Genomic DNA, 144,179 nt, shown 5'->3' on the forward strand with positions numbered 1-144,179 from the left:
ATTTATTTACCCAGCTCTTTGTAATCAGCAGAATTAGTATAACTTGAAAGCAAATGCATCTTGCTGACATTTTGGAACCAGTTCACACGAATTAATACCAATCAGTTTAAGTGTGTGTTTCACAGCATGCCATTCAGGTGAGAAATGCTGTAAAGGGAGAAAGTGGACAGCTTCTTAGCTTCCTTTTTTCTGGCACATTTAACATCATTTCAGTAAACTGGTCTGTAGGTTTAATTAATGATTGTTCGAGGTGTGGAGTAGGAGTATGGAGAAAATCTTAATAGTCTTTTACGTTTGTAATTTACTTAAAGAACAAAGGTATTATTGTGGTTAAAAGGCCCACAGTTTAAGTCCTCCAAAAATATAGGTTTTTTGGCTTTCTTATCTCTTTTATTTTGATATTTGTAGCTTTGATCTATGAGCTTTTTAGGGGAAGTAAGAGGTAGAGGATGATATGCCTGTGCTCATGTATTTGTTTTAATGATATTGCTTGCTTTTCTGATTATGAGATTTATTTATATTCATTAGAAAATTTTGAAAGTAAAGAAAATCTAAAGAAGAAAGTAAAAATTATCCATAAGTCTGTTCAGCAATGACTGCCAGCATTTTGATACGCTTCATCCCAGTTGGATTATGGATATCTATGTGTACTATAGTTCTTTGATTCTAAGATGCACTATCTGTTATAAAATGCAATTTGGTTTACTTACAGTATTTCCAGACAAATAATGATACATTTCTTTTTTACTTAAAAATTGGCAATTACATACCATTTTCTTCTTAGAAAATTGAGACCAAATATCCTTCTTATTCTGAGTCTAAAGTTAATTTAAAATCACTTTTGGCCAGCCATAGCTATACAGATCATTCCTATTAGGTGCTGCTTCCCATTATATGTGCTTCAAATGTTGACCCTTATGACATCTTTGTCTACAGTCTAATGTCAAAATATATTTAAAAATAATGGGATTTTATCTGCATTTCCTATTTGGTTAAACTCATAATTTTTTCTTTATTGAATTACACATGACAAGTTTCTCTTGAAATTCAGCCAGAAGATTTTACTCATGGATTTTCAGTGTCCAAATAATAGTCCTTCATAATGCATGAATCAGGCACACAAATTCTTCCAGTTTTAAAGATGGCAAGATATATTTGGAGAGCTTGGACACTGTTCCCATATGCATTGCAAGAAATGACAAGTATGCCACAATTTAATCTATTTGGCAGCTCATAAGTTCTTTTTGATATAAATTATTAAATGCATCCTAATTTCAAAAAATATCAAGCTAACAACATGCACCATAGAATCAAAGATGTATGATATATATGTAACAATATGAATGTCTTTATTTCAGCATGGGGGTTTTCAAGTCTGCTGCACATTAGAGTCACATGGATATCAAGAATAAATCTATGCCAAAGTCACACCCTCAGAACCTTCCAGAGAGGCTCAGGGAACAATATTTATTTAAAAAGCCACACACAAAAAATGACACTTCTCAGTAATTCCAAGGAGTAGACAGGATTGAGAACCCCCATTTTGAAGGCTGATAGACCAAGATTATTCTTAGGGTAGGAACTGTCCTTATTTGGGAAATACCTTGACAAGCAGCCTGGGACAGGGGGCAAGACGCAGGGAGGACTGTTGTTCAGCATCTCAGCTCTAAAGTTGACAGTTAAGTGACTTACCTTGAAAACGACAGAATTTATTTTATTGTTCTTGAAAGAGGAGAAGTAGAGAGAAGGGAAGGTGAGGAAAGATGTGCCCATGAAATATGCAGCTCGGTGATCTAACAGATAAATTGCCAGTGGACTGGCTAAAAATGATTTTTTAAAAATGGTAATATTTCACGTTCAATTTGAAAGGGTTTGCATATTGTTAAATGAACTTATTCTCCACTTTCCAAATGCTTGATTCTATTATACTCTTGAGTGCTTTGTGTGATTTTTTCCCCCGTGTTGGTGGAAATTGGAGAAGGAGCTAAACTAAAATCTTAAACTCTGGGTTGATGAAGGACAGAACAGAGTAGGAGTCTATTGTTGAAGTGACTGAATATATAATATATAATATAATACTATATAATATATAATATAATACTCTTCAAGGAAATCTTAGAGGGGGTTTTATTTTTTCATAGAGCATGGAATTAATTGTTTAAGCCAATTTAGTTCAGTATGTAAATCCAGGGAATCTTCACTTGGCATGCGACTCAATACACACAAACATGTATTCATATTTTAGAATAAATTGGATCACACCGCATACCCAGTTTTGTATCCTGATTTCCTCACATAATATAATGCCATAAACATTTCCCATATCATTAATTATTCTGAGTTTGAATTTTAATTAATACTCCATCTTATAATCATACTATGATTTATTTAAACATTATCTTAAGAGATATAGTGTAGGATGATGTAAGTACTAAGATTCTGCAGCCAGATGCTCAGTCATCACTATACCAGCTGTGGTGCTTGGGCAGGCATTCCCACACCACTGCCTCCATTGCTGACACAATATTATCCCTCACAAAAGGTTTTGTAGTTTCAATGGCTATAAACTGTGCATAAGCGTTTTAAATTTGTTTTTTTGATAATTGGTGAGATTGAACCCCATTTCACCCACTCTTAGCATTTTACCAATTTATTCTCAGATCCATTTTTCCAGCTTGAAATGTTAATTTGATGGATATATGTTCACATTGCTCTGTTGACAACAAAAAATTATGAATCATTAGAGAGAGCAGATCTGCCTCAAACAAAGGATGTTGGTTTGACAAATAAATTACATACCTATTTCTTTGAGGGCAAGTATTCCAAAGTTAGTTACAAGTGGGATCAAACCCACCTGAAGATATTTTGATGAAAAATCTAGTCAAGAATAAGGTAGAGAAATACTTGGGAGAAGAAGAACAGAAAATCAGTGAGCTGCTTAGAAGGTCCTATTAGGATCTTATTAGGGAATGATTTAGAATAACTGAGCATCATCAGCTTCATATTAGAGATGAGCACAGTACAGAAGGTGCTGTCTGGTACCCAACCTGCCAGACAATCTGGCCAAGTTTACTGGGTTATGTGTGGAAACCATGGAAAATAGCTTATACTCCATCTAATGGCTGCTTCTCAGCAGATCATTTCATTAACAAAATCTCTATAACTTATTATTGCTGTATTTTTTAGTGGAGAGTTTATTAAAAAGAGGTTATGCTCCTTGCTTTCACTTTTTAAAGGAAAAACAAGATGATATTTCCTAAGGAAGTCCTTTTATAGAGGTTTGCTGATTCCTGCCCATCCCAAGATAGCTGTACTCGTGTCAGGCTGCAGAATATTCTTATGGCCCTCTTCCACCTCTCTGTCCATGAGGAACCCGTTGACCCATACCACGTTTGCAGAGATGTCCTGAGGAGAAAGGGTGCATCTGTGAGCCTGAGAATGAGAAAAGATTGAGAGGAAAACAGAAGAATTGACAGCTACTTTTAGGTGAGAGGGAACAATGGAGGGGGAAATTTATGAGATGTTAAAAGAAAAATCCTCCCTGACTTAGCTGGCCAGTCAGCCAGCGCTGTGAGCTAAAGCAGGAAAAGATGGTGAATGGACTTTCAGTTCAAGAGGGAGGGCTGAGTCTGAACAGGAAGCTTTTAAAAGAGGAGGTGGATGGTCCCAGAGAGACCTAGATACTGTTTGTTAAAGATACTTGGAGAATATAGATTATACTTAAAAATAGCCAAGCTGTACAGGTCAGGCTTCGGCTCAGGGGAGAGGAAAGAGAAGGGCCATGGCAGAGATCAACAGCCTTGGAAACAAACGCTTTCCGGCCAGCCAAAAGGCATGATCAGAGAATAAGAAATAAGGACCTGTGAAGGGTGGAACTTCTGCAAGGGAAGAACTGGAGGCATACGGGGGATGGGTTAGCAAAGACACAGCATCTGGCAAGAAGTCTGGAGGGGGGAGTTGAAGCTGTGCCCTATTGGAGTTTAATAAAAATAATTTATTCTTACTTTGGAATCTTTCAAACCCACAGGAAAGACTCCTGCTCCATCTTATTTTCTGTTTGTACACTCTCACTTTTGACAAAGTGTCCAAAAGAAGGTTGCAGCCATTACAAGTTACCTCTAAATATAACAGCATGTACTTCCCAAATACAGGACTAGTTTCTAGGAAACCACAGCCCTATCACTGCACCTGAGAAAAAAACATTAATTCAATACCATTTCAACAGAGTCCAAGATCAAATTTCCCCAGTGGTCCCTAAAATGTCTTTTGTAGCTGTTTCTCCCCGTCTCCCCAGATCCAGGATCCAATCAAAGTTCATGCATAGCATTTGGCAGTACTGTCATTTTTAGTCTCCCCCAGCCTAGGAGGGGTCATTACCTTCCTTTGGTTTGTTGTTGCAGCTTTGCTTGAGTCTTAAAGTCAGGCTTATTGAAGAATAATTTACATAATTATCAATATATTTTACAAGTTTACTCCTTACAACTCTATGAGTTCTGATAAATGTGTACAATTGTGTTACTACCACCACAGTCTAGATGAAGAATGGTTTCATTCCCCTCCGAAATTCCTTCCTGTCCTTTTGCTGTCAGCCCCTCCTCTCCCTGAGTCCCTATTCATCTGGTTTTTTTTTTTCTGTTCCTATCATTTTGCCTTTGCCAGAATTATGACCATCTTAGCTTTCCTTTTTTTTTTTAATTTTTAAATTTATTTATGATAGTCACACAGAGAGAGAGAGAGAGAGGCAGAGACACAGGCAGAGGGAGAAGCAGGCTCCATGCACCGGGAGCCCGACGTGGGACTCCATCCAGGGTCTCCAGGATCGCGCCCTGGGCCAAAGGCAGGCGCTAAACCGCTGCGCCACCCAGGGATCCCCCATCTTAGCTTTCCTTTGTAAAGATTCATTTTTTTTCCCTTTGTAATGAATAAGTGAATTTGGATAGGAGGTTACTTTAAGTTCATGTGAATATTTTGTTCTCCAAGAACCTTTTGTTCTATTCACTTCAGCATTTACTGATGATTTTGCCTGAATCACTTCTTATATTGGGTTTCAGAGTGGTCATTTACATTTCATCATTTTTTCCTTATTTTTTAGCTGGCATTCTTTCTTTAAGAGGAGTTTTTCTCTCTTTTTCCCTTTCCACTTTATTTTGAATCTCATGATGGACTTAACATTTTTCCAGGTGTTATAATTCATTACCATCATTGTTCTTTTTTGACTATCAATTATCAACAGTGGCTGTCCCCTTGGGTCAGTTTCTGGGCTCACTAATTTTTAAATACTTCCTTACTTTTTAGTACAACTTTTTCCAGGATCATCTTGTATTTTACCTGTCTCAGACCTGGAATCAGCCATTTCTCCTAGGAATGCTGGTGACTTTTTTCTTAGAGAATAGTACAAGAACTAACTGCTAATTGTGCTTCATCACTATTGAAATTTATTTGTCGTAGTGCCTTTTCAGTGTACAGTTAGGATTTTTTGTTGTTGTTGATACTTCAAACTCAAAATCAAATAGACCCTTACCAGATCCTATTTTATATTTTTTTCTCTTGTTCTTAACCATATACCGTGGTTCCCAACATAATAAATATATTTTCTAATTTCTCTATCCTAGAAAATTCAAAATGTTTACAGAACTACAATATCATTGCACTATCAAGAATAACACTACTAAGTACAATTCAAGACTACATTATATTTTCCTTGTCTTTAAGGAATACCCAGGGTAAGGACTCTGTTTCTAGGGGGCTCAGGTGAACCTCAGTGCAGGCTTTTGATTTTACTGACTTTATAAGCAGCATAGGACTTGGGAAGACCTCTAGTCTTCTCAGATAGCTAGAGAAGGATCTGTAATTGATTTTTCTTTTTCTTTTTAAATTTTTTTGTAATTAATTTTTATAAATTATCTGTAAATGATTCATTGAAATATATATATTTTTGGTATTCTGATCAAGTTTTACACTCCAATTACGTGAATATTATAATTTGAGACATCATTTGCCTATTAATGTTTCTTTTCTTGGAGATTGCTTTGATATTAATATAGCCACACCAGGTTTTATTTTTGCATCCTTTTACTATCAAACTTTCTATATCTTACTGTTTAATGTATCTCCTATAGGTGATGGATGTATCTATGCTTTGCTGGTGGTGATGATTTCATTGTATACTTAACCTCCAAATTCATGGAGTTGTGTATATAAATTATGTAGAGCTTTTTACATGTCAATAATACCTCAATTAAGTGGCTTAGAAAATATATCTCCTATAAGTGGCTTATAGTTTTTTTTTTAAGATTTAATTAATTAATTTACTTGAGAGAGAGAGAAAGAGAGAGCGTGTGGGAGCATACACGGTGGTGAGGAACAGAGGGGGAGAGGGAAGGAGAGAATCTTTAGCAGACTCCATGCTCAGCAGAGGTGGGCAGGGGCCTTGATAACACAAACCTGAGATCTTGATCTGAGCCAAAACCAAGACTGGAATGCTTAATGAACTGAGCCACACAGGTGCCCCAACATGTAGTTGGTTTTAAAACCTGTTTTCTTCAATCTTCAACTTTTAAGGGTTTCATTCATTTCCATTTAATGAAGTTACTAATACATTTGAGCTTAAAACTATCACTTGACTGTTTTCTATCTGTTCAATAGGCTCTAATGTTTTGTTGTGGCTGTTTCTATTTTCTCTCTTCTTTGTTGTGTTGATGTAATGTTGTCTCTTGCAATGCCTAGTTTTTCAGTTGATGTCAGTCATTATGAATAAAAATTGTAGAGGTAATTTGATGCCCTGAATGATGTTATATTTCTCCAGAGAACTACTTTTGTTTCTGGTAACAGTTAAAATAAGGACAAATTACTTTCCTATAACAAGGAAATGAGCTAATCCAAAGCTGTGCTTTGGTCTTATAAGTGCTGCTCTATTTTTGGTTCACCCTTACTTCAAGGGTATATACCTTGGGGACCCTGAATGAAAACTTAGGGTTTACCAGGACCTCTCTCTTTTTGGTGTATTCTGAGCTCCAATTTTTTGCATTCCTAGCTCCTTGAAATGGTCAGCCTCTCAAATGCAGCTTTCAAATCAACAAATCACTTAAGGGGAAAACTGGTGTCAAGTGTTGGACTCACCCTCCTGCTGAACCTTTGTTTCTACACTTGCCTTTTCCTGAATTGATTCTGTAGTTCTCTGGTGACTTAACCTGTTAATACCCCTATGTCCAGATTTTTCAGTTAGAGAGAGAGAGAAAGAGAGAGAGAGGTAGGGAGAGATATGAAGTGTTGGTCTGCAGCAAGCTATTTGTTTTATTATGGACTAATTATTCAAGTCCAGGGATATAATGAGAAATGAGTTTTTTCTTCCATATAAGTAGTTTGTCATACTTTGGAATATTTGGCCTGAGAGTATTTTCTTAGCCCTAGGCTCTCTCCATCTTATGTGACAGTGTTCACTTCTTTTAAAGTTAGAATTTTGGCCTGTGACCAGAGGTGATAGAGGCAGAACTGGAGGTCATTATGTAAATATCTAGAGGAACTGTGTTTTAGTGACAGAGCTCAAAGTCAAATCTATAGTATCAGCAGGGAAAACTATCAGTGCCCAGCAGTGATGACAGTGTTTTTTTTTTTTTTTTTTTTTTTTTTTTTTTTTTTTTTTTGTTGTTGTTGTTGTTTTGTTTTGTTTTTAAGAGAGCAGCCTTAGAACATACTTTGAGGTGTCATTCCTGGCGGCAGCGCCTCCAAATCTAATTTTCAGCCTTGTTGGTAATTCCTTAAATGCTATAAATTGTTCAAACAAATTCCTTTTATAAAGGAAGTCAGGTAGGTAGGATTGATTGCAACTAAGAACCCTGACTTGATATATGAACTTTAGACAGAGAGACAGACTCATAGGGTATAAACATAAGGAGCTTTAATGACCATATTATCCTCTAAGAACCAGAGGCAAAGGAAAGTTACGCTCCCTAGAAAGATGGTGGTTTAGTTGATAGTATTCCACCTCTCTAGACAGGGAGTAGGGTATGCTGACATTAAAGAAGGAATGGAGTAATACTATTCCAGGGGGCTTCAGGAAAAATCAGATTTGTCCTCATGTGGCAGGGGAGGAAGATTAATTCCATTGATGATTCTTAGCACATACAGCAGTGTTACTTTGGGTCCTCCAGGAAGCAGGTGGCAAGAAAGAACTAGAAGTGCAAGAAATTTATTGGAGGAAGAACCTGTGAAGGATAAGTGGGAAGAGTAGGTGGGAAGAGCCTGAGAATATCATGCACACCTGACACCGTCAAAGGAGCGAAGGAAGGACAATTGTTTAGGAAGTCAGACTGTTGTGCAGTTCTGAGGAAGTCTCAGTTAGATTTACCAGGAACTCTAATGCAAAGACTGTCTATTAAAAGGAGTCCTATGTTGGTCAAGAATGGGTGCCTTCTGTAGCCACATTGTGCACAGTGATTGGCTAGGAGCAGCTTAGGGATGGCATGAGCTTGGCATGAATGTTGCAATGGATCCTGATGGTGTGATAGCTGGAGGCCATCAGCCTACTACTCTTCTAGGAGCAGGTTCTCTCTAGAAGGGTGCTCTGGGTAGTGCACTCCCATATGTGTGACTGTCACACATTACTAGCAAGTTTTGGGGAATGTATTCAATTGTCTTAGATGATCTAGGGGGTGTACTGTTGAGACACAAGTAATTCACCAGTCCTTTGAAATATGTACCAAAAGGCAATCAAACTCTGGTGTTTCCAATATAATTAAGTTTGGACTGCTATGTCAAGTTTCTAACTTTCAATTTAGGGCATGAAGTTTCAACTACCTCCACGAACTGTTCAGTAATGAAAAAAGGAAGGACTATTACAAAATGACTTGCCTTGTAATTAGGGTAGGAAGGGTGAACAGGTTCCAAACACCAGGGAAATGGGCATTCAAAATTTATTATATGCATTTGGTGAATTTTGACAAATACGTATACCTATGTTTATATTCTCTCTGGCACTTGGAATTGTCAGAGTTTTTAATTTTAGTCATTCAAATGAGTGGGCAGTGATATTTCTTTGTAGGTTTAATTTGCACTTCCCTGATGAATAATAACGATGAGCATCCTTTTTGGGTTTATTGCTCTTCATATATCTTCTCTGGTGAAATGTCTTTTCACATCTTTGGTCCATCTTTTATTGGATTGTCTTCTTATTTAGTTGTAAGAATTATTTATATTCCAGATACAAATCTTTTGTCAGATATATGTTTTGTGAATAATTACTCCCATTTTGTGATTTCCTTTTTTAATATTTCATCAAATGTGTCTCTTTCTTTTTTTCTTTTTAAAGATTTTATTTATTTATTTATTCATGAGACACAGAGAGATAGAGGCAGAGATATAGGCAGGGGGAGAAGCAGGCTCCCTGTGGAGAGCCCCAAGCAGTACTTGATCCCAGGACCCCGGGATCATGACCTGAACCAAAGGCAGACTCTCAACCACTGAACCACCCAGGTGTCCCTGTCTTTTTCTTTCAAGGACCAAAAGGTTTTTTAGTTATGATAAAGTCCAATTTATCAATCCTTTATGGCTCATGTGTTTTACATCTAATCTAATCTAAAGAATCTTTGTGCTCACCCCTAGTCAAAAAGATTTTTATCTTATGTTTTCTTTTGGAAGGATTGCCTTTTTAGCTTTTACAGTTAAGCCTAAGATCCATCTCGAGTTAATTTTTATATATGTTATAAAGTAAGAGTTGATGTTTATTTTTTCTCAAATGTGCATCTATTGTTCCAGCATTAGTTTTTGAATAAACTTCCCTTTCCTCATTAAATTGCCCTAGAATCTTTGTAAAAAACCAATTGGCCATGTAAATATTGGTTTTTGTTCCCTTCCTTTGATCTGCATGTCTGCCCTTACACCAATACCACCCATGTAGGTTTCTGTTACTTAAAATCATCTATTGAGAGTCCTCTTTACTTGTTCTTCTCTTTTAAAATTGCTTACTTTTAGAATCAGCTTTTCACTTTTACTAAAAAAGCATTCTGGAATTTTGATTGGGATGACACTGTTTCATTGGTCATACTGGGAAGAACTGTTATCTAAACAATATTGAGTCTTGAAATCCATGTATGTTGTATATTTCTCCAATTGCTGAGATCTTCTTTAGTTTCCCTCAGCAATGCTCTGCAGTTTTCAAAGAAGAGCCTTGCGTACTTTTTGTTAATTGTATTCCTAAGTGTTATGTTTTTTTGGGTATTATAAATGGAATTATTTATTTATTTATTTATTTATTATTTATTTATTTAAAAGATTTTTATATATTTATATATATAAATTTATATATATAAAGATTTATATATAGTGTTTATTTATTCATGATATATATATATATATATTTTTTTTTTTTCATGATATATATATAGAGAGAGGCAGAGACACAGGCAGAGGGAGAAGCAGGCTCCGTGCAGGGAGCCCGACGTGGGACTGGATCCCTGGTCTCCAGGATCACACCCCGGGCTGAAGGCAGGTGCTAAACCGCTGAACCATGGGGGCTGCCCGGAATATTTATTTAAAGATTCCATTTAATGATTATTTGCTGCTGTATACACAATATAATTTATTTTTAAATATTGATTTTGTTTGCTCCATCTTACCAACTTAGTTATTAATTGTAGTGAGCTTTATATAGATTTAAGATTTTCAACATAAGCAGTTATATTACCTGCAAAAGGAGACAATTATTCTCCCTTAATAATTTTTATTGCTTTTATTTCTTTTTCTTGTTTTATTGCTGCTTACAAAGTGGTAAGAACACATATCCTTGCATTTTTCCCAATATTAAGGGAAAAGTATTTAATATTTTCTATTATACATACTGTTAACTGTGTTTTTGTAGTTGTCTTTTGTTAGATTGAGGAAATTACCTTATATTCCAAAATTGTGAGAGTTATTTTAAAAAAATCATTATTAGATATTGAACATTGTCATATACTTTCACTGAATATTTTATTTTATTTTATTTTATTTTATTTTATTTTATTTTTTTCACTGAATATTTTAAAATGATCATATGCTTTTTGTACTTTTCCCTTTTAGTATGGCAAATTAATTGCTTTTTATGTTTAGCAACTTTGCATTTTTGAGAGAAACACTACTTGGACTATCTAGTCTGTTAATTGTTTAAAGGATTTTATATGTGAGAGATAATGGTCTGTAATTTTTTTATGGTGTCTTTTTTAGATTTTCATGTTGGGGTTATGCTAGCATTAAAAAATAAGTTTGGAAGTGCATCTTCTTTTTCTATGTTACGGAAGATTTTATGTAAAAGTGGTATTTCTTCTTTAAATGTTGTATGGAATTTGCCAGTAAAATCATCTGAGTTTTGTTGGTGGAAAGACTTTTAATGAAGAAGTAAGTTTCCTTAATATAGTGAATGAGATGTTTTTGTTCCACTTTACATCATTTGTTAACTTATATTTTTAAAGAATTTTGTCCACTTCAACTAGGTTGTTGAATTTATTGGCATAAAACTGATAATAATATTTCTTATATCTTTTTAATATCTGTAGGGTTTATTCTGATAACTCATTTCCTTCCAGATATTTATGATTTATGTTTTTTTCCTTTTTTTTTTTGATCAGTCTAGTTATGGCTTTATCAATTTTATTGATCTTCTTAAAAACAGCTTTTGGGGCTTACAAATAGTCTTTATTGTTTATATAAGTTCTACTTAAATTATTTCTGTAGTTATCTTTATCACAAAAGTGTTTTAGTTTCTTGAGTTGGAGCCTTAGGTAATTGATTTTAGGCCTTATCTTCTAGTATGTGTTTAAATCTGTAACTCTCCCTGTCATAGTTCATCAGCTTCATTTCACATCTTTATGTTATTTTTTCATTACTATGGAGTTTGAAGTAATACTAATTGTCCTTATGATTTTTTCCTTGAAGTATGGATTATATAGGAGTGTGTTGTTTGATTTACAAATATTTGGGCTTTTCCTAGATATTTCATTATTATTGATTTCTAATTTAAATTCACTTTGTTCAGAGAATATATTTTGTAAATTCTCTTAAATTTAATGAGATTTGTTTTACAATCTAGCAAGTGGTCTATCTGATGAACGTAATATATGCACTTAGAAATAATATAAATTCCTAAACAATTGGGTGTATGGATCTATAATGTCAATTATGTCAGGTTGTTTGATAGCATTTTTCAGATTTTTCTATGTTATTACTAATATTTTTTGTCCATTCATTTTAACAATTACAGAGAGAAGAGTATTAAAGATTGTTATTGTGGAATTGTCTGTTTCTTTGATTCTAATAATTTTTGCTTCATGTATTTTGAGGCTCTGTTATGAAGCATATATATATTACTGATTATTATGACTTTTTGATAAATTTACCCTTTTATTATTATGAAATGTCGCATTTTATTGCTATAATACTTTATCTTGAGATTAATTTTATATAGCTTTCTATTGCTTATTGTTTGTGTGGCATAATTATTTATGTTCATTTGCTTTCATATTGTAGATAGCATATAGTTCATTTTTCTTTTTCTTTTTCGTCCCTTCTGATAATCTCTGTTTCTTAGCTATAGTGTTTATTAGCATTTTATATAATGACTGATATTGTTGGACTAAGTCTACTGTTTTATTGTCGATTTTCTTTTTGTCACCTATGTTGCTGGTCTTCTGTTTCCTGTTTCATGCTTTCTTCTAGATTATTTGAATGTTTTTAGAATTATATTTTAATTTATCCATTGGCTTTTTAAATATACCTCCTTGTATTATTTTTTAGTAGTTGTTCTATAAATTGCAGTACATATTCTTAAAATTTCTTAGTGTATTTAGAATTGATATCATACCACTTCACATAAAATGTGGAAAACTTGAATCCTATAAGTCCATTTATCCATACCTTATGCTTTAGCTGCCATACTATATTTCTGAATATATATTTTAAGCACCTCAAGATAATATAGTTTTTGCTTCAACTATACACATTTTAAAGAAATTAATAGGAAAAACTATGTTTTCTTATTTGCCATGATATTCACCATATCTGTTGTTCTTTATTCTCTCTTAAAGGTCTGATTTTCTCTTTGGTTCCACTTTCATTCAATCTTAAGAACTATTTTTGTTTATTTGTTTATATTTCTTATAATAGGGGTCTGATGATAACTAATTCTCTTAGCTGTGTTTTATCTATAAATGCCATTATTTCACTTTAGTTTATATTCTCTGATTTCTTTTTTTCTGTGAGTTTTCCCTTCACTTTCTGGTGACTGTGGTGCCCCATACTGATTTGTGGTTTTTCATTACAGAAGTATGGAAGGTTTTCTGTTTGAGTTTGGTTCTCTATGTTGCCTACTGTGATGTGCTCTCAGTATAAAGCCAAAAAAATGGAAAACACATCATGTCCTAGTCTCTCCTCTGAACTTTTGACTCATCTGTAAAATGTTCCTGATTTTGTCTGCTCTGCACAGCCTTTAAATAGTTGCTGTCTGTGTGGAGGTTGGTCTATCAGTTTACTCCATCATGTGAGGATGGGAACTCTGCCTCATCTTAATATAACTATGGTATCCTGAAAAAGTGGCCTAAAAATATAGTGCTCCCAATATTTTAAAATCTCAGAGTTAGAGATTTTTGTAGGGATCTAGTGTGACTTTCCCATTTATTAATGAAGAAATGGAGATTCCTTAGGATGGAATTCATTTATTCCTTCATCAACAAATGCTTTTTTCAGCACTTATTGTGTGCCATTTACTGCGCTGGGTGCTGAGACAATAGAGATGACTTCCTCAAGGGCACCGAGGCCTTGGCAGAGCTGGAACTGGGACTTATGGCTTCTATTTTCTAGTTTATTGTTTTTTTTTTCTGCTGCTAATGAGGAGAATGAGAGAGGGAGGAGAGGAGAAGCCCTCAGGACATAGACTGTGGTCATCAAAGTGACTAAATTTTGGCAACTTGAATCAGATACTGGGCCACAACAGCCTGAAGTTCTTACAATTTTTTTTTCTGTTAGAGTCAGTCTTAGGATCTCAACCTATGTATGCAGAAAATCTTTCTCTATGCTCATTGGTGGTGGAGTGAGCATGTGAGATGTATCCCTAAAATCGAAGTTCATCCTTCACTTAGCATAGTATCCTCCAGGTTCATCTACCTTGTTGCATATAGAAGGATATCCTATTTCTTTCTTTTTTTAAAAAGCTGAATAGCATTCCATGGCATATATATATATATATATTCCATGTATGTGTGTGTATATATATACACACACGCACATGCCACATTTGGTTTTTCCATCATCCACTGATGGACATGCTAAGTGAAATAAACTAGTCACAGAAGGACAAATACTGCATGATTCAATTATATCAGGTGTCTAAAATAGTTAAAGTCTTAGAAACAGAGAATCAAACTGTGGTTGCTAGAGGGATTAAAGGGAGGGAAAATTGGAGAGTTGCTTACCAACAAGTATAAAGTTTCAGTTATGCAAGATAAATACATTCTAGAGATCTTTTGTACAATTTTATGCCTAGAGTTAACAATACGGTATTGGGTAGTTAACAATTTGTTAAGAGGGTAGATCTCATGTGTTTTTATCATCGTAATAAAAATATACATATGGAACAAATAATGGCAACAACAAAAGTGTGTATTAAAGTTCACCTTAGGCAAACTATCTGATACCGCTTGAGGAACAGCAGGTTTGAGGTTTTGAGTGTAATGAAATTATTATAATTTGCAAAAAGAAAGAATTGCTTAGCTTTCTACATGTATATCTTCAGACTTGGATCTTGGCTATTGAGTCACTGCCAGGCTCCTATCCCCTTAGGCTTGTGGATTACTTTAGGCATCCTGGAGCTTCTGTCTTCTTCCTGAGCGCTCACTGCCACATGGCTGATTATGTGCTCCACACTGCAGGCAATAAATAAACCCTCTTGATCATGGGGATGGTTGACCTGGATGACTTTGATTTCTTTCCATGTGAAGACTTAGGAATTGGCTCTATAAAAAAATGCAGAGAAATAGAGGGACAGAGAAGGAGGGCTTAAACCTTTCTGTTGGACTTTTTCAATTATTCATGGAAAATCTATATTCTCTGTTATCGGCTTTAAGTAAAGCAACTTTGTTGTTCCTATTGATCATGCAATTTATTATCTTTATTTAAACTCTTCAGGCAATAAATAAATAGCAGTTGGGGGGAAAGAAGCTTTTCAGAGAAAGTAATTTCTTAGGCAAGTAGTTTAATCCTTTTAAAATTAGGCTTATAAACTTAAGGATGGTATCTGATTATTCTACTTGATTCTCTTTTAAAAAGGACTCTGGTCTTGATTTCTCTGTTTTAGCTGAGATCTTTCAGTTTTCACTTCTCTTTTCACCAAACTCTCTTTCCATTATATTCATAAATTAATCTACAAAAAATAGCAAAATATATTGCAACTGGGAATAAGAAAGCTTCTATTTGAGTAATAGTCTCATTTCTCTATTACTGGCTCATGAATACAGTTTACTTAACCTCTTTAAGCCTTATTTCTATCACCAGTAAAATTGGGACAGTAACATTTGCCCTTTCTTCTCCATGGTCAAATGAAGATTGCAGAAGATAACCATGGTGATGAAAACAGTTTTGTATAGTAGTTCACTGTTTATTAAATTATTTAACATTTTTATTTCCTCTAGGTCTTCTGATGCCAAATCTAGTGGGGTTTTTTTTCAATATAGAATGTATACTATTATAAAATTAGAGAGTTGTATGAGATGTTCTTGAAGTTCTTTTTCTGATTTAAGATTCTGTGATTTTATTACAGCTTTTCATATAGAATTTTTTTCAAGCCAGAGACTGCATAATTTCTGTTGTGCTTTCCTCTTGCATCCTGGATGAACAGCCTTTCCTGTGCCCTGTGTTTTATTAGTGCACCTCATTTGGAGCCATGCTGATATTCTCCTTGTGCGTTTCATCTGTGCCTCCTGGCTTCATTGTCTATGGCTAAGCTATGGTGGGGTTCTTTAGATTTACTCTGTCCTATTTCCTTGCTGGATTGCTGGATAAGTGTCTCCAAGTTTTCTTCATCAGGGAGAAATTCTCATTTTCTGTACTGAATCTCTTTTTTAAAAAAACAAAACCAACCAAAATGTGTCTCTTCTTGATGACAAACATTGGTTTACTACTGTACAGTAATTTATAGGAACTTTAATAGGCTCTATGGGATTGAAAAATCAACAGATGAAGATCTGGTTCTTTTCTTGGGGTGTGTGTACAATTATAATTTTGTTCTTTACTCTTAGGAATGCAACACAACATTGCCCAACATAGGTTTAATATCCTCCAGAAAACCTCAGCTTATTATTCTAAAGCAACACAGGTGCTTTTGAATTTAAATGCATCTGAAACCAAAATCCTCTGCAGATTATTATAAATGATACTACTAAACTATAAAGAGGCCATGGTTCTGTTTCATGCCATAGCAGCATGGTGCTGGTGAGTGATTACAGGTTTTGTAGTTAGAAGGCTTAGGTTTGCATTTTGTTCAGCAACTTACTAGCTTTATGAACTTGGGAAAGTTATTTAGTCTCTCTATGCTTTTATCTCCTTATCTCTAAAATTGGATGATGATAATAATAACAACCTCATTGGTTTGTTGTGATGGCCAAGAGACTACCTAGGTGTGAGCAATCCCAGCTAGACTCATGGCGGAGGAGAATTAATTGCCATAAGATCAATTACAACTGCCAGAACGGATAGCAAACAAGAGGAAGAAAGGAAAGGGATAAGGAGATGAATGGCAAAGACAATGAAGAAATTACCAAGCCTTACAGAATTTAGCAAAGAAAGAACAGCAACAGGGACAAGTTGGAAAGAGTAGATTATGCTGGTTTTTTACTCTGGGCCAGCTCATGGGAAGGGAACTTTGAATGACGGAAAAGAGAGGGACAAGTTGAAAAGGACAAAATGAAGAGAAAAAGGGAGAAAACAATGAAAATAGGTGAGCAGAGAGGAAAGAAGAGCTAAGAAATTCTCTGTGGCCTTTTGGGGTCCAGAAGAGGGAGCTAGAGGCAGAAAAAAAAAGTGAGGTATTTATTGAAATCAGGAAATTGTTTTACGGTTTCCCAGAAAGAGACTGTGGTGAATCTAAGGAATCTCAATGTGTGAATCAATATTGAAGAAGTCCAGAGTTTAGGTGAGTGTCTGTTTAGCAGAAAAACAGCTGATTTTTTAGAATATCTCATGCGAAAGATGGACTGTTGAGGGGATACTATGAAAATGTGACTTGGACTAATGGCCTAAACAACCTATATAGTATCTCCAGGGATGTCTCAACCACTTATTTATTTTTTTAAGAATAGAGGGTAGATGTAGGAGATGATGTGACCTGATTACTGTTGTAATAAATATAGGTTTAGCATTCCCTCTAAGATGTGTGAAAGGGGATTTTTGATAAGTGAGAGGTGAGGATGATCATCTGCTAAGTGTCCTTCATTAATGGCACAGAGTTTTAACTAGTACAAGGAACAGCCAAAAACATCTCCATATGGATTATGTTATTTCCTATATGTGGTGTGTAGCTTGAGAGAGTTCCTCTGCAAAGTGAACTAGAATGTCTGCTTAGGAGTCTCTGGTGGATAAGGGTCTCAAATTACTACTGTGAATATTCTTTTGGCCTAAAGTGAGATTGCAAGATACCCCATTGTTGTACGTACATATTGTTTTTTCTTCAATCACAAGAAAGAATATACAGTACAAAATAAGGTTGAACTGGAGGGTATTATGCTGAGTGAAATAAGTCAATCGGAGAAGGACAAACATTATATGGTCTCATTCATTTGGGGAATATAAAAATTAGTGAAAGGGAATAAAGAGGAAAGGAGAAAAAATGAATGGGAAATATCAGAAAGGGAGACAGAACATGAGAGACTCCTAACTCTGGGAAACGAACTAGGGGTAGTGGAAAGGGAGGTGGACGGGGGTAGGGGTGACTGGGTGATGGGCCCTGACTGGGGCACTTGATGGGATGAGCACTGGGTGTTATGCTATATGTTGGCAAATTGAACTCCAATAAAGAAAATATTAAAAAAAATAAGGTTGCTTTAAAATCAGTATGTTTAGTTATATTAGGCATTCTATTAATTCTGTCCTTTGGAAGAAATTTCTCTTGAAGACCTGACCCTATTCTAATCTGGAATGTATTCTCTACTGACATTTATCTTCAGTATTATATTATGGATTTCCTTCAACTTTCTCTTGGCTGATTCTAGATTTTGTAATGGCATTTCCTTTTTCTTTTCTAATTTATGTCCTGTTTTTGGTGGCATACATGCCCAAGCAGTGCTCTGATAAATGGTACTTAGAAGGAAAATTTTTTAGGACCCTATATGTCCCCAAATATCTTTTTCCTGATATTTTAATTGATAGTTGGCTGAGTATAGAGTTCTAGTCTGAAAATAATTTTCCCTCTGACTTTCGAATGCGTTGCTTCTTTGTCAGTTGGCTGCCAGTATTGCTGTTGAGTAGACTAAAATCAGCGAACTTTATCCCTGTGGCTTGTTTTATATGTCCCATGAACTAAGGATAGGTTTTACATTGACAGAGTATTGTAAAAATCAACCAACTAACCATGTCTTGAGATAGTCAGATTCTTCAAAGAAAATTCTCTCAAGGTATTGTCTAGAGAGTAATAGACTTATTACCACTGTTCTGGGAACAGTGAGGGAAGAGAACTTTGGGATTCTAAATTCAACATATAAAAATTCCCTTAGCTCTGTTTTCAACATGTTTCCTCCTATGCTGGAGGTCTCTCAGTCAAAGGACACTCTGTTTTACTTTTTTCAGGGAACTAACAGTTCTCAAGTGAGGTAAGCAGGGCATTCACTAAGCCGCTCACAGAGGGACAGGAATCTAAGGCTCTAACTGCCTTTAAAACAGACTTCCAGCCCATCATTTTACTTTAGCTCTACTTTGACCTTACTTCCAGTATTTGTATTGCCAGTGTTTGAACTTTTTAGGGGCTTACAGGGAAAATCGAGTTGTTCTTCTGCTTTCCCACTATTAGCATAGGATTCCCATTTCTCAGTTCTTGGAAGTCAGACATCCCACCTGCTTCCAAAAATGTTTCTTTAAGATTTTATTTATTTATTTGAGAAAGAGAGAGAGTGCACAAGCAGGGGGGAAGGGCAGAGGGAGAGGGAGAGGGAGAAGCAGGTTCATCACTGACCAGGGAGCCTGATACGGGGCTCAATCCCAAGACCCCGGGATCATGACCTGAGCTGAAGGGAGCTGCTTCACTGACTGAGCCACCTACACGCCCTCCCAAATTTGTTTCTATTGTCTTCTGCTTTCTTTCCTATTCTCTTTATCCTTTTAGATTTATGCCTCAAAAATACATTTATTATCATGGTAGTGGAGTTTAGGAGGGAAAAAAAGTAAATGTGTGTTCTCAGTTTCCCATCATCCAGATTAAACAAATCTTAACATTTTGCCATAGTTGCCTAAGATTTCTTTCCTCGAAAACAAAACATTACACAATCAGTTGAAACCCCTTTTGGCCCCTCTCCAGTCTCAATTGCCTGCCTCCCTCCACCAAGAAAACCACCATCTTGAAGTCAGCTTATATCTTTCTTTTCCTTTGCTGCACATGGATGTATCCATTAAAGTGTAGGCTGTTGTTCCAATGTCTTAAAGTTTGAATAATTGGTGTTATATTATGTTCAGCTTTATGCACTTTTCTTCACTCCACATTAACTATCTGAGATATAGGCATGGTGATAGATTTAGCTCTAGTTCATTCATTTTTACTGCTTAAGGATATTCATTGGGTAAATACTGTCAAATTGCACTCCTATGCTTCTACTAATTTATATTCCCACTAGCTGTATATAGGAGCTCGCATTTCTCCACATCTTCTCCCAATACTTGGTTTTATAACATGTTCTTCAGATGTTAGGTGGTGATAACATGGGTTGTATTACCTATGAAAATGTAACATTAGAACTCTATATCTTTTCCAGAGACACACAGATTAAAACAGAAAGTAATATAAGGTCTGGGGATGCTTGAATTCTATTTGGCCTGACTTCTCTGTACCTTAATTTCCTACAATTCTCTTTGATCATGACTGCTGCTATTCATGAGAATACTATGCTTTTATTTAAATGAACAGAGTTTGAGATGTGATAATTTTGGGATTTGGGTACATAATGTAGGGGAAGTGTAAAAGTAGTCTTCAGACAGATGGTGATGCTGGTTCTAGCAGTTCTACTGTCTCTCATTATCTTTCAACTTTCAGATGCTGATGCCAAGGTACTCATTAATCAGTGAGACAGGGCTAGAAGACTAGCTCTTAAGAAGTGGTTCACTGTTTGACTTGTATGTTTCCTGGTGTGAGCACGTCTCCAGAGAGACAGCGCAATCTGGCTGCTGTGATAGCAAAGTCTGTGTATAACCTTTATTAACACAATCAACTCACCGTTGCTAAGGGGGAAATACCTTCCTTCACAGAGATTTTCCTTCACTTTCCGTATCTTAAGCAGGGCTCTGCCAGCAGAATGTAACAGAAAGTTTAACATAGCTTACCCATATTTCGGCTCTTTCCTAGCTAATAGAAATGAAGTCTCAAGACCTCTGGGTATTTTACTAATTTGTTTTTTCTTTTTCAGAGATCACTGAAAATAACATCTAAGAAAGTGAAATATATGGAACTTAAATGACAGACACACCTTATAAGGGAATAGCAGTCATAAAGCAAAAAATATATTTTCAACTTCCTAATTAGATCTTTCCTTTTTAGTATTACCTTCACGACTACATTTCCATCATTATTTACTTATATGTTCTTTCTTTTTTGTTACTTTCCTTTGTAATTGAACACACAACCAGCTGGATCATATCCAGCAAGAATGCAATTCAGGTAAATAATTTTTTCTGCCATTGACATGCCTGATGCGTTCCCTCTTTGTCTCAACTGAATTAAGCATATGACACCTATACCTTTTATTGCTAATGTCAGCTATTTAATATTTTTTGTTTACTCATATTTATAAAATAATATGGAAAGATATAAAAATTTTAATAATTGCATAAGTAGTATTGTGTACACAATCTTAAAAGGCTTCTGAAATGGAACTATTAGCTGAGAGGTGCTTTGGATATATGAACATATTTTGATATGAACAATGTTCATATCTCAAAATATTTTGAAATTTGGCATGGAAATATATCTCATCTATTGAGATTTGGCGTGGAAATATATTAGTATTACATATTATATGTGCACGCACACACACAAATATGTGAGTTGTTTGAAAAATGAACGCATGGACATCGAGCCCATAGGGACTACCTCTCTCATCCTTTTGTTCCCTTTTGATCTTCTTAAGGCTCAAGTCTTTCCCTTTCCAATCATTGGTATCCATTTCATTTTCATGAAATAATTTATTCTTATCTCTGCTATTCCTGATGCCTTTTACATTGAAGCCCATTTGACTATCCAATGTTGGTCATACCACCAACTCCTTGTGAAGGAAAAATTGAGGGACTTACAAATAAGCCTCAGAGCAACTTGCACCCCAAAGGATTGGGACAGGCTGGTGACGTTAATTTTTTCTGACTCTTGCCTGCTGAACATTAGGCATAGGAAGCCTGAAAGATGACACCAAGGGTCTTAGTGCCCCAAGTAGCACAAACAGATAGCATTTTAAGTTCCCATATGTATAATAAGGCATCCTCCAGGAATCTAGAAATATAAGGAATAAGATTGCCCCTCACCGTTATTAAGGGGTCAGATCAGTGAGAAGGATTCTTTCAAGACAAATGAATGCATACTGATTTCTTCCTATCTTGATTCTAGCAACATTAGTATCCCTACAGATGTTTTTAAAAAACTAAACAAATGGGGGAAAAATAAGAAAAGAAAGAAAAAGTTCCCAGGATAATGATAATTATTCAAGCATATCAGAAAACATGATCTTCTCAAAATAATAAAAGAAAACAAATTACATGTCAAAAATATGCCAGACATTAAAATTAGGTAATTTTTACCTGACTGCTGAAAATTGCCAATCTTCCTAAGCTCTGTGTCTATCAGAGTTTTTGTGTGTTTTTCTTTGGTCTTTATGTGTAAGATCGTAAAAGTGTAAAGGTCAAGCTGAAAGCCCAGGTGTCAAACCCAGGTGATGAATCTCAAGTGCAGTTGTGATGCTGGTTGTGGGGCACAGTGCTGACCCCTAGGCTTGGAGACTATAGTTTCATATTCTCATCATATGAGGTATTCTAGTCTTCACTGGCAAAATCTCAGAATCTTTTACTAATAAAGCAAAAGCTTCTGTGTCTTGGTTTATAAGTAATTGAAATAGCAAAACTGAATGGATGCTGCTCTTACAAATGTCACCATTCACTCAAAAGATAGGTTAGAGGGATGGAATGACATCAGAGTTTGGCTTCTGAAACTTACTGCCACTGTGAGCAACTGCCTATCCTCAGGAGGTCACCTAGACATAAAGTCATTTACTTGTGTCTCAAGCTCTGCCTCTGGGATGTGTGAGCTCCTGGGCAGGGAAGGCAGCTCTGAACTTAGAGGCAATTCTGAACGTGAGCTTGGGGGACAGATTGCCCAGCCTGTGAGCTCTCTCTCCTTCCTGAGATTACATTCCTCTGCCTACTGCATTTGCATGGTGGGTCTCTGGAACTACATCTTCAACTTCCAACTTCCCCTACTCTCCTCCCCTCCAAGACACAGGGGATGTTTGACTCAAGTTAGACAACAAAATCTCTTTCCTGGGAATTGGAGAATTTGAACTTAAGGAAGTAAACATTACAGTGTAGTCTAATACTGACATATGGATGAGAAAGAAAGAAGCCTGTTTCTTCTTTCTCTCAGAAAAAGGCAAGAATAAAGAAGCTTTGCAGAAAAGGGCAGACACAAGAAATGCAGAGACGATACTTCTTCAGATTCTCCAACTTTCCAGTTGCTAGCTTTCGTCTCATTAAGATCTATGTTTTTGCCTTTGGATTTAATGAGACACTTCTATATATCCTTATAATAAAATTCTCCTTTGGTTTAATGCTTGAATTAGTTACTTGTAGTACAAAGAGTCTTAATTAATAAAAAAGAATAAACAGAAGATTACAGAGTATCAATGTTTTAGCCTTTCTCAGTAAAAGTCATTTGGCTTGAATTTAAGGGAAGTTTTTTTTTTTTAATATTTTCAATATTTTATCTTCAGGAAATTGGGGTCCATCTTAAAAGCAATATGTTCATTTGAAATGTTTCTTTGTTTTTTTGAGAAACTATTAATAACCCAAAGGGGCATAATCAATAATATGTCAGAATCAAGGAAATGCTATATATTACTGCAATATACTTAGTGTTCCTCTTTTTTATACTGACATTCCTGGATTTCCAGATTCTTAGACTGTAAGAAATGGCTGACCTACTTTGAGGACTTGTGTCAAAATGATTGTGCTCGTAGAATGGTTGGTTTCATTTCCCTAAGACATCTTATTTGACCTGGGCAAAGTTTTCTTGTATTATTTTCTTCTCTTAAAGTGAAGGCAATAAAAATGAAGACACCTGGCTTGGGAATCTTCACCCATCACTGGAGCCACTGCCACTTGGAAGGAGCCGGTTGTCTCCCTGGACCTGAGGTAAGGTTTCCCACTTAGTGATTCCCTTCTTACAGACTACACCTGCATTTTCATTTTTGCCTGCCCCATTGGATGGTAACAAAAATACTTGCGACTTTTCAGTGTTACTTACCTTAAAATTAAAAAAAAAATCAGGAAACTTCAAATATGATATTGTTTAACAAATACAATGACAATTCTTTGAAATCTGACTGCTTTGGTCCTTAAATAGATACCATTACCTTTCATTACTTAGAACTGCCTCTGAGGATGGTTTGCAATTTAAATACGTAAAACCACTAGAATGAGTAATAGGAAAATCAATCTTTATTCTCTCAGATTAAATAAACTTGCTCATGAAAAATACCTTATGTGGACACCAAAATGTAGCTAGAGCTGTTTTTCTGGAGGTCATTAGACAACAGTGGATAAATCTTTTAAAGTAGGTGATTTCTTTTTGTGGGAAGGCTGATCCATGGGAGCCTAGAAATTCTTGAGTTCATATCCACATTCCACTTCAAAGTGTTTTAGTGGGGAGATGGTGGGCTTTGGAAGCAGAGAGGCTTTTTATGAAGCTTGGCTTCTGTAATAGCTGGCTGTATGTTTTCACACAACTCACTTAACCTCTGAACTTCGGATTTCTCAGCTGTGGCATGGTGGTAATATTACTTATTTTCCGGAATGCTTATAGAGATTAGAGAAAGTGAGAAAAACTGACCAGGGTACCACCTGTCCTGCAATGTATCTCCTCAAAATCGATATCCTATGGATGGGTCTGTGTGGTGGGACCTAAACCACAAGTCTAATCCCTGACAGCAAAGGATATTAGGATTAGATTTTTAAAAAATTCTATGTTGAGAAGGTAGGATTCACAATGTGGAGAATTATCAAAAGATTTTGGCAGCCAAAGATACATGTCCACTCTAATATCTTAGGTATGTTAGAAGCATCTTACTCCTATCTCATCAAGCTGTCAGGGCCAATCCTTGTAATCACAGTAATGGCCACAGTCATCAAGATTCCCAGGGTCTATTTTCATCATGTTGCCACCTAAATTAGCAAGACATAAATTGAAAATATAGCTCATGTTTTACCTTTTTAATGATTTATGAAGGTCTTTTCATATTATTTCCCTTTTTTCTCCTCACAAAAGCCTGGAAAATGGTCATTATGAGCTTCATTCACATATAAGGAAGTTGATCATCAATGAAAGTATATTTTGTTGAAGGTCATTCAGCTAATAATTGCTAGGTCTAAGGGTGCTATAGAGATTTTACCTAAATTGTTGTTTCTAACTCAAAATTTATAAATGGTTAAGAAAACAGACTTTTGGGTCTGATCCTTGTGGGTTCAGATCCTAGCACTGCTATTTATGTCTGCCACTTAGCCTGCTTGAGCTCAAGTTTTCTCATCTGTGATTGATGGTAGCATCTACCCTGTAAGATTATTATGATGATTAGATAAGATACCATAACTGGAGCACTTAGTGCAGTGTCATGGTAGGAAGTGAGTGACTCCTGTGTGATATCATTTCTGTCATCAGGATAATCATCATTTGTATTCTACCACACCACCTTGAGAGAGTTGTGCATGTATATCTCTCATATCCTCATGAATGTGTACTCCAAACAATCCTAGATAGAGGGAGAAAGCTTGTTAATAAAGTGCTCAGGCAGACAGGACTGTAACTCTATTTACTGACTTTTAAATTACTGCCATTTTAAAGTTGTAAGCAGTTTTTTTTTTCTCTAGGAGGGAATATTTATTCACTCTTGAGCAGATTCATTTGGTTGTGGAAAAGGCCACCAAGTGACTCCTTGAAGGTATTTAGATATGTGGTAAAACTCCACTCTATTTGTGTGTCTCTACCAATTTACAAGGTTTCCAAGGAAACTTTGAGTTCTGATGGGACTTGGGCAAAAGCCCTCCTAGGTTAGAGCTCCAGAAATGTTGTCATAAACTGTAAGAAGAAATTGTCCTAAGAAAGGGAGAAATGTGAATGCACAGTCCCAAGTCAACACCAGGGCTGTGACTGTTGGTGAGTGAATTCCTGGGTATAGTTCCTGGGTCATGATGGAAACTATGCTCCAGGATATAGTTTGCACCAGGGAAAAGATGGGTGAGATGAGATAACTAGGAATATAATAACTGAAATTCCAGGTTGAGTTTGAGTGGGGGCATCCATGGTTGAACCTGATAGTGGGGCCTAAGGAGCCACTACAGGGAATGGTGCTGGGGCCATCAGATTTGAGAACCTCTTTGATTTGGGTGATGACATAGTATTCTAGTAACAATAGTGGCAGTGGAAGCAAACGGGTAAGGCTTCCAATTCCCAAGTTTTTCTAGTGCCAGTTTTAATGAACAAAGCTTTTGTTTCCTACTAGTGCCTTCCTGGTTTGGTAATAGTGTCAACATTGGCGGTAAATAAGTCATTTCTTTGGTTTGATTAGACCCTTACCTTCATTCTTACAGCAGGAGAATCCAGACAGAATCTGAGGACTGAGTAAGCTTATTTGGGAATTCTGGTCACATGGAGAAGGGATCTCTTTGTATGAGTGTAGAAAACTTAGATTTTCTGCTAATCTGGATACGTGGGGATTCAATGGCACTGTAATTTGTATATGAAAGAAAAATGTAGTTTTTTTGTTTTGAGCCCACTCTGGTAAAGTCTGGGTTACATATATAAATAGTGATTATGACTGTGCTTGGGAAACAATCAAGTGCTACTGATATTGAAGATGGTGGTATATCAAAAACCAAGGAAAGTTCTCAGACTCATACTAAACAGTGAAAGTGATGATTTTTAGCACACACAAGCTAAGTGCCACTTGGAATTCAGAAAGTGGCTAAACTGTCTTTTAAGGTTCAGCTGCCAAATGGAAGGCTCACAAGAGGGAAAGAACCACATTGCCCTAACTCTGCATTTCTGGGGTAGCCCACAGTTTGAGGGGTCTGCTGAAAGAGCATGGACTCTATAGTCAATTGTAAATGAATTCTAACCTTTCTGAGCCCCACATAACCTTTCTTAGTCCCATTTGCAAAATGGTAATAAATATCCCCTGCCCTTTTTTTTTTTTAGGGAGAGAAAAAGTGGAGGGAGAGACGGGGGGCAAAGGAGAAGGAGGGGCAGAGGGAGGGGGAGAGAGAGAATCCTAAGCAGATACCATGTTCAGTATTGAGCCTGATGTAGGGTTAAATCCCATGACCCTGAGACTGTGACCTGAGCTGAAATCAAGAGTCAGACACTAAACCAACTGAGCACCCCAGGTGCCCCTAAACATACCTCTTATGGCCCTGGTGTGGTATAACACAGGAAGGGGGTCTAGTATGGTATCTAGCGCATGCTGATTTCTTTCATCCCTTTCCCCTTTACTGTGGTCAGTAAGTGCGAGGGAAAGAGGTAGGACTAGAGGCCAGTGAACCCTTTCTTCATGCCACTGGCAGACCTCTGACAGACTTTTCTGTTGATAATTTGATAGTTTTCCCCAACTTCTACAAATGTAACTACTCCTTTGGGGATTGTATCCCTTGAAAATTGCTAGTGGAATTTTGGTGATTTGGACTAATTTACTGGTGTATTATAGGACAAAGTTAATGGGATCATGGGCTCCATTTCCACACTGACAGTTTGCTTGTCATAAAACAAAAATCTGTTTCAGGCCATTGTCTGCCTTCTTCATTCTTGACAGCTGTGGGCCTACAGTCAGTTGGTGAGGGCACTGCAGTGAACTTGCTGCATGCAGTGAAATTGCATTTATCTTGAAGGGGAGGCTGGGGAACAGTGAGGCTGCATAGTGAGGCCAGGCATGGGGCAGCCTGCCATTACCAAGGGACTAAGTGAACCATGACAGACCCTCCAAACCTGTCATTAAATGCCAGTCCGGGAGGAGGGTTATTTTTCAGTTCCATTTTATAAAAGAAAAAGCTGAAGCTCAATGTGGTTAAATGACCTGTTGAAGAAAATCAGGAGCAGAAATAGATAAAATTCCATGGCTTTGGAATCAGAGAGTTATGTACAAGGCAAGAGCCCAAGGCCACACCTCCCTCTTTTCCATTAAGGCAGACTCTTTCACTGCTAAATTTGTCTTGCTTCTTTAGACTTGCACCGAAATTAATAAAGGTCTACTTTCCTAATTGCACAATCAAAATAAATTATGCCCACAAATTAGAAGTCAAGGAAATTGCATGTGCATTTTGGGTGCTCTGATAATGTCCTGTAGTAAATTGTTTTCATATAAATTGCATGCTTAATTAATCGCTTTCAAAAATGCCCATGTATTTTCCTGCAAATACATCTCTGCCTGCAATTCATAAAATACAAAGACAAATTAAATGCTGATCCCCACATAAAAGTGTCGCCCTTGGTGTATCCTGGCTGCGCTCAGTCATTCTGCCCTCTTTCCAGGGAATGCAATAAACCTGGTGAGCCTCTTCCTTTCTGAGTTGCCCCTGGGTATCTGATTCAACATATTTGAGGTCTCTCTTAAATTACAGCCAGACAAGGCAATAAAGTTAATGTGTGCTCCATAACAGGTTGTGCAGAAAATCTGGCTGGCTCAGGTGACTCCTGAGACCTCTCTCGGGCTGAAAGACAGCTCAAGACAGTGAGCTTTGGGAAAGCTAGCCACGCTAAAAACAAAAATAAATACAATGCTCCCCAACATTCAAAATAAAAAAAACTTTCTAGAAAAATGCATGCATTATTTTGATGAAATTACAGAAAAGTATGAAAAAAAGTTGCCTTCCATAATCCCAACACCCAGATATAATCATAGATCATCATGTCCTCTTTGAACAGAATACTAAATGTTAGAAAAATGAAAATGATCATTGGCCGATTTAGTTGATTTGTTTAGGAAATTATTTTTAGTGATGAGTTTGGGCTTGTGCAATTTTCATTAGTTAGAGAATATGTCCTCTATTTCCAACTCCCACATACAGTATGCCTCAGTAGGCAAAAGTTAATGTTTAGAAACGACCCTAGTGTGGTTTGCCTGCTGCAAATCCTTCTGCTCTGATTTCTAGAAAGGAATTGTGCTAACTAACAGAAAGTGAAGGGAACGCTTTGCTAGATATTAGAATTTATTTGCCAAAAAGAATTCAGTGCCCGAAAGCTTTGTTTTAAAAAATATTTCCACCCATGTTTTTGATACAGGAGCCCTTCCTCTGGCTTCCCCTTCAAGTGACTGCTCACCTAGTATTATCTGAGGGGAGAGGTGACCCAGCAGAGCCACCCTCATCAGCCAGCACAGCTTGCCTTGAGCTGATAATTCTTGCTGCTGGAACTTAAGGGCTTGTCTTTGGAAAGCAAAGAAAACACAAGTTAGAAGGTGCTGAGATGGTCCAGTTTGTAGGGTGTTTGGGCTTAATGTGATTATTTATTCCTATGGAGTCATGACTTGTTCGGTGAAATTGTAATGGAAGAGTCAAAATGAGGATGGAAATCCATTTGAAGTGTTATTTCCAGTGATCACCAAAAACAACAATCAAAACAAAACTGAATACCCTCCACTGATGTATTTTTGTAGATGTTGTGAACTTAGCTTTGCTTCTGGCTCCAGTGCTAATTCTGGATGCACCATGGGAAACTTGGCTTTTATAGGGACCAGTTCCTCCCTCAAAAAGCAGCATCTGAACTGTTGTTTAGAGTTAAGAAGCAGCCATCCCCACACACCAAGCCAATGACTGTACTGAGAACTGTGGTTGACTCAAGCACCTATGGAGGCAGAGGTCCTTTCAGGCTCTACTAAGGTCTGAAAGGGAAGTTGTTTTAAAGTTGATTCTGCTGTGGGCTCTACAAATGTACCAAAGTGAGGAAAAAGGTGACCAGAGGAAATTCGAGATCAAATTATATATAACTCTCATTCCTTCTCATTCTTGCATAACAGAAAAAGAACAAAATGAAGAGCCAAATCATTAACTATTACCTCAATAAATTATTTTGTCATAAAATGTTAAAGAGTATAAATATTTATTCATTTGAGATTTATGCACGTGGCATGTGCCTGAGCATGTGAGTACACATACATGTTGAATGGAGTATTGATTCTTAAAAAATTTTAAATCGAAGTATAGTCAACACACAGAGCTACATTAGCTTCAGGTATATAGTGATTTGACAACTCTATATGCTCACATGTGTAGCTACTATCTGTCACCAGGAGTGTTAATTCTTTTTTTTTTTTTTTTTTAGGAGTGTTAATTCTTGATAAGCTTATGAAATTAGCAAAGTTTATATTGGGTATTTTTCTAAACCATCTTTTTTTGGTCATTCTTTGTCTTTCTTGGCCTGTTAAGCCCCATATTCCCATTTCCTTCTCCAACCATCCCATCGAAGCTTGTTTTTTGTTTGATGTCAGTGAGTATCCAGTAGATGAAATGGGTTTTGAATGCAAATATGCTCTTCTTTGGAAATTTAAAATCTGTAAGCATGATGTTTTACAATTATTCTGTGTAAAATATCTAGCACAGAAGCACACTAATGCCCATATAAATCCAGTGGTTTCCAACTTGGTAATGTTGGTCCTTCTTACAGTCTGGACCCTCAGGCCTCGTAAGGGTAAAATGATGAAATTTTCTCTGAGGAGAGGTGATTCTCTTTCCACTCTCCCTTTCTTAGGGTGTCTCCTTGAAAACATAATAGGCTCAATAAGAGGCCTGACCTTTCGATTTTACAATGCAAAATCATGGGCCTTCTGACCTTTGGAACTGTAAATACATACCTCTGAAATTACTCCCTCCAGAGACGTACAGGAGAAAATGACAAGGTGCATCCATTTATCTCTCAAGCAGAGAGGAGAAATTGTCATTGTTTTTTCCATTCCATTCACTGTATAAATTTGTGTGAAATTCTATCTGTACTCTGTAGTCACTTTTGTCCTATTTTACATGTGTGTAAATCTGATAATGCCTACTTTTTAATAATTGCACTTATTCTCTTTTATATTAATATGGATGAGTCTTTTGTTGGCAGGATTATTTTACTTCCCCAAAAGCCTACAGCAGCTTTCTAAGTATAGCTATGCCTGTGGGCTTCTGGGTACTTCTTTAGAAAAGAGATGTTTGAGTGTGGAATGATTAATATTACATGCATTCAGATGGTGATATAGCTGGAAATACATCCCTGTGGTTGCCCATGACTGCTGGCAGGCTCTTACATTTTGGAAGGAGTGAATATGCTTAGGATTTATAGACGTTCTAAAGAGAACCAGTGCTTTAGAAAGAGGAGTTTCAATTACTTTTGGTGCATTGTAGGTACTCAGTAAGCATTTGTCGAATGGATGAATGTGGTGAGTGTGAGGTAGGTTTACTAGAGGTCTGTCTTTTCAAGGTAGTGAGGGACCTCTTGGGACAAGGGCATTGGTGTGATGAGCTTGGCTTTGTTGTAACCCAGTCTTGGTTGTCAGAGGAAAGGGATTTTCCAGGTAAAGTGTGAAGGCTGCCAACTCAAATCTCTCTCTCTCTGGCCCAATTTCAGGAATTCATTTCTGGTTCAATAGAGATAATTTATGTGGGTAAAATATGACAAACTTACTCCACTAAAAACATCACAAAGCAGAAGAGCAGGAGAGAGTCTGTTTTCTGGCTCCTCTTGAGTAGGTTTCACGTAGCAGAGAGGTAAGCGTCATCTTTCCCTTCCGTCTCTGTGGGCCAATGCTTAGCACATTGAGGGCTCTGGTGTGGTGCCAGAGGTGACATAGCTGCCTGGTAGGAGGACCCTGATTTGTGAGCACATATGAAAACTTCCCTGGGACTCCTAGAGATATATGGGACACTAAGGGATTATTGCATAGAAGACTCTGGTCCTGTAGCAACAAGTGAAGTCTATGTGATTTGAGTTGTCATTGTCACAGTAACTATTATCATACTTTCAGATGGATAAGTCCAAGGTGAATTTGTATTTTAAAAATAAATATCACATTCTTCCATTACTCTCTTTAGACAGGAAACCTTAGCACTTGAACTCAGATTCCCTTGTATCTGTTTAAACTGCAATAACAAGATAAAAATTCAGGTTTTCTCAATCCCAAGCCTGTTATGAGCACAACAATGCAGTCTGCCTGGTGCTAATGAAAAATAATATTCTGTATACCCTTTTCCTTAGACTTTTAAATTTCACTGTTTTTAGTAGAGACAAAGGAATATGATTTCACCATGATTCTCTAACACCTGCTTCCAAACCAGGATTTCAAGGCAGCTAGTTCATGGCCTTTACCTCTATCTCTCCCGCTCCTCCTCCCCACTTCCATCCCTTGTTAAAATTTTTAACTCCACCGCCAGACACCATATGAAACTGAGCTCCATGCATCTGTTTTTTGTCATCCCAGTTGACAGTATATTTTCAGAACTCTGGAATTTCTGCTGTTGCTTAATCTTATTTCTGGGAGCAGAATCTATGAAGCTAGAGCAGGAAGCAAAGTCTGTACAGTTTTCTCTGGGATTCTGTCCTAAATTTTGCCTCTTGGAGGGGTGGGGGCAGCTGTCAGTTTAGGTCTGTCAGACTATGTACAGGGTTCCCTGGAAATTCCAGCAATAATGGGACAATGACTTGTTAGGTCTCTGACAGTGGTTGAGAGTGGAGGGTTGGGTGGAACCTACGAAGAAGGTGTCTGGTTTGAGTGAGTCCCAGTTTTGGAACAGGATATAGAAAATCAGAACCAGACAATAGTGGAAATGCAGGAAGCATGGCACAAGTGTAAAATTAATTGCAGGAGTTTACTCAGTTGTGTAAGTCAGCTTTCTGAGACCCGTAAATTATTGCTCAGAGAACGCAGAAGAGAAGGCAAATTATTATCAGGCAGGCATATAGCTCTTCAGACACATAATCAATTTAAATAGGATTTTCTGAACAATATACAGTACTGTCCTTCATTCTCCAAGAGGGTGTTTCTTACTGGGAGTGGGAGTAGGTGTAGGGTGAAGCGCATAGGCTTCAGTGCCACAAGATCCACAAGTGTCATGAGTATGCTGATTCATGGCAAAATCTTAATGTTTTCTGGCCTTGGCTTCCTGTTCTACAAGATGGGATTAAAAACCACCATATTATCTATCTCCCTGGATTGCCGTGAGGAGCAAATACATTCCCATGTGAAAGAGACATATGGTAGCCAAATAGCTGATCTGCCAGACCTGATCGGCTTCTACCCAGCTCTCCACTCTCAACCACCTTTAGAGGCCTAAGAAATCCTGGTTCCATGATTACCAGGAAGTTCCAGGGAACCTGGTACATGACAGCCTGAGACTTGACAATTGCTCCCACTCTTGTGCAAAGCAAAATTTAGGACAGGATCGCAGAGGGTTCATAGACTTTGTTTCTTGCTCTAGTTTCATAGATTCTGTTCCTGGATGTCAGCTTAAACAACAGTAAAAATAGTAAAACGCTGCCCTGAAGGTGGTTCTGTGACATGTTGTGCTCATGGATAGAGCCCAAATAGTACCCAGATGCCACCTCTACTCTTTCTTTCCCAAGTGGAAGAGATTCTAGTCACTTGAGATATCAGTTGCTTCTTGAAGAACTTGGTACCTTTGGTGGCTTTGCCTCTTTCAGGCCTTTGACCAAATGCAGAATAATTTTGTGGTAGATGTCAACTTTTCATTAAATAAATTGTCCATGAAGTTCCTTAATGGTCAGGTTCACTCTACTCCTCAAAGCCTGTTTCCTCATCTGTAAATGGGTGGTATAATGACCATATGGCAGGCTTACTGGAAGCATTAAGTGAGGAGATGCCTGGCCTGTCAGTATGTTCCACAAGTATTAGTTTCAGTTTGAATCTCTATGTAACTTTTTTCCCCTCAGCATTAAATTTTCGTTATGCTTTATTTTCAGTAGTTAATGAGTGTTTGTGACTCCTTATGTCTGTAGCTAAAAGCTAGATTATAGATTAGTTGTGATAAATACTACTTACCCTAGATTTTCTGCTACAGTGATTTCTCCTTTCAGTATTATCTCTTTGTTCTACATCTTTTGTTCTTTTTATCCTTGTTTTAATGATTCTATTGTATGTGCCATGGGGTTTGTTTTTTCCTTAGAAGCAACACAAACTTTAATGGAACCAGGGACATAAAAGTACTAAATAAAATGAAGGAAAAAAACGAAGGACAGAAAGGAAGGAGGGAGAGGAAGAAAGGAAGGAAGGAGAGAAGGAGGGAAGGAAGGAAGATAGACTGATCTTTTTGGCTCCCTGTGGTCCTGAACTCTTTTTTTGTGAATATTTTTCAGCGAATGTTTATAATTGAAATCAGCTGCTGGGCTTCTTGACAGCTGCCTCTGCCTCCATGTGTGGCTGTTTCCATGGACAGTTTGTTGGAAGGTGGGCTTTCAGGTCTCATCAATAGGGTTGCCCCTTTCCTTTTACCTTGAGCTCCTTTCTTTCAGCCAAGCAGGCTGCTCCATCAGTTGTTTTGTTGGCAGTCTTGCCCCATGCTTGTCCAGCCTGGCAACTCCAAGCTAAGTTTAGCAATGTCCCCATCTCCCTATCCCCACATACTGTTTGTTGATAGGGGGACTGATTGATACAAAATTAGGCTTGATTAAAGACTTAAGTGTAGATTAATATATGAGATCAGACATTCCCTGCTGAAGGTAAATCACCCTCTTTAGCAAAAAGTTATCTATTATCTTGTTCTTAAGGTGGGATATCTGTTCTTGACAGAGGGACAGGAACAACTGTTTGGCTTTACTGTAAGTTCGTGAACTCAGAGAGAGAGCCTTCTCAAACTCAACATAAGGTGAATGTGAAAGGAAAGGTTAATGCCCTTTTCCTTATATGATACATAACTCATTCTACAGTTTATAAATGCTATAATCATTTCTCCTATTTTTTTTCAGTGTAAATATTGAATGGATGGGTCTTGGCAGGAAGAGGGAACCAGGGTGGCAGATTTTCCTGGCTGCCAGTATCAGGCATCTTAATGATGGAAAATGGATTAAGGAGAAAGCATATCAATACACAAATGCTGAGTCTTATATAGAAACTGAAGCAAGTTGCCAGAGTGCCCTGGGTTGCGTACTCTTGGAGCAGAGCAGCCAAGCCCTGAGGGGCCTCCTAAAGGAAGAGTCAGAAATAGAAGCAGACACACTTGCTGTCAGAAGGCACAGAGTTCTCTGGGGAATGTTGAAAGCGTCAGGGCGACCTATATTTTCCATTTTGTTTCAGGTCTTCTGGTAAGGGTCTTGGAATTCTTGTCCTAAATCTACTTGTCATTTGATTGTAAATGGGCAGGGGTGGAGTGGTGGGGATGAATGTATGTGTGTGTGTGTAGACAGTGATTTGTGTTCTAATGTCCTTAGTGATTGTTAATGTTTCACATTCTTCATTTTGCCTTTAGGATACTATGTGTTTGCAGGAAGACCATAACTATCCAAGGACCATCCTCATTAATCTCCCTATCAAAATATGGCTAGCAGGAAGTACCACCTACAAAGCACATAGCATCTTAAAGGCAAAATGAAGAATGTGAAACATAACAGCCGTTAGGGAAGTAGAGCACACAAATCTCCCTCTGTCACATACACACACATTCATTGCCTCAACCCCACCCTTCTGCCTATTTATAATTAAATGGCAAGCAGATTTAGGATAAGAATTTCAAGAGCCTTATCAGAAGACCTTAAACAGAATGAGGAAAAAGTTATTATATAATCACATAATTTATATAATATATAAATATAAATAGTGTATTATATATACATGCACATGTATAGTTTGTACACAGTAGCTGTTATTGTTAAAGTTAGAGTCTATTTAAATGTATTATTTCATTGTGAAATAAAAAGATGGTGGCTGGCATAGTGAGTTGAGCTTGATTACAGCAAGTCCTGCCTATTTTTCTACTTGTGGGTTCTTCCATGATTAACCTCACTAGTTGCCATATTATGCTCTCAGAGTAGATTCATCAACTGTCCATTACACATTACCACATACAGGTGCACACACACATACACTTAGCCAGTCACATTATCACCTGCTCATTCATGCCAGAAATTCCTTTAATAAGACACAAAACCTGAAGGGACTATGCATTAGCTTCTGTCTACCTAGTGTGACTGTGTGAAATAAGATTTCCTGAGAGCAGTTTCTAAGGGAGAGATGGCATTGGGCGTTTGAGTAGTAATAATGCCTTTCATTTGAATAGCATTTTATAATGTGCAGAATATGTTCACATATCTCAGTTATCCTTACCTGCTAAGATTGGGTCTTTTTGGAGGTTCCTCCCATCTTCCACTAGATTCCATCCTGGAAGCCCCCCTGGAGCTTAGTTGTTTTTATTCCGTAAAGCTGCTGTAAGACTTTAGCCTTTGTCCATCTGTTGGGTATTTCTTCTTTCTAATACAGGCTACTAAAGAAGCCTTCACAGTGACCCTCTCCACTAAAATCATGGTGAAGGCTCCATCCCTCTCCCAAGACTTAGATCACAAAGTCAGTGCATGTAGACCTGTTAGGAAGAGGTAGAGGGATTACTTTCTCAGTTTTTAAAAATGCCTTTTGGAGAAACCAATGTAAGATAAGAATTATCTCAATAGATTTTCCTACCACAACCCTGAACAGGTAGATGCAGTCTTTTGTGAGCAGTTCTCTCAAGTTAAATCATAATGTCAGAGGATAGCAACTATGGCTTTATAAGGTTGGACTACAAGAAGCAAAGGTATCCATATCGCCTGAATTATTTAGGCTCAGAAGGCAACTCTGCAAGCTCCATTGCTGGTCTTTATACACACACACTACCTGAGAGAGTGCAAACTAGGTTTCTCAAGACTGAGGCCTCTATTTCTAAATGTCATTTAGATTGCATCATATGGATAGAGTGAGGGACTTCATATTAATTTTTAATTGAACTTATTTGCCTCCCAAACTTGCTTCTTTATGCTGGTTTATCATGGTCCATGGCATTGCTATCTACTCAAGCAATTGATAAAACTACAGCATCACCTCTGCCATTTTGCTTTTGTTCCAAATATCCCTTGAAAACCCAATTTAATCTTCTCCATGAAGTTTTCCACAAGCACAAGACTTTTTTATTCTTCTATTAACATATTTGTTAACAAGTCCACTATATATGTCTTGATTTCTCTTTCCCTATTGTCTTCCTTCCACTTGAGGTCCTTTGGTGCAAGTCTTAATGCCTTTTTCACTTTTGTATTCTTCTGCCACCAAGTACCTAACACAGTGTCCTATACATAGCCTGGGCTCATGAAGTTTTCTGCTGTTCTAGCAGCAGGTGTTAAGATAAATAAAATAACTTAAGCTGTTCTCATTGTTATCTTGACAGCACTCTGAAATGGCTTTCTTTGACAATCTAGCCTCTCGAAATGGAATGCTTTCTATAGAGTTTAGATTGCAGGGTACCCCCATGATGCCCTGTGCTCCATGTTTATACTGCCTTCTCCCTGCTGTATAGGTCTCTCACTTTCTTCCCAATGGTTGTGAAATTTACAACAAAGGGAGGAGAGAGGCAGGAAGGCCATGATTTGTCGGTTGTTGCTCTCATACATTGATTCCCTGAAATGTGTTGTAGGGCTTCTTGTGTTACCTTACAGGAGATGGCTTCTACTACATGCCACCTCCCTGGATAAACTGTTTGCCCTCTTGTAGACACAGGTTTTAAAGAATCATATTGTAGATTCTTAAAGGTATTTATACAAGATGGCCTCCTAGATCCTCAAGATCCTGTTAAATGTGCCACTTTTGAGCTCAACTCAGCTGGGAAATCTTTTCTTTTGTACAAACTTGGGAAAAATCAATATAAATAGCTGTGAGATACTGAAATGAATCCCCACTCACCTCTGCTGTTTCTTTACATGTCATCTGATTCCTCCTGAAATAAAAATGGTTTTTGCTTTCACGGAATATTTTACAACACCAGCTACAGTGGGAACAATTATTTTTCTCTTGGAAGAAAGTAAATTATAATCTCTGAGTTATTCAGATAATGAAGGTGAAAACTTAGTTTCTGGAAGACCTAAGGGTTGTGTGGTTTGGGTTAAAGGATCCCCTGGTGGGTATCTATGGTGACATCTTTCCACCCTCCTGGAATGTGAGTCATGGACTTCTCACAAAATAATGAGACTGTGTAAGCACTGACCTCTAAGACAGCTCATTGGAAAAAAAAATCCCTCTTCACAGAATGTTTATAAAGAGACTATTTGGCTGTTAAGCAAATACAGTATTTAATAGGCCCAGAGTGATCTGCTTACATGGGAACCTATAACAATCAGAAAAAGACCATAGCAGAACATTAAGAAATTAATATGTGGCTTAGACAAGCAATGATCCTTGAAGAGAAAAACAGTTTGTGGAAGTCAAAACAAATGCCACCTGCCACAGTGACTCTAGGGGAAGATCTAGAGTATGGTCTCTTCTGGAGTAAAAGCAGTTTTCTAGTACCTTGAAGAGCCAGCTGAGGTGGAACACTGGAAGAAGGAGTCAGCTCTTTGGTTGTTCCCTGGGTAGTCATCTCGTAAATCAATGGAAATGACATTGTACAAGTTTTAGCAGCTGGTGTTTTTATGCCACCCAGCACATTCCCAGTTCTGTGGCACCCTCTAGATTTACATGGAACCTCAGAGGACCTGTGAGAACCACATTACTCATTTAGTGTACTTACACTGTGTCAGCCTCAGCATCCATGTGCTTAATGTACATCACTTTGTCCAATGGAAGGTATACATATCTATAATCTCCATTTTATAGATAAGAAAATGGGAGCCCACAGAGGATAAGAGACTTGTCTAAGGTCTCATAGCTCTTCAATGGTGGAATTAAGACTCAAACATTGGTTCTTTTTAGTTAAAAGCCACTGAATTAGAGCTCTCACTATATGGTGAGCAGAGAAAGGTCAGAGTTGCTGGATAAGTAACTTCATATGAACAAGTCATTGTGATGGTACAGACATGCTAGTGAGATTGAAGAGCATCATCTTTGGTGATCTCCAGGGACAACAGCCTTTCTGAGTTGACGTGAATTTTCCTGACCCTTGCCACTACCACAGTGACATAGAACAGCAGATAGTTGAGTATTTGTTGATTTGAGATGTTTGCCTTCTAAACAAACTTCCATATGACAAAATTCCCACATGAAACAGCAAATTTACAATATATTATGTAATTGCATTCTAGGACAAAATAATTGTGAGGGGAAAAAACTAACATATAATTTTTCCCAGGTGTGACATTCTTCCGTTAATTTGTTCAGGTCACAGACTTTGTTTTGCAAATGGAGATAATGGGTGATGGGGAAAAAAAATTAAACTGGTTTTCCCAATAAAGCTTGAAAAGAATGTTTGAGAAGAGACAAGTATAGATGGTCTGGAGCTTGGTAGAGATGGAGAGAGCAGATTTGGAACAGCTGTGATGATGAGTGCTTGGGTGGGGTGTGGAGAAGAAAAGAGAATCCTTTAGACATCAGTTATATCATGGTCATCTAAGCTTTTCTAGAATTGATTTTTGCTTCTCTTGGATGTGGCACTCCTAGGAATTGCCTGTGAGGCATCCAGGTAGTGGTTATTTAAACTAGGTTATTAGAAATGCTATCCTCACCTGTACACAGCCCTTTGTAACTTAGTAAGCATTATCACCCTCGATTCTCACAATAATACTAGGATGTCAGGAGGAGCAATACAAGCAAGTTCATTTCACAGAGGGGTTCATGGAAGTTTTAGAGACATTCCTGCAATCAAAGCCTTTTAAGAAGCCAGGCCAGTACAAGAGCCCAATTCTCTGATACCTCTGCTAATGGGCTCCTCTGAAGGCTTCTTTTAAGAATACAAAAGCAAAAGGCCATATTGGGTCAGTTCAGTGGTTCACCCCACCAAATATTTCATTTGAACAGTCTGGACCCAGGGATATTTTGCAAAGGAGTATGGCAGCTGCCTCTGTAATATCAAAAGTTGAGAGTGCATCCAGACACCTCAAACCTCTTCAACAACCAGTAAGATATTGGGCATCACAAATTTTCCAAACCCTTCTTGAACCTATTTTCATTCTTGGCTTGTTCAAGTCTTTGGGAGTAACAAGTTCCACATGTTTACCACCTGCTGTGTGAAGAAGTACTTCCTTTGGTTATTATTTTAAATGACTGCTTTCCAGGCTTAAGTGCTCCAGTACCCAAATACCTTTCCCAAGCAGTTATAGTCCCCAGGATGCAATGTCTGTCTGGCTCACAGCCCTTGGCATGCACGCTTCTGCTGCTGTTGAGGTACACGTGGTAGTTTTATTTGCAGTATCACAGCATGAGGAAGTATGTGCCCATGGGCTTGCTTTTGGGGTACAAATACTGCCTATATCCTGGAGTAAAAGTTGGAATGTGACTTTCCCCACAGTGCCCTGACAACTTGAAAATGTTAAAGAAAGATCATATTATGAAACTTTTCCCTTTTCTGTGACTATGTCCTTCTGAAAACCTTCACTGTTCTAAGGAATTCCATGCTACTCCAAATGAAATAACTACAAAATCATACTTGTGTGAATGTGCTATTCCGGTTTGAATCCTTTCTAGCAACTGACCTTGCTAATGTGAACATGTTCATATGGTTAAGATTAATGAGTCAATTATTTTTATACAAGCTATCCTTCATGTAGGCTGTTTTCCTTGACTTGACTATGTTAATTAATAAAAAGCATTCAATCCTCCTTCCATTGCAGTTTGTGGTTAATCAGGCGCAATTATCAATAAGGTTATGGTGAATGTCTGTGTGCTCAGGCACCTCTAATGAAAATAAGATATATTTGGCTATGAAGAGAAGTACTTAAAGTTTCTCTTCAGTGAGTGCTTCCAGAAGGAAATAAGGCTATGGATCTTGGAAGGCACAGGCTGCCATTATAAATATAGTTGTGTTTTTAATTAAATAAATACTGAAACGAATGTGATTGAATATGAGATAATCCATTCATGTGGATATTATTTCATGTCATGCCTTAAATTAATACTTCCTAGGGCTTGGCTTGGCTCTTGCTAGTTGAAGAGTGGAGTGTGCAATAAATACATAAATACACAAAGGCTTGCATGCTCGCAGTCTACCTGCACCAGAGCTGTGAAGTGACAACATTGCTTTAGGAAAGTCCAAGATAAAATTTCAGAGTTGCAGAGAAATTTGGGTAGCAATTACTTATGTCATCAAAGATTTCCTTGCTCTGTGGGTGGTTGTAAAGGAGTAAATTTACATAAAGCAGTTTGCTTAGTGACTGGCATATAGTAAGCAGTTAGAATATTAATCATATTTATTGTTATTACCAATGTGGGTTTTTTTTTTTTTTTTTTTTTTGGCTTCACAAAAAGTCATTTTTCACAGTTTAGGAGGCTGGGAAGTCCAAAATCAAGGTGTTGTCCAATTTGCTTCCTGGTGGTTTGCAGATGGCCATCTTCTCCTTATATCCTCCCATGGTGGAAAGAGAGATCATCTCGTTTATGTCTCTTTTACAAGGGCACTAATCCCATTCATGATAGCTCTATCCTCATGACCTCCCAAAAGCCTCACCTCCAATAATATCCGATGGAGGATTAGGACTTCAACATATGAATTTCGTGGGGATACAAAAATTTAGTTCATTACACAATTATTACCAATGTTCCCTCTTACCACTTTTAATATATGATTTGATTATCATGTCATTTGTGAGGACAAACTCATATGTGTCTTAAAAGGGGACACAACTCTTATATGAAATGAAACATGCTTGAAGATGGTTTATTTTTAAGATGAGATAGTTGAAACAAGTGTTTCAAGACCCTATTGTGGTTGGTAGATATCAAGCCTTTAAAAAAGTAGTAAGTTGAATTGATAAATTTCTGGACTTGTGTGTTTTAGGATGGACAGGTGAACTTAGTGAGTGATTAGTTTGGCTTCATTTATAGATTAAAATACTATGGATTTTAAAATGTCATTAGCTTTTGAGACTGAGGATATTTGCAAATACTGAATTGTTATTTAGAGGAGAGATATTTCTTTAAAGCTGTTTTTATATACATATAGAATGAATGGCTGTTACTAAATTTTTACTCCTGTCTGCTGCCATTGAAATTATCTTAATTAAGGACAATGATTCATTGCCCAGGGAGAGGTAAGGCATGGTATGCTTGTGGAAACAAGACATTCGGTTCATCCTTCGGTGTAAATGACTGCTACTAGAACCTTTCCTAGTTGCCCTTCATGATGGGAGAGGGGGAGACAGAAGAAGGATATGAGAAGCTAAAGAAGAGTTTGGGAAGCTGAGGACAGACCTCACAAACTTAATAAGACCAGTTCATTATATCTCCAAGAGTGCAGGATTGCCAAAGAGGTTGAAAAGCTTCCTGTGACATCACTCACTCAGAAGGCATTTATTGAACACCTACTCTAGTCTAGCGTGTGTGCTGAGAGCTGGAGTTATAATAATAAAGCATTGGTAAAGTTCCTGCCTTTAAGGCCTTGCAGTTTATCGGAGGCGGATGGGACAGACGTCTAGGGAAATGCTGCATTAGGTAAAGCAGTGCCACATATAGTGGGACACAAGTAAAAGAATGGTTGATTTGACATGAGGTCGCAGTGGTGTATTACATCCAGCTTGTATCAGTTCATGAGAGCTGACTATGGATATCTCTTTCCAACTATGTGTTCAGTGCTGTCATGTAAGTAGCTTAAAGTCTACCTTAGAGGGAATAGTAACACTGCATCAGCTGGCAAATACTACAAATTAGGGTCCCCCCTCCACTACCTGCAGGGAGCTAGTTGTGAAACATTTATTAGCATGCTATTGCCTGGGGGTGTAGAAGGGATATATAAGGAGAGGTATTACAGAGAAAGGGATTATTGGGCTGAATCTTGTAGAGCAATTAGACAAATAGCCATTGTTGTATTTTTAGGAGAAGAGTTTGAGGAGGTTTTTTTTGAGGGGGATGGGGTAGGAAATTTTTTTTGAGAAAATAGGGGAAAATAGAACTTGTATCAGATACATTTCTGATGATTATAAAGTTTTATTGTTTTTAAAAAAACTTCTTTTGTTTTCATATTCTAACTTAAACTCTAGTTAGCATATTACAGTGCAATATTGTTTTCAGGAGTAGAATTCAGTGGTTCCTTACTTACATACAACACCCAGTTTTAATCATCAACCGATCCCCTGAGGTCAGATTCTAGGCTTTATTCATCTTTGTGTATATATACACATGTACAACCTTGCACATGATAAACAGGCAATAAATGTGTCTTGCATGAATGGAATACATGTTAATATTCCTTAAGCCTCCTCAATTATCCTATCTGGGTGGGCTCAACCATCTTCACTAACTATATGCCAAACACTGTGCTAGGCACTTTATATAATTTCATGTATCCATTTTAGAGAAGAAACTAAGGATTGGAAAGGTTAGGAAATTTGTTGAAGGTCATAGAGCTAACAGCAATAGAAGCAGTATTTAAACCTAAGTTTTTTGCTCCCAAACCCCACAGTTTTTTCAGCTGTCCCATATTTCCCTTCAACTCGGGGGCCATTTGTTACATGTGGATGACAGTAAGTACTTGGGGAGTGAGGGATCATCAGGGACTGTGGACGTGAAGTAGATGGTCTTTAGCTTAAGAATTACTGGTTTAGGGGATATTGCATCTCTGTATTTGACTCTGTTGGTGACATTTACGTTAGCACCTTGGCTGATCTATGATAACCTTTTCCATGGACTCCTAATCTGAAATGCAACTTGACACACTTATATAGTACACCAGAAGGCTGAAGAATGAGGTTTAGATTTCTTTTCCTATCCCACCTTCAATTCAGTTACCAAGAAAAGATCTTTTAGATCAAAACACTATATCTCCCCACCCGCAGAAAAGATGTCAGACAAAAATGTTGAGAGATAATTTTGGATGTGGTGCACTTGAATACTGCATGCAAGGACCAAATATGACAGATATAAGGTTTAGGATTATCTATAAGTCAAAAATGGAATACTAAATTTTGGTACATCAACAGCTTGCTTCATGCTACTTAGCCATCTTATGACCTCCGAGTTAGACTGTACACTATTTTTATTTCCATTTTTCAGACTAGGAAATTAACTCTTACTCTTTAAATCATAACTTGAAGTGACTCACTCACCACTTATGTGTATTGCATTAAAAATTCTCATAATGGTGGAAAAGAATACAGAAGAAAACCTGCACAGAGTTGCATTTTGCAAGTGAGGGATTAGAAGCTGAAGAAGGGATAGGCTTAGTATTAGATATTTCCATATTATAAAAATTTGTAGGGTATAGGGACCATGTGAGTAATTTCTGGATAACCAGTAGTTAAGGGAGCAGCAATTGGGTCCCCTTATATTACCCTGCACTAATAGAGTTCTTGGTTGGAAACCATCCAAGATTACTTTGTTTAAATTAAAGAGACGAGGAGCTTCTGGAGGCAAAGGCTTATGGAACCCAGACAGGTTGGACAACAGGTTCAGGTAGTAATCAAGGGACACACGGAATGGCTGAAGCACTATTATGGGAGGATCCTGCAAAGGATACTTGTTTGCCAGCTGGGGACTCTCTAGTGCTGCTAGCACTATAGTCAGTGGATACTCATCATGCTGATGGATTATGTCTCCCTCAGACACTTGCTTCCCTGTTTCTGGATCCTCTAATCCACCACAGCCACCATGTTTCAGATCCTCTAATCCACCACAGCTACCATGAAAAATCTCTGACTGATTCCACACTCTTATTCATCCATGCATACATATGTGCATTCATTCATTTTTTTAACTTTTCTTCTGAAGATCTATGGGAGATGGCGTGGGAGCATCTGCTTGGTGTTATCAAGTCACACAGCTGCATTCTAGCTTCCTGGGAGGATAGAGCAGAATTATCTTTCTCTGATTTCCCCAAGAGGAATTGAACTCTGTCTCCTACCAATTCTGTGATTCATCCAAATAGGTGTGGAGTTTAGATGCTGGGCAGTCCTAAATGAGTGATGTTTCCTCTACATATCCTCATTTTTGCATAGAAATGTGCCTAAGAGAAGCTGAGACAGCCTTGTTTATATGGAACACTGTTCAAACAAAGCATGCTGTTATACTAATAGCAATGAGTCTAATTATGACACATTTATTTCTCTAAATCCACAGCCCTCCTGAACCTATTATGTACACAAAGTGAATTTGTGCATGCTCTGGATTTATCTGATTCAAGCGAGGATGCTCACATGCAGGCTAACTTCTTTCTCACTGTGTGGCTTTGCAATTCAGAAGATGTAAAGAGGTTTTCCCTGGCTTTCAGCCTCCCTATCTATTTTGATCATGGAGGTTAATAATGCTGAAAAGCACTCAGAGTATATAAGACTGCTGAGGAAATGAGAGTTCTATGTTTTATGGCTGGGACATGACTGGTAATGTATCTACCAAGAAAGTTGCCATTCAGAATTCAGCAATGAATATTGGATTCTATCATTACTCCACCACTTCTCCCTTCCCCCATCCCACCCCACCCCAATTCCTTGGTTCCCACTAGGAAAGGGAGCATTCAGAGCCCAGCTCTGAGCATCCTGGGGGCTTCTGTCTTTATAGGGCTCTGCCAGTGTTGCACCGTGGCTTACTATCCTGGTTGAACATTGGAATCACCATGAATTATTAAAAGTCCTCATGCTCAGGTGTCCCCCTAAACCAATCATATTCGAATATCTGGAGAAAAACCCAGTTGTCAGTATTTTTTAAAGCTCCCCAGGTAGTTCCAATGGGCATGAAAGATTGAAAATCACTGTGTAGCACAAGCCCCTAATGTCTACATGAACCAGACTGACTTCAGAACAAATACCAGGCTGTAGAAATGGAGACACCCTCCACACTCAGTGCCTACTCCACCTACCCCCACTTTTTAACAGGATTGAAATGGCCATTCCTGAAATAAGTACTATGCAGCAGGACAACAAACATGGATTGCATTCCAGTTTTCTAACTGATGTGGTCCTGGGCAGGTCACTTTAGCACTCTGGTCTTCAGCTTCCTTGCCTGTGGTAATTTCTGCCTCACAGTTATTTGAGGGAGGATTATATAAGAAACTTCACTTCAATTTCTTAATATAGTACCTGATACACACTAAGAGTTTAATAAATCCTAGGTAGCTTTATTATTGTATAGAACTTAAAGTTTTCAGAGCATTCTCATATCTGCTATTTCCCTAGAATTTAAGCATCATCCTTTGTAATAAACTAATCTGGAATTTACAGCACCATTTTAGAGATAAAGACACTGTGATTCAGAAGTGTGAGTGAATTGCTCGTGTTCATTCAAGTGGCATCATGATAGTAGGACTAGGACTTCACTGCAGGTGCTAAGTCCCAGATCAGCATTTTTTTGTTACCCTAAGTTTTCTTGCAGAGGGGGGTCAAATGACAAGGGGAGACAGGATAACATGGAATAAGTGAGATAGGGGAGTGTCTGTTGACTGTAGATGGCAGGAGAAGAGACAGATACAGGGAAGCTCCTATACCTTGGATTTAATTTCCACATGTTGACATTATAGTGACTATAGAATTTATTCAAGAAACTCCTTGATATGTCTCATGCTTCACTGTTGGAACATTATAGGGTTTGAGAGCTGAGTGGGGAATAGTAGAAAGCTGTTGTACCCCACCTCTAGGAACAGAACAGGGGTGAGAGAGTAGCTAAAAAGTCCATTATGTTACTTTGAGTCACTACTATCTGATGTGTGTGTGAGTGTGTGTGTGTGTGTGTGTGTGTGATAGTCTTATATAAGCTTAAGAAAAGAGAGGAGAAGAAAAGATAGGAAGCCTAGGGACAGTTGTCAGAGTAGCTAAAAATTCAGCTCTCAGAATCAGTTAGAGCTAGATGACCTATCAGTTATGCCTTGAGAAAATTACCTAATAGCTTTGACACTTGGTGTGCTCATCTGTAACTTGGGGTAATAATGATACTTAGCTCAAAACATTTTATGAAAAATTAAATGAGTGAAATATGTTAAGTACTTGGTCTAGTATAAGATGCACAGTTGGCTCTCAATAAATGTTGGTATAATCAATCAATACCAATCCATCAATCAATTAGGGTTTGGAATTCTAAATCTGGGAACTTGGACATCAGTCCCTGTTCTCATTATTTTTAGATCTCAATGTTAGATTGACCTGTATCTCCATCAGTTTCTCCATCCATGTGATGGTAAAAATTTACCATTGTTAAAAATCATTTCACTTATCTTCTCCTTAAGTGCCACTTGAGAAGAGAAAAGTTAGCATGAAGTTGTCTTTGTAGGAGGAAGGAAGATCTAGAGAGTTTTTAGATTTATTATTTAAGCACAAATTCCATAGCCTTAAAATGGCCTGAGGCTAGTCATTATTTTTATAGTTAAAAGTTTTTCTTCAGTTTGGTGTCCCATCTATTTAGTTGAAAAGCATACTTTTAACAAATATATGTGATATTTATGGAAGGGTGTAAGGTCATATTGACATACTGATAATTTCTCAGCTTTCCAGATCTGTTGTTTTATTTGCCCTGTTACAATGTCTCTTGGCCTGTGGCTCTTTCACAAAGTGTGCTAATGGCAGACAGCACTCTATGGGATGCACAACATCTTTTGTATCAGTTTGCATGTTAGACAGTGGTCAGAGCATTCTGAGAGAAAAAGAGACAGCTGACAGTGAATTATGAGCCACCTCCATGTGAAGGGTTATTTTGAGAGGGAGACTGGGAGTCAGGTGTGCTATGGATAAGGCTGAGGGCCTTGGAATTAGCTTCCTCTGGGCCTTATATCCTGGCATTGTCACTTACCAGCTGTGGAGACTGGACTAAGATGCTTCTCTGTACCTCAGATTTCTCATCTCTAACATGGGAAAATAATAGTAAAAGCCTTGTTGAGGATTAGATGAATTAATCCTTTTAAAGTGTTTAATGAAGTTCTTGGTACATAGAAAGTATTTTTAAAGTTGCCTAATTTTTAACATATGTAGAAAGTGATAACTTATTCTTCATTTTCTGGTGCAGTATCAGAACAAAGGGGAAGAATCTAATATTTACTGGCCATCTTTTAATTTTCAGGAACTTTACATATTATTTCTTCAAATGCTCCCCCCAAATATTATGTGATACAAATTCTTAGCCCTATTTTACAGATGAGCAAATTAAGACTCAGAGAGGTCAATCAATTTGTTTAGTGTTCACACAATTAATAAACTATAGACTCTAGCTTTAAACTTGATGTATGTGACCCTAAGCCCTATGTTTTTTTATCCTTACTTGAATAGTTTGTATTGAATGAGATTGGAAAAATACAACCCATTTACCATTATGATTAGCACCAAATCCAAGACACAACTGATGATTTTATTGAATAAACCAGTTATAGGGATCATGTAGATCCAGTAATGATTCAGCCAAAAAAAAAAAAAAATGCTTCCTTCTACTTGAGATTAAACAGTCTACCAAGAAATGTAGTAGAATCTGCTTCTGTAAGAATTATTTAAAAATAGGACAGGTGATTTATCTCTGCCTGTTTTATCACTGGCCTTTGAGGGGACAATGGAAAAAAAAACCAGCCTCTTGGCTTTTCTTCCTCATCTACTCTATCTCTGCAATATGTTGCATAAAGCATTTCTTTCTTTCTTTTGCTAAGCAAAATCTGGGAGTAACTCAGTACATAAAACAGTATAATTGAAACAAGTCAATAGTAATAACTAACATTTGTATAATCAGTTTAGAGCTTCCAGAGCTGCTTAAAACTCGTATCAACTATGGGAAGGAGGATGGACAAGTATTATTACTATTTGCTTTACTTTTCATGTAAAAAAAAGAGGGTGAGAACTTAAAGAATTTACCCAATACCCTGAGGATAATAAGTAACCAAATTCAAACCTGAATCTATCCAACTCTAGAGCCAGAGCTCTCAACCCAAGACCTCGCTGCTCAATGTAGGTCCCTGGACTAGGACTAACAACTACTCCTGGAAACTTGCTAGAAATGCAGAATCTTTTATTCCATCTCAGGCCCATGTAACCCAAATCTACAGTTTGGCAAGACTGCCATGTGATTGGAATATTTGAATAATCTTCTCTGAGAAGAGCTGATTCTTAGGCAATCCCACATCCCACATTTGTAGCATTAGTATTAATCATATTAGCCTGAAAGCACAAAGCTGGCCATAAGAAAGATTTCACTAGCCTTCCACTGAATATTGCCCTCTCCCTCACTTTAAATAACAAAGAGTAATTTACTTTCAAGCATAAAGCAATCTTGTTTTTAGTTTCTCTTGCTCGTATCTTTGAGTCATGTTTTGGGAGTTTTGAACGACTAAATTTGGGTGAGGTGGTAGAGGTTGCTCAGATAGTAGTACTGACCCAGGTGGAAAGGGAGTCCAAGCTACAAGGTATGGAATCAGGAAGTACTCTGGTTCTGCAAAGCTTAACCTGAGAGGGCAACATAATCCATAGCTGGCTTTATCTGAAAACCTTCTACAGGTTTCAAAGCAGTTATTTCTGGCTCCCTTAGAATTGGGATGTACTGAGGTCAGATGCCCCCCATGAGGGGACCCTCTTCAAACAGCATCTGGCTAGCATCATTCAACCCCAGTAGAGCCCCAGAGAGCCTGAGCTGGCTTTCTTTGCCCAATTCCTGGGTTTCTTTTCTTTAAAGAGCCAGCTGTGTTTCTAAGAAATGTGTGCTGTCCAGATGGGCTCTGCCCATGAGTTATATAGCACTGCTCACCCCTGGAAAAAGTGTCCAGGGAGGGCCCAGCAGCCTGCTGGCATTGTGACTCTGGGTAGCAGGCTGTCTTCTTCCTCGGATGTGTCTCCATCCTCTACCAGATGATGCTGGTGAGTGAGGAAGAGCATGCTTTAGCACATTCTTGCCCTGCTGTAAAAACAAGGAATTTATGAGCATGGTGGTTTGAAAAGAGGGCCTGGGGAATCATTACTGAAAGCATAAAAGACTAATTTTCCCCATAAAGTGGCAGCAATAAATGTCCTGTAAATATGGGCCTCCACTGACTCCTTCTTCAAAAGCATATTTTTACCCTCAATCCAGTAGAGTCGTCTATTTCATGTTAAAACAGAGTAAATGACATAGACTCAGTGGCTACTTTTACACACTAGAAGTGAAGCCATATATACTAAGGCAATGGAAGATAACCCAGGGGGGACACAGTAGGCTCTGGCTGCCTCCAGTCTGTTAAAGAAGGAAGAAAGGAAGGGAGGAAGGAAGAAGAGTATGGAAATGAGGAGAGGCTGTCAAAGGAGCAGTGAAGGAAGCCACCAGTGTGTGCAAGTCCAGAAAAGTAGCAATGATGAAATACAGGCATTGCCCTCCTGAAATCTAGGATTCTGGGAGGATTCTTCTGATTTTCAAAAATTAGGAAAAACAGTATCTTCGTAATATCTATTTATGAAAATTAAGCCAAAATCTGAATGTAAGTTCCGTAGATTCTCACCAACCTCCAATTTCTGATTGTGACAGAGCATTTGAAATTGCGTTTTGGAAAACTTAAAAATTTTTGCTTTCTTTTGCATGGTCAGCAGATCAATGAACAGATGCTGAGGTTTTGGGATGTCAGCCAGGAAGGTGATCTTTGCTTTTCTGAGATGTTGAGAGATTGTGCAGCCAGGCAATGGGTCCATGGGGAGAAGATACTGCTCATAGGCTACATTCCTGGGCGGGTGGGGGTAGGGAGTGAAAGCTGTGCTGGCTCGGTGGCTAAGGAGAAGGAAGGAGCAACATGTTCTTTTGTTGTCAGTTAAAGGATCTCTATCAGCAGTTAATACTGGTTTAAAAATGAGAAAAGAGAGTTGGCAAGTAGAGTGTTCTAGATTATTTATCTACACTATGCCGATAAACCTATAAATATTTTTTCTTCAAATTTTGTTTTCTGAGAGTAGGACATGGGGCTGACCAAGGAATTCTAGAATGAGATGTTCCAGGTAATGAGGCTCTGGATGTTAGGTATTGGGGTGGGGAACATAAAATGGCATATAGCCTGCTTTGCTATTGTCATCTCTATGTCACCTGGCTAAAAAGTCCACCTTAATAGGCAAAATGACACAAGGGTGGGGAGAAACAACTAAGACTATGGACTGTGAGGTCAGACATGCTGGGCACATATCTCAGTTCCACCATGTAGCAGCTAGGTGATATCAGGAAGGACATTTACTTTGCCTGTGCTTGAGATCCCTCATTTGTAAAGTGGGGCTAATAAGAGGGTTGGTGTCAGAGTTAAAGGAGTTAATATTTGTAAATGATTTATAATAGTGCACATAACTTCACTGACTGTTGAAGTTGGCTACTAAGTTATTATGAGTTATATATCCCACGTGCTAGGTATCACATGGAGGAGAATATCTCTTATAATAAATGGGCTATGTGTTTTTCCACATATACTTTGGAGGCATTGCTGACACAAGATTGTGTTTATTTTTTGATCAGTGAAAAACACAGATTTTTTTCAGATGAACTCAGTGAGTGATAATATGATTCTGACAAATTGGCTTCTCCCACCCCTACTTTATCATTCTCATGCTTTTAAAGTGACATGACTTGAGATGATTGAGGATTATGTATGTCCTACTTCATGGGTTTTCTGGTGACTGTGCTTAAATTCCTGATACTTGAGTTTTGATTTGTTCTACTTTTCCATTTTTCTAATGTTCAAACTATGATCTGTCCTCTTCCCGAGGTGCCTTCATTTATCGGCACTTTCTCAGCTGCCTTGCAGCCTGTCCTTGCCCTGCAGGACTCATGTTTCCTCATTCCACAGTGGGAACACATCTTAGCCTCCACTCTCTCAATCAGCATCTTTGTCCTCTTCTTCCTTCATGACATTCCGTCACCTCCCATGCTGGAGTCTTGCTTGGTCTTCTGTCTCTTGCAGGAGGAACCTCTGTGAGACTGTCTCTGAGAGATATATGAGATATTAGGAGGTGAGGGTAGTGCCCTACCAGGCATGATGTAGAGGAGGTTGGTGCTGGGGCAAGTTACTTCTGTTTCTGGGACTGCCACACCCACACTTGCTTCTGTGTGTGAATGAGGGGAGTGACAAGCCTGCCACTCTGGAGTCCTGGGAAACAGGTTGTGTTAGAGGTGTCATCAAGTGCTTCAAGCTGTTCTTAGGATTACAGGGGGTTAAAACAAAGGGTAGGAGATGTCCCTCAGCTATAAGAATGTAAACAATTACAAACCTGTTTTGTTAAGAATGAAAACAATTAGGAAAATCATATTCTAAATTATTAATTATGGTCTATAAGAATAATAGGAGCTTAGAGATGGAGAAAGGGCTGGAGGCTTCAAAGAGAGTGAGATCTGAAGGATGAACTTGCTTTAGGTAGGGGGACTTGGGCAGAAAGGAGGAGATATTCTAGGTGACAATGGAATGTGTAGGGTGTTTGGAACAGTGTCCATGCTGGTCTGAAGGGCTCCAGGTGGGGTGAATGGTTATAATAATAGCAAAATTCACTTAGAGAAATGTAGTGCTTCTGTTTCCTAAGCAAATTCACATGCAGTATCTGCCTGGAAATGTAATTGGTTAGGTTGGAGATCATAGAGTTGTGCTAAAGCGAGATCATAGATCGTGAAAAAGTGGAGTCAATGAGTTTGGTCTGTCTGGCTCTCTTACCCTGAATTCATGGATTCTTTGTCAAGAGGAACCAGTCCTAATTGAACTCTTTTTCAGGTATTTGGGATCTTGGCCTTAGTTTACTGGCTCTGTGCTTCTATTTCTCTTCTATTGCCTTCCTTCTGCTTTGTTTCCAATAACTCACCATGGATCCAAATGTGAGCTCAGGTAGAGAATGCAAAAGACCTGTACCAATGCTCTTTCTTTCATTTGTTTAAAAAGAAAGGCCCATCTCTTTATAAACTATTGGAAAAAATGAACACTTTTTTTTCTATCTAGGAAGAAGCACCTGCTAGCATAGTGGGGTCTTGTTAAAGAAAAAAAAAAAAAAGAAATGCATATATCACCTTAACTCCATGTGTTATTATTAGCCATCATTTTCAACTTCTCAGAGTGCTGTCACCCACCCCCCAAGGACCTTCATTGGACTGATATTGGCACTGATTCAGATTACATTAGTGTAAATTTGGGTTTTCCACTGCCTGCTGCTTAATAACTATCAGCAGTTCTGTCCCCATAGTATCATTAGCACCTTCTTCCTCCAGGTGCTGACTAGGGGCTGCAGAAAGCCCCCAAGCCTACAGCAATTTACACCTATTGACTCTCCCTGCAGCTAATTCATCTTCATGATCTGTCAAATTCTTCATTCAATTCTTAACTCTCTCGCTACTCTTATGGAGTTGGCTTGTCCAGAGTCCATTGATTTTTGAGCCTTATAATAAGGTTAGGGAGGCAAGGGACTTCGCAGATCATCTTGTTGACATCTTCTGCTTTCTAGATGATATAAGTGAAGATCAAAGAGGTTAAGTGATTTCTCTGAAGTCATACAGGAAGGAATTGAGGAGGGGCAGGGCCTACACTCTGTTTCCCCTAATTCTCATTTCATATTTTTCTAGTTGCCTTGACTGTAGCTTGGGACTCTGCAGGCACCCCCATGACCTAGCCAGCTTTTGGACATGTGGTCCCTTGAGATAGAGGCCACAGTATTGAGGGTTAGTCTCTAGGTTGAACTGTCACTTTTTAATATAACTGAAAAAAGCTACAATCAGTGGTTGCAGAAATTTTTATAACATTGTAAATGTGTTATGCTCACCCGATTGTACATACTAAATTTCTATGGAGTCTGTATATGTTATCATAATGGGTCAAATGGTCAACCTTCACTTTTTCTTTCCTTTTCTCTCTGCATCTGCTCAGTCATCAGTCCAGCTGAGCACTTCCCTTTGAAAGTATTTCTTATATTCTTTCCTCAGTTCCTCCTCTAAAATCTCTCTCCTGTTTCAGATCCCAGTGAGCAATATCATCTTAGCTGGTATCCCTGAGCCCTCCACTCTTGACTCTGTAAGCCTGTCTTCCACACTCATTCCAAAGTCATGGTTTAAAACCAGTCCTGTCCTTTCTCAGCACATCTTATAGGTGATGACTTCTCACTTAAACACAAGTCTCTAAATGGGGCTACCAAGACTCTCCAAGAGGGTGTATGTGCATGGATGGATTTTATTTTACTTATTTATTTTTTAATGGATTTATTTATTTACTTATTTGAGAGACAGAAAGAGAGAGGGAGAACATGAAGGGGAGGGAAAGAGAGAGAGGGAGAGAATCTCACACAAACTCCCCACTGTTTGTGGAGCCCAATGTAGGGCTTGATCTCATGACCCTGAGATCATGACCTCAGCCAGAATCAGGAATCAGACACTTAACCAATTGAGCCACCAATGTGCCCCATGCATGAATGGATTTTAATTTTTTTTAATTATTATTTATTATTTTTTTAATTTTTATTTATTTATGATAGTCACACAGAGAGAGAGAGAGAGAGAGAGAGAGAGAGAGGCAGAGACACAGGCAGAGGGAGAAGCAGGCTCTCTGCACCGGGAGCCCGACGTGGGATTCGATCCCGGGTCTCCAGGATCACGCCCTGGGCCAAAGACAGGCGCTAAACCGCTGCGCCACCCAGGGATCCCTGAATGGATTTTTAAAAATCAGTTTCCGGGTCTTTAATATCTGAACAAGTTTGCAATCACAAGATTCTTCTACTCCTTACAAAACAAAGATAGGCTTTTTACTCATCCTAAATCTTACTTTGGGGATCCCTGGGTGGCTCAGTGGTTTAGCGCCTGCCTTTGGCCCAGGGCTTGATCCTGGAGTCCTGGGATCGATTCCCACATCTGGCTCCCTGCATGAAGCCTGCTTCTTCCTCTGCCTGTGTCTCTGCCTCTCTCTCTCTGTGTCTCTCATGAATAAATAAATAAAATCTTAAATTTTTTTTATCTAAATCTTACTTTGGTACATAGCCCTAGGATATAAAAACCTGAATATCAAAGGGATAAATTGAAATATTGGTTTTTAGGAAAAACTTCCTTTAATGGTTAATCGCTATACTTTGATCTGTCAGCTGAAACAGTAAAAGGTTAATGATTCTAATTCTTTTGAATGTAACTAGAATGCATGGGGGCTATCACATTTCTCCAGATAATTGTATACAAACTAAGGATCCATATTTTACGTTATTTCTCTCAGATTTAGTGTGCTTTATCAATGTGGTAGTTAAAATCTATTTATCAAATCATAAAATACAATATTTGTTTCATAAGTAGTCAATTCTCATTTTATAAAATGTTTAACGTTTTCTATGGCCTTTTGTTTAAAAAATAAACCTATGATGAAAAGGTTTAAATATGTGTGAGGGGCATTGTGGATTTTTCTTTCCCCAAATTTTCATTGTGACAAAATTTTAAGCATGCAGAAAAATTCAAAGAATTATACAGTAAACACAGTATATACACCACTTAGACTCAATAAACCTTTAATATATTTGCCTTATCACATATACAGCCATTCATCTATGTACCCATCAGTCCACCTTGTTTTTTCCAATCAATTCAAACTAAATTACAGACATGAGACACACATTTTTTTGTTATTTTAGTGGGTATATGAGCAGAAAAAGTTTGGGGACCATGGACTTATACAAGAGAGCCCAAATACCAAAAGGAGCTGGTTCTCTGTGGTGGGCAGGACGGAGTCTTTGATAGACAGTGGTTATCTTGTGCTTCCCTTTTGTGCTTTGTCCTTGGAACTTGCTGTATCCAATGCTCTAGTAACATGAAACTGGTTGAAGTTCTCCAGCACCAAGGTGATTAATGACTCTTTGTCATGGTAGCATAGACTATTCTCTCTGCCTGGGGTTTCCTCCCTGCCTCCAGGCTTCCCTGTCTCACTTCAGCACATCCCTTAAGACGTAGCCTAAGGGGCACCTTCTACATCAAAGAGGCTTAAAAAAAAAAAAAGCTTGTTGAATTCTACTGAATATGGCATGGGGAAAATTATTTCCTGCATTACATATCAGGTGATCTGAAAGTAAAACCCTTCCCTCAAAGTTTTTTTCTGCAGCTCTCATATTTTGTTGTAATGTATTTTTCCTCTTTCTCCTATTAGCAAGTAAGAACTACCTGTGACCTGAATCTCTTATAATTTATATTTGTATTAAATTATATTAATTACTATTAACTACATTTAAATATGTTTGTATTTATATTCTTGTATTCCTTGTCTTTTTAGGGGCGGGAATCCGAGGTCCAGGTCTTACCAATACCAGCAGTGTAGCTTTCCAAGGTCATTTCATTTTTCTGGATCTTAGTTTGCTTATCTATTAAATGGAGGTAGAAATACCTGCTCCACCTAGCTCATGAATATTTTCTTGAGTATCGGATATATGTGAAATTATATTTCCAAGTGCTTTGGAAATAGGAAGTGGTGGATATTCCAGGTATTTATATGCCATATGTAGCATTGCTGCTGAAGGTCAGTGGTTTGGACACCATGGTTTTGTTCATCAGCCTGTACAATCATTCTGGCCACTCCCTCACCCCTCACTTCTCTTTTCCTCTCAGTTCTCCCACATGGTGGCCCTTTTCTGTCTAATCTCAGCATCAGCTGAATCCAGTGAGTGCCCTCCATATCCATGACCTAGTGAGAGCCTGCAGAGAGGAGTGTGGAGTACTCTGATCACAACCAAATTTGGGTCTCAGTGAGAAGTTTTATAGGAAAGCTTTACTACATTTATGTCGTGCAATCCCTGGTGACAATGAACCATACCTACAGTCATGTCTGTGCCTATTTCTTAGCCATCGCAGATCAAAGATATCATACTTCCTGGTGTCAGTTAGGATTCCCTCAGTACAAGTAGCAGAAATCTGAAGCAGCTGGCTGAATTGGTAAGGACATTTATTTCCTCATACAGCATGAAGTGGAGAGGCAGGGACTCCAGGATGGGTTATTAGTTCATTGATGCGGTTGTTAAGAGTCAGTCTTCTTCTATTTCCTGCTCTGCTGGCTGCTCCAAGTACCAAATCCTGACAAGATGATATTCAGAGACAGAAGAAAAAAATGGTCTCTTCAGTTGCTCCAAGTCTTGCAGTGTCATTGGCCAGAATTGTATCACGTGTTCCTTCTTGAAGAAACCACTGGTTGGGGGAGGACTGAAGCTATATGAAGGGCTAGACTAATCAGAATCCACCCCTGTACCTATGGATAGGACAGCCTCTGTTCAGGATCAAGGCTACTTGAACAAACAGGAAGAAAGAGGATAGATTTTGGAGAGGCAACCAACAGCAACTGCTAAATGTCTTCTTTCTAAATTGGCTAATAACCTAAGGGAAATTGGGGAGTTTGGTTCTGCAGAAGGATAGTGCAAGCATGTTTTGCTGGTCTATTTTTTTCTTCTCCCCTTTACTCCATCTTCCCTCTTCCCTCTTTCTCTCTCTCTCTATCTCTTTTCTCCTCTTCCTCTTCTTTCTCTTTTCATGACTGGGCATTTTGACCAATTATTACTATTTTAGCTACCAAATTACTAACCTCTGCAATTCCATCAACTTATATTATCTTTTCATTTTATCATCTTAAAATATTTCTTCTTCAATTTGCTCTCTCAGATCTTCTCTCAGAATTAATGTCTATCTCCTATGTACTTCCATAGCATGCTTTGGTTAACTCTTAACACAGATTCCCTTCTGCAAAGCTATTTTGGTAAAATTTGTTTTTCCAACACATAGTGAACAAATAGAGCTCAGGGGTTATTGGTTCTCATTTCAGTTCCCTGAGCACCTTTCCAGTGTTTCATACATAGCAGGTTCTTAATAAATGAGTTCATTTGAGAAAGGGGCTTTTGTCTGTGGCCTTGTATAGAGTAGATGTGGTCAGGAAGTAGTCTCTTCATTCTCTTTTGATAAACTTAACCATGACATTGGTTCCTTTGCTTCTAGATGCTTTTGTCAAAGCTTTTTTTTAGACTAGCCTACAACCCTTCTAAGGATTAAAAACCAAAAAATTAAAAGGCTCTGTGATTTTCTTTGGCCTAATATAGAGTAGGTTTCAACCAGATGCATTGATGGCATTCCCATCCTTGTGATAATCTCCTCCAGTGGATCTAGCCCCCAGTTTCTGAAAAAGCTTTCCTTGAGATGAAAACAACTATTTTCTTTAGTTTGGGGGTTGTTTTACTGCTTCTTTTTCTTCTTTATTCTCATTGCAGAGGGGTTTTTTTTTTTTTTTTTTTTGAAACCACTGAACTTTGGCTTCAATGAACTTTGAAAACTCAGCCCCCAAAGCTTAGCTCCTTTAGGAAGACTATGCTTTGCATTCATCCTGAGATACAGACCTGAGCAGCCAAGAAACTCCCTTGCAGGAATCAGGGCTAGCATAACACCAGAGGGCAGTGATATACTTCAGTGGAAAAGATTTCCATTTCTGTTTGTTTTAGCTTCTCTTTTCTTCAGAGCTGCTCATGACTGTAAACACCTGACACATGAATGTCCTTTCCAAGTAAAGATTTGGTTTGTGATATACTGAAAGAGTACTGGATTCATCATGGGGCTCTACAGGATCAGGAGGGTCCTTTGAACTGATATATTCTCTTTTTTTTATCTGAAAAGTTGATTGGTAGCTATTGAGTCTGAAATGGGAAAGAGAAAGTTATGATGCGGTTTCATTCTATTCTTGAATGGACACCCCCATAGGTCATATGGGAGAGACTAAGAAAGAAAGAGAGGGAGATGTGTTCCCTGGTACTCTAACATAGTGTGCCCTGCATAGAAAGTGTACATAATAGCTAGGTTCAAAGAATAATCCAGGAAATTCTTCTTAATCCATAAAGTGCCTCAAGTTGTAAAGTATCCTATGTCAGTGTAGAACTGTAGTTATGGAATGTTTTGTGTTTAGTACTTATATAGTACTTTATTTGACCTTAATAATACTGAATGCTATATTACTATCCTCATTTTATGGATGAGGAACTTCCTAGTTCACAGTATCCAGCAAATAGTAAGTGTTCAGTAAATGTCTATAGGATGAATAAGCAATCAGAAATAGTATGTTCAGTATCACATGGTATTGTGGTGAAGCTGGGCCTTCAGCACAGGTCTTCTAAGTCTCCAGTCTGTCCAGGGATCTTTCCATCTCCATGTTTTTCAAGCTTGCTCATGGAAAGACTTCAGTGTTGGAGGGGAGCCAATGAATCAACTGTGTCTGGGGATATAGCTTGAATTTGTTCTCTGAGAGATTTCTTTAAAAAGTCCACACTTTATTGACTTAAAATTTATTTTCCTCCAAATAAATGTAGACATGCATGTTAGAAAAGAGCAACTCAAACAATGCAAATTTATATAAAGTAATCACAGAGTTAACTGCCATTTACAGATTTTGTGCACATCTGGGTTTTATTTTAAAGGTTCATGTGAATTTAGCCTTCTATCCCATATACTCATCTACATGTCATGTTCCAAATGACTTATCATCAAGTACAGCTGATTCAGGGAAGATATCCATGTGTATCCCATGACTCTGGAGTCCCTGGTATTTTATGTCTTGCCTCTGTGGGAATAGGGAGTATCCCAATTTGAGATCACTGGAGTCCTGCTGCTGCTTCTGCTTCTTAAGACTCAGCATGGATTATGAAGACCAGCCTAGAATTAACCATACAAATGACACTGTTCCTAGGGGGAAATATATGCTCAGTTCTCAACAAATGAATGTTTGGAATACTAGCTGGGGACTGTGTGTCTGTGATCTCAGAGTAGTTTACTTTCAATCTCAAACTTTTGTGAATCCAGATTACACAGGCAAGCTATCAATTCCTCCTTTCCTGCCTGTCTCTCACTGGCATCTCTGAAGATTGGGAGAGGAAGCCTGATGGCAATGCCTTGTGTTGGCTGCCACAACACCACAGGCTCACAGCCCTGAAAACAGCATGCCACCTACCATTCCATGCTATGATTCTCTCATCAAACCTCTCCAGCTTCTCTGAGTCCGAATCCACTTTGGTGTTTCACTCACATCTCCTTCTCTCTGCAACTGCCTTAAAAGTCAGTAGTTAAAGGTCTTTGCAGAAAGTAGTGAGGGTTACACTTTGCTGTTTTTCAGTTATACTTGTGTAGTCAGAAAAATGGGCTCCAGCTTTGAGTCAGGAGTAGGTGAAAGTGGTGCTTCCTCCTTTATCCTCATCTTGTTCTTACCTGCTCTTGCTGAGTGTCAGTTTCTGAGGATAGAGCTCAGACTTTCTCATCTCTCATTTCTTCTCCCATGTCATCCCTCAAACTGGGATGTAGCAACAGGGATGGTCTGACTTCACTGGGGGAGGAAATCACTCTTATTTATATTTTGAAAGGGGGGAGGGAGGGAGGGAAACAAAAGGTCAGTTCAGTGGGAAATAAACTGAGAAACATCCCCTCATTCCCGACTCAAGAAGATAAGTATTGTGCATGTGATGGAATTTTAGATAATTCTCTTGCTTGATTATGTCCCTGCACATTTCCGGAAATGGCCTATTTGTCTAGTCATTGCCTCCCTATTGTGTTAGGCCCATCACCCAGGCATGCCTTGGATGATTAAAAGCAGCACATGTACTAGGTCAACAATAACACAGCTCTTCTAAAAATATGCATGCGTCCACTATGGTGTCATTGTATTGAGAGCCAGGAAAATGAATTCTACTCCCAGGAGAAATAAAAGGGAAAAAGAATCAACAATGTGATTATAACTCACTTTCCCCTTAGTCTCTCTTGTATGTTTTAGAGTTTCTGGCAAATATTTTTCCTTCTATCCACTGTCTTGGTACTTTTCATTAAGAAAAGCTAGTACCTGCCAAATGGTGTGGTCCTGTGATCAGAAGAGTATGATTTCCTCTCATCTGTTTTACAAGAAGGCTTTTGAAGTGGGGAGAGTTTGTGTTTAAATTAAAATGTCACTGACAAGCATGGGAAAGTATTTAATTAATGTAATGACCTTCTGTTAATAAGGGGAAATATGACCTGAGAGTCATTGGAAGAAGCTACCTGAACTGCGGTGAAGTCCACTAAACAATCTGGCTCAGAAATAGTAGTGACCTGGAAGGAGAAGAATCAAGAGGACAAGTAACATTTATTGAGCACTCACTATGTGTGAGGCACTGGATTTACTTTAAGGATTTATAGCCATTAACTCTGTAACTCATCCTGTGAGGAGGGTATTCTTTCCCCCTTCACTTTATAGATTAGGAAACTGATGCTTCAGACAGTTCAATGGCTTTCCCAAGTCACATAGCTTGAAAGAGGGTAGAGCTGAGTTTCGCACTCAATTCTGGTGGACTATTCCCATTATAACACATAGAGAGGCAAGTGTTAATTTAGTATTTGTGATAAAGTTAAACATATATAGGCAAGTTTCATATGATGTAATTTGAGGATTCACAGGAGAATCCGTGTTACAAAATACTTTTTCTATTTGTCTAAAGTTTTACCATTAGAGGTATATTCTCCTGGCTTAAATGTTAATTTTTAAAAATAACTGAAGAAAAATATTAAGGCCTTGATGATTTACAATTTGATGTTTAGTGCTCTTTTAAGAAAAGGCCAAATCTTGAGAAAATTCATAGCTGCCAGTGGGCCAAGATGGGGTGGTGGAGATGGGATGGTAGTGGCAAGAGCTATGCCAACCAGTGATAAGCAGAGGAAGGGACCAGCCATGTCACTGCTTAGATACTGGAAGTGTTAGTAAATTAGTAAGAAATATGGAGGTAGAAATTTTATAACTATTTCACAAATTTTTAGGAGCTCAGAGTCCTCAAAGAAGTGCCTGAAATGCTGGCAGAAAGAGGTGAGAACTTGTTCCAGTAGAGGCTCAGACTAAGTGTATTGGTGGGGATGGAGGACAGGGTTAGGATGAGATCATCCTCTCTCCTAAAGTCCTCTTCTGAATTCTGCAGAATCTGTCACTAGTACCCTCTAGCCACCCTCAGGTTCAGAATCTAGGCCATTTTTTTCTTCTGGTCTATTACTTGCTCCCTTCCACAATAAGCTCAGGTGCGTGTGCACACACACACTTACATCCTTCTTCGCCAATGATACTTTGAGATCTACTAAAATCTTGTGCAACTGATGGTGAATGGCTTTCTTCAGGTTTTCTAGTACATAGCACTAAAGTGTCTATAGGTGGCACCCTTAGCTCTGATCAGAACTCTCCCAACAGGAATTTAAACAGGCTGTGGATAAAGTACAGATGAAGCTGATTTTAGCCATTGTCCTGGCTCTAAGACAATGAGGCCAAAGTAGGGCTCAGTGTCCCTTTGGCACCCAGAGGGGCTTTCATCAGGGTATTCCCTCAGGCTAGACCCCCTTTACCCAATCTCATTTACCAGTATACCATCTCTTTGCTCCCAATTTCTGAATAGTTAGTTAACAGCTGTGTGTTACTGTGGTTCGACCTTAGGGTTCACCACACTAGCTATCCCCTGGTAGAAATCCTACGTGTTTGAATACCTTGCACTGTGATTTTGGTTCCCCACGGAGATCCTGTAGGTGGGGGTACAACCCTCTGGGTACACCTTCCTCCTTGAGAGCAAAAGTTGAGTAAGCACAATCACTATGAATCTATACCATCCCACCCCCACGTCATTGATGACTTGGTAGAGTTTCTAAGCCAAACTTGAGGTAGGGTGGCTCTCCACTTCCCTTTTAAAAACCAACCAACCAACCAACCAACCAACCAATCAACCAACCAACCAACCATCCAACCAACAACAAATAGCAACAAGAAACCTTAGAAAGGATAGGGGGGAAATCCTCAATTCTTTCAACTGCATTTGTGCTTCAAATAGAAGCAGGGGATGCTATAACTGTTCTGACAGGGATTGAGAGTATTTTTATGTTGACAGACACACACACATATGGGAACCACCTGTGGTACCACTTTAGAAGGAAGACTTCCAGTTGACCAGGTCATTAAAGCCAGGTGTTCTTTTTTGCATGAGTCTTAACCTCCATTTGGGGAGAAACCTTATGTTTTGCTCAGACCAGATTGGTCCCACTAGTGAGAACAGGCTTGTGCTTTTGTGGAAAGAAAGACTATCCAGTTTTTGTTTGTTTGTTTGGTTTGTTTTTGTTCTTGTTTTTTAAAGCCTGGTGTTTATTGAGAGCTGATGACAATGGATATGTTTTAGACCTCTAATTCTGCTTCTGTGGTCTCAGAAGACCTGGAAGTGGATGTTAGAGTTTATAAGCTGCCAGTGGCCCAGAGCCCCAATTTGGGGGAAGTAACTGATATAGTGAGTAAGATGGTGCAGAGTGGGAGAGAGTTATATTGTGAATTCAAGTTTGAAAGAGAAAAAAATGAATATTTCTTCTCTACACCTTTCACTGTTCTGATTTTTTTTCTGTTTATGCTACCAGCATTTCCTCAAAGCTAAACATTTGAATTTCCTGCATCCTCCTTAACCTGTATTTTTTGTATCTGATCAGCAGTCCCGTTTTACTTTGTCCTATAAACACACAAACACATACATCCCTTAGCTTGAGTTAACATCCCTGAAGCAGTAACCCTCAACCACTGAGAAAAGGGAGTTGGTGAACATATACAACTCTAACCATGCCCCTCTTCCCCAATGGGCTACAGAGTGTTGGCTGAACAAATCCTGTGCTTTTCCGCTTCTTCCTGAGTTGTTTCCTCTGACCTGAGCACCTTCCTTTCCTTTCTGTGGATAAAATCTCCATTTATCTTTTAAGAACTCACAATTTATATCTCTCCTAATATATAAATATATGCTCCCTTACATGATCATTTTTATGCATTTGCCTCATTTCTTATAGAAGACTATCAACTCATTGGAAATATGTTGTCTTTTATCTTTGCATTTATCATAATGCCTGGCACTAGTAGGTGCTCAATAAATATATGTTGACTAATACTAAAGTGGGTGGTCAGGTTGGAAGTTGTTCAGTCTGCACATGTCTGGTTCCTTACTGCCTGACACAGTGGAGGTAGAACATTTCTAATTCTCAGGACTCCAGTAGATCCAAATCTGATTCTTATTCAGTAAGTTGAAAGATTTCAGGTATTTTATGGAATACCTCTGTTCTGCAAGTCTAAAAGCTGAGAAGCAGAGTTTGATTTTTTGAGGAGAGAGGGGTGGCTTTAAATCAAGTAATTGCTATACCTGTGGTGCCCGAGCCTTTTGTGTTATAGCTGGAGCTGACCTTTACCAAATGTATTTTTAGTGATCTCAGAGCACATTACAACCTTTCTTTCACACCATCTTGAGTGAACCAGAATGGTTACTAGGGGATTTTAGAGGGATCCCTAAGTGGGGTTATATAGAAAGGATTGACTGATGGAATATGTGTGACTTGTGCATGTCTCTAAGGGGTCAGTCATCACACATACTGTCCTCCTTTTTTAGAAGCTAGAATCACTAAGATGGTCCAAGACATGCTTGCCAAGACTACAGGACTGCAACATTAAGAGTATCTCTGCTGTGAATAAATGCTTCAGTTGGGTCCCTGCCTTTCAGCCTGTGCTGTGTTCATCACAAATGGCTACCTGGAGGTCAAGCTCCTAGGGTGAATAGTCAGAACACTGCAGTGAACTGTTCATAGGGTCCCAGATTCCTCAAGTTGGGGGTATGGGGTGGACTTGAACCCTTCACAGGCCATTCCAGCTTTTGTTGTCTTATGTACATAAAGTGAGACTATGTGTGTTCTATATGGTGTATGGTTCTAAAGCCTTTTGAGACATAATAAGACTACAGTTCTAAATTTCCTCAAGAGAAATAAAATGAAAAAAAAAGAAATAAAATGATGTCTACAGTAATTTTTGTCTATATACCTACATATCACAACCAAGGGGAGACAGAGTTTTATTTTCCCTCTATTATTATTATTATTATTATTATTATTATTATTATTAATTTTATTTTCACCGTTCCTCATATTTGTATGCTTCTGAGGAAGAGAAAACTTGATTCCCAGCAAGTCTGGGAGTTATATTTCTTTCTTCTACCTAGACTTGGATCATGTAGCCAAAAAGGAATCTTCATTTTGGAATCATGAGTCTTTCCCCTTCTCTTTGAATATTTACACTTTAATTTATAAGTTCTAGTAATTGGATGGTGGTCTGTATTTTTTTCCTTTAGTTTTATTGAGGTATAGCTGACATATAATGTTATATAAGTTTAGTACAATGTAATGATTTGATATATATATATAATACAAAATGATTACCATAATAAGGGCAGTTGGGATGCCTAGGTGGCTCAGCGGTTGAGCATCTGCCTTTGGCTGGGGTCGTGAACCTGCAGTTGCCGGATCGAGTCCCACATAGGGCTTCTTGCATGGAACCTGCTTCTCCCTCTGCCTCTGTCTCTGCCTCTCTCTCTCTCTGTGTCTCTCATGAATAAATAAATAAAATCTTTAAAAAAAATAATAAGGGAAGTTAACACATCCATTACCTTACATAGTAACAATTTTTCTTTTTTTGTGGTGAGAACTTTTAAGTTTACATTTTTAGCAACTTCTAGGTATATAATATGGTATTATCACCTTCAATCACCATGTTGTACATGTTGTAAATTCCCCAGAATTTATTCATTTTGTGACTCTGTACCACTGAGCAACATCTTTCGATTTCTCCTAACCCCTCACCCCCCCCCCCCCCCGCCTTGGTAATGATTCTTTGTTTCAGGGAGTTTGACTTTTTTAGATTCCACATATAAGTGATACCTTACAGTATTTGTTTTCTCTGACTTATTGCAGTTAGCAAAATGACCTTAAGTTTCATCCATGTTGTTACAAATGGCAGAATAATAATCCAGTGTGTGTGTGTGTGTGTGTGTGTGTGTATCAATCATATTTTTTCTTTATCCATTCATCTGTGGAGGGACACTTAGATTGTTCCCATATCTTGGCTATTATAAATAATGCTACAATGAACATAAGGGTGTATATCTTTTTTGAGATAGTGATTTCATTTTCTTTGGATATATATCCAGAAGTAGAATTGCTGGATTATATGGTAGTTCTTTCATTTTGAAAGGAAACTGCATACTATTTTCCATAGTGGTTATATCAATTTATGTTACTATCAACAGTGTACAAGTGTTCCCTTTTCTCCAATCCTCACCAGCACTTTTTAGCACATGTCTCTTTGATAATAGTCATTCTAACAGGTGTGAGGTGATAGCTCATTGTGGTTTTGATCTGCATTCCCCTGGTGTTTGGTGATGTTGAGGCCCTTTTCATGTACTTTTTGGCTATTTGAGTATCTTCTTTCAAAAAATGTCTATTCGGGTCCTTTACCCATCTTAATTAGATTATTTGTGGATATTTTTGCTATTGAGTTGTGTGAGTTCTTTATATATTTTGGATATTAAACTCCTTATCAGATGTATGACTTGCAAATATTTTCTTCCATTCTATTGTTTGCTTTTTCATTTTGTTGATTATTTCTTTTGCTGAGCAGAAGCTTTCTAGTTTGATGCAGTCCCACTTATTTTTACTTTTCTTGTTTTTGCTTTTGGTTTCAAATAAAAAAAAATAATGCCAAGACCATGTCATGGAGCTTATTGACTGTGTTTTCTTCTAGGAGTATTAGGTTTCAATTCTTTTGTTCAAGTCTTTAATCTGTTTTGAGTTAACTTTTGTGTATGGTGTAAGATAGTGGTCTAGTTTCATTCTTTTTCCTGTGGCTGTCCAGTTTTGCCATCATTTACTGAAGAGAATGTCCTTTCCCTATGATATATTCTTTAGATCCTTTGTTGTAAATTATCAACCATATATGCATGGGTTTATTTCTGGCCCTGTATCCTGTTCCATTGATCTATGCATTTTTTAAAAATGCCAATATCATATTGCTTTGATTATGATAGCTTTGTAATATAGTTTGAAATCAGAAAGCATGATGTCTCCAGCTTTGCTCCTCTTTCTTAGAATTGCTTTGGCTATTCAGGATCTTTTGTGGTTCCATATTAATTTAGGATTGTTTTTCCTATTTCTGTAAAAAAATGCTATTGAATTCTTTTTTTTTTTTTTTGCTATTGAATTCTTGATAGGGATTTCTTTGAATCTATAGATTACTTTGGATAGTTTAAATATTTTAACAATGTTAGTCGTTTCATGAGCATGAGATATATTTACATTTATTTGTGTCTTCTTCAATTTCTTTCATCAATGTCTAATAATTTTCAGCATACGGATCTTTCACCTTTTTGGTTACATTTTTTCTTGAGCATTTTACTATATTTGATGCTATTGTAAGTGAAATTATTTTAGTTCTTTTTCAAATAATTCATTGCTAATGGATACAAATGCAAATGATTCTTATATGTTGATTTTGTATTCTGCAACTTTACTAAATTTGTTTATAAGTTCTAATCTTTTTTGGGATGTGTGTGGAGTCTAGAATTTTCTATAAATAAGATCATGTCATCTACAAACAGAGACAATTTAATTTCTTCCTTTCGATTTGGATGCTTTTATTTCTATTTCTTGCCAGACTTCTGTGGTTAGGACTTCCAGTACTGTGTTGAATAGGAGTAGTGGGAGTGGGTACCCTTGTCCTTTCCTGATCTTAAAGGGAATGCTTTAGGTTTTTTGCCATTGACTATGATGTTAGCTATGGGTTTGTCATATATGGTCTTTATTATGCTGAAGTATGTTCCTTCTATACCCATTTCTTGAAGGTGTTTATCATGAATGGATGTTGAGTTTTGTTACATGCTTTTTCTGCATCGTTAAGATGATCATATGATTTTTATCTTTCATTCATTAATGTGATATATCACATTTATTGATTTATGTATGTTGAGCCATCCTTGCATCACAGGGATGCATTCCACTGATCATGGTGTATGATCCTTCCAATTTGCAATTGAATTTGGTTTACTAGTATTTTGTTGAAATTTTATCCATCTATATTAATCAAGGGTATTAGCCTGTGGTTTTCTTTTCTTGTAATGTCCTTATCTGACTTTTGTATAAGGGTGATGTTGGTATCATAAAATGAGTTTGGTAGTATTCCCTCTTCTTTAATTTTTGGGAAGAGCTTGGAAAGGATTGGCATTGATTCTTTATAAATGTTTGGTAGACGTCACCAATAAAACCATCTGGTCCTGGCCTTTTTTGGGAGAGGGAGAGAGGTTTTTGATTACTGATTCATTTTCCTTACTTTGTTTATAGTTTCTATTTCTTCCTGATTGACTTTTGGTAGGTTATATGTTTCTAGGAATTAGTCATTTCATCAGTATAGTTGTTTATAGTAGTCTCTCTCTTTTTTTAAAAAAATTATTCATGAGACACACAGAGAGAGAGAGAGAGAGAGAGAGAGAGAGAGGCAGAGACACAGGCAGAACAGGCTCCATGCAGGGAACCTGATGTGGGACTCAATCCTGGGTCTCCAGGGTCAGGCCCTGGACTGAAAGTGGCTCTAAACTGCTGAGCTACTCAGGCTGCCCCTATAGTAGTCTCTTATAATCCTTTATTATAAGTTGTAATCTCTCGTTTTTCATTTATAATTTTACTTATTTGGTGCTCTCTTCCTCCCTTGATTAGTCTAGCTAATGGTTTTTATCTTCAAAGAGCCAACACTTAGTTTTGTTAATCTTTTCTGATTCTTTACTTGATTTAATTTTATTCTAATCTTTACTATTTCCTTATTTTTCCTTGTTTGTATGACATTCAATGAATGCTAGTTCTATTCTTATTACATCTTGGGCATGAGGGTGACAAAACCTTGATAACACATGACTATGTTCTGACATCATGGAGAATTTTGGAAATCACTTGAGGTTTAATCTCCCTAAAAACCTCAAAGAAATAATCTTATATAGTAAAATAATAAATAACTTTATATTCTGACCACAAAATGCTGTTTTAGGCCCCAAAACTATCAGAGGGGGAAATGTTGAAATTTATAAGAATTTTCTCATTGAGCCTGGAACCCATTTTTTTTTTTTTTAAATGATGGCTAGAAGCAGGAAAAAGCTGCTATTCTGAAGGTGTCAGCTAGTTTCCTGCTTCTCTAGAGGTTTGAATTCACCATTGAGGGCAGATTTCTTTATTGTTCTGGGAAAAAAACAACCAAAACAACAAAGACAACCATTTTCTGGAACTTGATTGTGCAAAGATAAATCAAAGATCCTTTTTAGATATGGGAATCTCTAGGCCAGAAGTCTCAAACAAGTAGTCTACTTCCATCAATATGTTTTTTTTTTTTTTTTTTAAGATTTTATGTATTTATTCATGAGCGACACAAAGAGAGAGAGGCAGTGACATAGGCAGTGGGAGAAGCAGGCTCCCTCCGGGGATCCTGATGTGGGACTCAATCCCAGGACCTCGGGATCATGACCTGAGCCAAAGGCAGACGCTCAACCACTGAGCCATCCAGGTGCCAACTGTCAATATGTTTAATCCACTAATGATGTTTAAAAACATCTAATATACCAAAACTGGGAGATGTCACATAAAGCTTCATATTTTCCCTGAAAAGTCAGAACAATCTGGGCACATATCCTGGTGTTCTCATGTGGAATCAATGACCTTGAAACTAGATATAGGCCACTCCCTCTTTGGCTGACCCTTTGGGTTGCATGGACATCACTGACCCTTCTTCACTGGTTTGTGTTATCTGTCTTGGATTTGTAAGAATGTGAGTTTGGATTCTACATGTATACAAGAAGCAGCTAAACTGTTTTATACAGTAACATAAAAGGTTATAGTTTATATCTCCTGAAGCACAGCTCAGAACCCTCTGAAAACCCTCTAAGTATCTCCATTGCCTTACCAAATAAGGCCCCAAATTCAGTGCTCCACGATCTGGATACTACTTTTTTTTTTTTTTTCATTTCCTTTCCCCCCTCTATTATATGGTTCCTTCTATGCACTTCTGTATTTCCTCACACCCATGACTTTATTTGAAACTAACAGCAGCCACAACTACTGTTACTGGGTGCTTATGTGCCAGGCCTAAAAATTAAGGCTTGTTTTATTCCATTCAGACTGCTACAACAAAACATCAAGTCTGGGTAGTTTTTGAACAACAGAATTTATCTGTTACATTTCTGGGGGCTGAAAGTCTAAGATCAGGGTGCCAGCATGGTTGAATGAGGGCCCTCTTCCAGGTGTAGACTTCTCACTGTGTCCTCACATAGCTGAAGGGGGCAAGAGAATTCTCCAGAACTTTTTTTTATGAGGGCACTAATCCCACTTGTGATCTAATCACCCTCAGAGGTCCCACCTCTGAATGCCATCACATAGGGCATTAGGATTTCAATACATAAATTGTGGGGCAATACAAATATTCAGACTGTAGCAGGGCTATTACTCCTATGTTACAAATCTTGAAATTGAGATCAAGAAAAGTGAGATAAGGGATCCCTGGGTGGCGCAGCGGTTTGGCGCCTGCCTTTGGCCCAGGGCGCGATCCTGGAGACCCGGGATCGAATCCCACGTCGGGCTCCCGGTGCATGGAGCCTGCTTCTCCCTCTGCCTGTGTCTCTGCCTCTCTCTCTCTATCTGTGTGTGACTATCATAAATAAATAAAAATTAAAAAAAATTAAAAAAAAAAAAAAAGAAAAGTGAGATAAATTGCCAAGGTCACACAGTGTAAAGTAGCGATGCAGGGATTTGAAGTTTGATATGTCTGATACCACAGCTCACTGTTTCCAAGATACCATATTGCTTTGCTTTGTTCTCTGCTAGAAAAAATCCTTCTCCTTGCTACTATATTCTTTTTTTTCTCCCATTTAAAAAATAAAGATTTTATTTTATTTATTTGAGAGAGAGAGAGCATGAGAGCGAGAGAGAGTAGAGGGAGAAACAGACTCCTTGCTGAGCAGGAAGCCTGAGGCGGGACTTGATCCCAGGACTCTGAGATCATGATCTGAGCCAAAGGCAGATGCTTAACTGATTGAGCCACCCAGGTGCCCTTTGCCACTGCATTCTTGCTAATCTATCAACTTTCTAATTTCTAAGTTGGTCAAATACCAACTTTTACAATAAGCCTTCTTGATTTCCTCTACATTTCCACTTGCCCCATATACTCCCCCACTGCAACCACCATATTTCTAAAACAGCCTCAGCTAAATTGTGTCTTCTTTTCCTAAATAACCAGAGAAATTGGTGTTTACCTCATGGTACTAACTACATTTGATTATGTATTGTTTTGTTTTTTAAGAACAATATCTGTGTCCATGTGCCCCCAAAATACTTAGCACGTGCTTCATAGGTAGCAGAGCTCCAGTATATGTTGGGGGTAAGAAAAGAAACTTAAAGATGGTTGTTACTCTCTTCTGTGTCTGTTCATTTTGTCCTGTAGCTTTCCCAAATTACAGGCAGCTCAGTTTGTTTGCCACAGCCCAAAAGAGCCAATTGGAAATGATAGCCAATTCTGCTGGGTGATATTCATTATGACAACAATTAGGCACAGAGTTCACCTGCTTTAAAGGAAGACAACTCCTTATGGCATAGTCTAAGTTAAAAAATATGACTTAAAGTTGTTGCAGCAATTATATTGAAAAGGTCTCTTTGTATCTTTTGTGGGAACACTCCAGTGTCCTCTGCCCTGGGAGTAAAGGATACCTAATTAGTCCCTTTTCTTTATTTCCAGCAAAGCAACTAGGCAGCCCATTGCTGTCTGCATGGATTTTCCAGGCAGGAAAATTTCACTTGTTAGGATCCGGTTCACTATATTCCCAAGTTACAGAGCCTCTTTTCCTTGAGATAGGGGTGGGCACCCTTCTCTCTCTGCCATTGGCTGGGGGTGGAGGACAAGAGTAGTTGGAGGTAGAGCTGACTAATCTTTATCTTTACAAAATATTTCTGTATAATTTTTGTGAAGACCTCTTATAAGGTTAGGATGCAACCTTCCTTACTATCAACCTCTCACATGGGGAGAAAATGTGGATCATGTAGCATTACTATCTCCAAAAGAAAATGATTTACCCCAAATAACATTTTTTTCCCATAATTCTCTTTTTAAATCTTCAATTCCCTTTTACATGTCCTAAATGTGATGACGAGTTTTGGAATCATGAAGTTAGTTTATGTTTATATCCTGTGTAAGTCCTGTGTCATCTTTTATGAATCCAATTATCTTTATATTAGGTGGTTTGATGTTGTCCAACAAATCTCAGATGCTCAGTTCTTACTTTGTTTTTGGATTTCAGTTTGGATAGTTTTTATTTACTTTTATTCAAGTACAACAATTTTGTAAAAAAGATTTTATTTATTTATTTTCGTGTGTGAGAGAGACAGAGAGACAGAGAGAGAAAGGAAAGGGACAGAGGGAGAAGCAGACTACCTGCTGAGCAGGGAGCCCAATGCAGGGCTGGATCCCAGGACCCTGAGATCACAACCTGAGCCAAAAGCAGACACTGAACCATCTGAGCCACCAAAGTGCAACAGGTACAACAATTCTTTCCTTTACTGTGTTCTATCCAATATTTAGCCCTTAAAATAAGTTCTTCATTTCTTTTCTTGTATTTTTCATATTTGGTGTTTCCATTTGGTTCTTTTATATTATCTCCATCTATCTTCTGAAATTCTCTTTTAATGCATATTTTTCCACATTTCCCTATGTATTCTTTTAAATATCTATTTAAAAGTTCTTTCCTGGTAATTCCAAATCTTGGTTATTTGGGAACCTGCTTCTATTGATTATTTACTCTCTTAACCATGGATCAAATTTATTCTTTGTTTATGTGTCTTATAAACTTTGATCATATGCTGGATATTGTGAACAAAAGAGCAGTAGAGACTGAATTAAATAATATTTACCCCTCCAAAAAGGCACATTCTTTTTTTTTTTTTTTTTTTTTTTTTTTTTTTCCTGTCAGAGCTTTACTATGGGAAGCTGAATCAATCCACTGTGTAATTGTTCACTTTTACCCATCTGGGCCTGGGCTTTGTTGCAACTTTAGTTAAATTCAGTTTCTTATTGGCTTTAAGTGTTTTGAGGTCAGAGTTAAGAACTTACTCGTTGTCATCCTGAAACCTTAGTCATAAAATTCTAGAGATCTTTCTTTGCTTTAGAGAGGAGTTACCAGATTTCTGAACTGTGATTAATTTCTCTACCTTACCTGTCTGGATGACAGATTTTTGGGTCACTAGTGAATTCCCTTTGTTTTTTAGTTCCATCCTGGCTGTTCGAATTCTGGGGAGATTTCTTTCTTTCTCTTGCCCTGTTTCTCGCTTTAGGGGGATTGATTCAGTATACTAGGTAAAGGCTTGGATTGCCTCCTGAAGCATCTTGAAATATTTCTGTCAGCTCTCCTGCCTGTCTCTAGCCTTCAGTAAGTCATCACCTTGGACTTGAGAAATGTCCCGTGTGCCTCGTATAGGATTTGTCTGAGCTCTACTTCCCTGCCTTCAACTGTCAGTGTAGTAAACCTTTGACTTTGAGAAGGCTGATAGAAGAGTTGGCAGGTGGGGATAGACTCACTCTATGGCACCTCATCAGGACTTTAATTTCTCATGGTAATTCACATACAGCCTTTAAGTTTGTTAAAAATATAGCTTGTGTGTCCTCACCCTCATCTAAGAGAACTTCCTTTTTCTCTTGCCTCTTTGCCAAAGATAAATGCAGCTTATGTCTCTTGTAGAAAAGGCTTCAGTTTCTAGAGTTTTCATTTTAGTTTTTAAAAATATTTTAAGCTCTTTGACATGTTTTTAAAAACTATACTTTCATAGCTTATCTATTTATTTCTTGTTAGACTAAGAACTAAGCCCTTTTCACTTTCTATATTTGAATGGGAGGCCAAAGGTGAATATTATTCTGGTCTATAACTGTACCATAATTAATTCAACCAGCTTTCTCCAAAAGCTGAGTATTTAGAATTATTCCAACTTTTCACTATATTAAATAACTCTGTAATAAAGATCTCCATTTGTAAGTCATAGTCTCTATTTTCTGAATATTTCCTTAGCATTGATTCCTACAAGTGCTGATTAGGATGGAAATGAGGGGAATTTCAGAAGTGCTGATAATGTTCTGTTTCTTAATCAGTCTGCTGGCTTTTGGGTGTATTTATTCTGTGAAAATTCCTTTAGCTGTATGCTTCTGATTTTTTTCCTGATTTTCTTTTTTTTCTTTTTTTCTTTTTCTTTTTTTTCTTATTAAACTTCAATAAAAACTTACATAAATATTATAGGATTGAAATTTCTTATACATTGTTTTTCTGAGAATTATCTATTAATGTTTTATAGAATGATGATTTAGACCAAATCATTGAACTTTTTTTTAACTTCATTTTCCTCATCTATAAAACGGGACAATGAACTTTATCGTATACTCATGTGTAAGCACTTAAAAATACTTTGAAGACTTGGAAATTGTATATAAATGTAGGAAACATTTTTATGTTTAACTATTTGTCAATGTGATTCACACACAATTCTAGGTAACATGGAACATCTTTGAAAAGATAAGTCTCTCAATGAGAGTGGTAGTGTGTGAACTTTGGGAAAAGTAAAAAAAAAAATAAGTAGATCTGTATTGGCTCTTTGCATAACTTTGCAGTCATTGAAATTTGTATTTAGCATTTTTGTCTATCCTGAAAACTCTATCTGACTTCAAAGCCAGTGTTCCTCCCATGCCTCCTTGTTCCTCATCTAGCAGAGAGAAGTTCCTCTGTAATAGTGGCTGCCCTGACTCCTGATTGTAAAGTGCTGCCATTTTGTTCATTATGAGTTTGTACACTCCTTGTAGATGAGTCAAGTGAAAGCTTGTATGGTTTCACTTGCTTCATTTATATTGATTATTGGGCAAAAATTAGCATAAACAGAACAATAGGTTAATCTGTCTTATAGAGTATTTTAGTGATCATTTGCAAGGAATGAAGTTAGAATTAGTCAACCTAGGTGAAAATATCAAGTATTATGTGTACCACAACTTAGACCTTCAGTCAATGAAGTGCTCTTCTTTATCTTCCTAGGACTGTGCTTCCTTTTGTGCCAGTAGAAATGTGCTTCTTAGAGTTCTCTTTCTAGCCTCCCTGCCCTAAAAAGAATTCCTGCTGGTTAACTAACCATGGAGGATGGGCAAAGCAGAGGGGGCCAAGCAGTACACGCTGCTAGGAAAGGACTGTGTTCTTGAAGCTGGTAAAGTACTTTCAAGCACACTCTTCAGAATACACAGTGCTGAGTGTAAGGTATCATTACTATAAACTTGAGGAAAGTACGGCCTAATCATAGTTTACAAAGGAAAGGGGAGGAGAAGGCTGCAATTCACGTTTTAAAAATTGATGGTGTTTTCTCTGAATGACACTTTTTTCCTTCCAGGTTTTTTCTTGACTACAGCTTCTCAGTAGCTGCCACCAACCTTATCAAATATCAGAATCTTTGCACTAGATGAGTATTTAAAAGTCCTTTGGTCCAGTTGACTGAACATCTGTCTCTAGTAATGGAGATGATATGGTCTCCATTTGGGGACTTTATAATGTTTACCAATCTTCCAACACTGAACTTGCTTCTTGGAATCATAAGCCAGAAAAGTTAGAAAAAATGTTTGAGATGATTTAGTTCACTGTTCTAATTCTCTGGATTCTGCACCTGAAGCTCAGAGAGGTCAAGTTATTGGTCCAATACTTCTGAGTTAGTCAGAGTCCAGGGATAGAACCAATTCTAAATACTCCTGACCCTTGGCAATTTCCAGAACTGGCAAAGAAACCCTGTCATTTTATTGGTGATTAGTCAGCTTGGGCTGCCATAACAGATTACCACAAACTGGGTGACTTAAACAACAGAAATTTATTTTCTCTTAATTCTGGAGGCTAGATGTCCATGATCAAGGTACTGGAAAATTCAGTTTCCAGTGAGGTCTCTTTTTTAGGTTTGGGGATGGTCAGATTCTTGGGGTATCCTCACATGTCCTTTCCTCTGTGTGTGTTTGGAGACAGAGTGAGAGGGCTTTCTGGTGTCTCCTCTACCCTTTATTAGGGGTAAATCCCACTGAATTGCTGTCTCACCCTTATTACTTTATTTAATCCTAATTACCTTCCAAAGACTCCATCTCCGAATACCATCATTTTGAGGGTTAGGGCATCAACCTATGAACTTTGGGGAATTTAATTCAGTCCATAACAGTAATGAAAAGCCTTTGTATTTTTTCAAAGTGAAAATCTAACTGCTACCATACATAGGAGAAGGGCCTGGATCTCCAACACACAGATTCCAACTGTGAAGGGTTAAAATGAGGTTAGGTGTTAGAAACATTGAAAAGATGTGGAGGTAACTCTGAAGAGAGCAATAAGACTATAACAAACAGAAAAAAAGATTAAAAGAGGAATGTACAGCAGGTCTAGCCAATGATGGAAGAAGACCAGTGGCTAGTGCAGACCTGGATTCTGACACCTTCTGGACAGCATCTCCTCACTCCTCTTGGCTTCCTTCCAGTCTCACTTCTCACCCACTTTACACTCTTAGAGAACTGAGGCTGCCCGGAGGAAGCTACGCAAATCTCTTCTATTTCCAAATGTTTCTGTCTATTCTCCTCTGAGTATGCCTCCCTCTTGCCAAGATTAACATCTCCACCTATATGCTATTTTTACACTCACTTGCATTTCTAATTTTTCTGTAAAGTAGTCCTCTCTTTTTGTCTGCTCCATTTAATCAAGTATCTGTTCCTTTTGCTTCACATTCCCTTGTAAGCTTAGAACACCAGTTCTGAATTACATACTGGGAGCTCAAAGATAGACAAAATATAGCCACAACTCCTGAAGCATTCAGAGTTCAGTGTGAAATATGCTAGTAAGGGCACAGATCAGAATACTATAGATTATAATGGAACTCATAGAAAGTAGTATCAAACTTTTCTAACCACTCAGTTAATCCACTATTTCATTCTACCATTTTCTTTTTGCTAAAAATTCCCTGAAATGTCACCAGATACTCAAATAACCTCTTAGAACAGGCCTTTCTCACTCTTCATTCTATTTAAACTTTGTGCAGTATAACATACTTTACCTCATAGCCTCACCTGGGAGTGCTTGCAATAGGTCCTGTTGTCCTGCTGCTGCTCTGTCCTCTCAGTCACATCGGCTAGCTCCTAGTCCATGCTTATACATAGGATGTAGAAGCCACCTGAGGTTGTGTATTGAGCCCACTTTTTATCTCCCACTACTCTCTTCCTCTCTCCATGGGAAGCTCCCATTGATTCAATTCTTACCTTCCTCCCACTCTCAGACCTGAATTCTGACTACTTGCTGCAAGTTTCCTTATAGTGCCTTAGAATTTTAAAACTGAATTAATCTCTCTCCTCAATATCTTCTGATCAATTCCCACTTCTATCTTAGATTCTGAGTTATTTTCAACTTTGCCTTTACTTCCTATTTATGTCCAATCACTCATAAAGCCCCTTAGACTCTACCTCTTCAATGTTTATATTACTATTTTTCTTCTCCTTCCTATTACTACTCTATTAAATTTAGAGCTTTAGTGCATTTAATCTTGTGTAATACATTAGTCATCTAAGTGATCTTTTTTCACTCCAAAACATTCTGGAAATGGTTTCTAAAGTGATTTTCTGATTATTGTCTCTTTCTTGTTAAACAACCCCACAACCTCTAATAATCCTCACTGACTAATATTAATTATCTCATCTTGATGCTCAAGTCCCTTTAATAGTGTGAACCAAACCTATCATTACAACTTTTTCTACCCTTACCTTGTATGTCTCCTTGTGTATATTCCAGGTTAATGCAGGCTCAGATGTTCACACTTTGAGTTTTCCTCTTTCTATGCCTTTATTCTTGCCCTCCTCTCTATTAGGATTGTCCCATCTCCTAGTTTTTCTTGTAATCCTATTAAAAATATGATGTTGTTGACACCCTAGCTTCCACTCACCTTATAGTATAGCAATGGGGAATTATATATTATAATTATAATATAACTATATATTATAGAGGAGGGGTGGAATGGATGGTAATTTGTTCAAGGACCATGGCTGAAGTGACCAGAGTGGGTACGATGTGACCCACATTGGCATAATAAGGAAGAAAAGAAATAATTTTAACCTATGATTGGGGCAGAGGTGCTTAATTTCCACTATGAACAAGGAAGCATATATCTCCAATTGTTATTTTTTATAATTTTAAAATATTTATTGATTCAGACTTCCCAGAAACATTTTTTCAAATCACCAAAAGCCAGTACTTTTCTCTGCTCTCAATGCCAAGCCATTTTTTCCCATTCAAATAAGGAAGTAGCAAATATGTTAACAATTAATCAATTTACGACAGCTATGATTCTCAAATGCTTTTTTAAAAATACAAGTAAGATCAAAGTTGCAAACCATATGTAGTGATTAAAAAACCTGAACAAGCAAAGCCTTTCTCCAACTGACCCAACAACCTTTTGGTTGGATTTGGCCTTTCCAGGCTACAGATGACTTTGCTTAAGAGCCTTGTACAGGTTGGAGGGGTCTCATTGATGTTGTTCCCACCATAATCACGGATGCTAATGTCAGGGGCTGCCATCGACAGCACTGGCACAGACAGGAGACATCCTGCTGATTCCCTCTTACTCCTTAACAGATTTCTCTTCTCCACTCTCTTCATCAGCTTCCTCTTTTTTTCTTGTAAGAATCCTGGCTGTTCAGTATCAATAAAATGATTTTCTTCCCCATTCGCTCTTTCTTCTATTTTTTCTTCTTCGTCAAAGGTTTCTTTATCTTCAGTGAAATTCTTCATCTCTTGATTGTTGAAGTACTCAAATACTTTTCCATTTTGGCCTTTCTTTGAAACAAACTCATCAGATAGTCCTAATGCTTTTAGGGTGTTAGAATAACGCTTTTCGGCTGCCATTCTTGCATTTTTTCTGAGCAACTCTTTCAAACAGTAGCGGCCTGTTTTTTAATTTTTCTTCTCTTTCTTCTAGTTCTTGTTGGTATTCTCCCATCCTTTCCTTTTCACTCTTTCTGAGTGATTTGACTCTGGATTTAGACATCTGAGCTAAACTTTGATGAGAGTCATAAGCTTTAGCCCGGATTGTCGGGAGTTTCTGCAATTCTTTCATTCTTTGCTTCTGCTTAGATAGGATCTGATTTCTCTCTTCTTCCAACACTTTCTTTTCCTCAAGTGATCTCCTTGTGGCTTGTTCTCTCCCTCTGGAAGATACTGCAATCATCTTATAGTCATAAGGGGAAACAGACTTAGAAAGCAGTTGTTAGAACAGTGGAACAGAAATGTTATTGTAATATAATAGATGATACCATTGAGTCATTGAGCCAACCAATTGAGAAGCCTGTTTTACCTCTGGATTTGTATTGATGAAAAAAATCTTCTAATTATTTAAGCCAGCTCAAATAGGAATTTTTGTTGCTTACAATTAAGAATAACATAAAAAAATATACTCTAATCTAGTCTTAAATGCTTCTTTGCCCATGGAACATCTAAACTGAGTTATTTTAAAACCTATAATAGTATTTACCTTTTTTGATGAGATGGCATATACTTACTATACTTTTAATTATATCTATGGATAATCTTGATTTATCCATATATGAGGCCCTCTTATTTAGGGAATGTATTTTCCTTATCCTGTGTCCCCTGAACACCTACTGCTGAACGCTGTGAAGGTTGTTGAATGGGAAAGATTTTAGTGTAGTAAATGATCCCTGTCATTTGCTAGCTCTGTAACCTTGAGAAAGTCAATTTAACATATCTAGATCCTAGTTTCTTCTTATGTAAAATTAAAGAATTATAAAACAATCTCCAGTAGTCAAGACTTTCTTCTTTAATGAAAATTTGTAAGCAAAGACAAGAAAGACCAAGAGAGTTGATTCCTTTTTCTCATTCTTAATTCAGACTATAGCTATACATTTCGTAAGCATGACCTACCTACAAAAAGAACATTTTTTTCTTCTTCAAGGAGAATTCTGCTGTCCTCTGAGAGCATCTGGCTCAAATGGCAGCCAGCACTTAAAATAGCATTTTCCCCTGTAAGTCCTATAATGTGGACTCACTCTAAGGATTCAATGAGATATCATTACTTAGTCCAAGTACTGAAGCAGGTCAGATGGCCATATGGATTTATCACATGGGCTAATGACTGTCTACCTGGGATTAAGAAGGGATTCCACAAGAGAAGTATCAGTACTCCTCACAAAGTCTCTGCAGATCTACCATACACCTTGGTAAATGTGTGTGTGTGTGTGTGTGTGTGTGTGTATGCGCTCATGCACAATTTACCAATTATTGATAACTTTCCAGTTTCCCCATCTATAAAACAGAGATTTTTGCCTTCCTGAGAACTGCCATGAGGATTAGATGAGGTAATTTATATATAGTGTCTAGTACATCTGGCTAAATTGTGGTTACCTTTGGTTATTTTTAATGCCTTAATATTTGTTAGGGGAAAAATGGAAGCTTGCAATGGCACCCAATGAAATTCAGAAAGCAAAGGGCCAGTACTATGACAAGAAGCCACCCAAATAGGTCATCCAGGTTTCTATCTGCTTCAAGGAAAGGGATAAGAAAAAGAATATTGGGAAAATCTGATTTAGGATCCATTGCAGGGAATCATGGTTGCCAAAGGGCTTTGAACTTAAAAGTGAATTAGAAATTTTTGCTAGGATAGGCAGATGGGCAAGCAAAGCTTGAAATCCTGTAGTCATCCAACCACCATGCAACTAATGAAGAAACCAACGTTATCCCTTGCATGGAAAGAGGGATATTAGTAAACACATGTGACTCATTCCACACTTTATAGAACTCTTCCTTATTGCATTATGAGTTTCACTCAGTCTTGTGAAGTAGATAGTGCAGGAATTAATACTTTCCCTTTGCCATGTAATAAAAAGGACAATGTGAGGATAAGGGACTTGGTAATTTTCATATATTGGTGAGATATGTTTGATCATGAATGTCCTCTTATAATTCATTGGCAGAAACTACTCTTCATCAGTTCTGGTTTCTACAACTTGCCTATTTTGAACAAAGAAGGTAAACCCAGTTGCCCTCTTCTTTCTTTTCTTTCCCTTAACTATGTTAAGTTCTGGATGAATTTATAACGGCTGTTGGGGGTGGAGTGTATCTGTGTGTGTGTGTGTGTGTGTGATTTAGAGACAAGATATGCTATTATTTCCTATAGATGCTAACCTAATCTGTGTGTTTCTTCTTGTTGTTTTCTCTTGAGCACAGGAACTCTTTTTTCATGTCATGGACTTTAAATCTTTAAGCAACAGCAAAACTGTATTTCCACTATTTTTCCAGGAATCTTCCTAGCCATTATTAGGAGAAAATGTTTTGTTCCTATGTATAGACTTTCCTTCCATATGGAGGAACCTCCATTCTTTGTAGCCCTACTGGACTCTCTCTACTCCCCCTCACTGACTTCTCACATGATGAGATGGAGAAGGGCTGACTTATAAGACCAGTGATTTTAGAAAGGAAGCTAAATATGCATAGTCCAACCTTTCTAGTAGAAAGTTTCCTATAGGAAGTACACATTTTACTTTCTCTCTAAGCAGATGCCCAAGCCTGTTAAAAACACTTCCTTATACAGGCAACTGCTTGAATATGAACCATTCAGGTATAACTGAAACCAATATGAGAATATGGTGAGAAGTATCTTTCCAAATACAGACCTTTTAGGCATTGGAAGCAGGACAATATTTGTTGTTTATAAAGCAAATGCCAGCTGAGTTCTGTATGTACTTTAGAACACCAAAGAAGCTGCCTTTAAACTGTCAGTGCCCGATGTCTAGATCGACAGTATAAGGTCATCTGTGCACAATCCCATTCTGGAGTCAGGGCTGAGGAGGTTGATGTGAGAAGGCTACAGCTGAGTTGGAGTGGTTTGTATGCAGGCTTAAGAATCATCAACCATCATTTTGTCCCAAATTGACTCCTGGTTAGTTAATTACAAATAAGGGAAGCACAGTAACGAGAGTCTGTTTTTTAGGCTTCAGAAATTCTTTTTTTTTTTTTTTTTTTAAGAGGCAGGGGAAAAAAGGCATAACTGGCATAACACTGAAAATGACTGCTCATAAGAGAACACAGATGCTGTGTCACTAGATAGGACCTTTACTTCATCCAGTGCTGGGGTGCCAGAACATGAGGCCTAAAAAGAAAACTAGGAGGCTTTGAATATACCATGTAGAAAAGAAAGTTCTTTTCAAATAACATCTGGTGACAGTTGCAGCTTTTCAAAGAAAACTGCTTTATCCTCTGAAGGAAAAGACAATATATTTTTTCTTTAAGATATAGTTGAATATATAATGCCAAATATATAGTGTCAAAATTAATCTCTTGATGAATTTAATGTCCAAATGAACTTAAGTTCACAGATCCCATATTTGAGACACCTGGCATAGTTTAGCCAGCATCTTGGCAAGACTAAAACCAGTAAGGAGAGCATAATCGGTAGCATGGCAGTTCCTGGGGAAGTCTGCCCAGGATTTGCATCTTGGTGCTGCTCTTGACTAGCCAATTAGATGACCTTGGGCAAATTGCTGGAGGGGGTGGCTTATTTTCTAAACATGGTGGTGTAAGGCCAGTGCATTTCCTGCTTTGAGAATTCAGGCACAATAAAGACTTGGCATTGAATTAATTTAAAATCAGAGGTTCCAAAGAAACTACATATATTCCAGTGAGAGCCATTGTGCTGTTGCTGGTAAAGGGCTCCTAACTCTACTCAGGGATTGAAAATTCCTCTGCAACTCAGCTGACCAGAAGAGGAAATAGAGGAGAATGAATTTCAACTGTAGTGTCCTGGGACCTTTACCTCACAAGGACCTTTACCTCACAAGTGTAATATAACCTGCGACTTTAATTATTTGAGGTTTCAACTTCCATGGAAATTTGATTTTTTGACTCTAATTACTCCTTAAAATTTGGTAATAGCTATTTATATTAAAATTTGAGGCATATTATTGCTGATATTTCAATATTGTGGTATCTTATTTGTTTTATTTTTGGAGTATCATGTTAATTGGACTTGGGGAACAGGAAGTAGTGAGTGTTCTGGATGTTTTGGTAAGACACATGCACACAGTTGGGTGGGAGATAAACTTTACCCAAATCAAGTCTACTACCTAACTCTAGGAGCTAGGCATGAACTTGGTAGGCAGATTTGAAGCACAGACCACATTTGGAAATGTTCCAACTCATTTATCATGTGACTCATGAGGCTACCAATTGAATAGAGTACAAAAAAAGAGGGGTCTGTACAGTAGTATCATTTTTCAGTATAAGTATAGCTGGTTGTATCATGTGACTCAGTAGATCCCAAATTATTATATCCCAGAGGTATCTTTGACAAGGTCTCTGGCAAATCCCAAAATGAGAGTGATAGCACAGACCCCTGGAGCAAAGCCATGCCATCTGCAGCAGAAAAGTATTCATTGTTTGAGATGCAGTTTCTGGCATGCTCCTCAGTCTTATGGAGGACATTTAGTAATTATACAATTGGAGCTGCTCATGATGAGTTGAATATTGTCAGAACTATTAGGTAATAATGTCAGGAAAACACAGCAGCAATCCATTGTATGATGGAAATTTTATACTCAGGATCAAGCTTGAGAATGTCCAGTGGGCACAGCTTAATGTACCGGTGGCCCAAACCCCCAAGTCACCTAGTCCTATTGTGCTGAAGTCTTTTTAACTCATTCCTATGGCTTCAGGGAGTTCTTAGTATCCAAATAATTAGGGAGAAAGTACCCAGACCTCGATCAAAAATGGCCCAATTCAGTATGGACTGTTGCTGAACTATAGCTACATTTAGGAATGGACCACTAGGAATGGTCCTGGTGAGGGGAAAATCTCTCAGTGAGAAGAGCTTTGACCATTAAATTGGTGGACAAGGAGAAATGCTCTAAAGTAAAGATAATAAATTCCTGGAAAATTGTCAGTGGTTTTGTAAATTAGTCAGGACCCTGGAAAGAGCAAGATTTGAAAAGTAGGGACAAAGAGATATAGAAAAAAGGCATGTAGATAGTCTCATGGGAGTAGCACAAAGTGTGCAAATCTTTGTGTCTCATATCAATGCCTACCAGACAACATCTATCACAGAGGTGGTGCTAAATAACCAGGTTGAATAGATGTCCAGTAGAGGTATGCAAAATTTCATTTTTGTAGAAACTAGTACTTGTGTAATGGACTAAAATAGTAAGGGTGGCAGAGATGAGTCTGTGGGTAGGCACAACAACGTGAGCTCCCTTTTTCGAAGGCAGATCCAACTGGTACTGAAGAATGTTCAAAATATCAGTAGTAGACTAATGATGAGCTCTCATTATGGTACCATTCTTTGAGGAAATCAATTAGCCACTTGTTAGCAATTTGATTACCTTGGATCTCTTCTATCTGAGGAGTACAGAAATTCATTCTTCCTTGGTATGGTATTTACCTTAAACTTATGAAATGTTAAATGTGTGTTATATCTCAATAAAGCTGGAGAATATAAAAGAAATTGTGACCACTTTGGAGAATCAGTGATGGTAAGGAGTTCATTTAAAATGTAGGGCATTGTAAGGGATGAAGTATAGCAGATGTTCTCAGTGCCCACCTATATCTCTTCAAACCAGTAGCATCTACATGTTGTTGCTTGATGTCTTCCTCTGATGCTTAGAAACCACTCTGCAGGTGTGCTCACAAGCTGGAAGTTGCAGAGGATTACCAGTTTCAGGAAGCAGCCCTCAACCAAGCCTGATGAAAGTTGATGTGTCAGTGCTCTATCTCCCTTACCTCACACATGGAATAGCTCTGAAATGCCTGTCCTGCACCAGCTGGAGCTCCCCTGGACATTGAAACTTCATTTGCCCACACTAAGAAATTTGCATGATAACACATATTGGCTATCACCCCATCCTGTATTGGCTGTGACCCCATCCTTCCTGTCTCTCTCCACCCCTTAGTTTCCTGGGATCACTGTTCAAATAAACTTCTTGCACATGAATCTTTGTCTCATGGTCTACTTCTGGGTGAACCCAAATTAAGATAATACCCAATATATATATATATATATATATATATCAAAATCAAATATAAAATAGCTTTATTCCATTTTATGATGTGTTTATACTATAAGTGTCCAAGTAAAGGTAGATAGATCCTAATTGTGTTTAGACATTTGCTAAAGGCCTAAACAATGGAGGGATGTTTATTTGGCTAGATCAGTGTTGGGCACATTTTTTCTATAGGCCAGGCTTATATTTCTTATATTTCAGGCTTGTAAGCTACATACATAGTGTCACATATAATTCTTTGTGTGTTCAAAATTTTTAAAGTATTTTTTATAACCATTTAAGAAAATAAAATCATTCTTAGTTCATAAGCTATACAAAACAGACTGTGCATCAGATTTATCCCACAATCATTTGCTAACCCTGGCCTAGAGAAAAACAAATAGAAATAAGGAGATGCTAATTTCACAACATAACCTTGCCTCACATGTGAGGAGTTGAGTTTCAAACAAGTTCTCATTCTTTGATTTGATTTGTTTTCATGAAAATAGCTAAAGCTCTTGGCTGTGGGACAAGAAGTACCTAAAACTTGTAATGATCTGAGTTTAAGGAAGACAAAAATATATGGATTGAATTTTCCTCTAAAACCACATGAAGGGAGAGAGTGTTTGACATAGCTTTTTGAGGGAGAGAAGAGGTTATTATTTTAACAAAAACATTTGTGAAATAGTTCTAGAGACTCAACAAACCAAAAGGGTGATTGACTTTGCCCTTAGGAGTCATTCTGCACCTTAAGCCTACACCTCAAATATATTGATTTTCAAAGTACAATTTTAGCTTTTAAAAACCATCACCAGTGTGTTCCACTAAATATATTGAGGGAAGAAAATCCAAATGTGGTGATTTATTTGAAAAATTCCCAGATTGAGGGAAGGTATCTCTTGAAATGGTGGCCTGAGGGTAGGAGTATATTATGATATATTTAGTAAATGATGTTGAGAGAAATTGCAGAGGACTATATAAATTGGAATTGGAGAGGAAATAGAAGGCGAGAAAAGTATTTTCCCTGTATGAGATTTACGGGCCAAGAAATAGATAGATTGGGAAAGAAAAATTTTCCTTTTGTTCCCTTAACACTGAAAAACTAATAGCCTTTGGAAAACTGAGGTAGAGAATGATTTTCACCTGTTAGGATTTTGCATAGCTCCTCACCATTTCTCCATAGCACATTGTATGGCGATATATTTTCCTGTTTTCATTTCTTGTTCATCACACAAAATAATATGAATTTCTGAACTCTGTTGTTTGCAGACAAGCATGGTTTAAAATCACATCCATTCTTCTTAGAAAGTGTTTAGCTGTAGTGGCCCTTATGGGAGTGAGTGCAGTTGTCCACAGCTTGAGTGAAGATTTTGTGTTTCTGCTTAGGAGTCTTGACTTCTAAGGCAGAGGGAATTATGACTCAATATCATTTTATTGACAAGACAGTCTGAAGCATCCATCCTCTCAGACTTTGAAATGTTTACTTGACTCATTTCATCCAAAATCATGGGGGCCAGCAGAATATGATGGCCAGAATTCTCAGAAAATGCAGAAATCACTGATGAGTTTGATACTCTCTCCTTCAGCTCTTATCTCAAAGCTATTAATATGCCACAAAGGGATGAGCTGGATGTCTGGCTCCTAACAGATTTTCTGAGGGAAATGATATGATCAGAGAACAAGGCAAAAGGGATAAAAGAGGAAGGAGAGAGCACTGCAAAGAATATGAATTTATCGTTAGTAGATAATCAACCTGTGAGCAATTAAAGGTTATCTACATGTGGCTCTGGGGAGGGAATTTCATGATTTCTTAACTTCCTTTTCTTCTTAATCTAAGCGTCCTATTACATCATGGAGCACTGGAGTGAATCAAGGGGTTTGGGCTCTTTGGAGATTGTGATAATTCCTACAGATCACTAGAGAGAACTATTTGTTGTTAATATATCTTATATCTGTGAGCCTCAAAATTTGTCAAGAACTATTTATGGAGAATTTTCTATGCACAGTCTTGGATAAAGTACACTAAAGGGGAAAAAATAAGCATACTTTATGGTCTCCCTGAGATGCTTTGATATTGTTTAGCCTTTACCAACACTGTTTCTTTCCAGCTGCCCACCTGGAAAATGCTTACTCATTCTTCCAGATTGAACCCTCATGTCACTTCCTCTTTGAAGTTTTCCACAATCCCCTCAGAAGCAAATGCCTTTTTCTTTGTGTTCACAGTGCTGGCAGGCCCTAGTTAGACCTTCCAGTTATTTTCTGTTTTGTTATCAGTTTCCTCTGTGTACTACAGCACCTGGCACAGAGTTTGAAATAATGTCAGTTCCGTTAATGGCCAACAGCCTAGAGGCCTAATGTAACTCACACACATTTGGTTTTATCTGAGCAGTCAGGAGTTACATTTTTTTGAATTAATTGCCAATTCAACACAAAGATCCAAATTTATATTACTTGAAAAATGGGAAGATACAACAGTGTTAAGCTTATTCTCTTGCATGAAACAGTTGGTTGAAGCTGAGAAGTGGCTATTACATGTAAAAAGGAACAAGTGTTTTCTAGCTGGCCACAGTGCCCAGTGCTCCCTCACATCAGCTTGACCTAGAATGCTTCATTTATTTACATGATTTACCTGGTCCCTGTAGATATTGGAGATTGTACCTTTGTTTCTCAGAACTACTTGTCACTTCCTCCCCTAAGTCAGCCCAGTCCTTATTCCCCCATTCAGAAAGTAATCTATATTCTTTAAACTCCTCTCAGTTTAGTGATTCTTAAAGGAGAAGAGACATATGCATATCAGAACCATTTGGGATGCTCTTTCAAAATATGGTTTTACACTCTTAAGGTAGTAGGAACATATTTGAAAATCCTCCACATATATACCTCTTACCTACTTTAAGAACCATTGAATCTTGTCTTTTATCATTCTCTTCCTAATATTACAGTTATTAGGCACATGGCTTATTGCCTCTACTAGATAGTAAACTCCTAAGGGCCAGAAGTTGGTTTATTTTATCTCTGTCTTGGAAAATGTATTGAATATAGCAAATATTCAGTAAATATTTTTTGAATGAAAAGTTTAAGTACAGTAGAAAAATTCAGAGAAAGGAGATCCTGAATTGGCAGAGGTAACTGTACATGGGCTTCATGGGGTATAATGGACTTGACCTTCACCAAAACCATATTATTTTTGGTGGTAAATTCCAAATCACTATTCCCCCCCCTTTTTTTTTTTTAAAGAAAAGGTTTATTTATTTATTCATGAGAGACAAAGAGAGAGAGAGAGGCAGAGACACAGGCAGAGGGAGATGCAGGCTCCATGTAGGGAGCCCGATGTGAGACTTGATCCCAGATCCTGGGATCACGCCCTGAGCTGAAGGCAGATGCTCAACTGCTGAGCCACCCAGGTGTCCCCACTATCCCTTTTGAATGCAACTCCAATATAATAGTCTGCCTACAAGGCTAATTTCAGAAGAGAGTAGTTAAGGCATTGAAAGAATCTTATTTCCTCAGAGAAAGCTGCTCTATGAAAGAATCTTCATACCATAAAATATTTGACATGCCCTCTGCATCTTTATTGAAATATCTGTCTTTACTGAAAAAGGAAAAAATAATCAAGTACCAAATGTCACTGAGAGCAAAGGACCCACTAGAATACTTTATATATATTTTTTCTTGTCCATATTGTTCATGACTAAGACTTTAAGGAGCATAGATAGCTGAAACTTGTTGGATTAACATACTTAAGACCACATGAATGTTACATTTTTTTTTAATGAAGTGTGCCTTGTTTCTATTAAATTCTAATTATGATTACTGTAAAAGAAAATGAAGTCTCTTTAATTGCCACAAGAGGGAGATATATAAATAACAGGCTAGGCACTTGACTTGCTTCTGTTTAGTACTTAAGCTTGATGAGTTCCACATTCTAGAGTCCTCTGAGAAAAGAGAGTAAGAGAGAGGTTTTATGCTTTATATTATCCCCTTATTATGAGATACCAACTATCTTTTCTGCTCTGTAATTACTTCATTCTGCTCTAGTGGATTCAGCATCCATAACCTGTTTATAAATAAATGTATTAGTATATATAGGTCTACCTCACTTTTAGCAAGTCTTATTTGAAAGAATTCTACCTCTGGTCAATGGGTTCATTGTACCAGTATACTTATGTGGTATATATAAGACCTCGGGCTAGGTAGAAGAGATGCAAAGGAAAAGATGCAGAGGATCCAACACCATAACACAAGGTGAATAGATTTAGTGACAGAGCAAAGGAAGTAGTTATTTCTGAGAATTTCAGAAGAGGTGAGCTATGAATAATGAGTAGAGGTTGTACAGTATAAAAGTGAAGGAAAGGGCAGGGCATTTCATGGATATTGTAGGCAAATTTAAAGAGACTCTAAAGTGCTAAGCTTTTTAGGAGAAAAGCAAGTTACTAGCATGGCTGAACTGAAGGATGCATGGAGGGAATGAAGGGGAGAATGATTAAGAAGACTGGAGAATTAGGTTGACATTTTTGGTACATATGGGGTATAGCTTTATTTAATTCTAACTTCCTTTAGTGAGCCTCTCTCTACTTCAGATTCCAAAAACCTAAAAGTCTGAATTTCCTGAATCTTTTGTAGTAGATAGATTTCATCAGATGTCCTCCATGAAATTTTTAAAGAAGTGACATAGAGTTTATCTTTCTGCCGCTTCTGGCTGTATCTGTTTGCAATCATGGTGGGGAAGGTTTTGCATTTTCCCAGAGTCTAGTCTCTGGCTCTTTGTGGATGTTGAGAGATTGTCATGGTAGTAGTGATTTTCTAATCCTGAAATTAAACTAATATATTTTAAAGTCAATGGTTTGAGTTGGAGCCTTGACTATCTGTGTTCTTTCTTGTGACTGAGGCAGCAGTAGCTTTGATGGGAAAATTCTATTGTATTTCTGGGAAGCATTCCTGTAGAACTGGGGTAGAGCCTACTCTTTCAGTCCTTCTAACTAATTTGTAAACTTCTAATCTCCTGGATTAAAATTCTTTCTGTTTAATATGGGTAGTATGGTTTCCATGTCCTGCAATTCTCATGCAATTTTGTCCTGAGGATAGAGTGAAATCATTGAAGGATTTTCAAGTAAGAATGACATAACAAGACTTGTGTGTCAGAAAGCTTGGTCTACTGACAGAATAGAGTATGGATTAAATGGGAACAAAATTGGATAGGGAGTTATTAAGACATGGTTGTATATCATGAGCATGATCAAGAAGCTGTTGTGAAATGCTAACACAGTGGTGCGCTTCCAGGAAGGGCCAGCTTCATGGACTTGTCACATAGGACTACGTGCATAGAAGGCCCCAAGCTTCGGTTTAATGTCCTGTTATCACTGTCTTAAAATTATTAGTCATTTAAAAAATATTTTATTTATTTATTCATGAGAGACAGAGAGAGAGAGAGAGAGAGAGAGATAGGCAGAGATATAGGCAGAGGGAGAAGCAGGCTTCCCACAGGGAGCCCAATGTGGGACTCGATTCTGGTACCCCCGGATCACGACTGGAGCCAAAGGCAGACGCTTAACCACCAAGCCACCCAGCTGCCCCTTATTAGTGATTTTCATCTTTGAGTTTGGGTTTTACAAATGAAGTCTGATGAGACAATGGAGCATGAAAGCCTCAAAGCCTTAGTTCGTGTTGAGTCTTCTCACTTCCCTGGGATAGGGCCCTGGCTGCCCAATCTTCCTGCTTCCTGTGCCCAAGACCTACTCATCTTTTGATTCCTCATTATTGCTCAGCTGCTGCTGCCACCTCCTATACCTATCTACTTGGGGGCCTGGACTGAAGGAAGATGGGAGTCTGGTATGCAAGGTTCCATGATAATATGGTGGGCAACTTAGAGGGGTGAGCCTCTTGACCACCTCCTATTCAGGTATTAAGTGTGTCCTGGCATGGAAGGTATAGCATGTCTATTCCTGTAGGAAGGGAGGATTGACTTCTTTGCCTCCAGCCCAAGATCAGACCAGTGACTGGGAGGAGAGGAACCCAGCAGTTAGTAGGTTGTGCACACTCCCAACAATTATTACTGTGCCTAACACACAGTTATATTAAATAACAAATAAATATTATCATACAGGTCAGCAAACAAACAAACAAACAACACTGAAGAAAGGAAAAAAATTTATATTTTACGAATTTTAATAGCACTTTTCCCTTGCCTTTTGGACAAGGTATCCACATTTCATTTTTCACTGAGCTCCACACATAATATAGCTGGCCCTCCCTCTAGGTACAGCACCTACAAAAAAAGTCTGACCTTTAGCACTGAATAATCTCTGGCTTATAAAGGATTTGTGGCTTATAAGGCAGATTTCAGTCACCTTATATATCAGGACGTGTTATACTACCAAAAACAGTGGGAGAAGAGGAAAATAAAATTCCTTCTATTTTATCTGTAGACTTTGTGTGTGCAGAGGTGTAGGTGTGTAGGTGTGCGTGTGAGGGCAGAGAAAGAATGAGGGAGAAGAAGACAGAGAAAGAGCAAGACAGAAGATTCACGGGAGAGGCAGGTTCACCTCCTGTGCAAAGACCTAAAGGAGAAAAAGGACATTGGCCAAGAGCAGGGGGAAAGGTTTGTATCTGGCATAGAGATGAGAATGCTCCTTCAGAGAAAGAAGGGAAGGAAGTGATAATGGATGAAAATAAAAGTGATTTTTAAGGGTAGCTGGGGTATATATTTTTTATTTCTTAGTTTTGGTTGCATGAAAGTGAATAAGATTGGCAATTAGTGGATAGAAGAAAATAGATGTTTATTTTTTGTATATTTTTTATTGGAGTTTGATTTGCCAACATATAGCATAACACCCAGTACTCATCCCGTCAAGTGCCCCCCCTCAGTGCCCATCACCCAGCCTGCCATACCCCTGCCCACCTCCCCTTCCACTACCCCTTGTTTGTTTCCCAGAGTTAGGAGTCTCTCATGTTCTGTCACCCTCACTGATATTTCCCACTCATTTTCTCTCCTTTCCCATTTATTCCCTTTCACTATTTTTTATATTCCCCAAATGAATGAGACCATATGTTTGTCCTTCTCCAACTGACTTATTTCACTCAGCATAATACCCTCCAGTTCCATCCATGTCGAAGCAAATGATAGATATTTGTAGTTTCTAATGGTTGAGTAATATTCCATTGTATACATAGACCACATCTTCTTTATCCATTCATCTTTCGATGGACACCGAGGCTCCTTCCACAGTTTGGCTATTGTGGACATTGCTGCTATAAACATTGGCTGAAGGTGTCCTGGCATTTCACTGTATCTGTATCTTTGGGATAAATCCCCAGCAGTGCAATTGCTGGGTCGTAGGGCAGATCTATTTTTAACTCTTTGAGGAACCTCCACACAGTTTTCCCGAGTGGCTGCACAGTTCACATTCCCACCAACATTGCAAGAAGGTTCCCCTTTCTCCACATCCTCTCCAACATTTGTTGTTTCCTGTCTTGTAATTTTCACCATTCTGACTGGTGTGAGGTGGTATCTCATTGTGGTTTTGATTTGTATTTCCCTGATGGCAAGTGATGCAGAGTATTTTCTCATGTGCTTGTTGGCCATGTCTGTGTCTTCTTTGGTGAAATTTCTGTTCACCAAAGAAATTTTCTTTTGCCAATGTCTTTTGCCAAAATGTCTTTTGCCGAAAATGGGTAAGTTTAGCTGTGGGAAATGGGAGAAGAGACAACCTGGAGATAAATAAAAAACTCTAGAAAGGATTATTTGCTATTTGGGACAATTTCTTGATTTTAAAGAAGGGGTAATCCTAGGCTTACTACAAAGAACCAGCACCTTTTATGTATTAGAAGTAATTTTGTTTCAACAGACTCCATGTGATACCACTTCCTTTGGAATATCTATTGCTTAAAGTAAAGAATTTTTAATTTTAAGTTTATTTTAAAATTTTACATGATTTCAGTGGATTCCTAATTTGTCCTTTTGGATCTCAGCTTTTCACTCTGCTTTATCTTGCTTGAATTTCCAAGGACTGTGGGTCACAGCATCTACTAACAGCTTTCTTTGGCTCATGAGGCTTGCTTGTTAAAAAACAAACTTTAAGGGCAGGCTTTAGTTGATGTAACTGGGTAGACCTTACTCGGGGTTGGCCATGCTGGAAACCATATCCTGGAACTTTCTTATTTGTCAACACTGCAGCATTGACCCTTTTTACTCAGGCTTTATTCCTGAGTGGCTCTCATGAATTGTTTCTGCAACAAAATAGCCCTTAGCATATTCTGTGAGGCCCTCTGAACATTGCTCTGGAAGAGCGCAAGCCTCTGCATTCTGTGGCCACTTAGTGTTTCTCTAGGGTTAATGGTCCTATTGTTTTTGATCTTTACGAAGAAAAAAATCTGTATTATGCAAGACATTTGTTTTAGCTTCCAGGTGTCAACATGGGACCATTTTTATACCATTAGGAAATCCATCACCACTATCTTTAAAAGTCAATATTTTTATATGATGGTAGAGACTAATTTGGCTATTTTTCCTTGGCCTAGAGGGGTGGGTAAATAAAATATCTTCATGGTCTATGTCTCCTTATGAGTATTTGTATATCTTCACAGAGGGTAGCATGTGTCTTAGTTGGTACTCTTTGTATGCAAGCATAAAACGCCGCTGTAGTTAACTGAGGGGGAAAAGGAGTATTTGTAGTATGAATGCTGGATAGACACCAGAATCTAAGCATAGCACTCCCTAGTGGTTAACTCAAAGGGAAAGGGGATGTCTGTAGCAAAGGAAACTGGGTAAATTTCAGACTCTAAAACAGAATTGAATAGTTGGAACTTGTCAAGGGCAGGATCCAAGATTGCTCTCTGGAACCAGGTGTAAGGAACTAAAGGACAAACAAACTCTTCTTCCAGGAACTTTCATTAGAAAGACTTACTTTCTACTGTTTTCATCTTTAATGACACACATGTTTTGCCAGGAAAGCAAAGTGTGGTTTACCTCACACTGCACACATAGCCACCCCTTGGTTAGGCACATGGGACAGATTTATTGACAATTCCACCAAGATTGCCCCCAGTAGGACAGATGACATTCTCAATTAAAAATGAACACCAACTATGTGTCAGGCTTGTTTACATATGTTATCTCATTTAACCCTCATCATGAACACACACCTTATGGGGTGTGTATTATCATTGTTTTCCAAAGAAAGAAACTAAAGCTCTAGGAAGTAATCTTTGAAAAGATCAACAAAATTGATAAACCTCTGATCAGACTCATTGAGAGAGAGAGAGAGAGAGAGAGAGAGAGAAAGGACTTAAATACATAAAATCAGAAATGAAAGAGGAGAGATAACAATTGACACCACAAAAACACAAACAAGTGAAAGAGAATATTATGAAAAATTATATGCCAACAAAGAAGTATGTCCAACCTAGAAGAAATAGATAAATTCATAGAAATATAGAACCAAAACTGAAGCAAGAAGAAATAGAAAATTTGAACAGACTGATTACCAGCAATGAAATTGAATTAAAAAACTCCAACAAACAAAAGTCTAGGAGCAGATGGCTTCACAGTTGAATCCTACCAAACATTTAAGGAAGAGTCAATACCTATTTTTTTCAAACTATTCCAAAAAATAGAAGAGGAAGGAAAGCTTCAAAATTTATTCTATGAGGCCAGCATCACCCTGATACCAAACCAGATAAAGGCAATATTAAAAAAGATAATTGCAGGCCAATATCTCCAATGAACATACATATAAAATCCTCAACAAAATATTAGCAAACCAAATAAAACAATACATTAAAAAAATCATTCATCAGGATCAAGTGGGATTTACTCTGGGGATTCAAGAGTGGCTCACTATTCACAAATCAATCAACAATGATACATCACACCAATAGGAAAAAGAATAACAAACATAGTATCACTTCAGTAGATGCAGAAAAATCATTTGACAAAGTACAACATTGAGTCATGATAAAGAGCCTTAACAAAGTAGGTTTGGGAACACCTGGGTGGCTCAGTGGTTAAGCATCTGCCTTAGGCTCAGGGCAGATCCCAGTCCCACATTGGGCTCCCTGTGGGGAGCCTGCTTCTCCCTCTGCCTATGTCTCTGCCTTTCTCTCTGTTCCTTTTATAAATAAATAAATAAAATCTAAAAAAAAAACAAAAAAAAAAAAACAGAGTAGGTTTGGAGGGACCATACATCAACATAATAAAGGGCATATATGAAAATCCATGGCTAACGTCATACTCACTGGTGAAAAAGTGAGAGATTTCCCCATATGATCAGGAACAAGAGAAGGATGTCCACTCTCACCACTTTTATTCAACATAGTACTGCAGTACTAGAAGTCCTAGTTACAGTGATCAGACAAGAAAAATTAATAAAATGCATCCAAGTTGGTAAGGAAGAAGTAAATTCTCATTGTTTGCAGGTGACATGACACTATATATAGGAAACCCTAGAGACTCCACCCAAAAAACTACTAGAACTGATAAATGAATTCAGTAAGGTCACAGGATACAAAGTCAAAGTAAAGAAATCTGTTGCATTTCTACACACCAATAATGAAGCAGCAGAAAGGGAAATTAAGAAAATCCCACTTACAGTTGCACCAAAAATAATAAAATACCTAGGAATAAAAACCAAAGAGGTGAAAGACTTATACTCTAAAAACTATAAAACAGGGCAGCCCGGGTGGCTCAGTGGTTTAGCGCTGCCTTCAGCCCAGGGCATGACCCTGGAAACCCGGGATAGAGTCTGTTGAGTCCCACATCGGGTTCCCTGCATGGAGCCTACTTCTCCCTCTACTTGTGTCTCTGCCTCTCTCTCTCTCTCTCTGTTTCTCATGAATAAATAAATTTTTAAAGATCTTTAAACAAATTAAAAAAAATAAAATAAAAACTATAAAACACTGATGACACAAATCAGAGATGACACAAACAAATGGAAAGATATTCCATGTTCATGGACTAGAAGAAAAATATTGTTAAAATGTTTATGCTATCCAAGGCAATCTATATATTTAATGCAATCCCTATCAAAATACCAATAGCATTTTTTCCAGAATTAGAAGAAATAATCCTAAAATTTCTATGGAAACACAAAAGACTAATAGCTACAGAAATCTTGAAAAAGAAGAACGAAACTGGAAGTATCACAATCCCAGATTTCAAGGTATACTACAAAACTGTAGTAATCAAATCAGTATGTGCTGGCACAAAAATAGACACATAGTAATCTATGGTACAGAATGGAAAGTCCAGAAATAAATCTACAATTATATGGTCATTAGTCTTTGACAAAGGAATCAAGAGTATGCAATGAGAAAAAGACAATCTCTTTAACAAATAATGTTGGGAAAACTGGACACCAACATGCAAAAGAATGAAACTGAACCACTTTCCTACACTATACACAAAACAAATCCAAAATGGATTAAGGACCTAAATGTGGTACCAGTTTTCTGCACAGCAAAGAAAGCAATAAAGAAAGCTGAAGGAGAACCTGCCGAATGGGAGAAGATATTTGCAAATAACATATTTGATAAGGGTTAGTATCTAAAATACATAAAGAATTTGTAAAAAAAAAAAAAAAGAAAAAGAATCTGTACAACTTGACACCCAGAAACCAAAAATTACAGTGAAAAAAATGTGAAGACATGAATAAACATTTCTCCAAAGAAGACATACTGATGGCCAACAGACACATGAAAAGATGCTCAACATCACAAATCACCAGGGAAATGCAAATCAAAACCACAAAACCTGTTATGCCTGACAGGATGGCTAAAATAAGAAACATAAAAGCAAGTGTTGGCAAGGATGTGGAGCAAAAGGAACCCTCATGCACTGTTGATGGGAATGAAAATTGGTTGCAGGTACTGTGGAAAACAGTATGGAAGTTTCTGAAAAGATTAAAAAGAGAAGTACTATATGATCCAATAATTCTGCTACTAGGTATTTATCCAAAGAATATGAAAATACTAATTTGAAAAGATACATATGCCGCTATGTTTACAAGAGCATTATTTACAATAGCCAAATTATGGAAAACTCACACACACACATATAGGAATATCACTCAACCATAAAAAGAATGAAATCTGGCCATTTGCAACAACATGGATAGATATAGAGAGCATATTGGTAAGTGAATAAGTCAGTAGAGAAAGACAAATACCATATGATTTCACTCATATGTGGAATTTAAGAAGCAAAACAAATGAAGAAAAAGAGACAAAAAAATTAGACTCTTAACTATAAATAATAAACTGATAGTTACCAGAGGGGAGGTTGGTGGGGAGATGGGTGAAAAAGGTGAAGGGGATTAAGAGCACACTTACCTTGATGAGCACTGAGAAATGCACAGAATTGCTGAATCACTATATTGTACACTGAAACTAATAATATAACACTATGTTAGCTATATTGGAATTAAAATGTAAAAAATTTAAAAAAATACCTTAAAAATAGAAAAGTTCTGAGAAGTAAGTAAACGTTCCATGGTGACAAAAAACGAGAGACTAGGACCAGGATTCAAACCAAAGGTGAATGACTATGCATACTGGGAATGTATCACCTCATGTTACTAATTATTAATTAGTAGAGATGATGATGATGATAATGATTTTAGGGACATAATAAATGTTCTTCTCTCCCTTCAGATTTGTTTGGTTACTTAATAGGAGGCACTTACAAGGATTTATGGGCTGAAATATCCCTTTGTCCTATCAACTAAATGCATCATCACATGCCTTTTTTTCATAGGAGAGGCCTATAAAGCCTCACTCTGGGTCCCCTTATATTTGACATGATTCTAGAAGAACCAAATTTTAACTTCAGAAGTGGACTTAATTGAATCAGCCATTATAAAAAACTGATAATAATAATAATGCTGGCCTGGGAGAACAATGGATCCAATCAGACACCAGAACTCAAAAGACAGTAAGAGGGTACCATTAAGCTTAAGAGCAAATGTCATTTGTATTTCAATAGACCCAGAGGGATTCACTGCTATTAAACCACAGGACAGTCACCATTGTTTTAAAAGAATATTAAATTATGCTAAGTTTCTTCCATCTAAAATGCATGGAAGGACAATATTTATTCCTACCCAAAGTGGAGGTGCCATGGCAGCTCCCCAGTGTGCTGCCCTGAGCTGAGCTCCCACAGGGAGCTACCAGCACAGAGTGTTCCTATAAAGATAAACTTTCAATGAGTTAATGCCCATTTGTCCTCCTCTGTCAAAGGAGAACAGCATCAAGGGCCAAGCCCACGACAATATACTGTGGTTTCTGTTAACACACAATGGATTTTTAAAAACATGTATATTTCTTTTTTTAGTGTTGAAAGTGCTCCACACACATACCATGAATTTATCTTATTTCAGTGGAACTGAAGATGAGGTTTCAAACCTTATTTCCTACTCTTTGAACTCTTTTACTCTCTATATATCCTTTTTAGTAGCTCCTCATCTTTTAGTGAAAGCCTTTGGCAGTCTTTGCTGCATTCTTTCTAGACTATAAAATTACGTGTAAGGAGAGATCACATTTTGGCCATCTTTTTTTTTTTTTTCATGGCTTGCTTACTTTTCTCCCACATATTTCCTTCTTTGACTATTGCCATTGTAAGACTTTTAAATGCTGTCAGTTGGCCTTGGGGAACAATAGAAGGATGCTATTGTGACACAGTTGTCAAATACTCTATCGTGTTGTAAAGGGATCAAGCTGATCATACTAAAGAAAGGATGATGCTTTGGGATGGGTTGAAGCTAAGTACAAGCTAAGTAGGAGGAAAGGAGAGAGAGATGCAGAAAACACTGGCCTCTGGACTGGGGGAGCCTGGAAGGACCTGTGGCAAAGGTAGAAGATAAGGAGTAGGAAAATGAAGGTCTTCCTAGATGAAAACATAACAAAGGGACACAAGTTTCGTTGGTGAAAGTTATTATGCCAATGGCAATTATAAGAAGCCATAGTAAGTGCACACTAGATAAAAATCTTTATGGCTACAGTAGTTGGGGTAGACTAAACTGCTCAACAAATAGATGCCACACAAATTGGCCCAGGCAAATTAAAAACTTGTTTCTTGCTTATGTAACAGGTCAAAGTAGATGCTTGAGTAGGCAAAGAGCTCTTCTTCATTTGGCAATTTAGAGACCCAGACTCCTTCCTTTTTGTGGTTCTGCCATCTATCCCCTGGGATTTAGTCATTGTTTGCACCCACATGGTGAAAAGAGAATGGAGAGCCACCTGCTCACTTAAAAACTCCAGCCCAGGGCAGCCCTAGTGGCTCAGGAGTTTAGCGTTGCCTTCAGCCCAGGGCATGATCCTGGAGACCTGGGATCGAGTCCCACATCGGGCTCCCTGCATGCATGGAGCCTGCTTCTCCCTCTGCCTGTGTCTCTGCCTCTATCTTTCTCTCTGTGTCTCTCATGAATAAATAAGTAAAATCTTAAAAAAAAAAAAACAAAAAACAAAAAACAAAACTCCAGCCCAGAAGGGACACACATGACTTCTCACATTCCACTGTGGAGACAACTGAGCCATGTGGCCTACATTTGTAAGGGGGAAGGGAAATATAATTCAGCTGGGGCTCCAATGAAGTCCAGGTATTGTGGAATGAGGGAAGAATAGGTTTTCATGGACAGCTTATGGTTTTTGCCACCATGGCTCAGGGAGTAAGAGCATAACCGTAGAGTTCAATAGATCTGTTTTAGAATTCTTACCTGGTGATATTGGTCAGTTATGTAGGCTCTGTACAAACCTCAGTAACTTCTTATATAGCATAGAGATAATAGTAACATCTACCTCATAAGATTACTATGAGGATTAGGTGAGATAATTAATATAACCCATTTAGCACAGTGCATGATAAACCATAAACATTCAGTAAATGTTTGCTATTATTCTTCATGGCTATAACCCAAATAAGGGAAAGCAATTGACATTTATTCTGTACCTACTTTAGTTCCAAACTGATGATAGACAATTTACACATGTTTACCATATAATTCTCAAAACAGTACCTTGAGATAAGTATTATCTGCTTGTTATAGATGAGTGGCTTAAAGCTCAGAGAGGTAACTTAGCTAGGATATAGGAAAGCAGGATTTGAGCCAAAGTTTATTTAATTCCAAACTTCATATTATTTCTACTAAGCATACAAATGAAGGGGAAAAACAAATGTGGGGTGAGGTGAGGCAGATAAACAGAAGAAACAGCTAAAGCCCGAACAAGAGAGTGGCATTTATTTGAACTCAAAACAAGGGCCTTAGAGAAGAGGGACACAAACCTTTACCATCAACCTCTAATCTTAACCCATAGTTTAGAGGGGGGACCTTTAAGCCAACAAGGGAGGAAGAGTATGTACCTTAACAAGAGTTAAGATCTGTTCAAAATTAGCATGCAATTGTATTTGTGTTTATATTCTACCTCTAATGTGTTCAATCTACTGTCTGGGACTCTCAGGCATGGGTCAAATTTAATGGTATACTTGAAATTTTCATGTGCTATTATTATTGGGATCATTTTCAGAGAAGATGGAGCAGAAGAAGTTTGGACACCCAGGTGCGTACTCGTTGAAGGGAGAAGTCTCTCAGGTACTTCTGGAGGTAAATGGGTAAATTCTATATTCATTTATCAAAGACATACTCTCCCACTTCATCTTTAGGCATAATAACTCAGGTCAGTTTTCTGGTATTCCCATCCCTATAGGCCCTTATATAACCCCTTTAAATGTACAAATCAAACCCAAACTGAACATGTTCTTTATTACAGGGCTTCTCAGAGACTTTGCTATGTTAATTTGTGTTAGATAAATTTACATTGTGAAGGTATAGTTGGCAATATTTGCCAAATCTGTCTTCCGTAGAGACTTTTGCTTCAGGGAGTACACTTTGGGAAACACTGCTCTAATATATTTCATTGGCTACTGATATAGAATGATCTGAGTTTTGAGACTTTGAAAAGCATTTGCTGTGTTCTTAGAAAACACATTTTCTGAAAGTTTGTGAAATTTCTTCCACAATACTACCAAGGCAAATCCCTTTAAAACACCTCTCAAGCTACTGTATATCGAGGCACTAATTGCCTTTGCAGCACTTTCTCCTCTTTTTCTCTTGTTAGGTCAGCAGTGTGCTCTCTTTCAGGGGATGAATCATGAAGAGTTTAATCAAGTAGTAGCAGTCCTCTTTCCAAGTGTAAGCACTGGATACAGGTTAGTCATAGAACACTGCTCTGGCTACTACGGCAAAGAAAAGTGTTCTTGGGTATCAGCAAAAATATTTTCTTTCACTAAAAAGATAGACTTGGGAAGAGCAAATCCCACTTCTGCCTGTTTCCTCCTTCTTGCCTTGAACATTATTGGGTAAGCATGTGCAAACATCACAGGATGGGATGAGATGTCTAGGAGAGTTGAAGACATTGCACCAATAGCTTTGCTATATTTGATCCAGTCCTAGAACCATCCACTTGGGAGATTCCTATTAAGTGGGATTATATAGATCTGTTTTAATTCACTTTTATCTGGGCATTCTCTTACCTGCAGCAGAAAGAATTCTGATACTTAAGATATATGTAAGCTTGTAATGACAAGCTTCACACTCCCCAGGCACGGCTAAGGTTGTGCTAATACCTACCACACTACCTGCAGGTTCCCTTCCTTTCTTCTCCCTCTAAAAAAACCATATTCAAATGAAAGTGAGAATAACACTACTGCATGGATCACTTCGCAATTACATTAATTTAAAGAACAAGAAAATTAGTTGCAAATTTTATTACTTTCAATGCTACAAGTGACAAATGATGTGGGGACACATCTTACTACTGAGTGTAAACATCAGTGCACTATAATGTTGTGTTTGAAACCTCTGATACAATCACCTCATAGATTGTGGTTGTCAAATTAGCCTTATAGATAAGGATCCTAAGTCTAGTCCAGAGGTTAGCAGACCTCTGCAACGAGCCAGATAGTAAATATTTTTGGCTTTGCTGGCCATATAGTTCTCTGCCACAACTACTGAACTCCACCTTTGGATTGTAAAAAGTTACAGATTATCATTAATGGGCATAGCTGTATTCCAATACAACCTGATTTACAAAAGTAAACAGTATGCTGATTTTGGCCCATGGGATATAGTTTGCTAACTACTTTTTTAATCTGCCATTTGTTTTCTTCCTTACTACTCCATATTCTCTGGCTGGTATTTGAAAAATAGTATAGATTTGTATAGATAAGGAACTTAAAGCTTAGAAATTAAGTGACTTGTCTGAAATCTGGGATTTGACCCCAGTTCTGGTTAGCTCCTAAGCCATCCCTCACACTCTCCCTCTATACCTTATTTGGGCCCTTCTCTGCATATCAGAACAGGCCCATGTTGGAACCAGAAATCCACTGTGGTGGTATAGCAAAGACACCTGAATGACTCCTTGAGAAGAATGAAATTTCAATCTGCTCATTGAAGATTGAAGAGCTAAGTTATGGTCCTTCTTCTTCAACCTGGGAATTATTTTCTCAATTTATTTCTAGAAATAAGAAGGTTGTCTTTTTTTTTTTTTTACCTTGGACCTGCCTGGCTAGAATCTTTTTAGGTTTGTCAAATGCTGACATGGGCTCTGCCTTTGAGTCTCACAGCCCAAGGAAACCAGCTGTCCTTGCATGCTAACAAGACAACATTTTTCTTGGTTCATTTGTTCTCCAACCTGGGCCACCTCTGAGCCCATTTCTGACAAAGACTCTCCTTCCCTACAGGCCAGCTCCTATCCTACAAACTCTGAAAGGGCCTCTGAAGCCAACACTGTTTACCAATTTGTTCTTAGAAGTGTCAGAACTGTAATCAGATGAGGTCAAGCAACAATTCTCACAGCTGTTATAAAACATTGCTAATTGCTCTACAGGCTTAATAGAAAACACAGCGCTGTAGCCTGGAAATGGTAATTATTGTGACTCAGGTTTGTTGGCCTAAATTCCCTGGCTGAATGTTCCCTTCCAGCCAAAGGGAAAAAAATTTTTTTAAAAAGAGTAAAACATTAAATATCCCAACTTTAATAATAATAATAATACAGAACCATACAAGTATTCATGACATAAAGAGTCCCTGATTTCTAAAATTGTGATCCTTTGTCAAGAAGGTAGTGTAGAGGGGCACCTGGGTGGCTCAGTGGTTGAGCTCGGTTTGGCTCGGGTTGTGATCCCGGGTCCTGAATCCTAGGATTGAGTCCTGCATTGGGCTCCCCACGGGGAGCTTGCCTCTCCCTCTGCCTTTGTCTCGGCTTCTCTCTGTGTCTCTCATGAATAAATAAATAAAATTTTAAAAAAAGAAGGTAGTGTAAATCTTATGAGTGAAAAGAAACTCTGAAGATTTGGATTCTCTACCCCATGTTAAGAAATATTGATTGCAACCCACAAGAAGGCTTTCACTTAACCACATTTTAAAAACCTTTCATAAATATTGCAATAAAGTGAAATTCATTGCTAGTTAAACTCTAACACCAGTATGAGCTTATTTATCATCCAGATGACTGAGCTGCTGGGAAGAGGAAACAGAGGGACAGTAGGGGATTTATATAGCACATCTTGAAATATCTTTCTGCAAGGTAATAAAGGCCATGCTCCACATTCGAATCTAAAGGCCAATAAACAATTTTCAGAAAAAGAAAAATAAAGATTGTGGAAATAGAGTACACTGGGAAATTCTATCTACACTATAGTCAATTATTGCAGTGTTCAGCTTTATTATAAACTTTTTTTCCCCATTAAGCATAGCTTGTCAGAAATCCTATACCAAGGGAATAAAATGTCAGGATGGTGTCCAAATCATTATAGTATGTTCCTCATAATAGATTCTTACTTCTAGAAACTCTAAATGATTTGTGACAGTGTTCATGGCATTTGAAAGTAAAATTAGTCAAGTGAGATTTTTTAATGAAGAATCTTTGATAAGGAGAGCTGTTTGAGTTAAGCCTGCTGACACATATACCTGAATTTTTTTTTGCATGCCATGCTTTCATTCACAAAGTGAAAAGTCCTCTCCAAATCTGTACCATAATGTATCTTGGAATAGGATATTGCTTTAATAGGGTTTATATACCTGAAGTCATCAAAATAACAGCAGTTTAAAAAGAAAGAGAGGAAAAATTATTGGTAAAGAATAGAATTTCCATTTCATTGAAGGAAAATTTAGCTAGTACAGTAGAGTCCTGGCTTATGCCTGCCAACCTGATGTAATGACAGTAGTGCCCTCTTTCATGCTTAAAAAGATCTCAGTTTGGGAGCTAAGTAATATGATCATCTTACCTCTGGATGCACTAGAATCAAAGGAGGGAAGCTAGTAATGTTGCCAATTAGTTCCCTCCAAGGCCAATGGGCCAATTACTGGGGGATGTGGCAGAAATTTCATGACAGAGGAAAAGTTAACCTGCACAATCAGTTACCTTTGAAAGAACCTAAAAAACTGGAGTCACTGGGCGGCCAAATTATCTTTATAGTATCAGAGGTTAAGTCCCTTTCCACTGGAAATGCAAAGAGCTCTGTCTTTGCTGGAGATAGGAGAACTTGGATCCAGCAGCTGATTAGGAACCATAGCACCGTTTATAGCAACAATACAAGAGAACAGGATGGTATTGAGAAGTGGCTGAGATAGAGGCAGTGGCATTCTATGCCTGAAAGCAAGATCAGAAAGGGTATGAGCCAAAGAGGATATTATGGGAAGAGAAGAAGAGAATCTCTTTCTTAAAAATATATACACCCCTAATTGCCTCTAAAGGTAAGAACTATAGCTATTGTCCCCAATTTGAATGTGTGTGTATATAAGAGGGACTGAGAGTGAGATAGAGAACAAAAATGAAAAGAGAACAACCTGAAATCTGGCATTGTGATGCCCCCAGATATGGTTTTCTTTTTTAAAATTCCCCTGGCTATTCGGGGTCTTTTCTGATTCCACACAAATCTTAAAATAATTTGTTCTAACTCTCTGAAGAAAGTCCATGGTATTTTGATAGGGATTGCATTAAACGTGTATATTGCCCTGGGTAACATTGACATTTTCACAATATTAATTCTGCCAATCCATGAGCATGGAATATTTTTCCATCTCTTTGTGTCTTCCTCAATTTCTTTCAGAAGTGTTCTATAGTTTTGAGGGTATAGATCCTTTACATCTTTGGTTAGGTTTATTCCTAGGTATCTTATGCTTTTGGGTGCAATTGTAAATGATATTGACTCCTTAATTTCTCTTTCTTCAGTCTCATTGTTAGTGTATAGAAATGCCACTGACTTCTGGGCACTGATTTTGTATCCTGCCACGCTACCGAATTGCTGTATGAGTTCTAGCAATCTTGGGGTGGAGACTTTTGGGTTTTCTATGTAGAGTATCATGTCATCGGCGAAGAGGGAGAGTTTGACTTCTTCTTTGCCAATTTGAATGCCTTTAATGTCTTTTTGTTGTCTGATTGCTGAGGCTAGGACTTCCAGTACTAGATTTCAGGTTGTACTACAAAGCTGTGGTCATTAAGACAGTGTGGTACTGGCACAAAAACAGACACATAGATCAGTGGAACAGAATAGAGAATCCAGAAGTGGACCCTGAACTTTATGGGCATCTAATATTCGATAAAGGAGGAAAGACTATCCATTGGAAGAAAGTCTCTTCAATAAATGGTGCTGGGAAAATTGGACATCCACATGCAGAAGAATGAAACTAGACCACCCTCTTTCACCATACACAAAGATAAACTCAAAATGGATGAAAGATCTAAATGTGAGACAAGATTCCATCAAAATCCTAGAGAAGAACACAGGCAACACCCTTTTTGAACTCGGCCATAGTAACTTCTTGCAAGATACATCCACGAAGGCAAAAGAAACAAAAGCAAAAATGAACTATTGGGACTTCATCAAGATAAGAAGCTTTGGCACAGCAAAGGATACAGTCAACAAAACTCAAAGACAACCTACAGAATGGGAGAAGATATTTGCAAATGACATATCAGATAAAGGGCTAGTTTCCAAGATCTATAAAGAACTTCTTAAATTCAACAGCAAAGAAACAAACAATCCAATCATGAAATGGGCAAAAGACATGAACAGAAATCTCACAGAGGAAGACATAGACATGGCCAACAAGCACATGAGAAAATGCTCTGCATCACTTGCCATCAGGGAAATACAAATCAAAACTACAATGAGATACCACCTCACACCAGTGAGAATGGGGAAAATTAACAAGGCAGGAAACAACAAATGTTGGAGAGGATGCGGAGAAAAGGGAACCCTCTTACACTGTTGGTGGGAATGTGAACTGGTGCAGCCACTCTGGAAAACTGTGTGGAGGTTCCTCAAAGAGTTAAAAATATACCTGCCCTACGACCCAGCAATTGCACTGTTGGGGATTTACCCCAAAGATACAAATGCAATGAAACGCCGGGACACCTGCACCCCGATGTTTATAGCAGCAATGGCCACGATAGCCAAACTGTGGAAGGAGCCTCGGTGTCCAACGAAAGATGAATGGATAAAGAAGATGTGGTTTATGTATACAATGGAATATTACTCAGCTATTAGAAATGACAAATACCCACCATTTGCTTCAACGTGGATGGAACTGGAGGGTATTATGCTGAGTGAAGTAAGTCAGTCGGAGAAGGACAAACATTATATGTTCCCATTCATCTTGGGAATATAAATAATAGTGAAAGGGAATATAAGGGAAGGGAGAAGAAATGTGTGGGAAATATCAGAAAGGGAGACAGAACGTAAAGACTGCTAACTCTGGGAAACGAACTAGGGGTGGTAGAAGGGGAGGAGGGCGGGGGGTGGGAGTGAATGGGTGACGGGCACTGGGTGTTATTCTGTATGTTAGTAAATTGAACACCAATAAAAAATAAATTAAAAAAAATGAAAAGAGAAAACTGGGTTGGACAAATGACAATTTGCTGGTGATTAATTTGGAGACCCACAAAAGATACTGAGATGGGCAAATATCTCTGTGAGTACCAACCAGGCTGAAGGGAATAGGTGCTAGAAACAGACTTGACTTTAAAATCAGTTCAGCAAACAATGCAACAAAGCTTAGGGGGAACGAATTTTGCTATTTTATTTAGAATCCTGTGTTTAAATCCTGTTTTTTTTTTTCCAAGTGCAAATTTACTGCCCAGCAAATTCAAATAGTAAAAAGAAAGAGAGAAGTAAAAACCCAGATGATAAGTAAAGCAGGTATAAATATAGACCATTAGAGTGGGGCACGCTTTCATGGGGACAGATGACCTTGGCCTAGATAAGACAAATGACATAGATTTATGTCCCATACATAAGGACCGAAGCCTCAAAAAGTTACTTAGTAAATATCTGAGAAGTAGATGCTTGTTAGGCTCTTTTTTTCAAGGGGATTTGTTGTGTCTAAACAATTATCCTCCAGGAGAAATCAGAATCCAAGGCTTCTAGCCTGTGTGAACTAAAAGTTTGAATTTACATAGCTCATATGGTATAGTTACTCCAGGCAAGAAATTAACATAAAAACATAACCAAAAAAATTGGTAAGTTAGGGATCCTGGCAGAAAGAAGTGAGAGATACTCAAATTACAGGGCTCATAGAATTCCCAAAGGTCAGCAATCTATAGTGAAATTGAGTTCACAATAAAACAAAACAAAACAAAACAAAACAAAAACAACCAAATCTGAGTTCACAGATGGTATGAAAGAAGATAATCAATACTGTAACACAAGGGAAATAATAGAACATATTGGAAAAGATTATACATTAATATACTTAGAATAAAGAAATAAAAGAAAGACCAGAAACTATAATAAAAATGAGTGTAAAATAATAGAGCATATAGTAAGAGGATAGGCAAAAAAAAAAAAAAAAAAAAAAAAAAACAGTTTTGAAAGAAGCTAAATAGAAATTGTGGAAATAAAAAATAATATTTGAAATTAAGATCTCTGTGGGTGAGTTAAATGATAGATTAGATACAACTAAAGGAAGATTAAGGGAATTAAGAGATCAATAAGAGGAAAAATACCCACAATACAAATCTCAGAGATAGAAAATATGAAAAAGCAGCTAAGAGATTTGAGGGAGAGCATGAAAAAATATAGTGAATTTAATGTGAGTTCTCAGAAGATAGAACAGAGGAAGAGTCCAAAAAAAAAAAAAAAAGTCTAAAAGAAATTATCCATATTTGAAAAAAGAATTGAATCCTCCAATGGATGGGGTGCCCTAAGTCCTAAACAGGATAAATAAAAGCATACACACAGTGTAGGGAACTAAAGACATCAAAGAGAAGGATCTTAAAATCAATCCAAAAAAAAAAGGAATTTTCCCTGATAGAGGAATCATAACTAGATTGGTATACTTCTCAATAGCAGAACATGGTGGGATAATATCTTCCTGTTTTCAGGGTAAACTCCATACATCACTTAAAAATGAGGATAAAATGAAGATATTTTCAGAGAAAGAATTAAGTAAAGTGTTTACTATTCATAGACTCTTGCAGGGAATTATTAAAAATTACTTTTTAGTTAAAAAAAAGAACAAGAAATGATTCCAAAAGGAGTGGCAAGTAGGAAAAGATAGTAAGGATAACAATTGTAAATATATAAATAAATCTTAACAAGTGTTAAATGCAAAAATAGAAATCTTGTAAGGGATCCTCATTTTAGGGATAGAAAACCAGATGGAACCAAAATACTAAAAAACAACATGGAAGAAGGAGTGACTTGAAATGAAGCATTCATAAGTCCTTATATTATAAGAAGATAGTGATTAGTTTTAGACATTATTGAGTCAAAAAGACATTATTGACTCAAATTATTGAGTCAAACATAAAAAATTAAGGGTAACTCAAAATAAACATAGAATGTCTGTTCTGATACCAATAAAGAAGGTAAAAAGAATAAATAAATTTTATCATTCTAGCAGGAAGAATGGAAAGAGAGAAAGAAGCAAAGGAAATGAAAGTGAATAGAAAGCATGAAATAATTTAGGAACCAAAGCAATGCAAATTATATGAATTCATATATTAAAAGAAAATGTCTTACATTATTCAATAATCAAACAAAAAGAAAAACCAAATCATTAGTAAGATGTTTGCAAGAGGCAAGCTAGTGACACTGATGGAAACCAAAAGTATAGAAAGATCTGCCAGGGATGACAATAGCTTTTGATTGGCTACTCAGCAGTTATTATTATTATTATTATTATTATTATTATTATTATTAAATTTTTTAAAATTCAGTTTGTTAACATAGTGTATTACTAGTTTCAGAGGTAGCATTCAGGAATTCATCAGTTGCATATAACATCCAGTGCTCACTTCATCACATGCCCTTCTTAATGTCCATCACTCAGTTCCCCCAAACCCCCTCCCCTCCAGGAGCAACTCTTAGTTTGTTTCCTATGATTAAGAGTCTCTCATGGTTTGTCTCCCTCTCTGATTTCATCTTGCTTTATTTTCCCCTCTCTTCCCCTATGCTCTGTTTTCTTAAATTCCCCATATGAGTGAAATCATATAATTATCTTTCTCTGATTGACTTATTCCACTTAGTATAATCCCCTCTAGTTCCATCTATGTCATTGCAAATGGCAAGATTTCATTTTTTGTTGGCTAATATTCCATTGGATGGATATATATATCATATATATATATATATGATATATATATCACATCTTCTTTGTCTGTCTTTATTCATCTGCCGAAGGACATTGTGGCTCCTTCCACAGTTTGGCTATTGTGGACATTGCTGCTATAAACATTGGAGTGCAGGTGCCCCTTCAGATCACTACATTTGTATCTTTGGGGTAAATGCCTAGCAGTCAGCAGTCATTTTAGATGTACTTCTCAGCCATTTTCCTTGATGTCAGAGCCCTTATCTCACTTTAAAAGATGCAAATGCTGGCTTTTCAGGTGACCAGTGTCTTTTGAAAACAGTATTGACCTGTGCAGGTTTCCTGGTCTTCATGTACATGACTCTTGCCTAGATTATTCAGTAGCCTTGTCCATTCTGACATTATGTTACTTCCTCCTCCTCACCCCATTTTAAAAAGTGGAATTCTATGTTTACTATATTATTTTACTACCAGAAATTTAATATTTATTTTAAACTATGCTATTTCATTGCAATTGTTTTCACTAATATTGTAGTTGCATAGGCTTCCTACTAGATGCAGTTTCTAGGAAAGTTGTTTTCCTGATGTAAAGGCACAAAAACTCCTTCCTGTTTGGAACACAGATGCCTGTTGGTGGGGGTCATTATGCTAAGGATAGTAGAAGACGCTAGAAGGAGCCGATGTCCTTTTGAATTCCTCAAGCAATGGAATTAGCCTTAAGCTGCCTGCCTCTGGACTTGTTAAAAGAAAAAAAATGTCTGGTTTAAGCCATGCTGGTTGAGTTTCTCTTATATTCAACTGAATATAATCCCAACTAATACAAGCAATATATTCTAAATATGATTAGGCATTAATGAATCATAATTTGCATTTTGATAGAGCTCAAAGACTTCAACATCCCCCTTTAAACTTGATCTTCCCCAAAACTCTGAGGTGAGTGAATATTTGGTAATTTTCTCATTTTTTTAAAGAAAGATTTTATTTATTTATTTATTTGAGAGAGAGCAAGAGAGAGAGAGAGCATGAGTCAGGCAGAGGGGTAGAGGAAGAGGGAGAAGCAGGCTCCCTTTTGAGCAGGGAGCCCAGGGCTAGATCCCAGGACCCTGTGATTATGACCTAAGCCAAAGGCGATACTTAACTGAGACTCCCAGGTGCCCCTTGTTCTCATTTTTTGAATGACATTATTTAAGTTTTGACAGATGAGTGATTTTTCTCAGGGTCACATAGCCAGTCTTTGGCAAAGTGATACATGAACCCGCATGTCCAGGTTTCTCGTACAGTGCATTTCCACACCACCAACTGATAGGGAGGTATGCATATTTGCAGTTAAACAGAAGTTTACCCACATGCTCTCACCAACTCTCAGTTCAAACCCACAGAATAAAGCTCATATAACTGTTGAGATCGACTTTTCATGGCTAAATATAAATAGCCACCCAGAATAATAGGTTTCATTCTGGTCTCCCATTACCAGCAGGGTTTGCCTCTGCTTGGGTGGGCCAATTCCCAGCTACAACCTTATAGTGGTACGTGCACCAAGTGTGTGAGCTGTGTTGGGGTTTCTTTCTTCTCTCCGTCCCTCCTTATAGACCATGGTCTCTATTCAGGTGAGATGATTCTGCTTAACAGAATATTCTTGGTATGGTTTTCAAATAAATCAATACTTCCTATATAAGAAGAAAAAGGAATCATATGGAGGAGCTTTTTTTTTTTGTGGGATAAGTTGTTTGCAAATGTAAAATGTGTCACTGAGATTTTAAAATCAAACTTCCAAAGCTCTTTTCAGAGTCAGAAAGTTTTCTTTAAGAGAGAAACACAGAGTTTAGATCAATACTTTTCAGCATTCAGCATACAACAGATTCATCTGGAGGACTCAAGATAGAATGTTGGGTCTCACTCCAGATTTCCTGATTCTGTGGTGGTCCAAATATTTGCATTTCTGACAAGTTCTTAGATGATGCTGATGTTGCTGGTCCAGGCAGAGCTGAATTAGACCCACAGAAATCCATGCATGTTGGAGTTGGAGGAAGAATGAACATGTCTCCAGCCCCCTCTTAGATATGTCAGATGGTTTGCCCAACGTTACATACCAAGTTAATGGCAGACTCTACCTTAAACTCTAAATTTTGTAATGTCCACTTAGACTGGGACCTTTCTACATTCATTGCTCTGCTGTTCAGCAAATTTATGGATTTGCTTTATTCTCTTCTAGAATATAACAATAATTATGGTAATATATATCACATATACATACATAATATGTGTATATGTTTGTGACTTTTTAGCAAGACTTATGATGTAAATTCAATTTGAACGTTTATGTTAATAAGGCAAACAAATAATTCAGTGTCTCAGAGTGAGTTTCAAATTCTTTTGTGCTTTGTAATAACCTAGTAAGAAAAATACAGTTTTCCTCTTTATTTCATCATTGTACATCTGAACTATGCTTACCTCTGCTTAGTTTGCTCTTTTGCAATCCTGTACTCCTAAAAGGTGAAGAGTGGGAGTATCTTAGATGAACCAATGTTTTTACAGGCACTTGAGCAACCCAACCATTTCTTACTCACTGGAACATTGTTGTGCTTCTTAGCAGGCAGCAAGTGATTGCCTAAACCAGGGGTCAGCAAACTTTTTTCTGTAGACAGCCAGATGGTAAATATTTTAGGCTTTCTGGGCCATGCTGTCTCTGCCACAGCTACTCAACTCTGCTGTTGCAGTGTGAAAACAGTTATAGACAATACATAAATAATGAGCATGGATGTGTTCCAATAAAACTTTATTTGTGGAGACTGAAATTTGAATTTCATATTTTCACATGTCACAAAACAATATTCCTTTTTGGTGTTTTTTTAAGTACTTAAAAATATAAGAGGCATCCTAGCTTCTGGGCCTTACAATGGGCAGGCTGATTTTGGTTCTAAGGCTATAGTTTACTGACTAGTAAATCCAAGCTCTTCCTTCCTCACTCCCTCTCCCACAACCTCTTCCTTCCCCTAGGGGGTTTAGGGGCCTCAGTGCATTTCTTTTTTTTTTTTTTTTAGTGCATTTCTTTATTGCCATTAAAATTCCATTCCTGGTAGTTAACGTGTAAAAGAAGATTCAATGTGAAACAAACTAAAACCACAAGATGTCACACCAATTTGGCAAAGATAAGTTATAGAAGAGGTTACAATCTATGTTAAATCGGGGACACTTAAAAAAGAGCTCTCTCACATTGTGGAAAATTGGTACATTTCCAGAAAGGACTTCACTTATTTGTATACCTCAAAGATTTTAAGCTCATAGTTTTTTATGATTTAAGATTATGAGTAATCTTGCAGATTATTTCAGAAGAGAACTCATCCTAAAGAAATAACCAGGGATAGGAGCAAAGGATAGTTGTTTCCTAATGGTCAAAGGTAGGGGGAATTATGTTTACGGAAGTGTTATTTATAATAATAAAAAATTTGAGTCTAATGTCCAACCATAGGTGAGACAGAGCAGAGGTTGGACTAGTGTCCCCTCAAACCTGATAAAAAAATCCAGTATTCCTTGAGTGTCTCCATAAGGAAAACCAAAAAAGCAAAAACACTACACCTCTTGAGTAGCATATCTTACTGGAATACAGAAGGAGGATGCTTACTAAAAGAAGGATATTTACTGAGCCAAGTTGGACCCCATCATTGGTCTTTCAAGGACTTTTCCCCTCATTATAATACAAAAATTGCACCCAAGGGTGGAGATTTAACCTGTTAATTAGACATGTGATACAGGAAGAAGCATGACCTTTAAGGACATATGTGCTAATAAATCCTGCCTCTATAGGCTTAGACATGACCCCTTTCCCACCTAAATTTCTTTAAAATACTCTTCTTGACCTCTCCTCAAGAAAGCCAGGCTGAGAATACTTTCTATTGTGCTGCCTCCCTTGTGCTGGAATATAAGCCCTGATAAAGCTTTGCCTTGGAACTCTGTTTGGCCTCTCATCAATTTCTATTGTCTAGAGTCCAGAGCCCGGTTCAGTATCATAGGGAACTGCTAATAGATTTTAGTATATCCATGCAATATTAAGAATGACAGTCTCCTTGTGTAGTATTAAGGGTAATGTTTTTTCTTGTTTACACTTTTCCATCTTCTTCAGGTTTCTTTTTTTAAAAGATTTTATTTATTTATTCATGAGAGACACAGACACATAATAGAAGGAGAAGCAGGCTTCCTCTTGGGAGCCTGATGTAAGACTGGATCCCAGGACCCCGCCCTGAGCCAAAGGTAGATGCTCAACCACTGAGTCACCCAGGCATTCCTTCTTAAGGTTCCCACAATAAGTATACATGACTTTTAAAATCAAGCAAAGTAATAATTATTAACAAATAAACAGATTGAAACAATTCCATAGAATAATTAGAATTAATATTTTCTATGCCTTTAGCTTTTTTGTTTGGGTTCATGATGGCTAGTGTTGATCTGAGGACCACCAAAGTTCTGAATGTACCTCATCCCATTGGCACATATGTGAACCTTCCAACTCATTACACTTGCTTTTTCACCCTGATATCCCATTCTCTCATATTCACATCTCTGTTCTAGCAATTCCTCTTGCTTATGACAGGAAGCACCTTTTTTCCCTCTGCGGGTACAATTCTACTGGGAATAAGGTGCTTTTCTATTATCAGTTCTTACAATGCTCCTAGTGTTTTCAACTCTTTTAATTTGAACTGGTTCTTTCATTTCCTATAGCCCTTATTTTTTGAGGAAATCCAGTTCCCTGATGCTTGGGTCAAAATCTTAAGTATCCAAATAGTTCTGTAATCAAATGATCTTTTCCTTCTGCAATAGAACACTTACTTTCTATTGAACATGGGCTCCTCACTTTACTTATTCTATATAGGGCAGGATGCCTGCCCAACTTGGAACTTTCTTGAGAGTTAAGTGGGAGCCTTTGTGTCTCCTCCTTATTTTCCCTAATATTTGATTGTGTTATTTCTGTTTCCTACAAGAGATCTGGTTAGGTTTCCATGAAAATGAGTCCTTGAAGGGAATAATTAACAGAATTAAAAGATACTTTAAACCAGCATTTTCTAACATTTTTTTTTCATCATGGAAAACATATAAAATGAAGATAATTTTACAACACACTGGAATAAATGAAGAAGCATGCCTGAGGTTGGAAATGCCTGGTCTAGAGACTCTTGCTGTCCAAGACCATGCTCAGTCATCATAAAGGTTGATAAAAGTCTTGGCACACTTATGACTATTTGAGACATACCAGAGTGCCATGGTATAGCAGTTGGGATGCTCCTTAAGGATCAGCTAGTCCCTCCACTCTCACTCCCTTTGCTTATAGATTAAGAAAATGAGACTTATTCTCAGACCTCAATGGCACCATGAGGCTGAGACATTGAGCCACTGATTTCAGGAAATGGAAGAGCTGGGGACTGGAAGGCACTCTGTCTCTCCATCTTCATTCATTCATTTAACCTCCTATTTAGAATTTTCTAAATCTTTTGTTTTGTTTTTTGTTTTCCCCTAACAAATACTTGTCTTATTTTAAGGACAGATTCCAAGCTGCTTTCAAAAAGAAGTAGGGGAAAAAGTGGATCTAACTGTTAAATCATATAATGTTTCTCCTGCTGGCAAGGTAAGGTAAAGCTGTTATGCTTTTTTTTTTCTTATAGATTTGGTTGCAGAAACTAAAGATTTGCCTCAGTTGTAGATCTGGGTACTTATATAAAGCACAGAGTTTATGCAAAATACAAGATGAACTTCCTGTGAGAAGAAAAAACTAAGGATCACCCACTTAGGATAACCAGGCTCAGAGGGTTAGTTAAAAAGACCAAGTACCCTCTGCCCCTGACCAAAGTGACTGTTCTCAGGAACCTGAAGGAAGGCACTAAAAATAGCTGAAAAAACCCCCTGATGGTAGTTCTCAAATGGCTATTAACACCTTTTCTTGAATGCTGTGGAAGACACAGAAAGCAAAGCTAGCACTGCAATTCTCCACTCTGGAGATCCAGTCATTGAACCAGGGACTTTGGCTTTTGCAAACATCACCAGAGACTTTTGAAGTACATTTCAGATTCTTTGCCTTTAAAAATAGACGATAGGCAGAGGGGCAGGGGAGGAGGTGTGAGTCTCAGGCTTCAAGTGAATGAGATCATTCTGCAGCCTTCCCATTTCCCAGACTGCAGATGTCATAAGGTGAGAATGAATCCTCAACTTGTTCTGGTTTCCAAGTTACAATCCCTCTGCTTTTTCCCTATTGCCTTTAGGGAATCTGTGCAGTCTGCAAAACCACTTGAGAGACAATCATTCTTACAGACAGCAGACACTTACATTACCCCACTGAAACTCTCTTATCCAAGAGTTGAAAGCTCTTACGCATAACAGGTTTAAGTATAAACATGTGTTTTTGCCATTCATCACTCCCCCACCACCCCTTTAAAGAAGCCGTATGTTATCATATTCTGGGAGGCAACACAATCTACAGCAGGTGGGCTCTTTAATTGGCCTGCTAGGGGAGAAGCTGAAGTTGGGTTCAAAAGATACTGACCTTCTGGGTTTGGTTAGCAGGAGTTTGTGAATGAGGTTATAAAATCTAAACAGAGAGCTAACCTGCCTCTCAGATCCATAGGGGAACAGTCGAAGCCAATGTGATATTTCTCAAGGGAAGTGATAGAATGTGAAGAGGTTGTAATATTGAAGGTCAATAATATTTAGCTATAAAAATAATCCTATTTATCCCCACAACAGTCCTATGTATGGCCCCATGGGATCACTCTGAATCTTTACATTCTTTCATTCATCTGCCTTCTGGGAACACTCTAGGGCAGGGCTGACAGTGACTGAGCATGTGGAGGCTTGGGGGTGTTGGCTAAGCCACCAAGGTTAATGGCAGAGCCAGCACATCCTTGCTCTCATATCTTGGTTGTTCCTATTTTGATCAGAAACTAAATCATAAAAAGATAATGTCAGAGCAGTGTCTACATAGCAAAGAAAAGTTGTGATAAGGTGATGGCTGATAAGTTTTATCAAAAGCAAACACTGTAATTCAAAGCCAAATTATCCTTTTAGGTAGCCTACATCATTGAAATTAGCTGGATGATGAACAATTTGCTTTGTATTCTTGGAGAATCAGCTCATCTGTTGTGAATGCTTTCAAGATAGGATTCTTAAAACTCATTAACTCAACTAATATGTATTGAGTGCTTGCTCTCTGCAAGGTGCTGGAAACAAAACAGTGAGGCAGATTCAAGCCTTGCTCGCAGCAGTTTATGGTTTAGAAAAAGAAATAGATTTGTTAACAGGTCATTTAGATTCTTTCTGATAGTTGTTATGGGAACACATAGAAGAATACTAAATAAAACCAGTCTTGGTGTGGTGGTCAATGATGGGAGGGGGTAGTTCAAGAAGGTTTTCTAGAGGAATAGCTAAGCTGAAACATGAAGGATAGATAAGAGTTACTTGGTTGAAGAGAAAGGAAAAAGAATGGTCTAACACTGGGTGTCTATTCAAATGTCTGGGGGTGGGGGAATCGAGGAGGATGCTTCTCAGGACCTGCCAAGAGTTCAAATACATGAGGCAGAAGCAGTAAGGGACAAAATCATCAAGTATCTTTGTGTCTAGTGGTTAGTTCCATTCTACTTAGACTGTAGACTAATCCCTTTTAGCCTAGAAAACTCCATTTGGGGTTTACTACATATTGTTTCTATGCCATGTTTCTAAAACTCTGTCCATTATCTTAATGTAAGGAGATATGCATTAATGGTTTGGTAAAAGGGACATTGGTTAACCTTTTTTTTTCCCAGAAAAGAAAATAAGCATCTGGTGGAGACACCTGAAACAAAAATAGAGATGAGAGCTTTTGGGTATCCACATTATACTGAGACAGGTGGTGTCTCAGGATGAGACAGCAGAAAGTTTCAAAGTTTTCATAAGCAACCATTGTTGAGAATTTAGCTCAGTCCCTATTTTATTGTATCAAATTTTCAGATTACATGCTGGTATTAATTTCTGGAGGGAAATATTAAGGATAAATGATAAGGTTTCCAGATGGTTATAATGGTAATTGGCATGAATTTTATGTAAGTGAACCACATTTTTGCAGTTTTATCCTCCTGCTTTTGTTAGTGCTTTTGGAATAATAATCATTGTTATTGTTGGCAGATTTCCCAGATTCCATCTTTAGTTTAACAATAGCAACAACAATAATAATATCTGATATTAGTAGAACACTGTACAGATTGCGATACAGGTTTATAGGCTGGCATTCTAACCTCTCCCATTTCCATTATGCATGCCACCTGCATGTACATGTGATTAAAAGATAAGTCCTGGATCTAGTTTCTCATAAAGTGTCTAGGCCATAGTAACATATTTAAATGTGCCTTGGATTTGAAACCAAGGTCAATGGTTTTTATTTTCTCACCTAAAAGTTCTGTTTCTCATTACGGCAAATTATTGGCTTCCTCTGTTATATCTTTGAGAAGCATCAGTTTCTACTACACTGCCATTAGTTGCAAAGCCTCTGATTTACCCAAGAGGAGTAGAAAGGAAAAGAATGGTTTAAGACTTCTGGGACATGGAGTTATTTTTACCAAGATCTGAATTTTCTGGTTCTTTACTAGGTTACTTACATGAACCTTGCAACCATCAAAAGAACAGAAAAAAAGAATCATGCTTTATTATTACTTTATGTGGACCATTTATTGAAATATATGTTAGGTATGTTGAGAGATTATTTTAATTTTTTTAAGAAGGCTGCAGGTAGTTAGTTCTGTATTTCCATTTCTTTTTTTTTTTAAATCTTTTTTTTAATTTTTTTTAATTTTTATTCATGATAGGCACACAGTGAGAGAGAGAGAGGCAGAGACACAGGCAGAGGGAGAAGCAGGCTCCATGCATCGGGAGCCTGATGTGGGATTCGATCCCGGATCTCCAGGATCGCGCCCTGGGCCAAAGGCAGGCGCCAAACCGCTGCGCCACCCAGGGATCCCTGTATTTCCATTTCTAATGAAACACTTTCAGAGATTAATTGCTGACATCTATACTGCCATCATAATTGACACATGTGGTTTCCAAGCCTCTTTCCACCATGCCATCCTCTAAGGTTTCTCACTCCAAGGTGATTTGTTTCAAATCATCCAGAGCATTTGATGTGCTAAAACTCATTGGAACCTCTGAACATCAGGTTGGAGGCTGCAGAACTAGAGCAAAGGGAAATGCAAAATCACTCTATTAAAATGACAAATATTCCAGATGTAGCTAATTAGTATGATAACCTATGCGTAAAAGAGAATTGTAAAATTAGTGAGATCAGCCTTGCAATGCCATTAACCATATTATAACTCTTCACATGATTTTCCCCTACCATGAAATGGTCTTGCAAATGCCTGATCTCAATTTGCTTTATCATATGGTGCAACTCATCAGTGCCACACGCTACTGTGAATACTGTGGTTCTCACAGTGGGATATTTTTTATTTTTGCAAATTGGTAAATTAAAATAATTTCACCTAGGGTGATGCTGCACCAAAAATATGCTGGTGACCTTGACAGCAGCTCTATTTTTTCCCTGTCACTTTCTTTTCTATAATTTTCTTTTTCATTTCTGTTCTGAATCACCTATTCTAGAATATAAAGACTCAGACAGATTAAGAGGCCAGTCCTGTTTATCCTGGAAGCTTTCTCCAAGAGGTAGGCAGTAGCTTTATTTGACGGAATGCTGAAGTCAACAGGCAGCAGGTTAGAGTTAAGCCATTACAGTTCTTCTAAGAAGGAGCATTTGGGGGCCAGCAGGTTTGGAAAAGCTGGGAGAACAGAAGCGCAAATTACTTCTACAAATTAGGCTAGAGACAGTCAGTACATTCAGCGGTTGCCAGGAAGCTAACACGAGGGAAGAAAGGAGCAAATTCAGGTTCTGTGATTGCAGAGAGTGTTTGGGGAAGGTGGCTGCTAGTTTGATCACGTTGGCTCCAGCAAATGACAGTACAGCTCCTTCCAGTGGAACTTAGCCTTCCACTTGCTCTTCATCGCTCATCTGAACAATTCCTTCCTCTGTTTGGTACATTTCTACCTTGAAGCCTTTTATGGCAATTCTATCTTCTGAAAGGATTTCAAATTAGAGCCAGAAAGCATGTGGTGCTGGAGGCAAAATTCTAATTAATGAATTTGGATTTTATGAAGTGTGTATGGGAAGAGGAATTGATTTATGTAAAATGCGTTTTGACCCATGATAGCCTGTGATGTTTGCCATCATGTTACATGTTTTCTGATATTACTTTGAGTTGAATTTGGTTTGTCACAGTTCAAGAGGACAGAATATGCACAGTGTCTCATCTGAGGGGCTCTCAGATGAAGGAAAGATAAATGAATATATAAATTGATCATGCCTGAATGCAATTAAGATATGCTAAAATAAGCTGAGATCTTGTTTTAATCATAAATTAGGAATAAAATGTAGTTTGTAGGGGAAAGATGCATGCACTCATTCATTGACTCACTAACTCATCAGATCATTCACTCATTCATTTTACACATAGTATTCATTTTATAAAAATCTATTTTGTGCTAGGCACTGTGTTAGATTCTGAATATAGAGTGGAAAGTGAAATAGAGATGGTGCTTGCCCTCAAGAGTTTATATTCTAGTGGAAACAATCAATATCAGTTTATAAATTGATAAAAGTGAAGGTAATTTTCAGGGTTCTTAGATGGGTAATATTGAGATAATGCAGTTATTAAGGAAGATCTATTTGGGAAGACCTGCAGGAAAAGAAGGAACCATGCCAGGAGCAAGAGGCAGAGAGTGGTACAGAGGTGGATAGTTGGGACAAACGCTCTTAAGCTGGTGGGATCTTGTGTTGTTCTAGGACTGAAAGAGGAGAGCATGACCAGAGTGGGCTAAGTGAGGGGAGCCTGGCCTGGGAGGGGCTGGACAGCAGAATACACACCAGATTGTGCAAAGTTGTATATTTTGACAACCATATTGTCAAAACTTATTTGTAAGATTATTGCAGGAAACTTGGAAAACCTTTATTCATAGAAAGAACATTATATATGATCAGCTGGACAGCCTGTAAAAATTTACTTGTAATATGACTACAGCCATATCATCACAGATTATAGTTTCAGTAGAACAGGCATTGTACAGTTTGTACTTCTAAAAGCTCCAGTGCACACCTCCTCCATAGTGATTCCAAATATGAGTTGACTGTTGTTCAAATCAATGTTCATCATACTTATATGCTAAAGCCTGCCATTCCTATTCTACTGGTAATTTTTTCTGTTCTTTTAAAAAATGTTATTCTGTTTTGTTTGTAATCATTAAGAATACATTTGGAGTTTTACCAAATGTCTTCTTTTTGTAATTATTAAACTATAATGGTGGAGAAATGTTTGTTAAGATAATGGGGATGGAGTGTTATTTTAATAGCTGTTCTCTTAGGTTCCTTATCCCTATGCCTCAACTTCCTTCATAGCTGGGGCCCCTCATCTTCATCTGTGGCTCAGCCCACATCTGGGTTCAGTCACTTGGGTTGCCAGATGTAGCAAATAAAAATACAAGATACCCAGTTTAACTAGAACTTCAGATAAACAATTTTAAATTACATGTCCAATACAATACTAAAAATGTACTAATACTAAAGAAATTGTTTATCTAAAATCCACATTAAACTGGGCATCCTTTTATCTGGAAACACTAGATAATTATGCTCTCAAGTGGATATAAGACTTAGGCCACGAGGTTAGTGGCTTAGCTTTATTCTTGCTTCTCTGCTGGCTTTCCCCTGGGCTCATTCAGTAACTGGACCATGCCTTGTCCCCTCTTTCTGTTGTGCCCAAGATTGCGAATCTGAGAAACCACCGAGGAGCCGACACCGATGCAAGTACATGAGGGTTTATTTACAAGCTCCAGCTTGGGTCCAAGTATACCCGACACAGCGGAGCAGGGACTTGGACTCTGAGGCTAAGAGGTGTAGCAGTTTTATAGGGTCCAGTGGCCAATGAGATTGTAACACATACAGAAAGTTGCACAGTCATGTCGGTCCACACGCAGGTAGCCAACTGAATTACAATTTACCCTATAGTGACCGTTTGAACTAGCCTATCTCTCTGGTCAGAATTGGTGTGCAGGTTTGGTGGGCAAAAGGCTGGGTTTACATTCTAATGAAGCGGTATCTGGTAAGGATGTGCTCAGCGGCTTGACTAGGGTGGGGCAGCGCCTTAAGCAATAACCAGGTCATGTGGGGGGCATACAGGAGATGGCGGGTGTAGCACAAAATGGAGTTAGTCCTGCTCTGCTTGTCCAGGGGTAGGGGATTTTTGTTAAATTCCTTGGGTCCCACACTTTCTTGAGTGACTTTTGATTCTTTACATAATATCCTAGTTCTATGAAAAATTGGGGTTGGCCTTTCCTACTCATGCCTCAGGTACTGGAATGCTGTACCCAAATAAAATCCCTTGGGTGAGTCCCTATCATTTGCCTCCATGCCTCCCTGATGCCTTCATATGGAAGGAACCATAGTGGCAGTTCAATATGCAGAGAAAGGAAAGAATAGGCATTGGAGGTAAAGTAAGTTGAACTCTTCCTGCCTGTTCTCCTGTGAAAACTTGGATTTAATGTCTCTGACCTTCAGTGTTTTTAATACGTATAATGGAATAATTGTATTATTATGTGAGTTTTACTTTGTAGTTGCTCAATAAATGTGAAAGATTGCCCATCTGCCATGATTAGATACAGGTTTACTTCTAGGTCTCTATATTGTTTGCCTGTTGAATGTCTTCCTGTTGACAGAGGCTGGGGATTCCCCAGCACCCAATATATTTAGGGTTCAATGAAGTCCTCTATGGATCTGATTGTATTCATCAGTATTGGGAATTTGTTAAGTCAGTGAACAAAATACCTCAGCCACTTATCCTGCTTGTCTGCCTGGTCTCTGGATCCCAGCTATCTAATAATTCCTGTCTCTAGATATGGTCTCACTCAGCCCCCTAATATCTTAGGTTTCTGTGGGAGTCCCATAATCATTTCCTTCCTCCACCAGCCCTTAATGATCAGTGGCCAGTTGGAGTGTTGATCAGGCTGGCCTTCTTGCAACAGGAGGGGGCCCTTACTGTCCTCCCAAGATGCTCTCCAAATCTGGTACAAGTCTGCCCTATTGATGGATTTTGTTTGCCTCTTACCTGCACACCATTTCTTTAAAAAAAAAAATTATTTAAATTCAGTTTGCCACCATATAGTATAACACCCAGTGCTCATCCCATCACCTGCACCTGCATTTCAACTTCAAATCATTTCTACTAACATTTTCTCAGATCTCAGTGTCCATCTGCCACACCTTTATACCTGTAACTTTGTCCTGTAAGCCCCTCCTCATTCATGTGCATGCTTGGCTGAGAAGGTCCAGCAGGCAGTAGTGTTTTGCTTTTTTGTGTCCATTGTAGATGCTATAGGCCTTTAGATACTCCATGTCCAACACTGTCCTAATGTGATTCTGGAATGTGCTTTGTGACTAACTATACCTAGCCTGTTTGATGTTTGCTTTCTAAGAACAACCATTGGCATTTTAAAAACTTGAACTTTTATTCTTGGCTCTGAGGTCCTACTCTTTAACTCCAAAATTCTTCCTTAACCAAGACAACTAGCTGGTAGTAGTACTGGCTATGTGTATGTCACCTTGATGCTGTGTTCTGAAGCTAGGAGAGTCTGGGGAATATGAGAGACGACCTCGGGCTATTTATCTTTAAAATCTCTTTTAGCTTCTTCCAGTTCCTGGAGAAATAACTCCCCAGGGGGAATGGAGACTCACCACCTGCACTTCAGCTGTCTTCCCATTTCTCACCCTTTACTAACTTATTTTGTTTTGTTTTTTAATGTGATAGAAGCTAAAGAAAAGAAAAACAAAGCATCACATTACAGCATTGGGGATTAGAGTATAGAAAAATAAATCCCCAGACCCCATCCTCCCACATAAGACAATAACCTCATACTAAACTTCTTGTCCTTTTACTTCCTATTCAGAAGTAGCTACCTTTCCAATTAATGTTTAAAACAGTTAAAAGTTCCCCCTCTAGGCAATTCTACCCAGAGATAGCTTCTAGCTAAGGGAAGCTGGTAATTTGCATATAAAGACTTCTTTTAATTACTCCTTAAAACCTCCAATTTTTATAAACTCCCTCTAACATAAACTGCTACTGTATCCTTTTGCAAAAGAATCCTGTGAATCTAATTCTAGGGGAATCAGTGTCCTGATCAGGAAAGAATTTTCCACATAAATATTGACCCCCAACTGCCAAATTCCTTTCTTGCTTTTAAGCTTTTCTGAACCTCTTAGATCACTTTTTCTAGCTCCTAGTAAGGGTCTTTACACTTAGAACAAAATTTACCAATAGGTTTGCTTGGATTGGATTAAGGCTCTTTACTTTTCCCATGTCCAGTTTAATCATAGTTGTTCTCTCAAGGTCTCTCCACCTTGGCACCAGTGATATTTGGGATCAGATAATTCTGTATTGTGGGTATGGAAGGGAGGCTGTCCTACACAATGTAAGGTGGTTAGCAGCCTCTCTCACCTCGGTCCACTAGATATCAGTTTCACCCCTTGGTGGGACAACTGAATATATCTCCAGGCATTCCCTGGGGAACCACATCACTTCCTGTTGGGAAATCTGGTCTAGCTGGATCTAGATTAAGTTGAATCGGATGAATTATATAGTGGAAAAAGGGAGAAAGCCCATTTCTTGATACATATATTTGCTTTAGGTCCTTTGTAATTTAATTCCTCCCCTCCTCCATCCTGCTTATCTTGAATATCTCTGTTCCTAATATGCAGAAGTGAGTATCTGGAGATACTAGGACTTTTGTTCTTGAGAGACAAGGAAAATTAAATCCAAAGAGTACTCAGGATGAGAATTATCCAGTCTGGAAATGAAACAGAGAATGAATATGTCCTCTCAAATTTTCTGTAACTTACCCACAGCTTCCCTTGGAAACCCATGTTTAGGAGAGCTTTACATCCCTATGCAACAAGAATGAGAATAATGTGTCTTAATTAAATGAGTATGTACTATATTCTGAATTTTCTTGTCATTTAGGTTTTATTAGTTGATTTTCTCAGTAGTAAACATTCGGTGGGTTCAATATTATGCCCATTTCACAGAAAGATGAGAATGAAGAAACTCAGAAAGATGATCTAACTTGTCCTAGTTCACCAAGATGGTAGGCAGCAGAGATAGGTTTCAAATGAAGATGAGCAGATTACAGAAAAATTTTTGTCATACTTCAACATGTTCTTTATTGTGCTGGTTTTGAAATTCTCAAGCTGCAGGTAACGGTCTTGCCATCTTGGAAACTTTGTGTAAGATAGTTTTATAATAGTTCTCGTTTTAATATACCAGGAGATAATATATGCATATCCCTCTGCCAGTCCCCCCCCCCCCGCCCATTTTTGTAAAGTAGCTTTTGAATGCTACTGAGGCTTTGTGGCTGTCTGGTTAAGGACCCTTTTGCCTACATAATTAAACTGTTTTTTCCACAGTTGGTATTGTTCATTATTTTCTGCACTTGTTGGCATTAGAATAAATAACTCCCAATGAAGATAACCTCATAAAATTCGCAGAGAGGATATATGTTTGGTTGAGAACATATGTCGGTTGAGGTGTACCTGCTTACTATCCAAATGTTTAAGCAATGATAATAAAAGAAGTTTCTGTTATGTTACATTGCTGGAGCTAATGTTCATAGTGTTCATTTCCAATGGGGCATAATACAACCTTGCAAATAAGAGAAGACTATTTGCCAGCCTTCTTTTTCTCTGCAGAATTATAATGAAATAATTATACTCCTCTCCTTCCTGGCATACAATTTTGAATAAAATTATAGAATCAGAGAAGTTCAAAACTGCAAGAGTAATCTATTTCATGTCTAGGTCAGCCCCCAATAAGGCTGCCATGTCTCAGAGTAGTCACTTAAATTTTTAAGCCTCATTTTTCTCATCTTAAAATTGGGAAAATATTACACTTCTAATAAAGCTGTCAGAATGAAAAATGAGTGAATATATGTGAGACTACAATGTAAATACTAAAATGTTATATGATTTTAAACTTAGCAAATATATAATGAGGAACAACTATTCAAGCCACTTTCCTAGAGACCCAAAGATGAGTAAATAGAAACCTCTAACTTTAAGGAGCTCTTCCTCTAGCGAAAGAGGGAGACATACAGACAAATGACAGTATTGTAAATTATGCTGCAAGCCCTGTAAGAGAGGACAACAGAAACAACAGAGGAGAAAGTAACAATGTCTGATGTTGAAATGCTTACAAAGGAGGAAGCATTTGAACTGGGTCTTGAAAGATTAAGGTTTGGACAGGAAAAGAAGGGAAGATGTTAATCTAGTTCAAGAAAACAACAAAAGCAAAAGCATAGGCATATGGGAATGGATCGAATATTTGGAGATTGAAATGCATTTAGTGTAGCTGGGTGATAAGACTCAAAAACAGTAAATGAGACTCATATTTGGAAAGATCACTCCAGTGGCAGGCAGCATGGTCATGTATAGAATAAAACAGGGGAAGTTGGCACATGGATTAACCAATTGGTTGGTTGTAATAAGTCTGTTGGAAGAAGATGACAGTATCAGGGTTTGTTGTGTAGATGAAAAACTTAAGCAATTTTGGAAATACGTTTTGGTTCTGGGCTGTTTCCCTGACCACAAATACATGTGAGATTAGACCACATGGCTCAGATTCACAAGGATTATAGATGAGTAGGAGTTAAGAAGATGAAGGTAGTAGAAGTGGGGTATTTACATGATATTCCAGGAAGAAGCAACCACGTGGGTAGATGCTCTGTTGGTAATAATGAAACCACAAAGTCAACAGCAGAGCACAGAGAGAACAGGGAATGACTAGTGAGAGAGAAGACTGGAGATGTTGGCAGGGGCCAAGATTACACATGGTCCTGGATGTCCAAATTGGGGGGTTGGGCAATGTCAGAAGAAAGTAGGGTCATACTTTGCTTTGAGGCAGGTCTTAAATGTCTGGGTCACTGGCTCTTTGGACCAAAGACCTTTAGTAATAACCACTAAATTGGGTGGTAAAAATCTTCTAAATTCTAAATTTAAGTCCAACAGTCACTTTCCAGAGTATCACATAGTTGTGCCAAAAAAGGTCAAATGTCTCTGTTGTGATTTGTCAGGAGTGTTCACTTGGAGATTATGTCACAGTCTTTCATCCTCCCTGCCTCCTCTCCACCCAGAGCTGGCACCCTCTGCAAATGAAAGTCAGATGCTTTGAGCTAGTTCCAACCTGTCCCTTTCCTTCTTACCTTTCTTTGTGATTTGCTGTTGTTATTTTCAAGGTGGTATGTGAGGGCAGGATAGGGTGTCAGTCTCCCCTTGAAACATTTGCTGAAAATGGAAAATAAGATGCACTGTGACATTTTAGCTAAGAGACCTTTCTCTGGCTTTGGGAAAAGCCAGCTGAACAGGCACTCATTGTCACACAGTCAGAAGAAAACCACACAGTCCAAATGTCACCTCAGAGCTTGTTTGCTGTTACATTTTCAGCGTACATTTGATTATTCTTCCTTTTTATTTTTAAGGATAAGGGGTCAAAGCCACTCCAGCTCTGCTGTTCTTCTCATAAAAGTCTCCCTCCCTCTTCTAATAAAAGCCACCCACATGAAAGCAAGTCTTGCACAGCTTTTTCCTCTTTCAAATTGTCAAGAGTACATTTGCAAATGCATATGTACCTAAATGGTGCGATTCACTTAAGCTTATTCATATTTTTTTCAGAGAAATTGACCAAAATTGCCAAGGAGATAAAATCACATTTTGGGCATTTCAAGTCTTTTGTTCTAAGCACTAACTTCTAGTGCTCCCTTTCAATCTTTTGCTTCTCATACCTTTTAAAGAGGCAAAATGATGGAATTGGAAAGAATAAAAGTGGAAAGCATTCAAACCTGCCTCTGCCTTGGCATCCTCCTTTACCTGGTCATGACTTAGGTCAACTTCCCTCATCCTCAGTTTCCTCATTTGTTAAATGAGGATAATAGTAGCACTTGCCATATGGAACTATATTGAAGATTAAATAAGAAAATATGTGTGAAACACCTAGCCTATTGCTAGTAAATGTTTTCATAAGACCCCCGACCGAGTTCAGGGTAATCACGTGCAGGCCAGGGTTTCCAAAAGAACATGAGTAACTTGGTCTGGATGGAAATGGAGGGCTCCTTTGTTCTTTGGCACCACTGTGGCCAGAGGAAGCATGGGAGGGTGTTAGAGTCAGAAGAGCATGGTTCCCACTTGAGCTCTTGGCAAAGATCCGGGGATACAGCAGGGATCCAGGCTAACAAGGTCATGCTTCCCAAAGGCTTATGTTCCTGTGGGCTTCATGGAGACACTGTTTGAGTGCTGAGGAGGAACTGAGCTGAGAGTAAAGGCTTTATCTCTCAATTCTGGGGCCCTGGGCTTCATTCTTAGTTTGCCATTGAGCAGCTCCATGCTGTGGGCACAGCTCGTGCCCCATCTTTCTCCAGCAGATCTACCTAACTAGGTTGTTGGGAGAATTAAATGAGGCAATATTAGCTAACACTTAACAAAACCTAACATTTTTTTGAGGGCTGATCATGTGCCAGGCACTGTTTTAAGCACTTTAAATGCATTAACTTATTTAACTCAGGACAATCCTGTGAAATTGGTACTATTGGTATACTAATTCTATAGATGAGTGTGAAGAAACAGAAGTTACCCAGGTTACTCAGGGTGTAGTTGGAAGAGGCAGGATTCAAACAACCTAGCTGGCTTCAAAGCTATGCTCTTAATTGTCTGCTGTCTAGACAGTGGCTCTCAAAGTATGGTCCCTGGACTGGCCATCAGAATTACATGGTAACTTTTTCAAGTAAAGGTAGCATAGAAAGATGTGCCCTATTTTGTACTGGGGCTCTTGTAGAACTCCAGAAACTGTGGTTGGTGTGCTGAGGCTTATCTAATATGGAGTCTTCATGCCTTCATGCACTGAGTGTGATTCATCTCTGCATTTCCTCAGCATATTTCACATAGTAGGCTCTCAACAATGTGATCCTGATTGACTGGCATTCCAAGGAAAAGCTGTGGCTAAGTCCTGTCCTCCTAGAAGAAAAGCTACCTCAGAAGCTTGTGGTTGAAGACTGAAGCTTGGCTCATCCTTGGCTGGTTTTTGACTCTTCGTTCCTTGTTTGGCCACTCCTCTTTGAAGAACAGGTCATCACTGAAATTTAGAGGAAACTTTAAAAAGATGTTTCTCAATTCTCAGAGCTGTGGCTTCTCTGGCTTTTCTTTTCTCATTCAGGATCTCCCCTAGATGTCTAGGAACACTAGTTACCTAAAGGCTTGGCTGCCGGCACCTGGCTGGGCCACTGGGCAGGGATGCAAGACACCTGGCCGGAGGGTTTCAGAGAATTCATTGCGGCAGCTGTGTGGCCTGATTGCTCCAAGCCCATTATTCATTTTGCATAATTGTTGACCTTTCTGTCTGCACTCTCCATGGAGAATTTCAAACCATTATCCAGAGCACAGATGAATATCTGAAGTGCACAATAGCACAGGTCACTGTCAGCATCCACCTTATAATCCCTCTTGGCAGCAGAGTAAGGGAGACAGAAAGGCCTACTTACAAGGGTAACTCCAGCTCCAGCGAGAAGCTCCAGGAGTCAGGCAGCTTTGGAAAGATTAGACAAAGAAAGCCCACTCATGCCACTTGTGGATGTTGCCTGCATTGTTCTTGAATTCTAGTCTGACCATGACATCCTCTGATGATCAGTTGTACAAAGCCATTCATAATTGGATTCCAAACTGCCTTTTTATCCACAGTTCTCTGTGGTTAGTGTGGTAACCCATATGCAAATTCCCCAGAAAATCTATACTGCCTCTTGCCAATGGACCTTTGCACATGCAGTTTGCTCCTCCTAGAATGTTGCTTTCTTGACTGCTAATCTTCTTCTTTTTTTTTTTAATTTTTATTTATTTATGATAGTCACACAGATAGAGAGAGAGAGAGGCAGAGACACAGGCAGAGGGAGAAGCAGGTTCCATGCACCGGGAGCCTGACGTGGGATTCGATCCCGGGTCTCCAGGATCACTCCCTGGGCCAAAGGCAGGCGCCAAACGCCTGCTAATCTTCTTTACTGACACTTTTCAGCTGAATTAGTTTCCTTGTTCTGTCTGCCCATAGCACCTTCCTCCATCTCCCATGTTGCATCATTTTGTATATTCTCACGCCTCTCTCTTACCCTTCTTGAAGGCCAAGTTCTGGGAAATATTCATTTTTTTAAATTCCCAATTCCTGGTACTTAATAAGTAGACTGTAAAACTTAAAAAATAAATGAGTAAGAAGAATGTACTAAATGAATTCTTTTCTTAGATGCTACAGACTTACATTGTATCTGTGAGGACTCTTTATGTTGCAAGCAAGATAAACTCAAAGTAGTTTAAGCCAAAAATGTATTTCTTGGTTATGTAATTGAAAAACTTGGGGAAGTCTGGCTTCAGGAGTAGCTTGATTCAGGTTTCAAACCAAGTGGCCAGCAGATATATGTGAGTTCTGATGTTTCTAGGTGTTGGCTTTATCCATAGCCTAAGTCCCCTCATAGAATAGAGCTGGCTAGAACAGACACTCATTTTACTATGGCCTGAGGAGAGAGTGTTTCTTTTCCCCCGGAGCCTCTACAAATGTCTCATCAGCTCTGACTGGGTTATGTGCTAGTCTCTGAACTAATCCCTGTGGCCAACAGGCTGGGCTAAGCAAATTGGCTCAGATCAGGTTTACCTTTGTCAATTATTTTCCATACAACGATGGCAAAAAGTGGGAGAAGAGGTGAATGCCACAAAGATAAATCAAAGTATTAGTGCTGCACAAAGAGAATATGAATGCTGGCCAATCAAACAAGCAATTTTCACTCTATATATCCAGTCCCATCGGGCCAATTCAAGAGAAAAAAATAAACAAACAAAAACTTTTCAAATGCTTTATCAGCCATATCCGATTTTTGTGAACTAAATCCAAACCCTAAAGCAAAATGTACCATCAAATCTTAGGCTCTAGAGTTTAAAAAGCCTTAGTGAAGACTCTATTTCATAAATCACATGGTTGGGTTTTTTATTGTTAAATGTTTTTTATTACAGTAGGCATCAGTTGTGTCATTCTTTCCTTTGGTCTAGGTGTATTTTCTCTTGCAATAGTTCACAATTTTATGATTTGGGAAATTGTGTTAAGGTCCATGAGTAGAGAATTATAAGTTTCAAGACACAGATCTGTGCCTCAGATTGCTGACTGGGGTTTTAATCTTTTTCTTTTTCTATGGCAAGTATCACCAATTGGGAAGAAAAATAAATCAGAGCTAACATGAAGAAATCTTTATCTTGTTAGCAGGAGTATGAAAATTCTTTTCTGAGGAAAGATGAATAAAGAAAAAAAGAAGGGTTAGAAAGCATGTACTGGGGTAAGTCTGGGTGGTACACAGATCCCTAACACCCAGAAGAAGTCATTTTTAAAATACAGGTTGGAGAGGGAAGAGAAGTCAGGCAAAACCAGCAGAGGAAGAAGGAGACCCAGGGAAGCAGAAGAGAAGAATTTGCCCAAAGGGGATCTTATTTTTGTGTGGGGCACAATATTGAACTAGTGGCATGATATTCATTCTCCATCTCTCTTAAGAAGACTTTAGTAAAATCAATATTGTTTATAACACTTAGGTACAAGAAAGTTTTAGGAAGCATTCTAAAAACAGCTGATGATTTCTTCAAGGTTGACACAATTTTCTTCTATTATTTATATATGATGACAAAGAAGTTAAATGTAGTTAGAAGTCAAGAGAGTGCCCAGAGAAAAATTATCTGTAAAAGTCACCAAGTACCATTAGTTAAGGTAAATAGCCTTTATCAAAAGTTAAAGGCAGGGGCACTTGGGTGGTTTAGTCAGTTTAGCGTCTACCTTCAGCTCAGTTCATGATATCAGGGTCCTGGGACTGAACTCCACATTGAGCATTGCACTCCCTGCTCAGCAGGGAGTCTACTTCTCTCTCTCTGTCTCTCTCTCTCCCTCCCTCACTCTGCTCCTCTTTCACTGCTTGTTCTCTTTCTCTCAAATCAATTTTTTTTTTAATTAGAGACAGATAGGAAGACACCTACCCACACACAGAGTTCAACATCTGGAACCATTTGTGTAGAGTTCATAGGTCAGGAATGTACCCTAAAGAGAGGATAAAAACTTGGAGCAAGTTTTCCCAAGGTGGACTATTTTGACTTCAGAAATATTTATTTTACAAACCCACTAAAACCATTAGGACCAGCCCAGTAAACCTTAGAAGAAAGAACATTGAGAGGCTGGGGACTCCTTTCTTCACCAATAGTAGTGTCACAGACATTAGATATGATCTTTGTCCTCCTCTTTGTTCTTTTACTATTTTCCAGATAGTGAGAAGAAAGGGAGAAAAAAGAAAATATCTTTTATAGAAGCCACCTCTGCCTTTGTACCTCATTAATTCTTAATAATCCAGGATCAAAATTGTCTGTTGGCTAAAAAACAAAAATAAATAAAGACATCTTTGATAAGAGTTTTGAAATTTAAGTTCAATTCAATGGGCATATTGTCTGTTTTGGGGTATTTTGAAACATCTCTCCAGATAATTGTACCAATCAACTTTGAATCCAGACTACTGAAGACAGATCATGTTACCCTGTTCTCAGTTCAACACCAGTGATGGGGTTTCCGTTTCCCCGTGGAGGGAAAGTACTGCCAAGGAAACAAATATGGGTTTGGTTCTTTTTGAAGTCACTGTTCATTTGTTTGTTTCTTTTCTTTTCTTGTCTTTCTTGTCTTTCTTTCTTTCTTTCTTTCTTTCTTTCTTTCTTTCTTTCTTTCTTTCTTTCTTTTTCTTTTTCAAGTGTCTTCAGGATATCACAGCTTTAGTCAGTTGTGCACAGAGGTCTGGGCTTAGAACACAGCTTTCCTTTGGTTATCTCTCTAGGTAGGGCATGAAGCCTGCTTCTGCCTCTGGATTTGGGGAAGGGGCTTAAACTTTTCAAAGGCCAGTTGAATGTCACTTCAAGAGAGAACTACCCCAGCAGTCTTATTCATGTTCCCCACGAAGAGATTTCATTTCATTAAACTCGAGACTTGACTCTCTCTCAGCAAGGTCGGGAAAATATTACCTGCGGCACTATTCCTCGACTTTACTAATGCCACCAATGTTTGATTTATGGCAGCTGAGCCTTTGTGAACCTCAAAAGGGCCTTGCTGAGAAATGCCTCCTTCCTCTGAGATTAAGGGGCACTGATAAAGAGCTGGATGTGTGTTTGTGAGTGAGAAATGGAAACCTCCATCCATCATTTAGACTGGGACTGGGACATGTGGACCAAGGGAAGCTGCTTTTTAAAATACCAAGGAAATTTTAATAATTTTGGTCTCTGTGTGTGTGTATTGTACGTTAAATTTCAAGCTTGAGATTGTGTGTGTATTTAATAGACTTTATAATTTTAGATTCACAACAAAACCGAGAGGAATCCTCAGAGATTACCCTGCTACCACACATGCATATACATGGTATATTTTAATAAACAGATCTTGAATTCTAACCCTAGCGATTTCAGATAACTGACCAAGAAAAACATGAGAACATCTATAGGGTATAGCATATGGTTCCTGGGACATTGGATCCCAGATTACAAGGCCATAATGTATCTCAGAGGAACATGTCAGGTTTCATAGAACTGAGGATTTATTGTAGCCAAGGACCATGCCTGGGCTTGGATTTCTAAATTTCATACAGATTTTAATCTTTAAGATTTTGGAGTGAAAAGTCAGAATTCAGAGACATTTTCAGGTATTCCTAAAATCATAAGTTATTCTTAGAAACATATATATATTATTTCTCATATTTTAGTATCACTTACCAAAAAATATAACCTGTAATGAATAATCCAACACCGGAAAATACCAGTAACACAATTAACATGTAGTATTCAAATAACAGTATATGTGTCTCCTAGCAGCATAAAGAGTGAATTGCCAATTAAGGACTTAATTTTCTTTCAAAACTTCCTTCTTTGAACACCATTCATAGGATTTGTATAAACTACACTGCCTATATAAACTTACTGACATTTGTTTTCATTCAGGCATAATTTGTGCTTAATGAATATTAAATAAATATAAATATTTATAATATTTATTTTGATGTAAGTGGCTAGACAGTGATACACATTCTGACAACATGGTCAACAGCCACAAGCAGGACCAAGAGTTTAGATCTTGCCCTTTCTTTCCCATGTATTTTATTTTTCTTTTTTTTTTTATTTTTTTTTATTTTATTTTATTTTTCTTGTTCCTAGAAACACTGATGCTATCTTTTGATTCTATGTGTCAGTGGGTTCCATGGAGTCAGTAATGTCTCCAAATTAGTTGTTAAGTTTTAATTCTCACAAAAGAATTATAATACTTTCTCCTATTCTCCCAATTTCTCAACTGATTCTTCTTGAGATTTGACATTCAGAAAAGCATAAATCTCCTACATAATGACAGGAAGGAGTTCGGCACGGACATACTCCTTGGGTAATGTCTGCTTTCTCCATCATGTGTAGAGCAAAGCCTTGTACAGTTATATAATGTGACATCTACATTCCCCCAAATTGTTGTAATTTGCAAAATCATGAAAGAAAAACCATAGGGCTTCTGTGGAAGAATGGGGACAGGTATATAACATTAAAAAACTTCATCAGTGACATATAAAAGAAAGATAACCAAATAAAGTAGTAGCAGCACAGTTTTACACAGACTTTAATAAAGATGCATATAAATACCATAATAAATATGACCCTTTACTTTGAAAAAGACCTAGGGTTTGCTTCTGGGGTTGAGCATTAGAAGAGTTGCAACTTGTGAGTTGTGGAAGTGATGGAAGAAAAGTGATTAGAAATAGGATGAAAGTTGTAACACCAGATGTGTGTGGGTGTGGCTCATAACATACGATGAACTCTGCTAGTGAACAGATGTTTGAGGAGTGTGTATGTTTATGTGTGTGTCATGTATTCCTATGCTTGGTTCAGTTAGGTACGGTTTTCTGCATTTACCTAGTGTTACTTGCCTGTAAAGTCACACATAAGCAAATGTGAAATTCATGTTATGCTCGAATTGTTCCTGATTATATCAATCACATTGGAACAAATTTGAGTGTTCAAAAAGCGTTTTAGCGGAATTGGTCATACACGTAGAGTTAACTGCAGTTGCTGAATGAAGGAATGGCTCTCCAGGCTCTTCTCCATGTGTTCTCAAGTCATGCTTTGGGTTGCAGAGATGCATTCCTTCAGTGGAGATATTCATCCCATGGGTACATAGTTGGGTCAAGCATGTACTGACACTATGTCTTGATTTCTCTTCTTTCCTTTTTCCCTCCCTCTGAAGAATCTGAGAGAAGGAGTATATGCAGCCAATGGAGAACCTGCCCTTGGAGTACAATTTGAGGGATCCCAAAGTCCTGCTTACTTAAGAATAACAATCCTGCCAGCTTCCTACAGTAGCTTGAATCACCATTATTGAGAGACAGGTCATTGCCGTGTTTAGTCAAGACAGGTATGTGACACTGGAATTGGGCACGTTAGTACTGCCCATAGTACTTTATAGAAATATCTACTGGATCTACCTAGCAGGGGAAACATACTTAATGGTATTTACCATTAAGTACCATTCTTCTTTTTATTTATTTAAAGTACATTACACATTTTTATCCATTATGAAAAAGTATTCCATTCCTTCTGGCAACCCTTTCATACATTTCCTTCCAGTCTAGGAATAGTAGGTTTTGGTGATGGAGGAAGAGAAGAAAATGGAGTTGGTCACATAGCAACATTTCTTACTGATCTCTTTAATCATGAATGTAAGGAGTGAATGAAAGCAAGCTTGGGGACGCTAAACACATGGCAACTTCAAAATAACTCCTTCTGTTCTCTTGGCTGCTCTTTGTGGTAGAGCTTTACTATCTGTGATGATCTAAACTTTCCAACCAGCTATTGGCCTCAGCTGGCTTTGAATGCAATATTGGTTTGGCAACTCAGCTATTGAATTTATCTTCTCAGCTCTTGAATTTGGCTTGTGTGTTTTCCTTGGCTAGTTGCTGAATTTCCCTCTTGGCTTTAGGAACCTGGCTTCTACTAGCTTCCCAGCTTATGGATTTAGTGTATGTATAGATTTGGTTTTGGTTTTGGATCATGCCTTTGACCTGAGTGAACTAACCTGCACCACAATTACAGTTATAAGCTACTTGACTACTTGATGGGGCAGGGCCACCACCCAGTTCCAGTGTTAAGGGAGCAAGATTAGCTAATGGGGCCCTGTTATCAGGGACAGCAGGTTTGCCATTGGTACCAGAGCAAAGGACTCTGGACCACCTCAGGATGACATACACAGTCTTCTAAGTTCAGTACAACAAAGCTCCTGACTCTCAATACTCCATGAGGACTTCTTTGCTTCTGAGCTTCATGCTGGCATCTTGGCTGGGAGTAGGAGGAGGGGCAGAGTTTTTCATTGTGCTGTTCGGTGTCAGTCTCCCACCTTTACAAGAATTCCCTAATATCCATTGACCAAACCACTATGATCTCTTTGTCTAAATCTTACTGGGACTAGATACTTCTGGGATATCTGAGCTGCATAGCACCTCTAAACATGGCCCAAACTAACTGGGAATTCTGTTGATTCCTCTGCTACTCAATAGACTTGCAGTCCCTGGGTAGTGGATTCCACTTTCTCCTGTAACTATAATTCATCTACCAGTCACATTTTAGACTCACAGCTCTGAAACTAAGAAAATTGTCCGAGATTGAGGTAGATTGATCTTTGACTGCAATGTTATGCTCAATTAAAGTAGAATGGTATGGGACATTTTATAATTCAGGCTTGGTAGAAACATTGTAGTATGATTTGGTAAGTAAGCCACAACAGAAGAATGATAATGATGATAGTGAAATCTTGCATTTGTATAGGATTTTACAGATTACAAAATATGTGCATGTTTGCATTTTATAAAACTCTGAGGAGTAGTCAAAAGGGGATAGTAATGCTCAGGTGACTTGCCAAAATATACATAGCTGGGGGAAAAGGATCCAGGTTTCTGAGTCAGGTGTTCTGATTCCTAGTCCAGACTTCATTCTGTCATTGTGTATTGTAGTAGACTATTCTATCAGTCCTTAACACAAGGTTGGAATTATAAACTGAGGACCAAGGCAATGTCTTTATTTTGATATACTGTGATACAGGGCAGGTAATCCTGTGGGACACATAAAGAAAACTACTTATAAACTGGCTTATTCACTTATTTTTTTATATTTTATCATTCTTTTTCTCCCAAGACTCACTAAATTTTAGAAGTAGAAGGAACTGTAGTCATTCCATTTTATACATAGGAATATTGAGGCTCAAGAGACTTAAGCCAGCCTGTAAGTGGGAGGGCTGATAATTGAACCCATTTTATGAATTCCAGTAGAGCTCTGTTTCTTACCTTAATGTATCTGGGGCTTAGTAACTATCTTAACTGCTTCTTTCTACCTCCTTCACTCCATCCACAAGGCAGACTTAGTGTAGTCTTAAGGGGCTGGAAGTTCCTGAGGGATCTTTCTTGGGTTGGTGCCCTAGACAAACCTAGATATTTGGATAAAAGGCAGGTCTCACTTGACAGCGAGACCATAGATTGGTAGCTCATAGCATGTTGCATGGTGGAACTGGCCAAAGTCTGTACATCACACTGGCATCCAGGCTGTTGTGGAGCTGTGCATGATGTGTCTACTTCAATTTCTGGAAACACTTCTTTGTTTCTTCTCTCCATGCCCATTGCCATAGTCATCTGGTGGGAACCTACCTGCAAGCGTAATTCTGGACCTGCTTCTTCAGAGCTAACGTGGATCATGGAGCCCTGTGTAATAGCTGAGACCATTCACTGAGCAGGTGTGTTGCATGCCTTTCTGGTTATCCCATTTAATTATCTTAGAAACCTCCTCTTCTTTCAGGTGAGGAAACTGAAATTCAGAGGGATAAATGACTTGTTTTTGCTCTCCTTCTTTGTGAAGGTGGGTGCCATGACTGAACTGAAGCTCTGCCGCTCCAAGGCCTGTATTCTTGCCACTACAAAGAGTAGTGCCTGGCAGCACTGAAATCTGTGGTAGTTGAATGCCATGTTCCATGGAGCATGCTCCCAGGGGGAAGAGCCTGAGGGGGTACCTGGTGGAAGGCTGTGGAGCTGGGGACAGGGGGAGGAGAGAGCAGGTTGTTACTCTCCTTCTGACTGAATTCTCCCCCATCAGAAATATTTGGTCTTTTTCATAGACTATACTAGTGACATTTTGTGCAGGCAAGGGAATTTCTCTCAGGGTCTGTGAGCTTAGGGTATTGTAAGCATGACCTTGTCTTCTGTTACAGTTAACAGGGTTAGCTGCCCACTGTTTATGCTTTGTAGATTTTCCCAAGAAGGAAAGATTCATAAGATTTTGATGGTGTCTTTATCATTGTCTTTTTCACAATGCCAATTTGCCCCATGCTCAGGAAGAAGCTCTTCTGCATTTCTTGTTCTTAGTGATTATTCCACCATTGTGAGTGGGGGCAGACCCCAGCACTTGCCCATGTATATCCATTCATGATGCCATTTTGATGCACTTGACTATCAAGCAGTGGCACGCAAACAGTCCAGCCAAAAGGCCTGCATCAGAAGGCAACATGGCCTGCTCTGAGTAGCACATGACTCACTGCAATAGGAAGGATATTTGGCAACCTGAATTTTTTGAATGATGGGCTGAGGTGAAAAAAGTACAGTTATTATGTAATTTTGGGCAAGTTTCTTTTCTTTTTTCTTTTTTTAATTTATGATAGTCACAGAGAGAGAGAGAGAGAGAGAGAGAGAGAGGCAGACTCACAGGCAGAGGGAGAAGCAGGCTCCATGCACCAGGAGTTGGGCAAGTTTCTTAAACCCCGTGAGTTCCAAATAAAATTTGACTAACACATTTCCTTACCTCACAGAGGAGTTAAAAGGACTAAATGGGGACTGCATGTCAAGCTGGGACTAACCAGCTTGGTCCACACTGGGTATCCAGTAAACACAGTTCGCTTCTTAATCCCTCCCTCTCCTTGATTTCTTAAAGCCCTGTAAGTAATCTTGGGAAATTCTAACACATTTAGAAAGAGTCTTTTGCTGGCTAAGCAACTTTGTCATAGCCTTGGTGTTTCTGTAGGCCAACCTCTTCCTCCTTTCCTCAAATGATTCTGCCATCGGGTAGGGAAGTCCATGGGAAGTCCTCAGGTTTCCATGCTCCTGCCCTGGCCCATGGCTGTTCTTCCATTGAGTGCAAACCTTCCTTTCCACAGGGACCCAGAGATGCTGGCAGTGGGAAGGCTACCAACAGCTCACCAACAGCTCACCTCCCTTTCTCTGCCCACAGCTGCTCCCAACCCACCCTGCCCAGTGTGAGACAGAGGAGCTAGGACTGTTTTGTCTCAAGTGAAGCCAAACATGTCAGAGGAAGGTGTCCTCACATTCCCAGGGAGAGGAGTCGGAGATGTAGCATCATGTATTGTATGACCCTGGTGCAGAGTAGCAATACAGGGAAGGAAGAAAAGAGGCCTTTATCTCTGTCCTCTGGGAGTAGGCCTTCCCAGACAGACAATGCGCAGGTGCAGATTTTGACACCCTTTTCCCTTCCCACCTCCTGCTCACGTTCATTTCTATTTATTATCTTATCAGCCTCTCAGACCTGTGCCCTTATCCCCCCTGTTCCCTTGAGACAGGAAACACTTCAGTACTGGGAGGGTGTAACTCACAGGAGGGAAGCAGTGGCTCCACCTAATGCAGGTAGGATTTGAAGCAGCACTGAGGAGCATTTCAACATTTTAGCAAACATGTGTTGAATGCCTACTTGTGCCAGGACATTTCTCCTATGTGATTTTGCTTAATTCTGACAGCAACTCTGTGAGACATGGCATATTTGTCTCATTTTGTAATTTTGAAGCTGAGATTTGTTTATGTGAAAGGGGTTGTCCAAGGTTGTACCACCTGTCAGTGTCAGTGAATGCTTGTGATCGACCACACTCAGCTCTAATTCTCCATTCCTCTCCCTGGGGCTTCACAACGATCACTGGAGACACGGAAATGTCTGAGACACAATCTCCAGAAAGGAAAATTGCCATAATTTTCTTTTCTTTTTTAAAGATTTTATTTATTTATTCATGAGGGACATAGAGAGAGAGGCAGAGACACAGGCAGAGGGAGAAGCACGCTCCATGTAGGGAGCCCGATGCGAGACTTGATCCCAGGACCTCTGGATCGTGACTTGAGCCAAAAGGAGATGCTCAACCACTGAGCCACCCAGGTGCCCACCACAATTTTCACCAACCACATATTTTCTTTTTCCCAGATTTACTGAGATATAATTGACAAATAATATTTAAATCTAAGAGGCCCAATGTGATGATATGATATACATAAAGAGGTGTGAAATGGTTACCAAAATAAGGTTAGCTAACACATCTATCATCTCATGTAGTTACCATGCTTTTGTTTTTGTTTCTTGCAGTGAAAACATTTAAGATCTACTCTTTCTAGCAAATTTCACATATTTAATGCAGTATTATTAACTATAGTTGCCATGGTGTATAGCAGATCCCCAGAACTTATTCATCTTAAAACTGAAAGTTTTTGCCTTTTGACCTTTATCTCTGCATTGCATTCCTCAGCCCCTGCCAAGCACAAATCCACTCTCTGTTTCTATGAGCTCGAATGTTTTAGATTACACATGGAAGTGATAACAAACACTGTTTGTCTTTTTTGTCTGACTGACTTAATTTAGCACAAATGCCCTCAAGGTTCATCCAAGTTGCTGCAAATGGCAGGATTTTCTTCTTTCTTATAGCTGAATTATAAATATATCTCACATTTCTCTCTTCATTTATCAATGGAAAATTAGACTGTTTTCCATATCTTGGCTATTGTATATAATGCTGCAAAGAATTATGGAGTGCAGGTATCACTTAGAGATAGTAACTTCATTTCCTTTGATCGTATATCCACAACTGGAACTGCTAGATCATAAGCTAGTTCTATTTTTAATTTTTTGAGGACCCTCTGTACTGCTTTCCATAGCGGCTGTACCAAATTACGATCCTATCAACAGTGCAAAAGGGTTCCCTTTTCTCCCCATCCTCGTCAACGTTTGTTATTTCTTGTCTGTTTTGGAAATAGCCATTTTAACTGGTGTGAGGCAGTATCTCATTGTGGTTTTGATTTGAATTTCCCTGATGTTTGATGCATTGAACACCTTTCCATGTTCTTTGGTATTTGTTTGCCTTCTTTGGGAAAACATCTATTTAGGCCCTTTGCCCATTTTTAAACCAGTGTTTGATTTTTTTTTTTTTTTGCTGTTTAATTGTATGAGTTATTTCTATATATATTGAATATTAAATTCTTATCAGATATGTGGCTTGCGAATATTTTGCCTCATTCAATTGATTGCCTTTTTGTTTTGTTGATCTTTTCTTTTGTTCTGCAGAAGCTTCTTAGTTTGGTGTATTCCAATTGTTTTGCTTTTGTTGCTTATGACTTGTATATCATATCCAAAAAATTATTGTTAAGATCAGTGTCAAAGAGTTTTCCCCTATATTTTTTCTAGGAGTTTTACAGTTTCAGATTTTATTTTATTTTACTTAAAAAAATTTTTATTGGGGTTTAATTTGCCAACATTTAGCATAACACCCAGTGCTCATCCCACCAAGTGTCCCCTGCAGTGCCCATCACCTCAACCCCCTGCCCACCTCCCTTTCTGCTACCCCTTGTTCCTTTCCCAGAGTTAGGTGTCTCTCATGTTTTGTCACCCTCACTGATATTTTCACTCATCTTCTCTCATTTCCCTTTATTCCCTTTCACTAATTTTCATATTCCCCAAATGAAAGACCAGATACTGTTTGTCCTTCTCCGATTGACTTACCTCACTCAGCATAATACCCTCCAGTTCCATCCACGTTGAAGCAAATGGTGGGTATTTGTCGTTTCTAATGGCTGAGGAATATTCCATTGTATACATAAACCACATCTTCTTCTTTTTTTTTTTTTTAAACCACATCTTCTTTATCCATTCATCTTTCGATGGACACCGAGGCTTCTTCCACAGTTGGCTATTGTGGACATTGCTGCTAGAAACATCGGGGTCCAGGTGTCCCGGTGTTTCATTGCATCTGTATCTTTGGGGTAAATCCCCAGCGGTGCAATTGCTAGGTCGTAGGGCAGGTCTATTTTTAACTCTTTGAGGAACCTCCACACAGTTTTCCAGAGTGGCTGCACCAGTTCACATTCCCACCAACAGTGCAAGAGGGTTCCCTTTTCTCTGCATCCTCTCCAACATTTGTGGTTTCCTGCCTTGTTAATTTGCCCCATTCTCACTGGTGTGAGGTGGTATCTCATTGTGGTTTTGATTTGTATTTCCCTGATGGCAAGTGATGCAGAGCATTTTCTCATGTGCATGTTGGCCATGTCTATGTCTTCCTCTGTGAGATTTCTCTTCATGTCTTTTGCCCATTTCATGATGGGATTGTTTGTTTCTTTGGTGTTGAATTTAATAAGTTCTTTATAGATCTTGGATACCAGCCCTTTATCTGATATGTCATTTGCAAATATATTTTCCCATTCTGTACGTTGTCTTTTAGTTTTGTTGACTGTTTCTTTTGCTGTGCAGAAGCTTTTTATCTTGATGAAATCCCAATAATTCATTTTTGCTTTTGTTTCTCTTGCCTTCATGGATGTATGTTGTAAGAAGTTGCTGTGGCCAAGTTCAAAAGGGTGTTGCCTGTGTTCTCCTCTAGGATTTTGATGGAATCTTGTCTCACATTGAGATCTTTCATGTGTTTTGAGTTTATCTTTGTGTATGGTATAAGAGAATGGTCTAGTTTCATTCTTCTGCGTGTTGCTGTCCAATTTTCCCAGCACCATTTATTGAAGAGACTGTCTTTTTACCAGTGGATAGTCTTTCCTGCTTTGTCGAATATTAATTGACCATAAAGTTCAGGGTCCACTTCTGGATTCTCTGTTATGTTCCATTGATCTACGTGTCTGTTTTTGTGCCAGTACCACACTGTCTTGATGATCACAGCTTTGTAGTACAACCTGAAATCTGGCATTGTGATGCCCCCAGCTCTGGTTTTCTTTTTTAATATTCCCCTGGCTATTCGGGGTCTTCTTTGATTCCACACAAATCTAAAGATGATTTGTTCCAACTCTTTGAAGAAAGTCCATGGTATTTTGATAGGGATGGCATTAAATGTGTAAATTTCCCTGGGTAACATTGACATTTTCACAATATTAATTCTTCCAATCCATGAGCATGGAATATTTTTCCCTCTCTTTGTGTCTTCCTCAATTTCTTTCAGAAGTGTTCTGTAGTTTTTAGGGTATAGATCCTTTACATCTTTGGTTAGGTTTATTCCTAGGTATCTTATGCTTTTGGGTGCAATTGTAAATGGAATTGACTCCTTAATTTCTCTTTCTCCAGTCCCATAGCTAGTGTATAGAAATGCCACTGATTTCTGGGCACTGATTTTGTATCCTGCCCCACTGCCAAATTGCTGTATGAGTTCTAGCAATCTTGGGGTGGAGTCTCTCAAGTTTTCTATGTACAGTATCATGCCATCCGCAAAGAAGGAGAGTTTGACTTCTTCTTTGCCAATTTGAATGCCTTTTATATCTTTTTGTTACCTGATTGCTGAGGCTAGGACTTCTAGCACTATGTTGAATAGCAGTGGTGAGAGTGGGCATTCCTGTTGTGTTCCTGATCTTAGGGGAAAGGCTCCCAGTGTTTCCCCATTGAGAATGATATTTGCTGTGGGCTTTTTGTAGATGGCTTTTAAGATGCTGAGGAATGTTCCCTCTATCCCTACACTCTGAAGAGTTTTGATCAGGAATGGATGCTGTATTTTGTCAAATGCTTTCTCTGCATCTATTGAGAGGATCATATGGTTCTTGTTTTTTCTCTTGGTGATATGATCTATCACATTGATTGCTTTATGAGTATTGAACCAGCCTTGCATCCCAGGGATAAATTCCACTTGGTCATGGTGAATAATCTTCTTAATGTACTATTGGATCCTATTGGCTAGTATCTTGTTGAGAATTTTTGCATCTGTGTTCATCAGGGATATTGGTCTATATTTCTCCTTTTTGGTGGGGTCTTTGTCTGGTTTTGGAATTAAAGTTATGATGGCCTCAGAATGAGTTTGGAAATACTCCATCTCTTTCTATCTTTCCGAATAGCTTTAGTAGAATAGGTATGGTTTCTTCTTTAAACGTTTTATAGAATTCCCCTGGGAAGCCATCTGTCCCTGGACTTTTGTGTCTTGGGAGGTTTTTGATGACTGCTTCAATTTCCTCCCTGGTTATTGGCCCATTCAGGTTTTCTATTTCTTCCTGTTCCAGTTTTGGTAGTTTGTGGTTTTCCAGAAATGCATCCATTTCTTCTAGATTGCCTAATTTATTGGCATATAGCTGCTCATAATAAGTTTTTAAAATCGTTTTATTTCCTTGGTATTGGTGGTGATCTCTCCTTTCTCATTCATGATTTTATTAATTTGAGTCTTTTCTCTCTTCTTTTTAATAAGGCTGGCTAATGGTTTATTTATTTTTTTTAAATTTTTATTTATTTATGATAGTCACAGAGAGAGAGAGAGAGAGAGAAAGACAGAGAGAGAGAGAGAGAGGCAGAGACATAGGCAGAGGGAGAAGCAGGCTCCATGCACCGGGAGCCCGATGTGGGACTTGATCCCGGGTCTCCAGGATCGTGCTCTGGGCCAAAGGCAGGTGCTAAACTGCTGGGCCACCCAGGGATCCCAATGGTTTATCTATCTTATTAATTCTTTCAAAGAACCAACTCCTGGTTTTGTTGATCTGTTCCACAGTTCTTCTGGTCTCGATTTCATTGAGTTCTGCTTGAATCTTTATTAACTGTCTTCTGCTGGGTGAAGGTTTCATTTGCTGTTTTTTTCTCCAGCTCCTTTAGCTGCAAGGTTAGCTTTTGTATTTGAGTTCTTTCCAGTTTTTGGATGGATACTTGTGATGTATTTCCCCCTCAGGACTGCTTTTGCTGTATCCCAAAGATTTTGAACGGTTGTATCTTCATTCTCATTAGTTTCCATGAATCCTTATAATTCTTCTGTAATTCCTGGTTGACCCTTTCATCTTTTAGCATGA

The 144,179-nt window shown here is 38.1% G+C and overlaps 1 long non-coding RNA gene across 1 annotated transcript; it reads left to right on the forward strand.

Annotated features, from left to right (window-relative positions):
• Nucleotides 1–23,517: 23,517 nt before the first annotated feature.
• On the forward strand, nucleotides 23,518–84,338 carry LOC140640902 (uncharacterized). The gene is made up of 2 exons (XR_012037506.1): nucleotides 23,518–23,610; nucleotides 84,012–84,338. It is a non-coding gene; the product is annotated as an uncharacterized lncRNA (long non-coding RNA).
• The last annotated feature ends 59,841 nt before the right edge of the window (nucleotides 84,339–144,179 follow it).

Source organism: Canis lupus, chromosome 10 (genome assembly GCF_048164855.1).
Source record: "Canis lupus baileyi chromosome 10, mCanLup2.hap1, whole genome shotgun sequence".
Classification (NCBI taxonomy): Eukaryota; Metazoa; Chordata; class Mammalia; order Carnivora; family Canidae; genus Canis; species Canis lupus.